This window comes from Choloepus didactylus, chromosome 11, assembly GCF_015220235.1.
Source record: "Choloepus didactylus isolate mChoDid1 chromosome 11, mChoDid1.pri, whole genome shotgun sequence".
Lineage (NCBI taxonomy): Eukaryota > Metazoa > Chordata > Mammalia > Pilosa > Megalonychidae > Choloepus > Choloepus didactylus.
Genome location: NC_051317.1, coordinates 15,933,010 through 16,054,905, shown reverse-complemented (window position 1 = coordinate 16,054,905; position 121,896 = coordinate 15,933,010). Strand labels below are relative to the sequence as shown.

At 44.7% G+C, this 121,896-nt stretch overlaps 3 protein-coding genes and 1 long non-coding RNA gene across 7 annotated transcripts; 3 read left to right on the top strand and 1 right to left on the bottom strand.

Moving 5' to 3' along the window:
* The first annotated feature begins 1,021 nt into the window (after nt 1-1,021).
* On the top strand, nt 1,022-15,544 carry NIPAL4 (NIPA like domain containing 4). The gene is made up of 6 exons (XM_037799516.1): nt 1,022-1,306; nt 5,225-5,464; nt 8,684-8,740; nt 9,902-9,992; nt 12,396-12,556; nt 13,052-15,544. Exons 1-6 carry the CDS (start codon nt 1,270-1,272, stop codon nt 13,678-13,680), a joined length of 1,215 nt encoding a protein of 404 aa, XP_037655444.1. The 5' UTR covers nt 1,022-1,269; the 3' UTR covers nt 13,681-15,544.
* A 1,967-nt stretch (nt 15,545-17,511) lies between these two features.
* ADAM19 (ADAM metallopeptidase domain 19) lies at nt 17,512-100,375 on the bottom strand. Of its 4 annotated transcripts, none has more exons than XM_037799508.1 (23): nt 99,986-100,370; nt 96,716-96,801; nt 92,536-92,606; nt 67,128-67,206; nt 63,073-63,149; nt 54,884-55,076; nt 54,159-54,224; nt 49,498-49,569; nt 45,105-45,271; nt 43,133-43,217; nt 41,798-41,937; nt 39,903-40,080; nt 37,292-37,381; nt 35,410-35,605; nt 33,514-33,622; nt 32,084-32,288; nt 28,007-28,084; nt 27,766-27,874; nt 26,537-26,681; nt 25,625-25,709; nt 25,076-25,300; nt 21,952-22,104; nt 17,512-21,148 (listed from the first exon to the last, which is right to left on the bottom strand). In XM_037799508.1, exons 1-23 carry the CDS (start codon nt 100,080-100,082, stop codon nt 21,095-21,097), a joined length of 2,760 nt encoding a protein of 919 aa, XP_037655436.1. In that variant the 5' UTR covers nt 100,083-100,370; the 3' UTR covers nt 17,512-21,094. The 4 variants fall into 4 exon arrangements, with proteins under 4 accessions (XP_037655436.1, XP_037655440.1, XP_037655439.1 ...); XM_037799512.1 differs by lacking the exon at nt 99,986-100,370 and adding an exon at nt 96,074-96,310; XM_037799511.1 differs by lacking the exon at nt 49,498-49,569 and having other exon boundaries at nt 99,986-100,375.
* LOC119506468 lies at nt 98,938-106,986 on the top strand. The gene is made up of 2 exons (XR_005211003.1): nt 98,938-100,311; nt 101,232-106,986. It is a non-coding gene; the product is annotated as an uncharacterized LOC119506468 (long non-coding RNA).
* A 1,285-nt stretch (nt 106,987-108,271) lies between these two features.
* LOC119506465 (heterogeneous nuclear ribonucleoprotein Q-like) lies at nt 108,272-110,242 on the top strand. The gene is given in 3 exon segments (XM_037799515.1): nt 108,272-109,398; nt 109,401-110,118; nt 110,121-110,242. Coding segments are annotated over 3 exon segments (1,866 nt in total). The 5' UTR covers nt 108,272-108,372.
* The last annotated feature ends 11,654 nt before the right edge of the window (nt 110,243-121,896 follow it).

Below are 121,896 nucleotides of genomic sequence, written 5' to 3'. Positions count from 1 at the left end.
GTGGGATGTTTTGGGGTCTTCATTTTTCATTTCTTTTTTCTGGAGTAATGCAAATGTTTTAAAAATGATCTTGGTGGTGAATATACAAATATGTGATGATACTGTGAATGACTGATTATATCCTTTGGATGGATTGTATGGTGTGTGAATATATCTCAATCAAATTGTTTTACAAAAAATTTCATACCTCATAAACTTGTCATGGAGATAAATGATCTGTACTTTTTCAGCCCTTAGAACTGTGCCTGGCCTATAGAAAACACTATACAAATGTTTTCTATGGTCTATGTCCATGTTTTTCAAACCTTTTTTTTTTTACTATTGTCCACAGTAAGAAATACACCTTCCATCATAACCAAATACACACACACATACATATAATATAACTGAAATAAAAGTTTTACAAAATAAAACATGCAGTTTATCTATCTCTCTATCTGGTTTTTTAAATGGTGATTTGGAAAACACCAGCCTCTACATAGTTGATTCCATTTTGTTTTGTCCATTGATACTTAAGATTCTTGCCACACAGGGTGTAAGTCTGGCTTATCTTGGTCTCCAATCATATCAGTTATTTCATTCAATTTACCAAGCTCCTATCATCCATTCACTTAATATATATGGATTGTGCAATTATTGGGCACCTACTCTGTGACTGCTACCCTACTATTACCTAGCACAAATCAAATGTATACCTATATTGAGTGAAAGAATGAATGAAAAAGGGAAGGAAGGAAGGAAGGGAGGAAGGGAGGGCCCCAGGTGTCCATATCCTTCTGTCCCGACAGAATGCCAACTGACAGCAGTATCCCTCCAACCCGTTTCCCAATTCCACCTCGGCTGGGAAGTTGCCCCCCCTCTCCCGTCACCCTGGGGCCCATCCACCCTCACCCGGGTTAGCAATGGGAGACGGTCCCGGTGTCTGGAGGGGCGGGGTCGGTGCCCAGGAACCCGCCCCCTGCGCTCCCCCGGCACCCCCGCCTCGGGCGCGGGGCGATGGCCCCTCTGCGGAGAAGCTCGAAAGCCACGGTGCCCGGGGCCGGGGTGCGCCCCTCTGCTGGCAGCCCTAGCGCCGGGCTCCCAACCCCGGAGTTGCCCAAGACACTGGGAGACTCCTCCCCGGGGACCTTCCCCCTCTGGGGCGCGTCATTCTCCCCACCCCTGGGTCCGGACCCTGGCGGCTTGTCGCGAGCCCGCAACGCCAGGGACAAGTCGCGGGCACCTGCTCCGGAGCCCGGGAGCCCGGGGCGTCGGTGTGCCCAGGGCCCCATGGAGCTGCCGGCCAGCAACGCCAGCTGCGAGAACGGTGCGTGCAGGTCGCGGCGGGTTCCCGGGGGCAGGCTGAGGATTCCCGCAGCGCCGCGCGCGCCTCTGGCTTCGCGCCTTCCCCTCCGCCGCTCCTTCGCTTCTCACTTTCTGCTGCCGGGGTGGGGGGCCCAAACTGGGGAGGAGGAGGTTCCAGAACGAGTCGTCTCCCACTCAGTTCTCAGGCCTGTCTTGGGGAGGAGCAGAGGTCTGGCTGAGAACTTCACCTCCATCTCCAGTAACAGGGGTACCTAAAGAAGGAAAAAGAAGAAAGAAGAGGCGCGGCGTGGGGGATGGGGGCGGCGAGTTAGGGGAGGTGGAAAGTTGGCATAATTGGTGGGAGGGCTTTTTGCTTGTTTGCTTTGTTTTTGTGTATGTTTAGTATCCGCCTAGATCTGACTGCATCCTGAGCCATTGCTGGGTCCGCTGAAGGCAGAGGGGAGAGAGGTGCAGGGACTCACCACCCCAAACCCACACACACCTTTTAGAAAAGGAAGGGAAAGAAGAAAGCTCAGGAAAGATAAGGGGAGACTCTTGGCTTCACATTGAGTTCTTACCATGAACCTGGTAGTGGGGACTAAACCCTTTAAAACAACTCCAGAAAGTAGGTAGGTATTTTTACTTTACTATCCTCGTTCTAGAGATATGGAAACTGAGGCCCTGAAAGGTCAGGTATGGGCTCAAGTTAATACAGTGGGGGAAACGGAATATAAAACCAGTGCTCTTGGATTCTAAAACCTGGACCCCTTACTGCCATGCTCGACTCCTTTCTTTGTGTATCGCCATTTTCCTTCCTTGCCTTGGAACTGCAGCCTATTTGATATCCCTGTTTCTTTAATTTCTTCCCTTCTTTAGTGAAGCTTTCAAGGCTGGCTGTGGGTGTTGTCTGGGCTTGGTTTCCTGCTGAACAAGGCAGACCATTTCCAGCCTCACCTTTCCCTGGAGCAAAATGTGCTTCCCAGTCCTAGCCTATCTGTGCTGGAAGAGAAGGCAAGAATTATCTGGTCCAACACCCAATTTTCAAATGAGCCCCCCTCCCCCCCCCCACACACACACACAGAATTAGGTTTCCTTTGGCCATTGGCCCTCAATCTTTTTCTTTTTACCCGTATCGGAGAACTTGACTCAGTGGAGATGCTGAGCCCCTTGTGTGCTGAAGGCCTGGAAGAGACAGCAGGTGCACATTGTGCCCTTTTGCTCCCCCTGCAGGAGGGCAGGGGAAGAGCATGGGAACGGGCTTGGCCTTCCTTTTCAGAGTCACCTTCCTTGGCCCATACGCCCCTAGGCTCAGGCTCATTTCCAGAGCTCAGGGAACTCCCCCAAGGTGGAGGACCCAGCTGGAGGGACAGGAGAGGGCAGCACAGAACAAGTCTAGTTAGGAACTGAAATGACTTCTTACTGTCTCATCTTCCCTTGATTTTGACACAGGTGGGGGAAGAGGGATCTCCCACGGCAGAAGACACGTGGATGTCGTCTGCTGGGCTCCAGACCCAGCTCTTCTGCTAGGGATTTTGTGGCTCAGGGACCTGGTTTCACCAGCTGAAAGCCAAAGGGTTAGACTGGCTGCTTTCCAAGGGCTCCTACAGCTCTGTTGTTCTATGGTTCTGTGCCATGGGAAAAAGGTTGCCTTTACTCTGTTCCACCAAGAGGCCCCTCTGTGCTCCATTGCACTAGAGCCAGCACTGCCTAACCCTGGACTCTGGCACCCTTGTAGTGCTGGCCTGGAGTTCTAGTTTGATCCCAGAAGTTATGGTCCAGACTTACATCCTTGGCATAGGAGCCTGAGCCTTTGTGGCCCACAGCTTCACAAAGACCTTTTACCAGAGGTCACTGAGTCAAAGGCTTACAGAGGTCAACCACACAACAAACCTAACTGAAGGGAGCTGGGTAAGGACTCTGGGGAATTGCAAAGAGCATGTCCTGTCTCAGGGAGCCCCTGCTGCTCAGCTGTAGCCAACTGTTGCCTTGTGGGCAGGAACACCCATTAAGGTAAGCAGATCTTCTGATTTTCAAGAGTAGCCCCAAATATGAATTTTCTTGTGCAATCTTCTGATTTTTAAATGTCGGTAACAAGTTCATATTTTAAAATAACTTTTGGGAAGACCAGATGAAGCCCCACACTCCCAAGCCACCTGCTTTATGGGGTTTGGAGTGGACTTGGGTCAAATTACTTACTACCAATGTAGCCTCAGGCAGGTGACTGAACTTATCAGGACCTCAGTTTCTTCAACTAAAAAACTTGAAATGATAAATGTACCAATTTCATAAAGTGATGGTAAGGAAGTCTAATGGAAGGCCCCGGAACATAGGACCATAGGATTAGTAGCACCAGAGGATTAGTGGCTCTTCTTTTGAGTGTTTCACTGAACTTGAACAATTTTCTTTTGATTGATGGTCTGCCCCACTTGCCCGGTTTGTCCTTGCTGCTGGAGATAAACCCTTGGTGTTTGTGCCAGAAAGGCAAGCAAGGGTAGGATAGCTCTGGGGTCAGCCTCTCGGGGACCAAGGACTTAGAAAGCAAACTAAAGGCAGAGTCTGCAGGAGCTGACAGGGACCCCAGCCCCTCCAAGGCGTGGAGGAGGCCCCAGCCATTGACCACAACAACGGGGGTCTTAGAAGCAGGGCCTGGGGAGTGGTCAGTTCAGGCCACTCTTCAGGCCCAGAAAGGGTTGTGGCCTATCTCTCCTCACTCCCTCAGCTTACCTTTAAGGAATTTTCCATTGTGGCTGGCACTTAGGGATAAGCAAATTAAGAGGCCTCTGGGACAGAGAGAACCCCTGGGAGTGGTGATTGGCTTCTGGAGGCCCACGTACCCAGAGGCTGAGGAAGGGAGTCTCGTGGAGTGGGAAGGTCAGATTCAGGGATGCCTGGCGCTCAGGGGCACCTGACAGGCTGGGGTAGGGGTGGCAGTGGCCTCAGTATGCCTAGTGGTTATGCAATGGGGTTCTGTGTGTCCTTAAGCAAAGTACCTGACCTCTCAACTCCTCCATTTCTACATGGGGATTAAAGAGTGTCCTTACCCGACAGGCGGTTGAAAAATTTGATGAGGTCATGCAAGTAATGCCTGTAGCACGTAGCAAGCACTCAGTGAATGTTATCTATTATTTTTAGATTGGGGCCCCTGTTGTGGATGGAGCCCTGTAGTAGCTGAAGCATGGGGTCTGAAATAGTGAACAATTCCAACATTTAAAAAAATTTTGTTGTGGTAAATATATAGAACATAAAATATGCTATTTTAACCATTTTTAGGTGTACAAATCAGTGGCGTTAATTACGTTTACAATGTTGTGTCACCATCATCATTATCTATTTCCAAAACTTTTTCATCATCCAAAACAGAAACTCCGTTACCATTCATTAAGCAATAACTTCCCATTTCCCCCTCACCCCAGACCCTGGTACCTCTAATCTACTTTCTGTCTCTATGAATTTGCCTGTTCTAGATATTTCAGATAAGTGGGATCATGCAATATTTGTCCTTTTGTGTCTGGCTTATTTCACTTTACATAATGTCTTCAAGGCTCATCCGTGTGGTAGCTGGCATGTATCAGAACTTCATTCCTTTTTATGGCTTAATAACATGCCATTGTATGGATATACCACATCTGATTTTATTCATTCGCCTGTGGATAGACACCGATTGCTTCCACCTTTGGGCTACTGTGAATAATGCTGCTCTGAACATCAGTGTGCAAATATCAGTTTGAGTCCCCATTTTCAATTCTTTTGGGTATATAGAAGTGAAATTGCTGGGTCATATGGTAATTCTGCTTAACTTTTTGAGAAATCATCAAACTGTCTTCCACAGCAGCTGCACCATTTTCCTTTCCCACCAGCAATGCACGAGGGTCTCACCCAGTATTTTTAAAGCACGCACATGTTCCCTGCATAACTCTCTCATCGTGGTCTTCCCATCCAGGCTCCCTGATCAGCATCTACTGCTCCTCCCAACCAGTCCTGTGCCAGATCGTCGGAGACCTCAGTTCCGAGGCGCCCGGCAATGCCACCTTCATCAGCTGGCAGGAAAGGGTCAGGAAGTACTATGGCTTCTACATCGGCCTGGGCTTGGCCTTCTTGTCCTGCTTCCTCATCGGCAGCAGCGTTATCCTCAAGAAGAAAGGCCTCTTGCGACTGGTGGCCACGGGGGCCACTCGGGCTGGTAGGCTCCTGAGGGCAGGTGGAGATGGGGACACAGGGAACTGAGCCCTCACCAGCTTCCCAGCACAGGGGCCAGGGCAGCAGTTTGAGAACCAGGCCTCAGAGGGATCCAAAAGGCTCATTGTCAACCCCATGGGGAAGCTGTACCAACAGGAGACTTCCCTTAATGAGGAGTTTTTCAACCTATCCAATAATTCGTGAGAACTTTCCTGCATTGCTAATTGGAGTGAAGTTAGGCAGAAGTCACAGGACCAAGAATCAGAAACTGATGTCTAGTCCTGGTTTTCCTTCTTACCAGCTCTGTCACCAATGGCAGGTCACAACTTCTTTGCGAAACGGAGATATAAAAACCTCCTCCCAGAATAGTGTCAGACACAAGTGTGTACTCATTTAGTAACAAATTGAGCTCCCCTATGGGCTACAAAAGTATTATTGAGTCTCTGTCCACAAGGGACTTGCTTGTTTGGAAAATAAGATATGCATCCATGAAACAATTCTTGAGCAAAGGAATCATGTATAAAAGGATTCATTCATTCCATCAGCATTTATCGTGTGCCTGTTGTGTGCCAGGTGCCATGGAGAAGTGGGAGGCAGTGCCCTGGGGGAGCGCTGAGTCGAGTGGGAGAGACAGAAGAGTAAATAGGCACTTGTTCTATGGTATTAAATGCTACGATGGGGAAAGTGTGCATGCTACAGGAACATCCAGAGGGGCAAGTAAAGGCCAGTCTTGTGTGGTTAGGGGAGGTTTCCTCTAAGAGGCGATCTCTAAGCTGGGACCTAAATGTTGAAGCAATAGCAAGGTGAAAGAGAAGGGAGGAAGACATAGTATTCCAGCAGAAGGAACAGCATGTGCAAAGGCTCAGAAGTGAGATAACATGAGTGATTCAAGAAACTGAAAGTATTTTTCATGATGGCTGGAGAACAAGGGTTGAGAGATGAGTTAGGAACCAGATCATGAAGGGTCTTGTAAAGTGTGCTACAGAGTTTGAGTGCAGTTGTAAATGACTGAAAGGTTTTAGGCAAGGGAGTGGCATAGTCAGATTCATGATTTGAAAAAAAATCACTGGTTGTTGGATGAAGAAGGGATTGGGTGACAAGATCAATTAAGAAGAGGACAGAAGTTGGGGCTGGGAAGTGGCAATGGGAATGGAGACAAGTGGTGATTCAAGAGATGACTTCAAAGTAGAATCAACTGGGTTTGGTGTTGACTGGCTCCATGTCATCCAAGGATGACTCAGATTTCTGACTTGAGCAACTGGGTAGAAGGTGATGCTGGTTTTTTTTGTGATGAAGAATGCAGAAGGAGGAACAGGTTTGTGGGAAGATGCTGAGATAAAGTTTGGGCATATTCAATTTAATGTGTTTATGGCATGTCAGGCTTGGGAGCAACTGCTGGGGTCCAGTTCTGGCTCCCCAATTCCTAGAGATGTGATCCTGGGCAAGGAAAGTGTTCTTTGGCTGCCTCACTTTCCTCATCTATAAAATAAGACTAGTACCAGCCTCAAGGGTTGTTGTGAAGATATGTAACATATTTAGAAAGCTGCTTGGCACAGAGTTAGTACTACTATCAGTATAATGATTATCTAAGTGGGAGGGCCCAGAATGCAGTTGGAAACCCAGGTCTGGAGCCCAGGTAAGCTCCAGGATGCAGGGCTGTGAGGTATGGGGATGCAGTCAGAAACACTGTGGTCACTGATTCGACCCTTCACTTCTGGTCAAGGGTACAAAAGGCCAGAGACTTCCCACAGTGCCAGGGAAATGCCTGCTTGCGTTCAGGGGAGGGCATGGGAAGACACCCCCTAACAGGGGACTTAAAAGAAGTATTAGTCACCATCCAGAAAGCTACTTTCCCTAGAACCAGTTTTTTCCCTTATTCTGCTATTGCAGTATCTCCTGAGATTTTGACCTTTAGAGTAAAATGCTCTCAGAATTCTTTTTTATGGGATATTCTGATCCCTTTAGAAATATGATGAAAGCTAAACACCTTCTCCTCACCAAAATGGGCATTCACAAAAACCAACATACAATTTCTGGGTTTTCAATAGAACGGTCTAAACCCATCCATCGTCATCATTGTTGTCATCATCATTAATATTTGTTGGGTATTGACTATGTGCCAAGCCCTGAGCCCATCATGTAAACAAAATAGACACAATGCCTGGCTTTGTGGAGTTTCCATTTTAGTGGGGGAAATGCCAGAAAATAAACAGATCAACTCAAATTGTAAATGAAAAATTGCCGTGAAGGGGAAGAGCTGGGTGTATGAAAGAGAATCCCAAGGGAAATAATAGAGATGAGAGAGTCAGTGAAGGCATCGTAGGGAAAGCAATATTCAAACAGATGCCTGTAGTGAGTGTAGGATTTAGGTAAAAAATGTAGAAAGATTATTCTGGACACAGGCAAAAGCATGTGCAAAGGCCTTGAAGCAGGCAAGAGCTAACCATCTTTAAAGAAGTCAGAGAAAGCCTGAGCAACTGGACTGTAGCAAGGAGGAGTGGCACGAGATGACTGTGGAGAGGTTAGCTGGGTCACGAGTACGAAAGGCTTTGTCAAGGATTCTGGTCTTTATCCAAAGATCAGCTGAAAGCCATCAGCCAGCTAAAAGCTGAAGAGTGACACATCTGATTTACATTTTTAAAAGACCACTGGCTGTTATGAGAGGAATGGACTATAAAGGGACGAGAATGGAAGCAGAGGACTCACTCAGGAGACTGTTGTCCCAACTCAGGCCAGAAGAGATGGTGCCTTGGGGTACAGTGATGGCAAAGAAGTGGACACATGTGAGACATATTTTAGAGACAGAATCAACAGGATGGACTGGATGGGGGAGGAGCCAAGGGTAATTCCCTGGTTTCTGGCTTAAGAAACTAGGTTATGTGGAGGTGCCATTTATTTGGGGATGGGTAGGGAGTATTTAAATCAAGACTTCCTTTTAGGATGGAGTCTGAGATATGCCTGTTAGAGACGGAAGAGGAGATGTCAAGTAGGCAGTTGGATATACACATCTGGACTCAGAAGAATTGTCTAGGCTACAGATGTGAAATAGGGGCAACAGCAAATAAATGGTATTTAAAATCTTGGGAATGAATGAGCTCACTCAGGAAAGGGCCTGGAACCAAGCTCCAAGACACATCAGCAGTCAGAGAGTAAAGGTAGGGTTAGGAAAGGCACCTGAGAAAGTGTGGCCGTGTTCTAATGCTGTGTCCATTCCCTCCTGCAGTGGACGGAGGTTACGGCTACCTGAAGGATGCCATGTGGTGGGCTGGATTTCTCACCAGTAAGTGAGTTCTTTGCTACTAATGACCATGACCTGTTGATAGCAGGGCTGGAGATAACAGGAGGGGTAGAAGGGACATTTCTATCTCTAATGTGCTGAGTGTGAATCTGAGGCCCAGATTCCAAGGGGAAAATCTTGACAATTTTTGCAGGTAGAACATCTTACCCTTATCTCAGATCACTTTCTCAACCCAATGAAGCATCTATACCTAGAGAGGTTTGTACAAAGCTGCTGATAAAGGCATACTTTCCCAACTTCCCTTGAAATACAGGGAGATAATATCACTGCCTTGTTAGAGTCTCTTGGGCTTCTAAGTAATATGGTAGAGTCTGAATTCCTAAGCCAACTTCCCTATTCCACAGGTGACTTGTTGGCCATCATTGAAGATGGCTGGTCTGTCATCTAAAGTTTGCCCAAACTTGAACTCACACATTTTCCCTAGTTTCCACCTACTTTCTCTAGCTACCAAATCCTAATTATTTTAGTTGGAAACTTATCCAGCTTTCCATTTATAATCCCCCTTATATTAGGTTTTGATCCCAGTCTTAGCCAGACCTATTGCATACACCTCCCTTGAAAGGGGAGACCCACGTCGTTCTCTACCACCAGAGAGGCAGAAGGGGTATTGCAGGGGTTTGCAAACTGGAAACTCAGATGGGGAGAAGTTAGGCCCTTTGGGAATGTCAGGCCTTTATTAATCACCGGTCTGTTGAGCTATCAACTAGATCCCTTGGAAAATAGGAGTCCATGGACCAGTTGGTACCTGGAGCACCAAAAAATGAGGTGTTTATTTGATAATTAATGGTTTCTAGAACTTACCGTAAAGATAGAGACCAAAGCAACGGCAGTCCCTGGGACACACTTAAATGTGCTCAGACTAGAAGCCAAGTGTCTTGAAAAACAAGAAGGGCCTCCACCCTCCAACATGTCATGTGACCTTGGGCTCTGGGCCTTAGTTTCCCCTTATTTAAAATGGAAAGATTAGGTCAGGATAGTCCAGGCCTGACCAGATGCTCTAAGGAAAGATAAGAATCAGTATTTTCAGGAAAGTTGGCCTGGGATTCTACAAGTGGCTGAACGCTCAATGAAGCAGCCTCTGCCCAGGTTCCTCTGGGCTGGAAATGGATGCATCTGAGCTTCTTTTCTCCCTTATTTCTCTAGTGGCTGCTGGAGAAATTGCCAACTTTGGGGCCTACGCATTTGCTCCTGCAACAGTCGTCACGCCTCTGGGAGCGCTGAGCGTCCTCATAAGGTTGTCATCACCTCTCTAGCTGTCTCTGGATCCTTCCTGTTTTCTGTTTTCTGAGGCCTGGAAATTCCAAGTGGGGTCACATGCCTGACTTGGAAGTCAGGTACCTGCACCCCAGCACCCAGAACGAGGCAGCTCCTTGGACGCTTGGGTTGTTGGCTGCCAGTTGCCCCAGCAGCCCCTCAACTGGCTGGGAAACAGAGGGTCAGGACAAGCCAAACCCACACCAGTTAGAAGGGCTTCCACTGCCACCAGACTGAGCGTCTTGTGTCAGTATTTCAGTACCCCAATAGAAGCATCCAACTAAGAGCATGAGCCCTAAATTAACACTATCTGAGTTCTAATCCTAGTTCTACTACTTAATAGGTATGTCACCATGGACAAGTCACTTAATCACTCTAGGCCACACATTCCCCATCTGCAAAATTGGGATGCTAATGATGCCTACCTGGGGGTGTTGTTTAGAGGATTAACATGGATAATGCACAGGAAATGCATGGTACAGCACTGACCCTGAAGAGTAACCACAGATAATGTATATTGAAGGCTTACTGTGTGCTAAATGTTCTGAATGTATTCCATGAATTAGCTCATTTAATCCTCACACCACTTATTATCAGAAAATAGGGTGGGGAGAGGGGGAGGCTGAGGCTGAGAGAGGTAAAGTAACTGGGCCAAGGTCACCCAGATTCCCAGTGGTCAAGCCGGGATTCCCATCCAGGAAGTCTAATTCCGGTGTCATGTGCTTAACCACCATGCCGTGCTGCCTCTCAAGCATGCAAATGTTTGATAGTTTCAAAAGTAACTGATCCTAAATATGTGTTCTCCGCACCGCCTCCATCCCCTGCACCCTGTGCACCCCCCCGCCCCTAGCTACAAACACAGAGCCAGTTCCTCTGTGGGGGTCCTGAATCTCCATTTCGAAGCAGATGCTGACTGTCAGCCTAAACTTGGAAACTTGGTGCATCCCAGTCAACCACAACCAATATCCATAACTTCCTCTATTTTGTTTTACCGTCTTGATGACCATTTTGCAACCTTTACAGAGTCGAAAAAAAAAAAAGAAAAACAGATCCATGACTCACATGGCACAGTTAGCATAGGTGATTTCAAGAAGCTGCACTACCACCGTCACATTTCTGATTAGTTTAAAAACTCCCACCCCAAGGAAGTTGGGAGAGGCGTGGAATCCTCTGGTGTGTGACCCCTGCATATGCTGATGCCACCAGACCCACTGAACGGAGCATCATGGGTCAAGGTTTTTGGTTTTTGAGGAGACAGGAGACAGACAAGAGAGCTTAGACATCAGTCACCTTCTCCTGACACCTTTGACCTGGACTGTGAGGTTACCAGGCTCCCAGGTCAGCCTCCAGACCTTTGCCTTGTTCCAATGCCAGCTTTGTGAAGAAACAGAAGCAGGCCCCAGTTATCCCACCTGGATTGCCCAGTGTCCCCTCCCTTCCTCCCTCCCCTCTGCTGGCTCATCCAGAGGATGTGAGGAGAATGAAAATCATGTCACCAAGGAATTGCAAGGAACTGGAGTCATTTTGCCCAGAAAAGAGAAAACTCAGGGACGTCAGAAGAACTCTCTTCAGTGAGGTGTAGAGGAAAAACCACAGCCTTGATAATTAGACACAAATTGTGTTCAAATCCTGGTTGTACTACTTACCAAGTTAAAACAACCTCCTCAGTCCTTTTAACTTCTCTGGGACTTAGTTTTCTCATTATACAATGAGGATAGTATTTTTTACTTCGCTAGAGAGTTGTGAAATGTTAGTGAGATAATAAATGCCTAACGTACTGTGTATGCTCAACACATAGTGCCTATAATTCTCATTGTGGTGGATGTTGCTTATAGTGACATATAAAAATGAAAGAAGGAATAGACTTGTTCTATCTGACACAAGGAACAGAAATGGGACAATAAGTAGAAATTACCAGGAAGTATAATTTTTGGTCAATAATTAGAGATAACCTGCAATGGATTCATTTTCCTTGTGAAGGGGTGAGCTTCCTGCCACCAGAGGTGTACAAGCCAAGGCTGAAAGCCACCTGTCAACAATGCTAGGAGAGGATCTATAGGAAGTTAAACAAGAGTGCCATGAAGGGCCCTTCCAACTCTTCTGTTTTGGGATACTTCCAGTTTGTAAAAGAAAAGAAATCCACATTCATGTCTATTCCTCCAGGGTACACTGTATTTTATCCCTCCCACAAATGAGTTTTTTTTTTTTCCATATGTTTTTGTTGTTTTTGTTTTTTGTGTTTTTGTTTTGGGTTGGGGGCAGTCTGGAAAAGCTTCCACATGAGAGAATAGTGCATCCTGACCTGTTGTTTTCCGTTAGTGCTTGCTCAGCTCCCAGCTTTCTTCAAGAAAAACGAAGCACTTTCTCCCATTTCCACCTGCAGTGCCATCCTCTCCTCTTATTTCCTGGGAGAGAGTCTGAATTTGCTTGGAAAGCTGGGCTGTGTGATCTGTGTGACTGGCAGCACAGTGATGGTGATACATGCCCCCGAGGAAGAAAAGGTGACTACAGTCGTTGAGATGGCATCCAAGATGAAAGACACAGGTAGGCTCCAAGCATTCCCTGAGCAGGATGGCCCATGGGGTTAGTCTGACTGATTTCTCCCCATCTTGGGAGCTGTCATCTTGGGGAGAAGAAAAGCTATAGAAAGAATTATTGGTGGGCTGGTACTTGTTTGCAAGGCTAGCTTAAAGACTTCCTGGCCTGATATAGATTGCTGCCACTCATTAAGTGTTTGTTATGTATCAGGCTCTATTTTAAGTGCTTACTTTGCATCATCTTATTTCATCCCACAAAACAGCCCTTAAGTAGGATCCTGTTATTAGTCCTCCTTAACAGATAAGGCAAATGAGGTCTTGGGGGTTTAATAATTTGCCCAAATTATTAAAAAGTTGTGCAGCTGGGTCTGGAGCCTGTATTTCTCTGCCTCTAGAGCCCGGGCTCTTAAGGCTACACTCTCTTGTCCTGGGCGTGGGGCTCTAGATGCTAAGCACATCCTCTGCAGCTCAGGTCACCTGCCTCCCTCCCTCCCTCCCGAAGGGTACATCGTGTTCGCTGTGCTGCTGCTGGTGTTCTGCCTCATCCTCATCTTCGTCCTCGCCCCTCGTTATGGGCAAAGGAATATCCTTATTTACATCATCATCTGCTCCGTCATCGGGGCCTTCTCCGTGACGGCCGTCAAGGGGCTGGGCATCACCATTAGGAACTTCTTCCAGGGGATGCCGGTGGTGCGGCACCCCCTCCCCTACGTCCTGTCCCTCATCCTGGCACTGTCACTCAGCACGCAGGTCAACTTCCTCAACAGGGCCCTGGACATCTTCAACGCCTCCCTGGTGTTCCCCATCTACTACGTGACCTTCACCACAGTGGTGGTGACCTCCTCCATCATTCTCTTCAAGGAGTGGCACAGCATGTCGGGAGTGGACATTGTGGGCACGCTCGCTGGCTTTGTCACCATCATCCTGGGTGTCTTCATGCTTCATGCTTTCAAAGACCTGGACATCAGCGGGGCCAGCTTGCCCCGCATGCACAAAAACCCACCCCCACCTCCCAACCCGGAGCCCACTGTCATCAGACTGGAAGACAAGAACGACCTGGTGAACAATATGGAACGCTCCAGCACCCCATCGCCAGAAGAAAAGCCCAAAGTATTTATAATCCGTTCTTAAAGAGTACGGAGTGAGAGGGCGAGCCTATGGAACAGTCTGAGTTTTCAATTTCAGAATCATCCGGTTATTTTCATTTTCAGCACTGTTACCAATGGGCTCCCTTCCCTTGAGATTTTCGTTTATACCTCATCACTGTTTCCAGGAGAAATATCCCTACCCAGTGAGTGGTGGTGCCAGAACTTCCTAGAAACAGAGCCTCAGTGACCAAATAGCCTACTTTACATTGGTGCCAGCGGGTCCCCTGGACCTTCCTTCCCACTCGGTGCCGTCCCTGGCTGCATACATTGTTGGGAAAAACATAGAATTTGACCTGTTGAATGTAGCAGAATCCAAGAACCTCCCTGAGATATTGGTTGTCAGGAAATCCTTAGCACCACTTCTCATCCTGAGTTCAAACTGCTGTATCTCGGCCTAAAAAGAAGGGGCAGCGGGTCCTAGAGGCCAGAGAGAGCGTCGGCATGCTTCTCTACCCAGAGCCAGCAGAGATGCAACTAATGTCAAATTCCATGTTGCTTTTGCCATGTCCCCTTTGGAGACACAAGCAAGACCTCAGCTGCCCTTCTTACTGTGAAAGCATCAGATGTCTCAGGGAAAAATTTCAACCAGCCCATTCCCCAAGAAGTCCAGCCTGGGGGTCAGCATCGTTTCCATCACCCCATCCCCATCTCCTCTCACTCTCTCGTTCTCTCTCTCCCTCTCTCCATCCTAAGGAGTCAGTCGCTGACACATTCAGGCAGTGATCTTAGGACTCAGAGTAAAACAACAACAAAAGATGCTTCACGGCCAATTCTGTTGACTACAGTGCTTCGTTGTGCCTTAGTCTGGAGAAAGAACAGCAGCTGCTCTGTTCTTAAAAATGGTCTGGCTGTCAAGCTAGAATTCAGCAGAAAGCATTCTCCTTTTCTTCAAGGAGTATTCCAAATATGATTTGGCGATGTGGGGAAAAGTGTGAGGAGCAAACTCAGGATTTGGCCAAAAGTAGTCAGAGGCTCTCTGGAAACCAGGGGCTAACATTTGTGTTTACACTGGTGCCAACCAAGAACCCTAGTCGAAAAGGGCTCTGGGGTAATTTCTGGCCTGCAACCTCAGTCTTGACTAGTGGAGTTGGCCTTGAGCCTCAGTGACCAAGTGGGAGCACAGACTCAGCATGGGGTGCATTCTGGCTGTTAAAACCAGATTGCCACCAAGTCCCCAAGTCCCCGAGCTGCCCGCACTGGGAGGCAGGGGGTTGTGGCTGCTCCACTCCACCTGCTGGAGGGGCGGCCGTTGGTCCCCTCCCATTTGGCTAGAAGCATCCAAAAAGAGCAGCTGGAGAGAAAGATAATTGCTCTCTTCCCTTCCTGCCTTCTTTCTAGCTGAAAGAATGTAGAGGGTGGGGCAGGCACCATTGGAGAGGGCAGCCAGGAAGGCAGCACATCTGTAAAAAAGGCAGACTTGGCCCTCAGCCCTCAGCCCTCCCTGTGGAAATGGCAGCTCCATTCCTGTGTTTATGTCCCGTGTCCTAAGCACAGCCAAGCCCAGGCCAAACTCTGGCTGACTGTGGAGCTCCCAAGGCCCAGCTGACCAACAGGCAGGCTCCAGCCTCAACCCCCAGTTTTTAATGAATGTGGGTTTCTGTCTGTAAATAAGATCAATGCAACATGTTGGATCTTGAGAATGGAAGGAACCTGAGGGACCTGACAGTATGGTCTGCAGGGTCAAGAATAAAGACTTCAGAGTGTGTTTCCTTCATACATGTTTCTCGGCCTTCCTTGGACACAGAGTAATTATATTGTTTCCTCTGGTGCTGGGGGCTGGTCCCTGATCTCAGAGTGGCTGCCAAGGAAGCCCCTATGTTTTCCATGAGCCACTCCTGCACTAGAGTGTCTTTTTTAGACAGCTGAAGATCCCTTGACGCCCGAGCCCTTATCTGGCACGGTGCTGAGTGCTTTGTGTGAATTCTTTTTAAATCCCCTCAAATCCCAAAGTTTATTTATATATTTTATTCCTATTTTATGTGTGAGGAAAGGGACTCAGAGAGGTTTATGAATTTGCCCAAGGTCACACAGCCAAGAAGAGTAAAAATTGATGTCTGGCTCTGAGCCCACACTTTCAACCACCAGGATACACTGTGTTCCTCCAAAAGACTAAACTTGTCCCCAGTTGCATAATCTGACATTACTTTGGGTGCGTGTGTGGTGTGTGTGTGTGTGTGTGTGTGTGTGTGTGTGTGTGTGTGTGTGAGAGAGAGAGAGAGAGATCTGTGTTGTCTCCCCTCTCTGGATATAAGCTCCATGAGAGTTGATCTTCATTTACTGTTTGCCCTCAGTGTAGTACATAGCATTTATTGAATGAAGAAGCAATACAGTTCCCTTCCATGCCCAAACTCTCTTGGGAATCAGCTCTCAACTCAAAGCAGTTCCGAAAAGAACCCTGGCATATTAGCAGAGCAGTTCTCAATCCAATTTAGTCAGCAGTTGCTGAGCATGCAGCCTGTGCCAGACACTATTGGGTGCTTTCTCACAGAGAGCTTCACTGATGATCACACTTTTGAGGTAGGTATTATTCCCATCGGTAGAGAGAAAAGAGAATCTCTTCTGGGGCTTGCTCTGGTTCACACATCGACTAAGAAGCAGAGTTGAGATTTGAACCCAGGTCTCCAACCAGGCTATGTATGATGATGCTGACCAATACAGGACCGTCAGCTCAGAGCAGGTAGGGATGTTTGGGTGGGGACTAATTTCATGAGCAGTCATTGCAGTGGTGAATGCATGTGTGTTTTAATTCCTTTGGTGTCCTCAGGCCATCTCATAACCCAGAAGGATTAGAAGACACGCAGTCAGCCATCGAGGACCTGTTTCCAGAGTCTCTGTGAAGATTAAATGGAATAATCCATGAAAAGAAAGTAGCATAGTTCCTAGCTCATGTTACATATTCAGTAAATGTTAGCTCCTGTCGTGGTTATTATTCCATCTCTCTTAGAGAACCTCAGAATTGAGGTAGGAATCAAATGAGGGATGGAGGTTGGGATCCTTTTGCGGGCTGGGAAGCACTAAATGTGAGCTTGCCACAGGACTCAGGGGTCAGAAAGCACTCCAAGCTTTGCCCTGGCTCTGCACCTTGGCAAGCCTCTCCCCACTTTAAGGTACAGGCTCCCGAGCAATAAGATGAGGAGGCAAAAAGAGGGTCATAGATCTCTTCTAAAATCCCAGTAGTATAAGATGAGAAGAAACTCATTAGAGAATCCCAGGATCATTCTTCTGCCTTTAATGATCCAAGACCTAATTAAACTAGCCCAGCCTGTGTCCAGGTACAAAGACCAACAGCCCCCTCTACTGGCCATGGGAGGACCTCGGGCTTCTCTGTGGCCAAAGGGCTACCATAATGGCCTTGGGTTGGACTGGTCTTTGTAGGAGCTCTTTGCTTCTGAGGAGGAGTCAACAGGTGCTCGATCCTATCCAGTCTGAGCATGGGACATTTAGAAAACGAAAAAGCATTGCCAAGGGATTGGGAAAGCCATAAGGACCACACTCCCCTTTGTCTAGTTTATGGATGGATAAGTAGAAAATTAGGGAAGGAAACAAACAAACAGACAAAGGTACCCAGTGTTCTTTTTTACTTCAATTGCTCTTTTTCACTTTAATTATTATTATTGTTATTTTTGTGTGTGTGCTAATGAAGGTGTCAGGGATTGATGCAGGTGATGAATGTACGGCTATGTGATGGTACTGTGAACAATCGAATGTATGATTTGTTTTGTATGACTGCGTGGTGTGTGAATGTATCTCAATAAAATGAAGATTCAAAAAAAAAAAAAAAAGGAAAGAAAAAGCATTGCAAAACCAGACTACATTTCAAATGACAAACAATTCCTTTTAATTAAATACGAACAAGGAAAAAAAGGCACAATGGCCCATTCAAGTATTTTGCATAGATGTACAAATATCATTGTAAACAATTAATAGGTGGACAAGAGAGAAGAGGATCTGTTTGCTGTGAACAATCTCCGAAAAGAAAAGAAAATTCACATTGCCCTGGATCCCAGACACATATGTGCACACAGTGGATGGGGTGAGAGGATGGGCGGAAGGGTGACGTTGGAGCCGCTTGACCTGGATTCTGCAGAACCTCTCCTTAGGCTTCCCTAGGGACGGGGGCTCCTTTCCAGCTGGCATGCCCTCGGCTCTCTTGGGTGTCCAGCAGAGCTGTTATACATGCATATAACACAATCACTGACTTTAGAAGTGGTCCCCAGTTTTTTTAAAATGCAAGTCTTCCATACCCTCTGTCAAATAAAACACAGTTATTGGTAAGGAGAGACTTTATTCAAAAGGATATTGCAAGAGGGGGAAGGGGCTAATGCAATAGGAGAATACTCCCACCATATGTAAGCAAGCATCTCAGACCATAAGGTCTGCCACAGCTTGGGCAGAAAAGGGTTTTTCTTTTATAGGGAGCAGTGAACAAGGCTAGAAAGAACCTATCACAAGCAGGTCATTATAGCATGGAGCCGGGAACCTAGGCTGAGATACCCAGAGACAAGAGTATGTTTACATTTCAAAGAGAAGGCTCCAAGGCTCTTAAGAAACACATTCCTGGCTCCTGAAACTGGCAAGAGGTTTATTTTGCTTTTAGAAAGATTTACAGGGATCTGAACCAGAACTTGTTAACTGACTTGACCAAGCTTTGGTTAAGTTTTTCTCCTCCACACGGGGGCCTGAACTTCCACTCACCCCCAGCCAGAGCCAGCACACAACCCCTCCTTATCAACCTCTCCCAAAAAAGGCTGAACACGAAGAAATACATTCCCTGAACCTGGTTCTTTCTAGTCTTGTTTACACCTCCCAGTAAAAGAAAAGTCCTTTACTGCCTGAGTTGGGGGCCCTGCAGATCTTATGGTCAAGGGGATTATCTATTGCAACAGACATTCCCCTGCCCCTCCACCCCAGCTCTGTTGCATGAGTCCCTTTTCCTTTCTTGCAATGATCCTTTCAATCAAGTCTCTCCTTACCTAACTCTGGGTGTGTTTCTGACACCTCATAGCAGCACACTGAGCACAGGAAGGAACGGGGATGCGTGATGGCCAGTCTTCCCCCTGAGCAGCCTCCCTGGCCTGTCAATTCCCGGCTCCCTGAACTGAGCCAGGAATGAAACAGTAAATAGAACCAGCTGCCAAAATACTCTAATAATTAAAAACAAAACAAAACAAAACAAAAAAAAACTACCATCTTCCAGTTCACAGTAAAATTTGGGGCGATGCCAGTGATGTGAAAATAATGAAAAACAAAACAAAAAACAAAAACCAAACCCTGGTCTCTGTCTGTGGTTGCAGGGAGAGTGGATTTGGGGTTCAAAAGCCTCCCATGGCCAGGATGGCTGAGACTTCCCTCTCAGGGAAGGGAGAAAGTGGGACCAACCACTGGAGCATCTGCAGGCAATATTTTTTCTTTTGCAGAGGTGTTTTGACCATTACTTTTCTGGGACTCAGCCTGGAGGGATGGGGACATTTGGGGTAGCACATTTTGATGGAAGCTGTCCCCTGGCTGAAGTAGGAGGCTGGGTGTGGAGAGCAGCAGATGGCCCTTGTCAGAGAAGGAGGACATGAATGTCTCAGCTACCCGAGAGGAGAGAGACTCATTTTCCTGAGATCTTTCTAGATCCACCCGTGTTTGTTCCCAGGTGCACATCCTGTATCTCCCACTTGTCTGTAAATCCAAGAGCATCTATTAAGCACCTGTTGTGTGCAGAGAACTATAAGGAGGCCCTGGGGCGGTGGATGAGGAGTCAAAAGCTCAAACCTCTTCCTTGCCTGGAAGATCTCAAGAGCAAATAACTGCTCATGGCAGGAGGTGGAGAGGCCCCTGGGAACCCTGGGGAGGAGTGGAAGTCAGGCTAGCTCCCCTCTGGTGGGCCACCTAGCACCTGTCTGAGGGCGGGAGACAGTCGCCCAGAGGATGTCTCCAGCTGCTTTGTGAAAGTCGTCCTACCTAGCAGAGCACCTACAACCCACACAGCCCTCCTTCCCTGCCCCAGGGAAGATACAGGAGGATAATTCTCCCATCTGATTAGAGTTCTTTTTCATGTGGGTCAGATCAGGGCAATGACCAGAAAGAGAGCATGAAGGGGAGCAGAAGATAAAAAGCCTGGGTAGGGGTGCATTTCTGTTTGCTGCCTTCTCTAGAGTTCTCTGACCAGCTCCCTGTGGCTAGAGACAGCTCAGGGGCCACCCGTCCCAACTCAAGTCAGAGGCCAACCACCAGGGAGAGGCGGGTCCCCAAATGCTGGGGTTTCTAGAATGTCCGCTCCCCGCTGCCTTCCTTGGCGGGGGGCTGGGGGGCTTGCCTAGATTTGGGCCAGAGATAGGCAGGAAGAGCTTCACCCTGGCAAAGTCACAAAATACAGTGAAAAATAGAGATCTGACCCCCATAGCCACACCCCACATCTACTCTGTCAACAATCTTGAGATCCAATGCATGGAGTCCAAGCAGCCAAGCCTTGAGGCAGGCCGAGCACCAGGGCATCAGGGAATTCGGACTGCTGAGACCACTCACCAATCACCACGCATCACAGAGGGTCTGAGAGGGGAAGGAGAAATCAAAAGCATGGGGCACCCAGCAAGGGCAGAAGAGAAAACAAAGAGCAACCAAGAATTCTCGAGAGTCGCACCCTTTGGCATTATGGCTCAGAGGAGGCCCAAACCTGGGGCTCCCCCTGCTGTCTACATTACCTACAAATAGTACCTGTCTGAGTCAGAGTGACCCATGTAAAGAGGGGATGCAGGGGATGGGTGGGGGGTGGTGGCTTGTTCACATGCAGCCACGTAGCCAGGAACTGTCACCTCAGATGCTTCAACCAAGCCTTGAGCAGGGCCCCAGCCGTGGCTGGTCTGACCCCGTCTCAATTCCTGGGGCTAAAAGGAGGGATAGGCACGTGCCCCGCCTCTACCCAGCCTGGGACCTCTGAAGAAGACAGAAGCAATGGAAAGCTCGCACACGTGCCCTCCCCATGGGACATGGATGGACGGCTTCTCCAAGCCAAGTCCTGGCCTGAGGGGCTGAACAGGACTTGTCCCAGCACATCTTGCCAGCTCAGACACCCTCAGACCACCTCCCCTTCCTCTGCACCGAGGGGCCAGTTAAAGGGAGATGGGGAGGGGGAAGCTGGCATCCATCCTCCTCCGTGCCCTCCTCTCCCCACCCAGGGCTGGATATTGCACACAACACTTAGATCCCACTGGAGAGTAGTTCCTCGGGGCCTCTGAGGAGGCCGAGGAGGCAGGAAGTCAAGAAGGAGATTTTCTGAGATGTGGTGGTTCCAGGAGGAGGGAAAGAGGAGCTCAGAGGTGGTCAGACTTGATTTTTCCAGATTCTGTGGCCATGGGATCGTCTGTGGTGCTGTGAGTCCTCAAGTATGGTGAGAAGCCCCTTAGGTGGGGCTAGATTTTCGAGTTGGTCATCCCTCCAATCCTCTGTGATCTGTATTCAGGTAACTACGGAAAGAGAAAGGAGGGGGGAAAAATCAGCCATCAGCACCTGGGATCCATGAGGAGCTGTTCTCTCGCTTTTGACAGGTTGGAAGGATAGACAGATAAGTCTGCTGAGAAAAAAGGGTTCCCAGGAGATTATCTGCTCATCCAGATAATCACGTGTATAGTGAGGTACGGTGGCCCCCCATTGCTAGCCAAAGAATCAATCCTTCCCCCTTTCTTGTCCCCTAAAGCTGCAGCTCAGCCCGCAGATTTTCCAACGCCTGGTGGGAATGCAGGTTTTCAGCCAGCTTTTCTCCTCTCATCCCTCACTGACCCAGCTCCCAGGATCAGCAACCTGAGAATATGGCAGCCGCGGGGAAGAAACAAGTGGGCCCTTTGGTGCAGCCTACCATCTGCCGGGCAGTTTATGTAAATTGACCAACTCAATCTGCACAGCAACCTTGTGAGGCTGGTTATTGTTGCTAATTACTGCCTTTTTTGAGGATGAAAGAAATTGAGGCCCAAGAGAGTGACTTGCGCAGGGTCATCTGCAGATCCGGGTATGAAGTCACCTTGGTCTGTCGCCACAGCTCAGGCTCCTAAGCAACATCTTTCACATGCAACCAAAAGACTCTATCACTAATTTAAGGGTCAGTCAAGCAGGCACCAAGAAACGCTTAGCTTTTAACTGTCCTCAGCTTTTGTCCTTGGAAGTTCAGCCCAGATGATAAGAAGCATGCACCGGTTTGTTTTCTCAACCACCTACTCCCGTTCCTGGAACCTTCTGGCACCGGCTTTTGCCTTGAGGTCTTCCTCAGACTCACCTTTTGGACAGGTGCTGCCAGAGGCCGCGTGTGCCGAGGGCCCGCAGCAGGGGGCGGCAGCATGGGGGGCCCGCCTGGCTTTGGGAGGACCTTGCGGCCTGGCACTGGGTTCGCTGGCAGAGCCTTCTGGGGTGGCTGGGGCCTGGAGAAATCCTGGAAACAAAGCAACAAGCCTCACTCAAGGGCCAGAGGGGCCCACTCAAAAGAAAATGATTTTGATATATTACAGGTCAACATCAATTGAACATGGTGTATACCGTAGGGTCCCGCTTAAAAAGAAATAGGGTTTATTTGTGTACTTAATGTTTATATGCTCAGAAAAAAGCCTTTTTGGAGATCTGCAATCTTTCCCCAAGTCTATTTCATCTTCACACATCTCTCATCTGCCTCTCTCCATCACCCCTGCCACTCCTCACTCCAAGCATCATCAGCTTTAACACCTAACTAGCGTATCTGTGCATCCAGTCTTGTCCTGCTCTGATCATACATTCACATTGCTGCCACAGCGAGCCTTTTATATTTTTTAAACTTTTTAAAATTGAAGTGTAATATACCTATAAAAGGTGAATAAATCCTAAGTATATAACCAGGTGAGTTATTGCAAAGGGAACACATCTACGTAATTCTCACTCAAGTAAAAAAAAATAGTTGAGTAGCTATAGCTGTTCCAGAAGCATCCACGAACCTCCTCCCAGGGTGCTCTGCCTCCTTCCCTCCTACCTCAAGGAAGCCTAAAAAGTCATCCTTGTAAATGGCAGATCTGAGCACGTCCCCACCATGCCATTGCCACCTCTTTTCCGTGGAGCGTAGACCAAGGTCCTGCCCAGGACGCCTGGCACAGTCCGGCTCCTCCTGGCTCTCCAGCTTCAGCCCATAGCTCCCTGGGCCACAGCTACACTGGGCCTTTAAGTTCCCTCCAACTGCTGGATCTTTCCCATCAGGGTCTGGGCTGGGAAACCTCCCACTTCCCCGGCCCCTCACAACCTGGTTAACTCCTGCTCATCCTTCCTGTCTCGGCTCGAATATCACCCCCTCAGGGAAGCCTTCCAGACTTCCTAGACTAGGTCAAGTCCCCCATAAACACACTCCCAAGGACTCTGTGCCTCTCCTCCTTCACAGTGCTCATTACTGACAACCCGTCCCATATTCCTGCATCTCTTCCCCAGCAAAACTTGAGCTCCATGAGGTAAAGACAGCAGCTGCTCTGCTCACCATTGCCTGGCACAGAGCGGATGCTCAACACACATGGGTTCAAAGAACAAAAGAGGTTATGAAGTTCCACGACCACCCTTCCAGGGTGACCCATGGCACCTGGCTCTGAGAGAACCTCTCTAGATCGTGAGTGCCCCCCAGGGCAAGGCAGCCTCTCACTCAGTTGGGGCAGGAGACCAAGCCAGGACCTGGTCACAGGGTGGTTGAGGGTCTGGAGTCAGACCCGGGTTCGGGTTCTGGCTTCTCCACTTGCAAACTGTGGGATCTTGGGCAAGTTCCTGTAACTCTGTGAGATTCCGCTACCTCAACAAGAAAACACAACTAACAACGCACTTCTTGGAAGGGTGTTGAGGAAGGAGGTGGCTGCCCTGACCTTACCCCTCCAGCCCCTCCTCAGATCAGCTGCCTCTCACTGCCTGCCCCGGAGGAGCCCCGTCTGAGCCCAGCACCCAGGAAAAGCTGGGCTTGGATCTATGTTTTGGGGTCTCTGTCGCTGGCTGGGCCACTTCTGTGCTCTGGGCTCCTGTCAGCGGCCAACAGGGAGGGTGGGAGCCTGGCAGATGTGCAGCCTCTGCAGCTGGATCCCTGCCGCCCTCCTGCTCTAGGGCTCAGCCCCATCTTCTTTGAACAAGCCTCCAGGGTGGGCTTTACAGGAACAGTGGTCTGAATGGTCTGCTCTCTCCCTGTCTCTGGTCCTGCTACTCCCTCCCCTGCACCTTGGTTCTCCCTTTACACTCCTTGTCTCTACAGAGGTACTTTCTTCCCTCTTCCTCCCCTTCTCTCTTCTCTCTTCTCTCTACTTCTCCCTCTTCTTGCTCTTTTCCCTTTCTCCGTCCCTCCCTCTCCTCTCTCCCCATCAATCCTTCCCCTCCCTTTCCACATGCATTTCTCCATCCTACTCATGCCCCAGACAAGAGGAATCAGAGAGAAGCAGCTTCACATCAGAGAACCAAACAGATGCTCTCAGCTCCGCCAAAACGTAATGCTGCTCCAGGTCCCAGGGACCCTCCAGAACCTGGTGCCAACACCACCATCCTTAGGATCAGAGATGGCCTGGCCCCCAGCAGAGACCTCTGCATCATGTCCAAGAGAATCAGTCCCAGGGGGAAACTGAGCACACCCCAACCCCACTGAGGGGTCACAGCCGAAACACACAGGCCAGGCTCCGGAAGGCACCATGCCCGGCCACCGCCTGGGAAGCACCTGTGCCTGTGCTGGGGGACTTCCCACCAAAAGGCACCGTCAGAGCTGTCAGAGCAGAACGCTGGGTGAGCAGGCTGCTGGGGAGGTTGGTTCCGCTTCCCCTGCACAGCAGTGGGGGGCAGGTGGAGGATGGCTGAGACACCACTCTCACCTCCCAGAGGCCCTGCCCCTTGACCGGTCCCTCAAATGACCAAGGCATCAGGGGTACATCTCTCAGTTAGACTTTCCAACCAGTGGAAGACACCAACAAGTGTAATTTGGTAGGATAAATACTGTGAAAAGATAAGTATGGAGGTAACAGACTCAGGCTTCTCAGGGGAAGCAGCATCTAGAGGAGATCTAAGGATGACTAGGAGTTGGCTATGCAAAGGAAAAGGATTATATCAGGCAGATGAAAGAGATTTGCAAAGACTAGAGGTGAGGTGAGGATGGGGAACTGGAAGAAGTCCATTTTAAGGAGAAGGAGGGTAGTGGCTCATCATAGAATAAACAGGAGAAAAAACCCCTGCGGTCTGGGGGCTGCCCGGGGAGGTCATACCTCCGTAACTCATTGCTCTAACCCTTTGTGTGCCCCTTTTAGTCACCAAAATGCAGAAAAGGCAGAAACCCCATGACCCAGTGAGTTCCATCTTCCCAGCCTCTGAATTCCCTGTTGCCAGCAGCCTTGGAAGTGATGCCCCTGGCCCAGGGTTGCTGAGAACCCCCTTACCTGGGAAAGGATGCAATTTGGTGCTGGGGGCACTGGCCGGCTTGGGGGAGGCCTCCTAGATGATTCCTTTCTTTCTACTTGAGACCCGGCCTCTGGGGAGCTCCTAACCGTCCTGCTGAGGTGGGCTGGCAGTGGTGCAGGAGAGGGCCCACCACGCAGATAGTCTGGAGGGGGCCGGGGAGGAGGCTGGGAGGGCTTCCGTGGGGTTTCAGGGGTGTTGGTTACCTGTAAGCACAGGACAAGGAGCACCTGAGAAAAAGGAAGCCTCAATGCATTTAAAAACCCAGTGGTCCCATCCCTTGTGTATCTCAGTGAGACAAATAGAGGCAGACACATGGCCATCAGGACATGATAGTCATTAAATCTCCTAGGCCAGAGCCAAGCTTTAAAGTCATTAGGGGATGTCAGAGAAAACTGGTATGTCTCTCAAACCAAGAAAATGGCTTTTATTTCCAACCCTACAGGTTCTGCAAAGGCTCTTAGAAAAATCCAGCAGGGTCCTGAGGGATAAAGGAAAAGTAAACAAGTTCACTGGTGCAAGGCTCTTACCTTTCGCTTACCCTGGGGCGTCTGCAACTTAAAAGTTGGGTTGGAATGGCCAGTTCCGCTGTTCTGGGACACCCTGAAGGGACAACTAGAAACAAGGAATGCGGGAGAAAGGAGGAAGGTGGCAGCTGTTAGCAACGTTGGTGACTGAGTTCACGCTGGTCCAACACACGGCCAGCCAGCAGCCAGATCTTCCCCACAGCATGGGGAAGGTGTGATTGGGCCTCCTACACCTCAGCTTCTCAGATATGGAGACTAGAGTCTGGCCTCTGGAGAACTCCCAAGGAAAGAGAATCTTACAGAAAGCAGAGTTTTCTTTAGCACCACTTCTTCACCCTTTTAAGACCCCTCCCTCCTAAGGACACACAAAGATGTCATCAGCCATCAACCAATCCCCCTCGGGTATGGATCCAGAAAGGCCTAGGGTTTAAAATCATCTCCAGAACAAATATGATTTAATATGAAACTCAGAAAACTATACATCTTCATTATCTAAAGGAATGAATCACTTAAAAAAAAAAAAAGTTTGTCTTGAGTTGATGTCCAGCCACTCCTGTGACTGACTTGGGCTAATCACCCCTTCTTGTTGCCTTGGTTTCCTATTCTATAAAATGGAGAACAAATCAATAGAAACAGGATGACAAACAGGTTTCACTTCCTATTCCAACTTTAACTGGTTAGGAAATCTGCTGAGAAGGATTCTGAATCGATGACCAGACTCAGTGGAATGAGTAAGATCGACTAGTACTGCCTGCCACGGCCTAGAGTATGGCAGAGGCGTAGAGAGCGGCATGTATCTTGCATTTGCCTTCCCTGAGTGAGACCCACCACCTCCAACTCTTTCATCAGTTATGTCTACAGAGAGGTTTATGACCCACGAGCGGATCCCAAGTCCTTCATGAAATACTGTCCTACCTGAACTGTTGCCTCAGCTTGGAAGGGAGGGCTGAGGGCTTGAGTTGGCCCAGTTTGTTGTTCTGTCTACAGCAGTAGAACATCAGCAGAAGGACCAACAGCACGAAGATGCCTGTAAACACTCCTGCTATCACAGGAGCCACACCTGCCAGAAACAGACCCAGGAAGCCACGTCAGAAATTCTCCCAGATAAGAGATTTAGAAGAAATTTGGGCTAAAGAAGTGGATTTCAAGCAGGGTATCCCTGATTGCTCTTCAGATATTTGGTTTGCATGCAACTTGAAGTACCTTTTTTAACTTAATAATAATAATAATAATAATAAACACTCATTATGGGCAAATGGGAGACCATGAACATTAGCTTAAACAGCCAGGTTACTTGCTTTGTGCAGACCTCATAATAAATAAAGCTTCTCCAGCCATGTCCATTTAACTGAAGAGAGCCCCTTCCAAGGCAAGCAGTTAAAACTCTATTATCATTAGCTATGAGTTTTCAGCCTGGACTGTGATTTTCCCAGACACAAAGCAATCAACACAAAACACTGAAAGACTTAGGTGGATGTCAGAGTAGAAACATTACCCAGAATCCACAATCCCACATTTGTTTTCATCAAAACTGCCTCCATATTCTCACAAATTGCAAATTTAAATGTACAAAATATATTTTTCTATTAATAAAACTACTTTTATTTGGTTTATATATTGGGGCTTCTTCCTTGAAGGTTCTGTTTTTCTTTAAGAAGTATTTTGCTACTGTTTAAAAAAAAAAAAGTCTGGAAGCCAGAGGGCTAGAATCCCTGAGATTTCCACTAAAAAACTGCCAAACTTTTCTGTGTCTGTTTCCCCATTTTAAGTTTCACTCATCTAAGGGTATCTAAACCACCATAATGTGCCCCAGGCTTACGATTATTTTTAAATACCAGAGAAGGACTGGTTATCCCACTCTCCAAAAAAGGATCAGCACTGTCTTAATTTCTCATTCTATGAAGCAGACTCACCCTCCTCGGTACAAAGAATAGAAGATGAGTCATGAGCTGTGTCTCCACCCAGGCTATCAGCCTCATCACTCCTATCACCTGGCTACCCTGTTTTTTTTGGATTCCTCCTCTACAAAACTAGATTAGGAAGTTGACTCAACGTGGACACCCTGCAGCATGCAGCCTGCCCCGCACCATGCCCACCCCTCCTCGGGAAGGCAGGCAGAGGCCCTGAGGCAGCCGGGCACTCACTCTTGGGGGGCATGGGCCCACTGTCGATGCTGCCCCCCTGGCCGGGGGTGCTGCAAAAGGGTGGGGCCCAGCCTGGGAAGCAGTGGCAGTTCTGGTTGTTGTTGCACACCTGGAGCAGGGAAAGGACAGAAGGAAGGGCAGGGGTGTCAGCGCACAGCGTGCACCCCAGAGAACCCCGGCCTCCTGCAAGGCCCGCCCCATCGACACCTGCCCAGAGCCACCAGAGCCCGGCTGCACATACCCCGTGGCCGTTGCACTTCTTCCCGCAGCCTTCGGTTTCAAAAAAGGAGGTGTTCCTGCACTGCCCCTCAAAGCAAATCTGTAGGGAAGAAGAAGCCGAACCATCAGTACAATTGGAGGGACACAGGCAGGGATTCAGGAGACTAGGGTTTTGCACTTAGAACAAAGGGCAGCCCATTTCAGGTTATTTATCAGTGTGAAAAATTGACAGGATAGTGGTTAACTAAATCCTGGTATGACTTTTGTGACTGGAGAGAAAACACATATATACAACAAAATATTAATTATGTATTATGATGTCATATATTGCTAAATGTTGATCACATTAATTATATATTAATATATACTGATTTTAGCATTATATTTGGAAATAGTGGTGACGGTGACAGCAGCCTACTCTGTGCTAGGTACTGTGCCAAGGGCTTCATACCCTTTTTTTTTTTTTTTTTTTAATTTTTATTGGGATTGTTCAGATACCATTCAATTATCCAAAGATCCAGAGTGTACAATCACTCCCCTGGGTACCCTCATACAGCTGTGCATCCATCACCACACTTAATTTTTGTTCAATTTTTAGAAACTTTTCATTATTCCAGACAAGAAACAAAGTGAAAGATGAAAAAAGAGAAAAAGAAAAGGAAACATGAATCCTCCCCTATCCCTAACCAACCCCCCTCAATTGTTGACTCATAGTATTGGTATAGTACATTTGTTACTGTTTATGAAAAAATGTTGAAATACTACTAACTGTAGTATATAGTTTACAATAGGTATATATTTCTTCCCTATATGCCCCTCTATTATTAACTTCTAATTGTATTGTCATACATTTGTTCTGGTTCATTGAAGCGATTTCTAGTATTTATACAGTTGATCATGGACACTGCCCACCATAGGATTCAGTTTTATACATTCCCATCTTTTGACTTCCAACTTTCCTTCTGGTGACATATATGACTCTGAGCTTCCCCTTTCCATCTCATTCACACACCATTTGGCACTGTTAGTTATTCTCACACCTTCTACGGACATGTCTGTTCATTTCCAAACATTTAAGTTCACCCTAGTTAAACATTCTGCTCATACTAAGCAACCGCTCCCCATTCTTAAGACTCGTCCTATATCGTGGTACCTTATATTTCATGTCTATGAGTTTACATATTATAATTAGTTCCTATCAGTGAGACCCTGCAATAATTGTCCTTATGTGGCTGGCTTATTTTACTCAGTATATTGCCCTCGAGGTTTTGTCATCAACCCATTTTTTTTTAATATGGTTTTGTTCACTCACCATACATTCCATCCTAAGTAAATAATTGATGGTTCTCTGTATGGTCATATATTTATGTGCTCACCACCTTCACCACTATCTATATAAGGGCATCTACATTTCTTCCACAAGGCAGGAGAGAGAGTCAAAGAAGGTAGAGAGGCAAAAGAAAAAGGAAAAAAAAAAAATGACAGCTAGGAAGCAGCAAAAGGAAAAATAACCTTAAATCAAAGTAAAGAATCAGACAATATCACCAATGTCAAGTGTCTAACATGCCTCCCCTATCCCCCCCTCTTATCTGAATTTACCTTGGTATATCATCTTTGTTACATTAAAGGAAGCATAATACAATGATTCTATTAGTTACAGTCTCTAGTTTATGCTGATTGCATCCCTCCCCCAATGCCTCCCCATTTTTAACACCTTGCAAGGTTGACATTTGCTTGTTCTCCCTCGTAAAACAATGTATTTGTACATTTTATCACAATTGTTGAATACTCTAGATTTCACCAAGTTACACAGTCGCAGTCTATCTTTCCTCCTTTCTTCTGGTGTCTCACATGCTCCCCACCTTCCTCTCTCAACTGTATTCATAGTTATCTTTGTTCAGTGTACTTACATTATTGTGCTACCATCTCCCAAAATTGTGTTCCAAACCACACACTCCTGTCTTCTATCACTCTGTAGTGCTCCCTTTAGAATTTCCTGTAGGGCAGGTGTCTTATTCACAAAGTCTCTCACTGTCTGTTTGTCAGAGAATATTTTGAGCTCTCCCTCATATTTGAAGGACAGCTTTGCTGGATATAGGATTCTTGGTTGGCGGTTTTTCTCTTTCAGTATCTTAAATATATCACACCACTTCCTTCTTGCCTCCATGGTTTTTGCTCAGAGATCTGCACATAGTCTTATTAAGCTTCCTTTGTATGTAATGGATCGCTTTTTTCTTGCTGCTTTCAGGATTCTCTCTTTGTCTCTGACATTTGATAATCAGATTATTAAGTGTCTTGGCGTAGGCCTATTCATATCTCTTCTGTTTGGAGTACGCTGCGCTTCTTGGATCTGTAATTTTATGTCTTTCATAAGAGATGGGAAATTTTCATTAATTATTTCCTCTATTATTGCTTCTGCACCTTTTCCCTTCTCTTCTCCTTCTGGGACACCAATGATACTTACATTATTGTACTTTGTTTCATCTTTAAGTTCCCAGAGACGTTGCTTATATTTTTTCATTCTGTTCTCCATCTGCTCCTTTGCATGTAGGCTTTTAGGAGTTTTGTTCTCCAGTTCCTGAGTGTTTTCTTCTGCCTCTTAAGATCTGCTGTTGTATGTTTCCATTGTGTCTTTCATCTCTTGTGCTGTGCCTTTCATTTCCATAGATTATACTAGTTGTTTTTTTGAACTTTCGATTTCTGCCTTATGTATGCCCAGTGTTTTCTTTACAGCATCTATCTCTTTTGCAATATCTTCTCTAAACTTTTTGAATTGATTTAGCATTAGTTGTTTAAATTCCTGTATCTCAGTTGAAGTGTACGTTTGTTCCTTTGGGCCATAACTTTGTTTTTCTTAGTGTAGGTTGTAATTTTCTGTTGTCTAGGCATGGTTTCCTTGGTTATCCAAATCAGGTTTTCCCAGACCAGAATAGGCTCAGGTCCCGGAGGGAAGAAATATTCAGTATCTGGTTTCCCTGAGGGTGTGTCTTAGAAAATTGCTCCACCCTGTGATGCCTCAGGTCACTGTGCTTTTCTGCCCAGCAGGTGATGCCTGTTAGCCTATAATTCTTGACTGGTGTGAGGAGGTATGGCTGTGTTCCCCCAGGCTCTGGGGTCTGGTTCTGAATGCAAAGGGCCCCACCCCTTTCCTCTTAGAGAAGACAGACCCCCTAGGGGGAGGTCATTAGCATTTCAATGGTCTCTCTCTCTGCTTGTGCTGTCTCCACCCTTCTCTGAGTCACAGCCCTGGAAACTGAAAATGACTGGGGCTTTCTCCACTGAGCCGAAAAAGAAACAGATAGTTCCCTTCAGACCTAGTCCAAGGCGACCCTCCGGCTCTCCAAGGTCAGTCGTCACCCAAAGCCTCTGTCTGTTTTTTGGGGATTCGTACCTGTAGTGAGCAGTTCACACTCGGTACTTAAAACCCCAGTTGTTGCTCAGCTGAGCTATATTCGCTTGCTGGGAGAGAGCTTCTCTCTGCCACCATGAGGCTTTGTAGCTCGGGCTGTGGGGGAGGGGTCTCCCGATTTGGATATGCAATTCTTACTTACAGATTTTATGCTGTGATCTCGGGCATTCCTCCCAATTCAGGTTGGTGTACGATGAGTGGATGGTCTGTTTGTCCCCCCGCAGTTATTCTGGATTATTTACTAGTTGTTTCTGGTTTTTTGTAGTTGTTCCAGGGGGACTACTTAGCTTCCACTCCTCTCTATGCCGCCATCTTGCCCAGCTCTCCACTTCTTCATATCCTTTTTAAACTTCATTCTCATAGTTAACTTTATGACACTGGTGTCATTCTTTTCCCCAGGCTTCCCTGACAGCCAGTCAACTCTTAATTCATACGATGATGAATGATGATGATGAAAATAATAGCCAACCCTTCTAAGTATTTTCCATGGGTTATCTCATTTAATCCTTATAACAATTCTATGGGGTAGGTGCTCGCTTTTGTGATATATGGTTTACAAAAGCAGCCACCGAGACACAGAAATTGCAAAGCTGGGGTCTGAATACAGCCATCCTCCCTTGGGAGCCCACACCTCTCCATCGCTCCCCTCTGCAGCCCAGCCCCCTGCTGAGGCTGGAGGAAGGGACTCACATGGTTGTAGCCACACTTGGTCCCAGTCATCACCAGGCCTGGGTCCAGCATGTCACCCTCCTCGTCGGGGCCGCGGTAGACATGGGTGCCCCGGCATCGGATCTGCCTCCCATTCATGATGATGGTGGTGTCGATGGACACCGCATTGGACTCCAGGGGCCGGGCCTCGGAACTCTGACACTGGATCTTCCCACACTTGGCATCTCTGGGCCCAAGAGAAAGAGGGAATATGGGGATGCAATCAGACACAGTGGGGAGCTTTGGTCTCTCCTGACCAGAACAGCAGACTTCAGAGGGGGGCAGGGACCGCAAAGGTCTGGCTGGTGAGTCTGGTCTGGGGACCCACCCGGAGAGACCCCATGTGGACTAAGACCAGGGGAAGTTAGTAGGGCTCCCCTGTCCCTGAGAGAGAACCAGCTTTGGAGAGTCCTCACTGCCAGGACAGCCACCTGACCCGAGCCATCTGGCACTTCTGCTGATTGTACCACCGCCCCACCCAGGGTTCAAGCAATTTTCAAGTCCTGTCATTGTTTCCTCCTACATATTCATCCTAATTCATGCTGCCATTCTCTCATACCTGGACTGTCAAAAACCAATCTCCCTACTAGGGCCTAATTTCCACTATGCTCTCAAAGCCGAAGTCCAAACTCTCATAAGCATGCATTCAAGGCTTTCTACCCTCTGGTCCCTGCTCAATTATCCAAGTTCATTTCGCAGCATCCCTATCTCAAACGCACCCCAACATTATACTCTAATGGTATCAAACTATTATCTATTCTTGCAACTGCCAGTTTTTCTCTCTCTGCAGCTTTTACTCATCTCTCTGTCTGCAATGTTCGCCATGTACAGCACCATTCATCAGCTTAAGCATGACTAACGTAGAGTTAAGTGGCTGTCTCCACATTCCCATTATCACACTGTATTGTTAATTAAAAGTCATAGAGGCAGAAGTAAGTTGTTCTCCATTGTCTCCCCAACTCTCAGCATAGTATCTTGAATATGGAAAACCCTCAAGAGACAGTGGGCAGATGGATGGATGGATGGATGGATGATGGATGGACGAAAGGACAGATGGATGATGGATGGTTGGTTAGACTGAATGATGGGCTATTCAAGTAAGCGTATAATTAGCATCTTGTAGAAATGACTCAAGAAGGGCGATTCCCTGCCCCAGTGAAAGAAAGCCACAAAAGGAAGACTGGTCAGCTTTTTAGGAAGCATTGCTGCCTACCCCCTCCCTCTAACTTCCCCAAGGCTGAATGGCGCATTGTCAAACATCGGGCCTGGAATGGATGACTAACTTTCACCCCGCTTATTTAAAGGCCCAGCTCTGGGGCCAGCCAAGCTGCTGAGCTGGGTGGATAGTGAGGATAGAGCAGGAAATTCTTTGTCACTCCTCATCTCTTAGGGTCTGCCCTAATGGTCATCACCTCATATTGCACTTCTTGTGTACACCATTCATGTCCTTCCCACAGTTCCCAAAGGTGTCTCCTGCCACGTTCACCTTCTCGAAGCAGAGGTCAGGAGCAGGCCGGGCTCCTGCGTGGGAAAGAAACAACACTTATCAGTACATTAGCCAGCTTTAGAAGCCAGGACCCCCAAAAGGCAAGGCTAGCTCTTGGTAAAATCATGATGTTAGGAAAATATTTGGGGGGGGGATATTCTCTGGTTCCTCTTCCAGCATCCCCCATCAGTCTCTTCCACTCCCACCTCCTCATCAAAAGCTACTCATAGAAAAACATCTTGCATCAGTCCTTTATACCTTATTGAGGAATATGTCTGTGGGAGGTTTGCACGCTAAGCCATATTTCTAAGGAAGAAGCCCTGTCTCTGTTTCAGGGTTTTTAAACATACATTATATGCACAAAATTTTAAAGATAAAGAGCATGTCTTTGGAATTAGTCCTCCCAGCCATATAGTACCTACTCCCTTACACCTGGAGAAGTAACCACTATTAACAGCTTCTTATGTGTCTTCTAGAAACAATCTGGTTAATAAAGAATGGAGGCATATTCTATCCACTGTTCTGCATCTTGCATTATTCACTTGGCAATTTATTGTGGGAGATGATTTTATTCAGTAAATCCAGACCTGCTTCCTTCTTTCATTCAGCTGCAAAATATGTCATTGTATGGATGGACCAGACTTAATTTAACAACTTGTCTACTGAAGGACATATAAGTTGTTATTGCTATAACTAACGATGCTGCAATGAACAGCCTTGTAATACACCTTCACGTACATGTGCAAGTACAAGCACAGGGTACATTGCTAATTAGTGGAATTGAAGAGTCCAATGAGAACTGCATTTAAAATCATGATATTCCCAAACTGTCTTCCATAGGGGTAGGACCTCTCTGTCTCCCTGAATCCTCCCCAACATATTATCAAGCTTTCCAATCTTTGCTGATCTGATATATGGAAAATCCCATCTCCTAGTTCTTTCCCTTAATATGAGTAAGGTTAAACACCTTTTCATAGCTTAAGGTCCATGTGCATTTCCTTCTCAGCCTCCACCCTCTGCCCATTCTTCAACTGGTTGTTCTTGCCCATTTACCACTCTGAGAATTTAAAGCATTAAAGTTCTGGGACAAATGCTGTCCATTGGCTCTCCCTAAAAATCTTCCAAGTCAAGGGGATGGAAAAGGTAGTAAGTGGAAGTGCTTTTTGTCTTTTATGTTGTTTTTATTGTAGATTGAGTTATGTTCCTCAGAAAGACATGCCCAAGTCCTAAGCCCAGTCCTAGAAGCTGTGAACTCATGTGTAAACAGGATCTTCAAAGATCCTCCAGGTTAAAATGAAGCCAAACTGAGCCAGGGTGGGTGGGCCTTAATCCAACAGGGCTGGGACCCCTCAAAGCAGAGGAAGCTGGGACACAGTCAGGAGGAGATAGAAGGAGAGGGACGGCCACGTATAGAGGCAGACAAGAGTTATGGATTGCCGGCAAGTCATCACCCGAACACTGTACTTTGGAGAAAGTGTGGCCCTGCCGACACCTTGACTTTGGACTTCCAGCCTCCAAAACTGTGAGACAATAAATCTCTGTTGTATAAATAAAACTAGTCTATGGTATTTTTTGTAGCAGACCTGGCAAACCAGGACATGTAGTAACAGACCACAAAACTTGCCATTTTAACCATCATTAAGTGAACAACTCCATGGCATTAATGATTTTCGATATTGTACAACCATCACCACCATCCATCATCATGGAGATGCTGTTTTCAGCCAAGGCTCTAAGTCACCCCGAATTCATGAAGAGGGGAGGCTGGCTGGGAAGGAAGAAGTGGGGTGGAGGGGGCCGTTCCACCCAGGGCAGCCCTTACCCGGCCCCCACAGCTGCTGGCACTGCTCCTGGTAGGTGAGGCACATGCCGTTGTAGCAGTAGGCCTGGCCGCCCTCGCAGGGGGTGCCATCCATCTGGTAGAAGTTGGTGGGGCACTGAGGGGACTTGCCCGTGCAGAACTCGGGGAGGTCGCACTGCCGCGCCTGCTCGCGACACAGGGTGCCAGGGGCCAGCAGCTGAGCGGAGGAGCGAGAGGGAAAAGAACAGTCAATCACCGCCTGCCTAAAGGCCTAGCCACAGAGGCCTGTGGGCATCACTCTCGTGGAACAGAATCTCCCCGTTGTTATTTCACAGCACCTTTTACACAATCTCCTGAGCTCAACTCCCATCAACTTTCCAATGCTTTTAGTGATTTATAGTTTTTAAGAGGTTTTCACAAATGCTAACTCACTTCCTCTTCATGCAATCTTAAGAAGTGGGTAAGAAATAATATTTATGCAACAATTGACAGTTTACTAAATGCCTTGGTGATAACAGCTACATTTATGGAGCTCCCGCTTAATGGACCAGTCCGAATATTACTACATTAAGTTTTCTTGATGGTTCCATGTAATATAATTATCGCTTTCTTTACAGATGATAAAACCTGAGGCTCAAAGAGGTTAAGCAATGTTTCCAGAACCTCCTGCTTAGTAAGTGGCAGAGCCAGGCCCACTAATAAATACAAAAACATACACAAACATGGAAATGCATACATAGACACACATAGGCAGGCACACAGATCCATTCACACATGTACATCTACAAAGACACAAATACAAATACACATTTGCCCCTGACCATCTACAAATGCACCCATGTGCATGTGTGTGTGCATACCCATGCGTGCACATACACACTAGCCTAACATTCATATAACATCTTCGAATTTACAAAGCACCAAAGCATTTAGCAACAATTCATCCCCATTATTGTCTTTTTCTACATGTTTCTCTCCAGGGAACCCTTTCTGAGACTCAAACTGAAATCTTGGGACTGAAGGATAAGGTGCTCTCCATGCTTATTCTCCGGCCTTGCCTGAGACGTTAGGGACTCTCCAGCACAGCCTCCTTGCAGAGACCCCACTCCACCCTAGAGTCACACCAGAGGGCATGTGAGTTCCCCTGAGCCAGGCAAGGGAAGGTACAGCTAAGAGCAGAGCCCTCTCCAGCTGCCAGTGCCTCTGCACCACCCACAAGGCCTTCCCAGCGGTGAAGGCAGGGAGGCCCCTTGGCTGGGCTGGGCAGGGTGTGCAGGAGGTGGGGGGGGGGACGCCGCTGTACCATCCGGGAGCAGAGTGGAGGTGAGGGGCACCCCCTGGTGCCAGCCTGCCTGGGCTCAAATCCCAGTAGGCTCCTGAACTGGCAGGGGGCTTCAGAGTCAGGGAAGCCCTTCCTGGCTGTGCAATCATGGATAAGCCACTTATTCCCTCTTGAGCCTCAGTTTTCTCATCTTAAAATGAGGATAATAATATGCATTTCATGGGGCTTCTGGGAGGATTAAATGAGATAACATACATAAAATGCTCAGCATTGTGCCTGGCATCTAATAAGAGATCCATCAATGTTAACCAAAATCATTATTGTTATTAATATTATTATTATTAGCTCCAAATAAATCAACTCTACTCTCTCTGGACACTTCTTTAAAAAAGAACTCTATCACTTTCCAGAAGGCACAGCTCTGTGGGATGATTTGAACTCAATGAGGTCCAATACAGGAAATAATAAATTCCATTCAAAAATCCTTCCCAGTTCCGTGTCTCTGAAACTTGAACGCCACCCTCCCACCCACCCCCAGGATGGCAGCCGCATCAGGGCTGTCACCCCCACTGAGGAGGCCGGTATCAGGTCAGAGCCCAGGGCAGGGGGCCAGGCCCTTACCTTGCACTGGTGACAGCAGGAGCCGTGGGCACACTCAGCCCCTTCCCTCAGGGTGCAGTTAGAAGCATTGCAGCAGGGGTTGTTACATTCCTGTGGGAGGTACAGAGGCAGGGTGTGAGCGGGGCCTCTGGGGCAGCAGGCGGGAGATGGGGAGGCCAGCAGAGATGGGTCCTCCACCCACCTCCCCCATTTCCATTTCACCTCCTGTCCCCAAATGCCCCTGGAGCCCAAGGTCTCTAGGACCTCTTTACAGAAACATCATTTTCTATCTTTATCACTAGGGAATGCATATTTATTATAGAAAATATACATATGCACAATCATCAGTAATACCACAACCAAGACATAACCACATTTTGAGTGTAAATATTTTCCCAGGCCTTGTTCTATACATATAGACATATTTATTTTACAAAAGATATAGACATTTATTTTACAACATATAACTTAATATAAAAATTAAGTTATATTTTTAACAATATAATATGCACACTTGCCCTTGTCATCATGTATGCTCCTAAAACGTGATTTGCACTGCAATTTGCTTTCTGTGGCCCTTTCTACTGAACATTCAGATTGGTTTTCAGAACTTAGCAATGTCAACCGTGTATCAGTGCATACCCAGAGACCCTGTCCTCTTCTGCTGCCCTCCATGTCCTCTGCACCCCCAGATCCAACTGCCCCATGAACAGAGGCCACCTGGAGCAAGGGTGTGCTGGAACAATCTCTGAACGCAGTTTATGTCAACTCCTGGGGCCTGTTTCCTAAGACTCCTCTCTCCTTCTGCTGTTATTCCTAACCCCTCCCTGGACTGAACCTTCCCAGAACAGAAGGCTTCTAGGCTTTCCTTGCTCTCCTCTCTTCCTTCCCAGCCCACAGGTCCTGATTTGCTGACATGGAGCACGTGATTTTAAAAAGATGAAGAGATGCCTGGTAGCCCTGAGGTCCTTACCACACTCCCACTATTCTCAGGCTGATCGTAAGCCCTTTCTTGACAATGTGCCAGGCTCCATGCACATCTCCATCACAGCTTCGTGAGGCAGTATTATCCCCTTTTGCAGATGGGAAGACTGCAGCTCAGACAAATCATACCTTGGCCAAGGCACACTCCTGGCAAGTGGGGGAGCCAAATTCAAGCCACGTCTGCCTAAGGCCATGTCAGTCATAACCGTCCCATGATGTGTCCACCTGTCTCCCCTAAGAGAAGGAACAGGGACGCTTTCCTCCCATTAATCTCCTACCATCCTTCCCTGGACTCTGGGGCTCCTGGCGGAGGAGTGTCTCCCTCCTTCTAACATACTCTTTCTTCCCACTTCAAGGTATAGGCTCCTCCTTTATCTGGAAGGAGCCTCCTGTCCGCTAGCTCCGTGCTAACTCCTAAGTCAGCCTTCAGGTAGCAGGTCAGAGGTCACACTCTCACCCAAGTAGGGCCGCTCCCCTCACATCACATGTGTTCACAGCACCATGTAATCTGCCCCTCCTAGCATCTACCATGGATTTTATTTCTATACTTTTGCAATTCTTTGGTCAATGTGTGTTTTCCCTACTAGACTGTAAGCTGCATAAAGACAAGAGCTGTATCTATTTTTGTTCTCCGGCCTATTGCCAGCACCCAACACAGTACCCCATGCTCAGAAAATATCTGTTGAATGAACAGCTGCTCTAAATATACGCCAACTGGCTGAGTCCTCTTGCAGGCTGCTCCCCAACCCCCCGACCCCTCCATGCTCCTTCCTTCCTGAAGCGTCTGGGCTGATTTCTCTGGACTCACGGTGGGGGTAGGGTGAGGTGGGCTGGTGCCATAGTTAACTAGTTATTTTTATTCTCAAAGTTAAAAAAAAAAAAAAATCAAACCATAGAGAAGTTAATAAAATCAAATAGTCTTTTTCCACATTTACAGATCCTCAATCCCACCCCCAAATTTAACTGTTACTCATCTATTCCTCCCCTAAGTTGTTATGCACATGTTAACATCTTTCAAAAAACAGGGATGAAACTATCCAGTTCTGCTTTTTGCAGAATATGCATCTGTTAAAAATGACTGAGCTACGCCATGTGCCCCCCCCACCCTCACTATGAAGACCAGAAGGAAGGAAAGAACTTATACACAAACGTTCTGTTCCTTCTTCCTCATAGCCCTTTTGAGATTTGACAGCACTTCCTACATCCCCTTTCAATCATCTCTACTCCAGACTAAACAGCTGAGCTTGTTATTTTAAGCGTCCTCATAAGGCCCTGGTTCGGGTCCATATATCCACTGTGTGGCCTTCAGAAAAAATTCAGTGCAGCTGGAGGTCACCTATGGCTCCACTGGGAAGAGGCCACCAACATACCACAGGACTGCAGTTCTTGGTTAGACCCAGACATTCACAGAAAGAAGTCCACTGTGATCTTGGACCCAGCAGGGCCAAGACCAACTGGGACAGGCTGCAGAAACAGTCCATATTTAAGGCTTACTCTCTACACCCTATTTTTGATGGTGTCTTTGAGAAAACCATGTATAGGAAATGCCTGCAACTTCAGAAGCGTTCCACTGAAGCACTCTATTTTGACCTTCAGCTCTGAAACCAATACACACCCCCACCCCACTACCATCCTCATGACCCCTTACCTCTTCCTCCCCACAGTCACACTCCTCCCCATCTTCCAGGTACCCGTTCCCACACCTCCGGCCTCCATAAAGCGTCCTGGTGTCTGGCATGTTGGAGAGACACATCCCACCGCCTGACTGCAGATACCTGTCCAGCTCCCTCCGGTTGCATCCATTGAACACTTTGGGAAAGGGATGCCTGGCAGAGAACAAGGTTGAAATCAGGTGGGAGTCTGGGTGTTAAGCAACCAAATCATCTGTCAATCTTGTTACCCATCAGGGCAATTCACCTGTATTTGAGCCTCCATAGTTCCGTGCACACACATTCCGCCCCCTTAGAACATTCACGATACATTAACTTGGATTTCTTTCATCCTTAATGATGAAATATTAACCATGCCAGAAATTTGTTTTTCACTCTTCATAGAGGAAATATTTGAAAATGAGAAGCAGCAATTTCTGCTCTTTCCTTGAGGAGCTTGCAATAAGAAAAGGGTCATGAGTGTTGCAACCGATCTTTTGAGCCTTAGAGCTAATGCATAAAAGACCTGCCAACCCCAAGCTTTCCTGAAGCTGATATTAGATAGGTATTTTTTTAGGTCAGAGCACTAGCCAAAAAGGCCAAGGTTATGGGTTTAATTTCTTCATGGGCCAGTGACCTGTTCTCTGCTGAAAGGATTCAAATTGTACTCTGAACTCAACCAGCCATTCATGCTCTTTATCACGAAAGACTATGATAGGTCCTGGATCCCGCTATTTGGGGGAAAAAGTCAAAAGTCATATATTCCCTTGATGATGGGTCAGTACCCCCATTTTTGTTTAAAAGGAAGAATTATCCAGATCAAATTCTTTAAGCTAATTAAAGGTCAAACATCGGAGCGTTTCCTTCAGTTGTCAGGTATGTTACAAGTAATTTGTTCAGATAATTGTTAAATTATTAAAATTTGTAAATAATTTACAACAAATTGGAGTAGCCTTTAATATAACTTCTACACACTTGTCTTCAGATATGCTTTTTAGACTGGGAGAGAAGGGTGAACTCAGAGAGATTTGGGGATGATCCATGAAGTCATATCCTGCATGTAAACATCATCCGTTGTGTATCACAGCCAAGAAATGACTGAAAGACACTGGACAACGGATTGCCAAGAAAGCTGCATTTCCTCTTGGAAATACGGAAACACCGTTTTCTAAAAACCACAAGCAGGCCCTGATGCTTGGGGATGTGGGGGGTGGAGGTGGGACACAAGCTCCCATTGTGACATCTCCAAAGAGTGGCTCAGGTCCTGGAAGAACCCAATGCTTCGTGCTGAGTCCAGACATTGAAAGATAAGTCCTTGTAAGAAACTCGAGAATTCTCCTTCAAAGGCCCTGGTTTAAAAAATCCCTCATGACCACATAAAGATGCAGGTTCTTTATCTTTATTCCTAGTGGTAAATACACCATGTAAACTCCCTGAGCATTCTTCGAAGTGTTTGGATATTCCCCTTCCTTCTCCTTGTTTTGGAGGCTACATCAGACCTTTCAGTCAAGCCTGAGATGTAACAGCACTTATCAAGCTCCCTTGGAGTGAAGGGACTAAGGGTTGTGGCTGTTATCTGTTATTGGTCTTCAACCAAAACTCATGAAGTAAATAAGACAAAGGGACAGGCCAAATGTATAGCTAAAGACCCTAAGAGAGAAATTAAGCATATCTAGACCTGCTAGAAACCTAGCAGTCATTTCCACAGACATGCCTCCTTTGTTCTCTTCCAATTTCTTCATTTAAAAAATCATTTTTCCCCCCAAGACTGGCACCAGAAACAAAACAGAGGCTCCCTGGGACCAGCTGTGAGGAACACTTGGGCCCCACTGCTCATGCTTGCTCTGCCTTCCTCCCCATCCCCACCCCTCCCAGCACCTTCTGTTTGACTCACCCAGTGGCAGCTGCCATGATGCACCCCCCATCAGCCGCGCTGGCCGAGCAGCAATCCGCAGAATCGTGGCTCATGCCAAAGTTGTGGCCCATTTCGTGGGCCATGGTGGCAGCCACGCCAATGGCATTCTCTGAGTGGTCCTGCTCAGGGAGAGAGTTCGGGTCAAGGGTAGAGCTCTGGCCTCCCGCCCGCATCCCAGCCTTTTCCTTAGCCAAGCCTTGCTGCTCTCCATTGATTCCACTGTCACTGAGCAAATGGACACTCCATACATGCTTCAACAAGTCAAAATCCACTGACATCATTAGGAAGTCAAATGTTTACAAGTCTTGTGTTTCCTCAGTTCCTGGAGGTTAGAGACCACATCTGACTCAGTGATGAATTTTCAGATAAATAAATGCTTTCTGAATAAAGGAAAGAGGAGGATTTTCTCCATCCTTCCTCTTAACATACATGTCTCCAAGATTTAAGGGGGTTGACTTAGGAAATACCACCTTGAATCAAACCCAGGTTGCACTTGGCCCAGGGTTTTCTGAGAGACACCGTGAGATAGATCCATACCAGGCACAGCCCCTGGCATGCTGCCTGACACTTAATCATAAGAAACAAAAGCTAAAGAAATAAAAAAACAGCAGAACAGACACAGTAAAATGATTTATTAAACTCCATGTGCATTTCTCACACTATTTCATTGAACTCTCATTCTAATCCTAAGATTATAAATGGTAAGAGTATTATCTCTATGTTACAATTGAGGAAACTCATTAACCTGCCCAAAGTCAAACAGCTGCTCCTATTCGACCCCAATCAGGGATCCCTGTGCTTTTAGCTTCTCTGCTCCATTTATCAATAAGTACTGGCAAGAAGGCTTCCTTGATATCTACTTCAAAAGTTAGAAGTGAATGCTTCAAACAGCTTCACAAAAGTCAGAGAGAATTTCAAAAGACAGTAATTCCCTAACCATGACCTTGAGGCTCTTGTTTCATAAGGACATTCATAACAATGCAAAACCCAGAATAAAACCATTTATCTCTATTATCTCACCATTCCCCAGCTTCTGGTTTGGAACATACAAGGGATCTAATGATATATTAAAGTAATCGCTTCATGGGTCTCCCGAGCTTGAAAATTGGGAATAGACTACAATAAATGAAAATTCAGCCCTGGACACCTCTGTCTATTAGAATTTAATGGCTTCATTTAAAGCAGTAGCCCTATTTCATGTCAAAGCCTTTTTCTACAATAATGAATATCAAATTATTTTCTAAAAAATGACCTCCTGCCTCATGAGGCAGTTTCATCTCCTTCTGCAGTACCAACATGTCGGCTGAGACTCACCATGTTGACTCCTCCCGACTGGTACACGGAGCACATGGCCATGAGGGGGGCCAGGCCAATGGTGGTCCCATGGAAGGACATGCCCCTGCAGGAGGGAAGGAGAGGTTGACTCAGATGGAGGCTGACAGGGCCGCTCCCAACGTCCAAGGGGGCAAGTGGCCATCACAGTGCTCTTTGGTCCAGCTGATATTCCCAGATTACTCTCAAGGGAAGGGACCCCGTTTCCAGGCCAACTGGACAACTTCCAGGTCACCACACCTCTCACTTCCTCTCACCTACTCCCACACTGCTCCAGAGAAACAGAGAGAGAGAGAGAAAGGTCACTGGTTCCCACCATATGCCCATAGCTCCAGTCCCTGGAAGGAAATGGGCAGGGCTTGAGAAACTGCATCCCATTCCTGCTGGACAGGAAAAGGCCTGAGGGAGGGTTGATGGGAGGTGCAAGTTCTGATGCTGAAGTGAATCATGCCCTCTTCCGCCACTGCCAGAGTCCTATGCCAGGACGCTTGGCTCTGGGGCGTGTGTACAGGGGAAGGGGTGGATTGGGGAGGCAGCTGTGGGGCCGATGCTTCATCTCCACATCCCTCTGTGGCCAAGGAAACAGATGCGCCCCATCAAGAACCGCACAAAGTGCAGCCGGTACGAGGATGAGATGTTTCTGCTTTTGTTTTGCAATTGTGACCCTAATCTGCCAACAGTCAGCTACATTCCCTGGTTTAATGTATCTCCCTCTCTGCAGTATGCATCCAGGGTAGGAGAGAAGGAATAAATAAAATACCGGTGTTATCGTGCACCCCTCAGATACATAATTTACATAACGAATGTATATGGAAATTCATTACATGGTACGTTTGTAGTCCCATGTTTGTCTTCTTACCTAGACTTTATCTGCAAGAGCTTATTTATTTAGGAATCACTAGAATCTGGCATAGAATTGAACATATAGTGAGTGCTCGATGAATGCTGAATTCAAGGCAGATTTATCTTGAGAGAAACAATGTACAATGGAATATGCAAAATACATGCAAATTTATACACCACCCTTATGATTATTTTATTTACTTAGACACAGCCTGGGGAAGTCCTGCTGGTTCAGACCTTGCCAAAGCAAGACACCATGCTTCTGTGAGCTCAGGCCAAAAGTTTAGTAATCAAAGGCTCTTCCAAGGTGAATATGCCACCATGAAGTAACCATTTACAATCCTAGTTTCTGGTACAGTTATTTTCCTTAGTTCCTTTTAAAAGGTAAACAAAGGTTTAAATGACCATTGACTCAGAGATATATTTAAGGGACAGAAGAAAAATGGTTTTATTATATATGTGCCTTTTGTTGTAACTCTCTCAAAATACCTTTGGAAGTCAACGTTAATAAATATCAAATATTCATTCTAAGGAGATCGTTGTGTGCCACCATGACCCCCCAGGAGTGCCTGTTTTTTTCTTTCCAGGACTAAGAAAAGCCAACACAATCCCTCCCCAGTGTCGCACTCCTCCAAACACACAACTCCTGCCCTCTCTGCCATCTCAGAACCTGACCCTGAGCCCCTAGAAACGAGGCGAAGGATGACTCACAGAACCCCCTCTTGTACCTGCACTGGGAGGACAGCTCAGGTCCTAGAAAAAAGTGCCTAGATCAAGATGAGCCACTTAAGTTGCTTCAAAGCAGCTTGTGAACAACAGTCATTTCCCAAATACATACCCAATTATTTCAGACACTCGACCAAATATGTGTAGCTCTAATTTTCTCACGTAATTGCAAACACTTCTTGGGATTATGACTCTTCAGCTTTTAAATGTTTTCTGGGGTGTGCTGGGTCAGAGCACATGTCTGAGAAATATTTGATTTACTAGACTAGAGAGTCAGGATGGCCTTCTACAACCAACCCTGCCCACTAGGGAAAGAAAATGGCAAACTGAGCACATGCACTGTAAGCAGAGGCCAATGCAAAGCAGATGGGGAAAGGCTAGTTACGTGATTAACTGTGCGTTGTCATGTTTCTTCTGGGTGAGCAGCTTGCGCCTCCAGCTAAGAAACGACCAGAGGGTAGAGTACGGATTCTCGGAAACTTCACACATATTCCCATGAGTCCACACTTCCAAGCCCACGAGGGCAATCCGGATGTTCAAGGATCGGTAAAACTGAAAGCACATACAGAACAGCCACAACATGTCAACACCACCTTAGATTGATAAGCCCTGTCCTAGCCTAAGAGCTCAGGGCATAGATACCAGATTTCTCATCTCCATATGTTTTCAAGGGGAGGAACAAGAGCTATTCACATTTCTCAGAAAGGGAAAATCCTGAGAGAGATGCACAATATTCTCCCAGCATCCTGGTGCAGAACTGGGGTTATTTAGCTTAGGGAAGAGAAGACTGAGATAAGAAATAAAGTTGTCTTTAAATATTAAAGGGCTAACACCTAGAAAAAAGATCATTGTCATTCTGCCTGGTCCTGAAGTAGGGTTTAGGTCAACAGGTTAAACAGACTGGAGGACAAATCTCATTTTAAAATAGGAAAAAAGCCTCTCCCAAAAAGGCTGCTCATCAGAAACCTCAGAGCTAAACTTTGCTGTCTTCTATAATAAGTATCCTTGGCTGGCTGGCTGCTACAATTTTCTCTCCCTGTTTCTTTAGGTGGTTCTTATTTTTTTATATGTATCTAAACACGTCTCTTGTGTATGGATTCTTAGAATCAACTTTGAGATACAATTTACATACCATAAAATTCACCCATTTTACATGTGCAGCTCAGTATTTTCCAGTAAATTTACTGAGTTAGAAAACCATCAACATAATCCAATTTTAGAATCTTTTCACCACATCAGGGTAACTCCCTGTCTGTTTACAGTCATTCTCCATTTTCAACCCCAACCCCAGAAAACCACTAGTCTATTTTCTGTCTCTACAGATTTGACTTTTCTGGACATTTTCTGTAAATGAAACCACATAGTATGTGTTCTTTTGTGTCTGGCTTTTCGTTTAACATGTTTTTGAGACTCCTCGACGTTATAGCATATATCAGTATTTCATTCCTTTCTATTGCTGAACAATATTCTATTGTATGGAAACACCAAATTTTTATATATGGATATTTTATTGTAAGATCTCTCCCCCTCATTTTGGAAGTAAATGGGTATAAATAACATACAAGTGAATGGACAGTCTTACTCTTAAAGTTTCATTCCCCATCACTGAAGGTATGGGGTCTTGTCAAGGGCACCATAAACAGGCTTCAAGCAATGGACTGACAAAACTCCTAGATAATTTTCAGGGCTCTTTACAACCCAGAGATCCTGAAATTCTATAGACAAGACCTGACTCCTGGGCTCCTTAACACTAGAGCTATATCTAACATTTAGGCCATGGTGTCTATTGTCTCACGTATATTAATAGGAGAGTTTTTCTTTAAAGTTAAGCCACTGGAAGGCATGGGTACCAGCGATTCGTTGACTGGTCTACCCTAGAAACTACTGAGGCAGTGAACTAATAAGCATAGATCACATGAGCAGGAGATACCATTTTAATACATATTTGGCAGTTACTGCCCCAGCTAAAAAGAATAACCATAGCACTTTCTATGTACTGAGCACTGAGGCTTAGAGAAGTCAAGCAACTTGCCCAAAGTCTCAGCAGGAAGACAGTGGAGCCAAATTAAAGCCCAGACTATCTACCTCAGAGCCCACTCATGACCCTCCCCTCTGAAGTGCTGGGGTATTTATAGGTCCAGCCAAAATCAACTGGCCCCAACTGGCCCCAAGAAGTTGTGATTTAAGATGGGCTTCAGTCTGAGCGAAATGCCGGTGTATTTAAAAGGAAACTCTCATTTTCCTGTTTTGTTTCAGGTCAAACGGAAATTTTAAATTACAGAAAATAGAGCGTTTGAATTCCAACTTGAACTTGCCTCATTAGCAAGCTTTTTAAGGAGGTCAACTTGGCTTTTTCACAGTTAAGGGAAAACATTTTGGATTGAGTTCATGATTCAGCAAATTGGTGTAGTTCATTCCAGTTTAGTTCAACAAGAGTTCAGTTCCAGTTGCTGGGTCAGCAAGCCACAGAGTTATTTCCCTCACCACAGAGGGGAATAACTACTATTAGCTGCTGGGGAGAGACAAACCAGCGAGGCTTGTGGCTTCAGGTAAGGACCAGAGCTGGCAGGTAAGGATCATTGGCTTCCTTGATTTTATCACCCAGATCAGCTGGAAAGTTCAAAAAGGGGAGACCCAGCCAAGTCCCCCACCTGCTGGGTCTCGAGAACAATAGATGTCACTTGGGTAGTCCCAGTACAGCCCGCGGGGAAACAAACTTTCCTTGTTTTCCCAGATGTTCAGGGTGTTTGGATTGCAGGATCATTCAAATTGCTACTACTGAGTGACTTGAAAGCTGGAGAGAGGTGCTAGAATGAGGTCCCTGTGTGGATTGGACTGGTTCCCTGGAGTCCTTCCTTCTAGGAAATGCCAGCATTTGACTTTCACCTGCCACTGATCTGTGTTTCCAGAGTCATCTAAGGCAGAACAAAAACCTGGGGCATAGAACTTCCCATCTGATGACTTCAGAACTCTTTACCAAAATTTCTGATTGATCCCTTAAAAATATTTAAATTCCCTTCTTGGTCCTTCAGTGTTTAAAAAAATTGACTTCCCCTTTAATCTGTCATTCATGAATCCCTAGTAGGCCCAAGACAAGCTTCACAAATTCTACAAATGCCCTGAAATTGTACAATAAAGTTTATAAGAGTCTCAAAGAGACCTGTGACCCCCAAAATGTCTCTTTTTAAAACTATACACTACCAGTGTCAAGAGGCTACCACCATTCTAGGTTTTCTAGAAGAAATACTTCTGCCTTTTGCTCCCCAACAAATACCGTCTTTCTATATATACAATGTATTTCCAAGTCTCAGACCAGCCTGTTCTAGTAAAATTCAAGAGTCTGGATATTTCCTAAAAGCATGTTGGAAAAGGGCCTGACCTAAGGAAGTTAACATATCTGCCCAGTCTTCCTAAAAGGGAAGAAATCATCTTAGGACTGTTTTACAGACGGAGACCTTATAGACCAGCCCAAAATAACCCATTTCCTTGATAAAATCAAGGAAGCTGATGAAAAACAGAGGGACAAGAGAGGCATCAGCCAGTTCTGGTCCTTACCTGAAGCCACAAGCCTTGCTGATTTGACTCCCCCTGGCAGCTAATATTTTAAGGCTATGGTACCTTCCTCAATTCCCTCCTAAGCCAGAGAATCCTTTGCTTTAAACCTGGAAGGAACCTTACAGGCTTTTACATTGGGCTCCTCCATGTCCTTGGTTCCTTAGGAGCCACTGTAGGGCTGAAGGGAAGAGGTCAGAAGGCCACAGTTCTGGGTCTTCACCCTTGCTTCGGCTTACAGCAGTATATTTACTTCTGACTTTTAGATTAGACATTGGCATAAGAAATCATTTTATAGAATTCCTCCAGAAAAGAAAAAAGAAAGAAAGAAAGAAAAGAAAGCCATTATTTTAGGCCAATCCCTCTCTTTTATAGAATAAAAAAAAAAAAAAAAAAAAAAATCCACCAAACTGTATAACCCAAAGAAAATGAGTTACTCGCCTAAGGTCACATAGCTCAGGGCTCTGACATGACCAGGAGTATCTGGCATTGCTCTTTCCCTCTCAAAAACGGATATGACTCCCGGGGAGGAATGTAGACCTGGCATCGTGGGACGGAGAACATCTTCTCGACCAAAAGTGGGATGTGAAAGGAAATGAAATAAGCTTCAGTGGCAGAGAGATTCCAAAACGAGCCGAGAGGTCACTCTGGTGGGCACTCTTACGCACACTTTAGACAACCCTTTTTAGGTTCTAAAGAATTGGGGTAGCTGGTGGTGGATACCTGAAACTATCAAACTACAACCCAGAACCCATGAATCTCGAAGACAGTTGTATAAAAATGTAGCTTATGAGGGGTGACAATGGGATTGGGAAAGCCATAAGGACCACACTCCACTTTGTCTAGTTTATGGATGGATGAGTAGAAAAATAGGGGAAGGAAACAAACAGACAAAGGTACCCAGTGTTCTTTTTTACTTCAATTGCTCTTTTTCACTCTAATTATTATTCTTGTTATTTCTGTGTGTGTGCTAATGAAGGTGTCAGGGATTGATTTAGGTGATGAATGTACAAGTATGTAATGGTACTGTAAACAATCGAAAGTACGATTTGTTTTGTATGACTGCGTGGTATGTGAATATATCTCAATAAAATGATGATTAAAAAAAAAAAAAAACGGGCTGGGGCATCCGATCAAGCAGAGAGCTCAGGTGCCATGTAATCTCTTGTCTTGTGGCTTCTCTGAGGTGCTGGCATCTTTCCCACAAAGTACACACCTGGTCTCACCTTATCAACATAATTGGCGATCTCCATGAGCTTGTGTTTGGTGGCATCCTGGTCTCGTCGATTCTTCTGAAACTACATGAGACAAGCAGAACAAGCTGAGAAGCCAGAACTCTCCCAGGACCCCTGCTGTATCCCATTCCTTGTCTTCGAATTAGCTCTTATTTTCTTGTCTTCTATGTCAGTCTTTTTATTCAACAGTCTCACTCCAGTGTCAGCTCCTGGAGGAGAGAACCTGGGGCTCATCCATCTCTGGATCACCAGCTCCTAGCCCGGAGCTGGGCACAGAGAAGGCATGCAATAATTGTGTAGTGAATAGAAGTGTCTTTCTGCAGCCCTTGAAGTAAATCTTGTTTTCCTATCTTCCAAACAACAAGACCTCCTGCAAAATCCCACTGGGGCTTAGCTGAGGGACTGATCGGATGCCTGCCTTGGTCGTCACTCCAACACGAAATCACCATCACATAGACCCCTGGAAGCCATCCTGCATGTGCTCATCAACATTGGTCAAATCAATGTGTGCAAGGCATTGTGCTTGGCATGGGGTAGGATGCAAAGAAGTGTGAGACCCTGACCCTAGCCTAGAGAAGCTTCAGTGAAAACAGAGAGGACCAGAAACAACAAGGGCAGGTCCTATTTTTAAGGAGGATACAATTGAAATGGGCTGAGAAAACCTGCACAGAAATATAAACACAACAGAAGGCTGTGTGAATGACACACACCAGGTACTGGCAATAAGGACCCAGACCTCTGTAGGGATGGCAGTAGGCTTCATCTCGCACGCTGCTCAGATCGACTGGCAGGTGAGATGCTGAGACTGCACCAGGGCTGAGCAAGCAGGAGTGCTGTGCTCAATTAGAAATGTCAGCCATGGGTACCAGGAAGAGGACATTACATGATGACTGCCTCACATCTGTCATTCCTGCCTCAAAAGGAGAGATCTCTTCCAGCTGCAAGGATGAAGGAAAACTTCCTAGCAAAAAGGTGAAGTGTGCTACGACTGAAAAAAAAGAAGTGCTATGACTGTAAGTTAAACTTGCAAATAATGGGTCCTCTGTGCTGCCACTGTTATTTGGTCCAAGTACCAATTTGATTTACACTGAGTATGCACTACATAAGTTATTACAATACCAAACCTTCACCTTCTTCCTCCACCCCATCCCACAGGAATATCCAAGCAAAACACAAAAAGAAAGGCAAATCAAACACCCTGGGATATTTGTTTGAATGGGGGTGTTCCCCAGCCCCCATACAGAGAAGAAATCCACCATTTTCCAGTTTCCCATGGCTTTTGGACTTTCCCAGGTTTCTTCAAAACTATCACTTATCAGAAGAAAAATCTCTTAAAATCTCACTTTCACCACTATTTCTACATTAAATTCAATGTAAGACCCTGTGACTTTCCGGTCTCCCCATTTCTAAATTGGTCCCACGGCACAGAAAGCATTCCAGCATTCCCATTCATCTAGTAAATATTTATTAGAACCTCAGGGTCAGATTTTAATGTCTTTCAAATATATTAATCCTATCTTCAAACAACTGCCTGGTAATGACCACCATAGATTGAGGTGTGCGTCATGTCCAGGATAAAGCAGGAGTCGGCAAACTTCTGTAAAGGGCCAGACAGTAGCTCTTATAGGCTTTGTGGGCCATACTGTCTGTCACTACTCAACTTGGCTGGCTGTCCCTGTCACTACTCAGCTTGGCCATTGTAGCTGGAAAGCAGCCATGGATAACACATAAACCAACGGGTGTGGCTGTTCCATAAAAACAGGTGGTGGCCACGGTTTACCAAACCCTGGTCTAAAGAAAGGAATATCTTAACCCTTTATTTTCAGGAAGTAAAACACAGTGCATCACCTGTCCTACCTACCTACCCCCCCATTCTGTGCATATTATTAAAGTCTTTAGCATGCCTGGTTTTCAGCTATCCTGTTCCCTCCTACAACAGCCCACCTTGATCTTTTTTTTTTTTTTTTTTGCTTGGATTCCTGGTTTCAACTGAAGAGTGAATGGCTGAGAACCACCCCAGGAGCTCCCCCTAGGCCCAGGGAGTAAGGAGCTGCCTGATGCCCCCTCCCTCCACCCCCACCGCCACCCCACTCCTGCCGCGACATTGCGTCAAGCTTCCCCGTGTCGCTACTCCCTGCTCAGAGCCTGCAGGAGAAGCCTGTCCTGACTCAGAACTAGGTTGCAAATCACAGATAAGGCAGCCCTCCCCTTCCCTGCCTTCCCAATCTCTCAGATTAACTAATTGTCAGAAGTCCATTTCGGCCTGCAGAGGATGAGAAGTCAAGGGAAGAGGGAGTGTGGGAGAGGTCGTGGTGGGGGGTTTCCTGAGCCCGTGAAGCCAGCCTGGCCTATTCTATCTCCCCCACCCCCTCACATGAATCATTCAAACCCTTAGGCTGAGGATGCCCAGGACCCTGAGGACCCAGCACATTCCCTTATCAACTGTGGCCCCATCAATCACAGCCCTGTCCTGTCAGCTAGTGCCGAGGGTGCTCTCCTCTATAACGGGAAGACAGGCGAGGGCTGCTTGGCTCTAGGAGACCCCACAGTTCTGGGGGTACCTTGAGCAGACACTTCTCCTGAGGGTTTGCTATGACTCTGGCAGTAAGGAAACGGACATCGCTGAATCCCTGCCCCAGCCCTCACTTCTCCACGCCCAGTGGGCTTTGAAACCCCTATACCAAGATTCTGCAGGGGCTGCCTGGGGACAGTGCATAGTCAGGGGCATGGAAGGCCCCACCTTTAAACTAGAACTGCTGTGTGTCTCTATGCTATATTGGGGTTCCCAGGAGCTTTCATGTGAACAAAGGATTTTGTGGCTGGGAAAAAAAAACACACCACAAAGTTAGATGATCTTAGATGCAAAGCTGAAACTGAAAAACGCCTTGGAGTCTAAAGGGCTCTGCTTTCTTCCAGTCCCCTCCCCACCATAGGTGGTCAGGAAGGAACTATAGCCAGCACTGCATCACCTCCTCCCATGACCGTGGAACCTTTGCTTTTTTTTTTTTTTTTTTTTTTTAATTTTCCCTGAATTATTTATATATTCCTTTTAATGAAGTTTTATTGAGATATATTTACACACCATACAAACCATCCCTGGAGCCTTTGCTTTTTAACCAGCTTTGATTTTGCTCTCCATACTGCAGCCTGGCCCATACACTCACCACCAATCTTTGGAGAAGAAAACAGAGGAAACAGGGGGTGGTGCAAAAAATCCACAAGGCTGCTGGAAAAACCAATACCAACATCAATTACAAAGCTAAACTCTTCTCAAAGCACAACACGATGGTCCCTTGGCCTGGAATGCCCTTCACATCCACTTCTCTGCCCAGTTAACTCCTCCTTGTCCTTTAAGCAGCTCAAGGACCACCTCCTCCTATTCCTGACACTCAAAGGCAGGTTCCACTACCCCACACTGTCTCCAGGAGCCGGACCTGGAGGCCACACTAGGCAGGACCAGCTTGTACTGAGGTCTTCTGGGCAGCCTGCAACTAAGCCAGTTGAGTGGGCTGTGATGAGTCCTGTCCAAAAGGGAGGGCCAGGCGAGCACTGCTCGGCTCATCGCGACACACCAGTGCAGAACAGGTGCACTTAGTTATTTATGCAGCAGTCACTACATGAAGCGAGAATCGGAGGTAAAATCTGGCAAATTTAGGCGAATATGGGCTCCGGGATCCAAACCCATTCTTCAGGTGTCACTTTTATATCACTGCCTCAGAGAAGCTTTCCCTGATTTCCGAAACTATGTTGGAGCCCCCATTACATACATTCCAATATGCTGAACTTTTCCATCTTAGTAGTTATCACATTTGGAATTACAGAATTTTTTTCACGTGTGCTTTTATTGTAACCTCTGTGATGCCAGGGCCTGGTCTATCTTGTTCAGAGCTGTATCCCCTGGTGCCAATGAATGAAATGAGTGAGTTAGATGAGTGGTCATGAAATCTCAGAACACAAGTCCCCCTAAGAACCCATCTAGTTTAGTTTGAGGAACATTGTCCTATTCCTTTAGGTCCGTAGTTCTCAAACTTGACCTTGCATCAGGATCACCCACAAGACTTGTTAAAAAGATGGATCACTGGGCCCTTCCCTTAGTTTAGGATTCAGTAGATTTGGAGTAGGTCCCAAGAATTTTCATTTTTCACAAGTTTCCAGGTGATACTGATGCTGCTAGTGGGGACCATGTTTTGGGAATCAATGCTTTAGGTCCTCACTTGTCACCAACATATTTATACACAGGGACACCCACACATGGATAAGAAAAGTGTATTCAATCAGATGATTGAGTAAATACTTATCTTTTAAAGGAAACAAAAAATTAAAAAAAAAATTTCTAAATAGAATTCATAGACTCCTAAGAATAAACCCTGAAACCTAAAAGTCTTCAGACCCAGTCAAAGAAATATTAATCCAGATAACTGTCCTGATTCTCTATCTGATTAACAAATGTATCAAGCTAGAAGTTGTCTCCTTTTTTTTTTTCCCACTATATTTAAAAGGCAAAAAGAGCTCTTGGTCAGATTTAAGGTCAAAATCATATGACAAACCAGAGAAAGATATATGCATCAGCATTTCCCCAAACTACTCAAAGCCTGAAATGGAAGCCGTCAAGAGAGCAATTTTTCTGCTAAAACCCACTGTCTCCCCCTTACCTCTGCATAATCAGCTACAAGGTAAAGCTCCACATACTTCATGGAGTTTAAATCTTCCCTTTTCATCTAAGAAAGAGATATGAACAGATCAGACCTGTAGAAATGGACTTGGCCTCATTTCAAAAAACTGCCAGAAAATGGAGCTAGTTAATAAGCAGTGGATCTCTGTGCTCATTTGGCATATGGGCAGCAGAGATGGTCCTGGGGGGAGTCACCTCTCCCTCACTACACTTTCCACCTGCCATCTTGGTTATTGCAGGGGTCTGCTTGGGACAAAGGATTCAGTTCCTTATTCTCAAAAATATAATGAGCTGTGCTGCCCAGTACAGGTAGGGTAGAGGTCAAGTACTTTGAGGGAACATGCTGACAATCAAATTCCCAAATAACACTTAAACCACATATCTCTATTTTCAGTATAAAGAATGTATTTGTGTGCATATGGTTAAGCGGCTATTACAACAGGCCACTTTTTTACATTTTAAAGTTTCTGAAATCAGTATCTCACCATATTTTAAATGTGGTAGCTTTTTCTCAAAAAGCAGTTATTCTATTCGTGGGGGTTATCTCACACTCACCAATGACTTAGAATAAAAGAAAAAAGCTATTCCTTCCTACTTAGCCAACTCCTTTCACTACAGAAATACTCTAGGATCCAAAGTAAGGGTCCTCAGAAGGGACAAGACTATCCCCATGTTGACTCCTGCACGGCGAGCCTCAAAACTTACCCTGCGAGGTTTCTTCTTGGTCTGGTTTGTAAACTGAAGGACCCAGTCCCTGGTGGTGGGCTTGGAGTGCTCGAACCCACAGTTCCCTGGGGGCAGCTTGAGATGTTCAGATCTGTAAATAAGGTGTTGGTCCTCACTGTCAGGGAGGGGCTCGATGATGTAGCTGAGGTTACTGCTCACTGTTATCAGCCCTCTGTTGATGGGAGAAACAGAACATTCTTGGTCAAAGGTTATGATCCTGGAAAGACCCTTTCCACAGGCCTCAGTTTCCCCATATGCAAAATGACACAGTTGAATTCAATCACTAGTTCTTATAACCTTACTATGGGGTCATGGACTCCTTTGTGAAAATCAGATGGAAGCTATGGGCTTTTTCTCCAGAGAAACGACATAGATATGAAATGTACTGCACAATTTCAGAGGGTACTTGAGTCCTCTAAGCTCATCAGCAAACTCTGCATTAAGAACCCAGGACTATAGAAGCTCAAAAGGTTCTAAAAGGCTGTCTCTGGGACAGTTAACACTTATAAAGTAAAAAGTAGAACCAGGATTCCCCAGATCTTCCCAAACCCAAACATGGCATACGACAAAGCACAGGTGAAAACTTAAAAGTCTCAGAAAAAGGCAGTATCCTGGCCAGAGAAAGAACACTGGCTTGGGCGTGAGCAGACCCAGGTTCTGATGGCTTCAACATTAAATTGTCACAGGCTTTTCAAAACATGTTTTGAATCTCTCTGAGCCTCAGTTTCCTCCTCTGTAAAATAGAAATGATAATTTACAAAGTTAACAGGACTCCTGAGATGATTAAATAGAAAGATAAGTGTCCTTGTGCTTGGAAGCCAAAGCTCGACACACCACTGATGACATTCCCACCAGTCCCAACAACCACCTTCCCACAAGTCCCAACCGCCACATGTCAGGGAGGCAGCTATCGAGTAACGTGACAGCCCAACCAAGCATATGTGACTACTATTTTTTCTGGTTTGTAGACACTAGTGTTGGGCTTGGAGTAGATGTTTCTTCATTCATTTTGTTCTTTTACTCATTGAGCCCTTATTCAGTGCTGGACAAAATTCCCGTCCTCAGTAAGTCATGGCCAATTGGAGGACAGATAGTCATTTGTTCCACAGGTATTCACTGAGCTCCTGTTATGTGCCAGGCATCATGATAGTTGCTGAGGATGGAGTAGTAGACAAACCAGGCAAAGGGCCGTGCCTGCCCTCATGGAGCTACAGTCTCAACATGGGAATAAATCCCTATGATATATAACAGAGAGAGCAAAAAGATTTCAGCACCCACAATGATGGATTGGATGAGGCTGCCCGGAGTGCTACATCAACAAGGATTCTGAAGACTCATCTGGACTCAGTGAGAAAGAGTGACATGATTTACTATTTATCACAAATCAGAAATAATGAATAAAAGTGTAACGAGAGGCCCACATAACAGGTGTTTGCCATCCTTGAGAGAATAAGATGAATACCACAGCAAGAGGATGTATCCTGGACTCTGGGGGAGGAGGAAGCACAGGAATAGAACCTACAAGCCCTAGCAGCATGTGTACTCCAAAACCTCAGGCTCTCGTCCATCTAGAAATCTCAAAAGCTAAAGCATCTCGAATTTGGAGGCTGTGCCACGCTGAATTGGCAGGATCTCTCTCAGGCTGTCTCGGCTTCCATCCCCACTCCCAATCCCAGGGCCCATGGGATCCTCACCCAAGTTTTACCCCCTGGGAAGGGCTTTGTGATGCTCTCAGGAAAGACAGCGCCCAGTTCTGACCTGCAGCAGCCCTTCCTGGATTCCATCCCTGGCTGATCTCAATCCAGTGCCAGGGAGCTGATGACTTCCCGGCTGCCTCGCCCAAGCTGACGCAGCAATTCCTGCCCAGCCCCACAGACTGAAGTGTTCCCTGAACAGATGGGGGTGGAAGAGGGGCAAAGACCAAGGGTCACTTCCACTCCCTGGACCAGACAGGAAAGGGCAGAGAGAGAGCTGCCCCAGGCATCCTGTTCCCAAGCTATCTTCTCATCGTAGCAGACCAAGGCCCTTCCCGTAGCCTCAGTTTCCCCCACTGGTTAGAAACATCGGAAACACAGAGGGCTTGATTACAAACCAGCTGATGGTTTTGTGTGCATCAGGGTGAGGCTGTGAGATAACAACGGGCAAGTGGAAAATTCCATATAGGAATCAGTGAAAGTTCCAGGGTGGAGCCACAAGGTGTGGCTGATTGGGTTTTACTTGACCAATACTCTGGGCCAAATAGGACAAAAACCAAGCCAAAGTTGGATGCATGGTAAATGATAATGATCATGGTGGCTCTAAATCATCGAGGCTCTTCTATGGACCAGGCACTGGACTAAGCATTTTATTATTCACACCAGCTGCTATCACCCTTATAAATATTATCCCCACTGCACAAATGGGAAAACTAAGGCTCAGCAAGGTTAACAAGCTCAAAGTCACATGGGTGGTTAAGAATAAGAGCAAGGATTAGAACCTAAGCAGTCTGCTTCCAGGTCAAGACCTTGACCATGACCTTACACTGCCTCTGTCCCAATAGCCCTGTAGAGTGTGTCAGAAGACAGCCCTAGCTTGCTGATGGCTGAAAGGCTGGTGGCCACTCTCTCCTCTGGGGGTGTTTGATCATCACCCCAACTGACCTATCTGACATAAGACTCCAGTTCCCCAGGAGATAAGAAGGCAAAGGAGGCATTTAGCCTATGTCTCATTTTTAGGTACTACTGAGAGCTCACAATTTGCCAAGTACTACTGTGCTTGTAAACATTATTCTTATTTCATTCCCACATTGATGCTATAAAGTAAACACCACTGCCATTCCCATTTTATAGACGAGGAAACTGAGGCTCAGAGAGGGTGAGAACAAGTTCTCACATGCAAACTGGGGCCAACGATTTAAGTTCCAAACCAATGGATCAGAGATCTCCACGACTAGCAATCCCGGAGCTATCTATAGAACATTCTATGTGGTGTATTAAAAAATACAGATGTCTGGGCCTGACCTAAGAGACTTGGATTCTGTAGGTCTGAGCGCCGGCACTGTTAGCGAATTCCGCGGGCAACTGCACTGCATAGCTGCTGCCACCACTACCACCATGGGCCCATGTAACTTTCCCGTGTCACTGTCACAGTCCTCCCAGACTGCCTGGGGAAGGCAGAGTAGCTGGCACAAGCCTCAGCACTTTGAACCCCAGCTTTGACAGTGGGGAGTTTGAGAATCCAGTTTCCTGGACCCTCCCCCAGTACTCCCCTGAGCACCCACAATTGTATCCTTCTATGAGCCTCTGGTGATCTAACTCACTAAATATTAGCACTGGCGGAGCTCAGCCAGGGGCATGGGAGTGGGGCCCAGGACCTCATGTACTGTTTTTCATCCTATCCGTCATCTTTAAGAGCTTGATACAAATGAAATTGTACAGAGGAACCCGGGCAAGCCAGGTCGGCAGCGGGTGGTTCGTGTTTAACCCATGGTTGACTGAAGGACTCACCCAATCGCCTCTGGATCCTTTAAGAAACAAGGTAAGAACTACTTCCTGGGAATTTGTCAAGTCAGAGCTCAGGTCAAGGAAACACACATCCTTATGGCCAGATCTGCCCTAAAGAGGGAATCGGCTGTTACCCTCCTTCCGTTCTGCCCAATTCTGCATCCCCATGTCAAGGGGTTACAGTGAACTTCAAAGGCAGCTCGGAAGGGAGAAAAGAAGCAGACAGTTGATGTGCAGCCTCTGGGATGGGGTAGCAAAGCACAGGTAGAGAGTGTGGGCTCTAGAGCCAGATACATCTGGATTCAAATTCTGGCCCTGATATCTACTAGCTGTGTGATAAGTTACTTCAATTTACTTTTCTCACCTGCAAGGTACAGATAACACTGTCCATCTCACAAGGTTGGCAGTGACTGAAGACACAACATTTAATAATCAGAGCAAAATTTTAAAAGAGTAGCTAGCATTTATTGAACATGTGTTATATATCAAGTATGGTGCAAAGCATTTTTATTCAGTAGGCATTTGGCATATATTTGTTGAGCACCTACTACGTGCCAGGAACTGTTCTAGGCACTGGGACACAGCATGATCAGAAGAAAGTTCCTGTTGTCAAGGAGCTTGCCCCCATCACCTAATTTAAATCCACCACTGATGTCAACATGGATGTTCCCATTTTACAGGTGAGAAAACTGAGACTAGGGAGGCAGATTAAACCATCAGGTTTTAAACCAGGAATTAATTGACTGCAGAAACTCCTTTTGTAACCCCTTGAGTTTACTGCCTCCCGGGCAGTTAATCGGCAGTTACCTGTTCTGTAGAAGGAAGGCAAGGCATTCAAAGGTGAAAGGGCCAAGCCTCTCCTTTGCAAATGGGAAGGGACTGGCTCCATGCCTATGAGCCACCTCTTTGTGCCCTGGAGCCCCTTTTCCTGAGAGGCTGCCCACTCTCTGCAGCCCAGACAGAGCCCCTTGCCACCAAAGGCTGGTGGTCTCGTCTAACCTTGTCTTATGGATGAGGAATCAAAGGCCAGAGGAAAAGGAGCTCGTCCAAGGACACCCAGCGAGTTACTGTCAGAGCTGGGGGCAGATCCCAGTCAAATGCTCAGGTTCATTATTTCAGGGAGGGGCCCTGATACCAGCCCCCCCTGTAACCCCAGCACTCAGCAGCCTCTTCACTGTGGGCAGTGCCAGCAGGATTGTGTAAGGCCCATGGGAGACACAAGCACAGCCAAAGTAAAGACAAGGGAAATATTAAATGAGAAGAGGAAACTCAGACATCACACAGCCAGGAGGCATGGAGCCAGAACTCCAATTCAGGTCTCCCAACTCTAAAGCTGGAGCTCCCTCCAGGCCATCACGCACCCATTCGTGCAGTCTCATCCTCTCTCTCTCTCTCTCTCTCTCTCTCTCTCTCTCTCTCTCTCTCTCTCTCTCAGAGAATCAGGAACTAGGGTGAAGATATAACCACAGTAAGGGCAGGCCCCGGTTTTTAAAAGACAGAGCTAGCTGCTATAATATAAAGGCAATCCACCAAATATATCACTATGGGTGATTTATTGTATACCAGTGAAAGACTTTCTATTTAATTAAACTGACCATGAGATAAATTCCCTGTGTATAAATCTCACTGTATCTTAGATAAAATGTTAAGTGGGAAAAAAGGTACAAAACACTATAAATAGCATAATCTCATTTGGGAAAAACAGACATACACAAATCATGTATTTCAATTACGTATACCCCCAACTTCTACTATAGGTGGGGAATGGGATTGGTTGGAAGGGCAAAAAGAACTTCACTTTATGACTTCATAAGTCAAAATGTTTGAATGTTTAACAATAACCCCATATTCATTAAGTTACGACAAGTTTTTAGTAAACATTTTCTTTAAAAATAAAAACTTAACAATTGGTTTTTTTTTTAAAGTTTTTACCACAATATCCCTGCTGTTGATAACAGTGAGCTAGGAACACACACACACACACACACACACACACACACACACACACACACATTGTCTCCCAAAATCCACAGGTTCAATCAAGGACACTTCACTTCAGCCCAGGACTGTCTAGATTTCTTCACAAATAAAATCGCTCCTGACATTTATACAGCACATTAGTTTACAAAGCATCTGTGCAAGCAGGAGGTCATGTAAACATGTAGAAGAGGGGTCCTTCATCTGAGACAGGCTTGGGGGTGGGATATGAACTCTAGATATACCTGACAAAATGGTATGCCACAACTATGTTGTGTTGTTTCTTAGCAGGAGAGTCTGTGACCAAGATAAGGTCACAAAGCATCTATTATCACATACCTGTGTTCTTTTCTACAAGGACTATTTCTAGAAGGATACACAAGAAACTGGTAACAGGGGCTGCCTCTGGGGAGGTGGGGAGGAATCTGGAAATCGGGGATGAGAGAGAGAGACCTCTATTTCATTGTGCACGCTCTTGTCCTATTTTAATTTATTTTTATTATGATCATGTATCACTTCTTTCAATTTAACTGGCCTAAAGTACAACTCTGGAGAGAAGAGGGGGATCCAGTAACCAAACTAGAAACTGCTGAATTCCTCTGTATTTGTATCATCAGCCTGAAGACCCCACTTGGTATAAATCACATCCATTTTCTCCAATCACAAGGAGCAAGTCTCCAGGAGAGAAGAACAATTGCTATGGAGATTTTCCATCACAGTCTGGCTTTATGGCATTGGAGATTGGGGGAAGCGCCAGGGTGTTACTGATTTGAACTCGGCCGCTCCTGCTGTAGCTGATCCCTCTCCAGAGTCTGAATCAAGCCATCTGGCCCAAGTCCCCAGCTCTGAGATCAGTACAGCCCACAGACACCTTTGCTTTCTCAAGGTGGTGCAGTGAGAAAGCTGGATGGACTCCCCACCCCCTCCCACCCCGACCCAAGTGAAGCACACAAAACAGAAACACATGGATGGCTCAGCCGGGCTCCCCCATAAGCACAGCTGCTGGAATGATTTACGAGAGGCAGAGAAAAGGAGGTCACACCTGCAAGTTCCTTTTCCTCCTTCTTGCGACAGACTTTGTTTACTTGCAGACTGCAGGTGGCAGTGGCAGGGCCTGTACCTACCACGGCGAGGCCAGTTGGCTTGGCTCAACCCGATCACTTGAGCAGGGGATTTGGAGCTGCTCTGTTATCACTTCCCAGCCAAAGCTTGCTTCCTGCCTAATTCCCTCCAGCAGACTCACCCTGCAGCCTTACAGAAAGACGTGGCCCAATTTATCAACAGTGGGGGATCTGCAGTGTGAGGCTTTCAATTTGTTATGTGCACCTGGGTAAGTCATAGCATGGCTTTACTGTTAAAGATGATCAAAATCTCCAATGTTTGAAGCCTGTGGTAGAGTTAACAAAGTGTGGTTAACACTTAAACCATATTCTCTACCGTGCCTATCACCCATGCTCATTTACAGAGGAGGAAACTGAAGACTCAAAGCAATTACTTGTCAAAGCTTGTCTTTCCTTCACTTAGCACAGTTGGGTAGATGGTAGGCACCCAATATTAATTTGTTGACTGAATGAAACGATCACTGAATGAATCAATCAATCAATAAGGAGAGGTGGGGTGGTGGCTTGATTCAGACTGCAGAAGGAGCAGCTGCAGCAGGAGTGGCAGTGCTCAAAATCCAATTGGGCACATAGATTCCAATTCCACCTTCAGTGATGTCACATTAGTAGCTTGAAATTGGCCACGGGGAGAGTATTTTTACCGGCATATTGGCAGATGCTACAAATTTACAAATTGTGGTGGTTGGTTTTTTTCTTGTTTGTTTTTTTACCAGAGAGCCAGTTTTCCAGCACATTGGGTAAACTGGAATTAGTGGGAAATCATTATCCCTTTACAACAAAAGGGATAAGGGGCAGGAGCCTAATTAAAGGATGTTTATTATTTCAACATTCATGTATAAATCCTATCTATGCAAGGCACTGGGGGAGGCCAGTAGAGCAAAACATTCTTAGGTATAAACTTAAAATTGCACACAAATCACCGGAGGATGTTCGTAAAATGCAGATTATGATTAGGTAGGTCTGGGTGGGAGCTAAGTTTCGGCATTTTGAACAAACCCCCAGATGATGTAGATGCTGCCCAGCCCTGGACCACACCCAGAGAAGCAAGGGTCTAGAAGGTCACTGAGTGCTGACCATATGCCGAGGCAGTTCTAAATGTTGCCCATCTATTAACATTTAATCTGCACAACACTAGGTCCACACTATTGTTGTCCACATTTTACAAATGAGACAATCGATGTCCAAAGGTCTCCCAGCTGGTAAACTGGGAAGCCAGGGCCTAAATCAGGGAGTCTGGCTCAAAGAATGAAGAATCACTCTCTTTCCAAAGAACTTGAAAATTATCCCTGCTTCTCCTTTGTCTTCCTGCTCTCTTTTCACTAGATGCTCATTTCCTATTTCACCCCTGCAAGTACTTCTACCAGAGAGGAGACAAGGAGAAGTGGGAAGACATTCCTAAGGGAAGCTAAAGCTCAATATCAGTGGCTTTGTGGATTATCTATCATCTCCCTCGTCCCTCTCTGACTTGCACACACTGGCTTGCACACTCCTTCCTGAGGTCCTTGCCCGAGGCCAGCCCTGCTTGTCTTGAAAATTCCATTTTCTGTGGAAAGTGCCAGGCACCCCGTGCACCCTCAGGACCTCTTACCTAATTCCCCGGCAACTGCTGAGGGTGACGCTCGACTGTTCTGCCATCCTCACTGTCCCATGGTAAAAGCAGTGATCCTAAAGAGGAGAGAAGAGGTGGTCAGGCTGAAGAGCAATGATAAAAACGGCGTGGTGATCTCTTGTGGTCAAAGATAATTCATAGTTTTTTATGTATTTACTCTGACCCTATAGCAATTTGCAATCTGTGAGGAGCTTTCTAATCCATTATTTTATTTGAGTCTCATAATTCCTTGAGGTGATATAGTACAGATGCCATTATCCCGATTGAACACATGAAGAAACTGAGGCTTGGAGGAACAAGTTGCTAACTGGAGAACCCAGGTTTTTTCAGAAGCTAGTTCAGAGCTCTTTCCATGACACGATGGCCACAGGAAACACTGGCTTCCGAAGGGGATGCCTACCCCCCCCGAGACTCCTCTGTGACCCCTGTAGTGGACTGAGCAGAATTCCCCCAAATTCACGTCCACCTAAAACCCAGAATATGATCTTATTCAGAAAAAGGGTGTTTGCAGATATAATTAAGTTAAAATGAGGTCATATTGGAGTAGGGTGGGCCCTGAATGCAGTGACTGCTGTCCTTAGAAGAGAAGAGGACACACGGACACAGACAGAAGAAGGTCATGTGAAGATGAAGGCAGAGATTGGAGCGATGCTGCCGCAAGCCACAGAATGCCACGGATTCCTGGGAGTCACCAGAAGCTGGGAGGAGGCAAAGAGGAAAGGAAAGATTCAGAGGCAGCCTAGCCCTGCCAACACCTTGATTTTGGACTTCTGGCCCCCAGAACCATGGGACAATAAATTTCTGTTGTTTTAAGCCACCCAGTTTGTGGTGCTTTGTTACAGCAGCCACAGGAACTAATACACCCCAGTTCATCCACAGTTCATGACACATACATTATCCCAAATGATAATAATAGCTGTCATTATGAACAATGAGCACTAACATCTAACAGTTTTTACTACTTGATAAACAATTTACATAGGTTTTTTTTCCTTTTAAATCTGACCACAGCCTTATGAGGTAGATATTAATATTCTCATTTTTTTAAAGGAGGAGACTAAAGATTAGAGAGGGTATGTTAATTACGAGGTCACACAGCAAAGTGGAGATGTGAGCCCCAGCAGCCGGACTCCAGGCTCCACCCAACACTGGCCAGCAGGGTGCTTGGGACACACAGCAACTGTCTCTAATCGTCCACCCCACCAGCACCATGCGAGGTAGGGAGAGGAGCTGGTGTTATTCTAATACATGATGGGTAAACTGAGGCTCACAGAGAGTGAGTGAGCTGACCCTTATACAGACACTACACAAACCCAGGTCTGACCTCCACATCCTACTCGGCAACACGCTGTGCTGCCTCTCAAGGGTAGCATCGTCAAACACCTCAAAGCTCTATTGTTCTCTAGCACCAGAAAAGACTTAAATTCTAGTCTAAGCTCTGCCACTTACTGGTTATTTGAACTTGGGCAAATTATATTTCCTCTCCTCCTCACAATGTCCTCATTTGAAAAATGTGGCGTTAGAAGAGATGTTTATAAATTCCCATAAGAATCAGTGACTCATTTTACCCTTCCATAGCCTTGACAGTCAGATATTAGTGTATCTAATTTGCAGATGAAGAAACTCAATACCAGTATGGACAAAGGGTTGTTTAAGGTCACATAGCTAGGAAAATCCAAGGCTACAGACCTGGCCTTCAGACCCCAAACCCTGTAGATCTTTCTATTGGAACACACTCACAGACCCATTCCCCCACTGACCTGACCTAGATTAGAGCTGGCCCAAAGAACCCGCTGATGAGTCTTCATAAGGTTCCCAGAACTCCCACCAACCCTGGCCAAGTTTGGTAGTAGAGTGCAGTCCTTAAAATTTGGGCCAAGCACAACTAAATGGTTTATTCCATTCCCATTCCTTTTCAAGTGTTTAGCTTCTAAATAAGAAAGCTGACTGGGAGCCACATGGGGCTGGGTGGGGAGTCTGCAGAGTCCAGGAGCTGGGGATGTATGAAAATAATGAGTTGCCCCATGGTTCAGCTAGGATGTGCTTTAGCCAACAAGACCTTCAGGAAGGAAGGGAATTCCAAGGAAATGGAGATACTCTCTTCCACTCCTCTGTTGTTGAAAGGCCATTACAATTTCTCTGCCTAATGCAAAAGCCGAGAGCACAAAGAACAAATAAATTATCAGTCATGAAGTCACAGCATTCCATCTCAGCTTCTTGGCCTGAGGGGGCCACCCCAAGGGGGCTTTCATAGCAGGAAGCATGAGCTCATGGCAAACTTGTGGACTGAGACCCATTATTGAGTTCTTGGGTACAGTAGAAAAGCAGAAGCCAAGTAGAGGAGGGTGATTTTGTGAGGTCTTAATGGCTAGGGGCTTTCTAGGCATGCCTGCACACCCCCACTCAATGTCAACCCCACCCCAAAAGCAGAAGACAGAGGTCCCAAGAAAGGATAAGTTTTGACCAAGGGGCACTGAGGAAGGTGTGGATTCAGAGGCTGGAGTCACAGCTGGACAGCCTACTGAGAGATGAGAAGATACAACTGACTCATCTGCACTGGCCACACTACCAACCCCTTTAGGCTTGGAGCATCCCCCATTAAGGAAAGTCTTAATAAGGAGGCAGCATGATCCTCACAACACCTCATCTTCATTTCTGCACTTCCTCTTGCTCCTCAATGCCACAATCTATCCAACAATCCAACACAGCCCCTCAGCTACCTAGTTACTGTGCTCCAGACCTCTCAGAATGCTCAAAACTTAACTGTCCAGTGTCCCTTTCCCCATTCGGAGGTAATCAGATAAACTAATGTGAGCTGTTAAGGACTGATAGTGGTTCCTTGTCTTGTTAGACATTTGTAGTCTAGCAAGATATGTTAAAGAATGGGCCATGTGGGAATAGCAGGTCCCAAGGGAAGCTGCCAGAGGAACACAGAGGCAGGGGATCTCTCCTGTTGACCTTCATGCTCACCTCCCAGATCCACATGCCACAAAAGCCCATTAGGACTTGTCCCGAAGGTTAAAGATGGCTGATTCTCCTGCTAGAGTCCCTCTTCCCTTCTCCTTCACCCCATCTCATCAGCCCAGAGTCTGAGAAGGGTCACTCTAACCCAGGGCTTCATAACATCAGCACTACGGATATTTTGAGCTGGATAATTCTGTTGTGGATGGTCTGTCCTGTGCACTGTAGGATGTTTAGTGGCATCCCTGGCCTCTACCCACTGGATCCCAGTAGCAACTTTCTCCAGTCATGACAATCAGAAATGTCTCCAGACATCATCAAGTGTCCCTTAGGGGCAAATTACTCTCATCCAAAGGCCATAGCTCCAATCCTACAAATTCTAACAGGCACCCCAATAGGAAGAGATGGCCTGACATGTGTAAGATTAACTATCTTAAATGTCCACCATTGGGGTATGGTGAAGCAAACCAACATGCACCCAATCGAAAGACTGCTTGAAAGGCCATTTTTAAAATGACAGACCTTTGTGCAAACATCTCTACTCAAAAACAACTTTGAGGGGGAAAATGTCCAACATGAAGACAGCTGCAAAACAAAACCTTTATAACCTAAAATCACATTTAAAAGGCAGATTACAGAATTTGTATGCATGGTGATTATAGCTCTGTAAACCTTACATACCCAAATGAAAACAGACCAGTTAAGCATCTGATTGGGCAAGACAACAGGAGTATGGGTAAATCATTTCTTGTACTTAAAGTTTTGTTAACCTATGGGTAGTTAACATACAGCTAAGAAAATGTATATGTCATGGTGACTTTACGAATTTAAAGAGATGTAGTGACCCTAAAATATTCTATTTGATTGTTTGGCCAATTTAGCCAGCAAAGAAGAGGGGGCACTTATTAAACAACAAATACACATTTTGCTTCTCCTGCTTGCTCCCTTGGTCTTCATTCAGGGGAACAATTTCTTCAGAGAAGGGACCAGGTCTATCACCTGTCTCCTCAGCCCCTAGGAGCAAAACCTGGATATGGCAGCTGCTTCACAGACATTTGCTGATCTGTCCTTACCTCAGATTTCAGCTTCATGGTTTGAGGGTTGCCATTGGGGGTATAGTGGGTTTCTGTATAAGCTGGAGCAAAAAGGTGCCTGCAAAGAATAAAAAAAAGACATTTATATCTTTAGTTGATGGACTCCATACGCCTGGTGAAAGCAGCCAGTGAGTTAAATTGAACCAGACAGGATCACACAAAGCATCTCCATGCAGAGAAACTGGGCAACCATAGAGGATGGGAACAAAAAGAAAAACAGGAGTAAGTTTGTTATTAATTTTTCATTCATTGATAATATCATCATTTAGTTCAGACATAATCAGATGGGACACACAGAACTAAAGCAATGGCTCTTGAACTTTTTCTGAGCCCTGGGAAAATACAGATGCAAACACATGCACCAAATGTTCCAGGATCCTGTTACCTTTGTTGACTGTGCCTGAATCACATCCACTAACTTTTGGTATCAGCATACCAATTTTTCTTTAAGGGAATAACCACATCCCTGTTCATGTAATTTTGAGGGGACTGTCAATCAAGATGTTGTACTTGCACTGGCCAAGCAGTGGCCCATGAACCAAGCTAAGCCGCCTATCCTGCAAGGACTGTATAAATGACAGCAACTTATCTGTTCCTTTGTTCCTGCTACATGGATTCCTGGAGCTGCCTTTGTCTGTTCTTTTGGAGACCTAGTAGTCGAGATTTCCTGAAACTTGGTAGTCCTATGCATTATCCTTACAATAAATTCCTTTTTTTTTTTTTTCTCTAAAATGGGACATTGGTTTCTCTCTTGCCACAGACCACTTGAAGCTGAGATTAAGAATCCCTTACCAGTGGCCAGGTGAAACCAACAAGCTTCTTAGAATTTCTCTAAAAATTAAAGGAACAATAAAAAGAGCCAAAGGGATGTTTCAAGTAGCTCAGCCACTTTAAAAGCAGAATGGATTTATAGAAAGTTGAGGTCAGGGGGGCAAAATGGCTTCTAGTGGAAGAAACCATTAGAAATCAAAGTCCAACGTAAAACAAATGCTGTGTGTCTACGTGTACTGATATGAAAAGACATCTAAAATAGATTAGATAAAACCAGTAAATTTCAAAAAAGTACATACTATAAAAGTCCATTTCAATGAAAAACTATTAATGGTATATACTAACGCATTCACTGGAAACAACTGGAGGGAAAAAACACCCATTTTAATGGTGGTTATCTCACCATTAAGGGGATTGCAGAAGATGTTCACTAAGTCACATTTCTGAAATTGGTTGAATTTTTAAATAATTGTCATGTATTTATTTTGAAAGTTGAAAGACTAGTTTTAAACTGCTTTAAACAGAAGAAAATAGAAGCTGAGGCCAGCACAGAAAGTCAAGGAATCTGCAGGGACAACCGGGTTTTGGGTGAGGTGACATTTCCCAGCAAGAGAGGGTCAGCTTAGAGAGTTCTCTAGAATCACCCTAGAATCACTTCCAGCTATAAGTTCTGGGAATCCTCTTTCTCAGACTCACAGATTCTAACAGGGATTCTCATAGAAGGAACCAGCAAAACTGATGATCTCTCCCCAGCCATCAATTCTGGTACATCACTTGAGAGAGGTGTTAAAAAGCAACAAGCTCACTCCTGCAGCCCACTTCCTGGGGTCTGCTTTCACAGTCCGAACCTCCACCCCCAGTGTGCAGCCAGAAGGAAAATGCCTCAAGAATTGTCTCTTGCAATATGTCAAGCCCTTCAACTTCCAGCCCTGGACAAGAAGAAACCAGCAGGGAAATGTAAAAATAAAGCAAAGCACAAAACCCAGCTTATGTAGAGAGGCTCTTGTTCACATGGGAACTTTGGATCAATGACTTAACTTGCCAGACTCTATCTCACAGCCTTTTTGTCTTTCTTGCTAGCATCTAACCAGCCCAGGATCCATGGGAAGAGTCACGTATTTGTCTGAGGGAGAAAAACTGTAAGCCCCATGAGGGCAAAGTCCAGGCTATTTTGTTCACTGGCATATACCAGTGCTTAATATTTGTTCAATGAAAGAACTAATCAACTAATTACTGAATGAATAGATGGGTGGAAGAATGGGTGAACAAACCTACTAGTTTACAACATGGTCTGGAGTCAGAGACGGAGGTTTCAATTCCAGCTCTGAAATTTACTATCTCTATTGCCATGAGCAAGTTCTGTATCTCTGAATCTCTGTTTCCTCTTCTGCAAAAATAAAGATAAAACACCTATTTGATAGGGCTGTTGTGAAAGTCAAACGACATAGTGCATGTAAAGGGGTTAACATCTGGCTGGGCACATGATTATCATGATTCATTCTAACAGGGATTATCACAGAAGACACCAGCGAAACTGATGAACTCTCCCCAGCCATCAACTCTCTAGTACATCACTTGAGAGAGGTGTTGAAAACCAACAAGCCCACTCCTGCAGCCCACTTCCTGGGGTCTGCTTTCACAGCCTGCCAGGACTTCATAAGGAACAGCAAGTTAGGAGTTCAGAGATCAATGGTTTACCCCCACGCCAATGGGGAGATGTGAATTTTCCCTGCAGGAAAGACACCCTGGTAAATACATTCTCAGCCTCCTCTGAGTCTTATGGAGGAAAATCATTCATTCAGCGACATTAAGATGCTCCAGAGATTCATACAGGTTACCGTGAAACCCCAATATATCCCAGAGTAATGTGGGCAGAGAATAAAAATATATTTGCAAAGCCTCCTGAGGAACTGGGGGAAAATGCAGAAATATTAAACTTCCCCACCTGGGGAATTACTCATATTCTCACAAGCATTGGGAGCTACCAATTCAGAAGGCCGAGCCCTCGATCTTGGGGCTTGCCCTGATGAAGCTTGTTACTGCAAAGGAGAGGCTAAGCCTACTTATAACTGTGAATAAGAGTCACCCTCAGAGAACCTCTCTTGTGGCTCAGATGTGGTCTCTCTCTCTAAATCCACTCAGCAGGTGAACTCACTGCCATCCCCCCTACGTGGGACATGACTCCCAGGGGTATAAATTTCCTTAGCAATGTGGGACACAACTCCTGGGCATGAGCCAGGACCCAGCATCATGGGATTGAGAAAGTCTCCTTGACCAAAAGGGAGAGGAGAAATGAAACAAACTTTCAGTGGCTGAGAGATTTCAAATGGAGTTGAGATGTCATTCTGGAGGTTATTCTTATGCATTATATAGATATCCCTTTTTAGTTTTTAGTGTATTAGATTAGCTAGAAGGTAATACCTGAAACCGTCGAACTGCAACTCTTACCGGACCAAGGCAGTGGATCCTTTTGCCCAATGTGCTTAAATGACCAATTCCTGAGACACAGGGTTTCAAAGAGAGAGAGTTTTATTGGCCTATGAGTCCAAAATCTGTCTCCCCAAACTGCAGTAATTCTGATAGTTTTATAGCATCAAAAGATGGGCAGGTTTTAGGATAATGAGTACAGTATTCCCAGATTATGTAATTAGAGGTAATCTAATTGTTGAGCATGCACAGATTCATTACATGCTTAGTCACAGAAGTATATAAAAAAATGGCAGCTTTAATATGATGGGCTTGATTTTTAGTATTATAATGAAGTACAGATGATTGTAGGTTAAAGTCTAAGCTACTGTGCATTTCAGGTGGGCCCATTTTGGTTAGATTCAGCTTCAGTTATCAAGATAACTTTGGATTTGGGGTGGGTTAGTTCTGGGCTGATCTAAGTCCCTTCATTAATAAACATTAGGGACTGTCTTTAGTGATCATAAGACTCTAAAGTTGAAAAACTAGATAAATGGGTATGAGTAAAGGTTAGTCACAAGCTTTTTACAATCACAAGAGCACAAGACAAAGGCTACACAGTCATGATCAGAGATCAAGGCAGCTACAGCTAGATTACAGTTCAGGTCAGGTATTTCCCTCTGTCTACTCGAATACACCAGAAAGTAAAAAGGAATATTTATATAATGATTCAGTAATCATCATCAGTTCTTAAATCCTAAACTTCTCAGTTACACATCCCAGTAGCCTTGATTTTTGAAGATGCTTGTATAACTATGTAGCTTACACGGTGTGACTGTGCGATTGTGAAAACCTTGTGGCTCACACTCCCTTTGTCTAGTGTATGGACAGATGAGTAGAAAAATGGGAACAAAAATTAAATGAATAATAGAGGGGATGGGGGATGGAATGTTTTGGGTGTTCTTCTTTACTTGTATTTTTTATTCTCATTTTTATTTTTATTTTTTTATTTTTGGAGTAATGAAAATGTTCAAAAATTTGATTTTGGTGATGAGGGCACAACTATACAAAGGTACTGTGAACAACTGATTGTACACTGTGGTTGACTGTAGGGTGTGTGAATGTATCTCAATAAAACTAAATTAAAGAAAAAAAGATGCTCCAAAGGGAACAATCCAGATTGAGCCTTGGAGGTGTCCACATTCTTGCCATTCCTCAGCTACTCCTCAGAAAGATAAGAATCACTACACTACAGCTGCTTATCCTGAGGATCTGCCCCCAAACACACAGGACATCCAGAGCCTCAGCAATAAAAGGGACCCTAGAAATCATTTAGTGAAACTTACTAGACTGAGGGTCCCTAAGGGTAGGGACTACGCCTGCCTTGTTCCAGGCTTTTGTTCCAGGCTTTTCCCCTAGCAGGCAATCAGTACATGATTATTATGTGAATAAGTAAATGAATGAATGAATGAATGAATGAATCAATGAATGAACCTTCTACCAAGGACAGGAATCTGCAAAATGGTCATTCATCACTGGACACCTCCAGTGACAGAGATCATTCACATAGTTCCAATAGTAGTTAGAGAAGGTTCATACGTAGACCCAAACTGCCTCTCTGTAACCAGAAACCCCTGGCCTTCATTCCTCAGGGCCGTCAGTCTACAGGGAATAATCTCTTTCTTTTCTACATGACAGCCCTTTCCAAACCAGCAGCATCGGTATCGTTTAGAAACTAAGGGATGCTAATTGCAAATTGTTGGGCTCCACCCCAGACCTACAGAATCTAACAGAAACTCTAGGGTTGGGGCCCAACAATTGTTTTAACAGCCCTCCAGGTGATTCTGCTGCAAGTTCAAGTTTAGAACCACAGCCCTAAGACCATATGCTTTACCACAAACTTCAGAAAGGTGATCACCCAAGCTCCCCTCACCATCCTCCCTCCACCACATCCTGGACCATTGTGGGCTTGTGTTAGAAAAACTACAAATAGAATAATTAACATATATTTACTGTACTAAGTCTTTGCATTATTTCATTTAACCTTCCCACACACCTGAGGTAGGTAGCTTTAGTGTTCCAGTTTTGTAGTTGAGGACACTGAGGCTCAGAGAACATGTCTCTTGTCCAAGTTCTCAAAATACAGGGTCAGAGCCGGGTTTCAAACCCAGGTAGGTTGGACTTGGCTACAGTTTTTATGCTCTTCTTCATCTAGAAGGTGGAAGCATAAAACTATGGCATTGCCAGTAACCAGCGCTCCAAACCAGTATTTGCTGGGGATGATAGCAAATCATCCCCATTACGGACATCAAGGACATATGTGATGTCATAAAAAGGGTAACCATTAGCTCCTAGGGGACACTGAATGCATGCAGAGAAGAGCAAGAGGGGTGAGCAAAGCACAGGACTGCAAAAGGAAGGTGAACATGAGAGACTGTCAGGCCTAGTTCTTTTGAAATAGCAACTCTTCCCCAAACAGGCCAGCTGATGTTGGTCAGTAAGGTCCTTCCTTCTAGAGGCAGAGAGAAGGGTCATGTTTCATCACTACCATCTGTGCAATTTTTACTGATAGACAAAACACCACTTTCAAAGCTCCCCACTGCCTCAAGCTAGGCCTGTTTATGCCATGTGCCCGGGAGGCACCCTAGCGCTGCTGCAGCACCAAAGACACTAACTGCCTCCTCAGAAAGGAGGCCGCCGAGTGGACAAGTGGACGCAGCCTGCCCCACTGCCCCTTATTCCATCACATCTTGTTCTCATCTCCCTGACAAGTGGCTGGCTCAGCAAATCGGCAGGAAGCCGTTTCTCACCACTGGAGAGCTAGGACTTTCAGGAAACGAGTTGTGAGTGATGTGTGTCCAGGAAGACAGAAGGACTCTCCAAGATTTCCCAGCCACCCCCTCCTTTTTCTGGCTTGCTGGAAAAGTTGCTTCCGTAGTACCCTCATGCACGCCTGAAGTGCCTCCTGCTCCGGCCTCTCCGAGCTCACAAGCCCACAGACCGGCAGAGATGCACACTCTCCACCAAGTCATGGCATCCTAGGGCGGGAGCAGCCAGCCCTGGAGTGTGCCTTGGGCTAAACCCAGGTAGCTCTGGCCCCAAAGCACTGGAGCATAACCTGCATCTTCTGAATCCTACCCTAGGAAATAAGCTGCCCCCAAGGCCAGACATAAATCTTAAGGTCGGTGGCTCACTCTCCAGGAAAGAACAATGGAATTGACGGTGGAAGCCTGGAATTTATTTCTATGGACAGCTAGACTCCAAAAAGCACGCTGCAGTCTGAAAACAGATCTGATCCACCATTCCGAAGGCTCAGAACCTTCGAACCCAGAACAATCCCCTTAGAAACTATTTACGGTCATACAAATTTCAAATGCTTCACTAAGCTTCTGATCTCTGTGTAAAACTCCTGCTGGGGAGAGAGGAGGAGTGGGACTAAAACAAATTTGCACGGTTCCCTGGGAACTGAACCCTACTTCCCCTTCTTCAGATAAACCAACTGGTAAAGATGAGGTGATAACGATTTCCAAACCACCTTGAAAAACAACCTACACAAACAACCTACACGGCCATGCTCAGCATGAGCAAACATTACTTCTCTCAACCCAGTGGTTATTTTTACTGACATCTCCCTCCCCACCCCACCCCCAACCCCCCACCCTATCCCCACCCCTGTTCTGGCTCCATCCTGCTCTTTTGAGAGTACCCACGCATTTATATCATGCACAGGGAGGTAGGTCCAGCCTTGCAGGTCCTTCTTGTTTTACCCCAAGGGGCCTCACCCCAACCCTCTCAGTGTAGCCCCTTTCATTTCTCACTCACACTCTTAATGCTGTCCTCATGGGACTTAGTCCAGTAACTGCAAACACCCGGAAAGGCTGTGAAAACATGTAAAATCCCAGGCCCCATCCCAGCCCTACTGAGAATCATATTCTCTAGGGAGGGGCTAAGAACTCTGTATTTTTAATAGTTTTTCCAGGTGATACTTTTTCAGGCTCTGGGAATTATCCTACTCCAATTGATCAATTTGAACATTTTAATTATCTTTCCCATTTCTTGCCTAATCATCGCCCCAAAATCTAAAGATGATAGCAGGACAGCATGGAGGGGAAAGTTGAGAGCTCAGAATACTTTAGAGTAGGAGCTCCACGACTCTCTAGATGACTGTCCTTCCAAAGTCTGGAAAAAGGCAAATAATACTGTGGTTTCTTTCAATGTCTTACCTGAACACTGTCAAGACTTCCAGTCTAAGAAGGCTGTCTAAGGTTCTTTGGACTCCCTGGGGGAGCTCTGTAAGACTTAATATTTACAACTAATTAGGGCAGCTCTTATACAATTCTGTAAAATTAGATCTTTAAAAAAGAAAGCAAGAAAGAAAGAAACTAAGATACAATAAGATGCAAATGACTTCCATCCAGTAGGAAAAAAACAACTCCAAAATATGTTGGTTTATGGCCCCTAGGATATTAACCAGTTATGTATCTAGTTTAGCAATCTTATCTCCACATTCCTTTTCTTATTTATATCAGTTTCCCTTATCCAATTTTTAACCAGTTTTATCGTCTTGCTTGTTCTCTCATTAATTAGATAAGCAAAACTTGGACAAGTCCTCACTATGTATTTGTATAAGAATTGTTTTGATAAGGCCCCTAAGCCCCATGGAGCCTCCATTTCCTAAACTGCAAAATGAGCAGAGTAAAAATTACTCTCTCACAGTAATGCTGAGAGGAACAAATGAAAAAACACATTCCAGTCCTACCTCTGCCACTTATATAAGTTGTGTGACTTTGGGCAAGTCAGTTAACCTGTGCCTCAGTTTCCTCAACTATGAAATGGGAAGAATGATAATCTTGGTGTGGTAAAGTGCTCAGAACAGTTCCTAATATTTAGTAAGACTAAATAATTATTTGTTAAATAAAATGAACAAATGTGAAAAAATTATTTGTAAAGTATAAAGTATATACGTCCTACATATTTCATTAACATTTTCTCCAAAACTAACAATATATATGCCCATGTGAAAAAAATCTTGATAATTGTTAAATCTAGATAATGGGTCTCTAGTACCACTCTCTCTCCTTGTGTGTATGTTTGGAAAGTCACACCCTATTCAGTCTCGATTTCCCTTTCTATCAAACGGAAATGGTAGTATGCCCAGGAAAGGCAGGCACTGGAAAGCATTTTTGAAAAGTAGAGACTGCTATTCTAATGTAATAGCCTTTGCCACTCCATAATCAGGACAAAATAACAAATCCGGTAAGTATTGTTTTGTTTTTTTTTGTTTTTGAAGAGAAAGAAAGAAAAGGGGAGAACAGACAGCTCAACTGTTTCAAAAGCAACATTTCCAAACCAGAACTCATTCCACTTTTGACTCCAAAGGAATGGAAACAAACCAGCATGCCAAAGCATGGCCCTAAAGCCAAATAAGGGATTGAGAAGTCCAGGGGCCCAAAAGCAGAGGCATTCCTTTTTGAGGGAACAGAAAGGCTGAGGAAAGGGGAACTCTGAAAGTTGTTGCTAATGTGAAGAGCTGGGACCTCCACCTCCTCCAAGGATTCACTTGAAAAAGCATCATCACTGCCCGAGAACCAGCTTCAGCAGCAACAGAGCAAAGCAAGATGGCGCCACCCAGAAGCCTGGCAAAAAGCCGAAGCTACTTGGTATGTTTTCTTTAACCTTCTATTAAGGAAGTTCCCAAACAATACATTAGATCAACACTCCTCTTCACCAACTGCTTCCCATTGCATCTTCTCCCATTCCTCACAAGACCTGGCATCCTTCCGACCAGCTCCTGGTTCTGTGTTTTGCTTTGATGTTATATACCAAAGGATGTTTGGATGAAGACTGTTTATTCCTTTGGCCAGCATGGTCTTTACTTAATCTTCTTCATGCCTCCCTCTCAGCTGCCTCCTCGGCGATGAGCAACCTCTCTGCACAAATAGGGCCAATTTCTTGGAATCAATCAGCTTAACTCGAAATGACTCACCCAAGATCAGTTCAATCATCTGCTTTGCAGTGTCCTAAATAGCCCATTATGGGTATTTATTGGAATTGTATAAGATCAGTTAAGGGAAATGGGGCACTATCTTTACTGCTTCTGAGAAAAAGAAAAAAAGAGAAAATATTGCCTGACAGCAGTCTCTCTAGCGACAGTGTTTTGTGTGTGTTTTTGTTTTTTTAAATAATCACAGTGTTGGCTTATCAGATTAGCTGAAACCACAGACAAAGTTTCAATAGGAAAGAGCATGAGGAATAAGTCATATTGTAAAGACAAACCTCATGTATAAAGCACAGGGGAGTAAAGAAAAGGAACCCCTAAGATCCCTGGAGCTAAAAATACACTTAGAAAGAGGTGAAGAAGACGACCATCCCCTAAAACAAGCAAGTGAACACACAAAGCAAGGTAGGCAACTTGTCCTAAATTTAAGTGCTCAGTCCCTTTTAGCCTCTGATTGAATATCCCAGTAACTTTATGGACCTTCTTTTTTGAGGGATGTTTCTTTCCAATATGTCTTAGCATCCTAAAGCATAAATCTCAGCCAAAGCACAAGTCCAGAGTGTTGGAACTTGGAAAGTCCTCTTGGATGGTAGTGGACTCCAACTGTCCTGGACTGCCCAGAATCCAGGCCCCTTTCTTTCTTCCCTCATGGCACACTGCCTGTGGACCCCGGCAGTCACTCAAGGTCCCTGCTCTGATCTGGCCAAATGGCTGCTGGAACATGAGAAGCCAGGACAATCAGATTTCATCTCTCTTCTGGGCATGGGAATTGCAAGGTGAGTGACATCTGGGTGAAATGGCTGGGGCTGAGTCATCCCAGTTGCGGGACCTCAGGAGTGTGTCTATTCATTCCTGGATTCCACACTTTCCAGACCACTAGTTTTTCAGCTTTTCCTTCATTCTATGCATTACTCCATATCCTTTCCATAAAGTTTTTTTTTTTGGGGGGGGGCAGCTTTTTATGTTTAAGCTGCAGTGTCTACTGCAACAAAAGAATCTTTACACACCCCTCCCAATGTTAACCTCACCTCTTTTACTTTTACAGATGAAGACATTTAAAAAGAGCAAAAGCAACTCACCCAATGTCACACAGTACATTTTGTTTCTAAACCCATCAGTCTAAATAAACTAGAGCAAACTAAATGCCAGTGGTACATAATCCAAGAGCTTGACCATCCAGACACAACCAGAAGGCAGACATATGGGTAATCTCATCAATAACTGCTTATTAAGCAGTATAATATATGATACAAACTGCAGGGCACATGGCATCAGAAAGCCCAAGTTCCTTACGGTTTGGTTTCATCACATATTTCTCTAGGTCCTTGGCCAATTACATTATCTCTTCTGAGACTCCAGCTCTGCACCTACAACCCCGCTCATTGCACAGATAATTATTGAGGCCAACATGTGCCAGACACTGTGCTAGTGGATGGGGCTGGAGCAGTGAACATGCGGATTCCTCCCTCCACCCCAGAACCACATCCCCCACCATGAAGATTGAATGAGGTCATATGTAAAAGTCTGTTGCAAGCACTAATGGCCACATGGAGGGCAGGTATTGTTATCCATTCCCTAGAAGGCAAGTCACTGTTTCACAGCCAGTCTTCCTTCCTTCCATGAACTGCTGCAAACCAGCACAGTAACCAATTTCTATTTTCCCCTAATAAGCTGCCTACATAACTATGGCAGAGGGATGTGTGTGCGTGTGTGTGCAGTGTGCGTGTGTGTGCATGCAGTGTGTGTGTGTGTACATTCGTGTATGTGTACTGCATGTGTGTGCATGTGTGCACATCTGTGTGTTGAGAGAAGGGACAGTCTGGGAATCAGGAACTAAAGAAACTCACTCAACATTACTGAGCTCCTTTTCCACAGGCACATTCCAACAAGTACCTGCAATCCTGGGAAGCCAGTCTAACCTCTGCATTCCTACCCAAGCCTCACATCTTCACATCTGGCAAGAAGTTAAAAGATAAAGAGCTTCTAGAATACAAGGGGCCTGACATCCCTCCCAACACTCCCATTAGATCACCCCTTTCCGTAGCATTCCAATCTCCATCGAAGGAATCCCTTTCCATGACTTGCCCTCTCCAGCCTCAGAAGGGGCCTTAGAAAAAGAACCCATGCCTAATATAATGCAGCCATTATAGTCTCTCGGCCCATTTGGACCTCTCTCCAGGGAGACTGATGCAAGAGTAGAAAATGTGCAGGCTGCCAGTTTTCCTCAAACCCACAACTTAGGAGGAGAGAGGGGGAGGAAAGGAGCGGTGAGGGCACATGGGAACTACAGAATAGGCTGGAAAAGAGCCATAACGTACAGAAGTCATAAAGACCACATTTCTCCTTAAACTGGCTGAGGAAAGCCTGGCCCAGCTCCACCCACTCAATGATATCATTGTTTTCAACAAAAGTCAGCTTGAGAATTACCAGAGAGGCCCCCAGTGAGGCCCCAGCAGCTGGACTGGGCAGAGGTCTTCCTAGTTCCTGGGAGGTCATGGAAAGAGTACAGGACAGTACTTCTCATGTAGATTTTATCAGTCGATCCCTACCACAATCCTGCAACATTACCTCCATTTAATGAGAAAAAGAAAGACCAGAGAAAAGAACTGGCTTGTCCAAGGTCCCCCCACAAGCTAAGGACAAACAAAGAGACTGGTGCCACCACCCTGCTAGTTACTCAAGCCAGGAACCTCAGCTTGGCTCTTGAATCCATCCTCTCCCTCATCCCAAATCCAATCACCCAACCTCGATGATTCCATCCTATAAAATACTTCTGAATCCATCCCCTCCTCTCCATCTCAGCTTCCCTGAATGAGAGCACCATAATTCCCTACTAAAGCTTTTGAATGGGTCTTATTACTATTGCTCATTTTCTCCTTCCAGTCCATCCTCTACACTTCAGTCAACCAATCCTTCTAAAATGCAAATTGGATGTATTCTGAGTTTGAAGTCAAATACGGATGCATTTCCGACTTTTAAAATATTCTTCATCCCCATTGCCCTTAAGATCAGCATTCAAACTCAAGTCCCTTCAAAGACTCACCCCTGCTTTTCTCACTAATCTCTTCTCTCACCATTTCCTTCCTCCCACTCCATGTTCTAAACATAAGTTTCCAAATGTTCCTCTTGCCTCTGGGCCTTTGTTCCTGCTATGGGTGCTGCATGGAACACACTCCCTATTGTGTGAGCCAACTCTGTCGGCCCCTCCACCACCTTCTCACTCCTTCCTTACTTCACTTCCTCCTAAAGTCTTCTCTGATCCCCAATCTAGGGTAGGTTCTGCTTCCCCATGCTCCCACAGTAACCCCGACTTCCTCCATCACAGCTCGCCCTACTTTGCTCTCTAAGGGTTTGATTATCTATTTTCTCCTCAAAGCTCTAAGTCCCATAATGGCAGCAACTATGTCTGTTTTGCTCACCATTGCTTGCCTGGGAACACCCAGAACCAAGCCCAGTGCCTGCATATGGATGGCACTCACAGTATTGGTTGACTAAATAAAGAGAAGAAAAGAAAGACATGAGTAAGAATTCCTCAATTCTTAGTGCAGGGCTTGAATCCAATATACAGGAGACCTTAGTTGGAAAAGCCAGTGTTCAGGGTTCTCTGACTCAATACCAACCCACCGCTGAGTTTGAGCAGGACCTACAGTTAGCCCAGGGTGCCCAGAAGTCCATTCACTTGGAGTTCACGGCATCAAGTAAAGGTTTGCGTATGCCATTCGCATTCCAAGTAGAGAAAGAACAGAGCTTACTTTCTTAAAATTGAAATATCTCCTGGGGGAAAATATCTCCTGGGGGAAATATAAATGTGGTTTCCTTCTTGGGCCAGAGCCCACCCAAAGTCCCCAGTATCAGCCCCCTTCTCCCATAGATTTTTCTCCAGGATAGTCAAGCTCCATTGCCCAAGAATAAAGGTTGGATAGAAGGAAACATCTTCCCACTGCCAGGGAGTCTGGATGAAGAGTTTAGTCACATCCCTGGAGTTAGGAAGAAAAGACTGAATTATGAGGGCTTTAGTGGGTACAAAGGTGAGACTTGCAGTGCTTCTCCCAAATCCAAATATCCAACCATCCACCCATTTGTATACCGCTCATCAAGCTGGGGAGAAGCCATCTCAACTTGTACTCAGCCATTGGCAATCCACCTAGAGACACCTCCATCCACTTCTCAATTCCAGGGTGTGCCAGTTTGAATGTATTATGTCCCCCCCAAATGCCATTATCTTTGATATAATCTTGTGTGGGCAGACCTATCAGTGTTGATTAGATTGTAATTCTTTGAGTGTTTCCATGGAGATGTGCCCCACCCAACTGTGGGTGATGACTCTGATTGGATAATTTCCATGGAGGTGTTGGCCCGCCCATTGGGTGGGTCTGAATTCAATTACTGGCACGCTATATAAGATCAGACAGCAGGAGCGCGGTTGCTACAGCCAAGAGAGACACTTTGAAGAAAGCACAGGAAGTAGATGAGAGACATTTTGAAGACAGCTGTTGAAAGCAGATTCTTGCTCCGGAGAAGTTAAGACAGGACAAATACCCCAAGTGCAACTAAGAGTGACATTTTTTGAGGAACATTTTTGAGTTCCTAGAGAGGAACGTCCTGGGAGAAAGCCATTTTGGAACCAGAACTTTGGAGCAGATGCCAGCCACGTGCCTTCCCAGCTAACAGAGGTTTTCCAGACACCACTGGCCATCCTCCAGTGAAGGTACCTGATTGCTGATGTGTTACCTTGGACACTTTATGGCCTTAAGACTGTAACTGTGTGACCAAATAAACCCCCTTTTATAAAAGCCAATCCATCTCTGGTGTTTTGCATCCCGGCAGCATTAGCAAACTAGAACACAGGGGCAGGAAGTGCTTGTTCTCATCCAAGGTGTGGAAAATATAACCTACAGTTAAGTGCACCTCAAGCATCTTTCCTAGAAGTACCCCCATCTACCTCCTGGTTATAGATTGAATTGTTTCCCCCCTGCCCCCCACCACAAAAAAAAAAGATGTTCAAGTCCTAACCCTTTATCCTGTGACTGTGACTGAATAGGGTCTTTGAAGATGTGATTAGTGAAGATGAGGTCAAATGGGATTAGGGTGGGCCCAAATCCAATGACTGTTGTCCTTATAAAAGAAGGAAACTTGGATGCAGAGATAGACAGACATGAGAAGGTAAGGCCCTGTGACCATGGAGGCTGAGACTGAAGTGCTGCAGCTGCAAGCCAAGGGATGCCGAGGATTGCCAGCAAACCACCAGAAGCCAGGAAGATGCAAGGAAGGAATTCTCTCCTACAGGTTCCAGAGGGAGCACAGCCCTGACGACACCTTGATTTCAGCAGTCTGGCCGCCAGAACTTGGGACGATAAATTTCTGTTGTTTTAAACCATCTAGTTTGTGCCAGTTTGGTGGCAGCCTTGGGAAACTAAGGCACACCCCAACCACACGGTTTTACCTGAGGCAAGAGAGCGCCCAAATGAAAATCAAAAATGGGAAAATTAAAAACCTAGCTCAAAGCCCCTTAAATCTTCCAGTAGTAAAACTGTGGAAGAAAAAAAAACCCCGCTCCCAGCCTCCATATTCAATCTTCTGAGTTGAAATGATGTGGCTTGTTAGGAATACTGAATTCCAAAGAGATTAGCAGCACCACAGCTTTTGGTTCCCCTTGATCCAGACCAAATATTTATCTGTTTTCCCCAGTGTGAATTCTTTTCTCATGAGCCCACTCACCTCTCCTCCCTCCTTCATTGGAAGCCTTTTCTCATCCTGCAAGACTGAGTTACAAGGAACCCTCTTTAGGGACACTTTCCCTGGTCTCCCATCCAGAAATTCTCTTTTTCCTCTTGCCTCCCTCAGCTCTTTACTTTCAACTCTGTTATGTAAATTTTAAATTCTGCCCTAGATTATGTTGTGATTCTTTTCCTCTCCCACAAAGTGTAAATTCCCAGAGGGCAAGGATATTGTGTTGTCATTCCTACTTCCTAGCATGAGACTCTATACACACTACAGTAGGTGCCCATCAAAATTTACTGAAATCAAACTTGTAACATGGAGACAAGTTAGTTCAGGTTTCAAAGGCAGGAGATCCACCAACTGACAAATAAATAAACTGTGGTATGTGCATACAATGGAATATTACATAGCAATAAAAAGGAATTAATTTTGGACATAACTTACAATATGGATGAACCTCAAAAACATTACCCAAAGTGACAGAAGCCAGTCACACACACACATATTGCACAATCCCATTTATATTAAATGTCCAGAACAGGCAAATGTCCAGAGACAGCAGCAGATTAGTGGTTGCCTAGGGTTGATGGGTATGAGGAAGGGGAAGGGAAGGAAAGGAATGGGGGTGACCACTAGTGGGTACAAGGTTTATTTGGGGAATGGTGAAATTATTCTAAAATTAGATTAAGGTGGTGGTGGCACAATTTTATAAATATACTAAAAACCATTGAATTGTACATTTTAAGAGAGTAAACCATATGGTATATAAATTTTATCTCAATACAGCTGTTTAAAAAAAAAAGACAGACAAGTTTGGGTTTGAAGAGTCTGCCCAAGCTCAAAGATCAATCCATCGGTGCAAGTGTGTGAAAACAGGCTCTCTCAACAAGGCTGGTGAGATATAAATTGGTAGGTATGCAATGTGCCTTTATACATCCATGGATTACACATAAATGCCCTTGACCCAGTGATTCACATTGAGGAGCTGATCCTATAGAAGCAACTGTCAATGTATACAAGGCATTTACTCGGGTACTGTTTGTAAAAATGGGAAAAAAAAAAAAAAAAGATTACTTATATTTTGTTTACTGTTGAATTTGGATATGGGAATTCATTACACTGTTCTCTCTACTTCTGTGTACATTTGATAATTTGTCAATATAAGAAATTTTACAAGTTAATTATGGCATACCCCTACAATGTAATATCGAACAACCATGAAAATGAGATAATAAATTTACATGGAAATTTATCCATAACACACTCTCATACTCTGTTGCTTGGATGTAAAATGGCAAGCCTTTGGAGTGGGAGATAAAAATTGTCAAAATTTAAAAGCATTTTAAATGAATATGCCATCTGACCTTGCAACTTCACACAAGTTTTATAGGTATTAATCCTACAAAAATACTTGCAAATGTGCTTAAAGATTATGTTCAAGGCTATTACTGCAGCATTATTTGTAATAGCAAGAAACTAGAAACTTACATGTCCATTAATAGAGAAATTAATTAAATTTTGGTCCATCTAGTCATTGGAATCCTATGCAACCATTAAAAAGAAAAAGTAGGTCTAAAATATTCTAACGACTGATACTGAAGACAAATTATAAAACAGCAAATTATAGAATACATAAAGTATGATCTCATTTATTTTAAACCAGTTACTCACATAATTTCTTCTACCATTTTATTATAAACATTTTCATATATTCCCAAAAAGTTCCTGTGTAATTTTTTTAAAATGTTTCAGTGGTTCCCATGTTATATTTCCAAGGGGAAAAAGAGGTACCAAAATTTAGGATACGGTATGACTCCATTTGGGTAAATATGCATGAAAGTTTTTAAAAATCTCTGTGAAGTATTAAGCCCATGGTAACTGCTCAATCACTGCCAAATTAGCTATTGTTGTTATTTTTAGGTAAACAGCCTGATGGTAAAGGAATCCTCAAACTCAAGATTCAACCCCAGACTTCTTCCAACTCCACAGCTTCCCTTAACGCTGACAGGGTCCATCTAAGGCCAACAGGGTGGTTGACAGCTTCCTCCCATTCATTCTACCCTGTGCTCCCTGCTGAAGCGCAGCCAGGAGAAATAAGCTGAAGACAAAAGAAAGCCATGGACATCCTTCCTGGCTGCAGAACCCTGTGGAAGGAGATAGAGCCGGAACCAGTGAACAAATCCCAATCTCCTTATCGGAGAGTTCAGGGTCTTGCTAAAGGAGGGGCTCAGTACTCATTCTGCAGGCACAGAAAAGAGGGACAGTTTGGCCAACTGGAGTACACTGCAAAGCTGTTTTCTTGAGATACAGTTAGGTCAAGCCAGGCATTGCTGGATGCCAGAAATGAATTTCCTCCCTGGGGCAATGGGTTCTGAGGTCAACTCTTCTTAAATGTGCTTGGAACCAACTCAGGGGAATTCCCTCTTACCTCATTCTTAAATGTTTTTCCTAGACCCTGCAAAATACAAATAAAAGACTATTTATTGCATTCTCACAGTACGCCAGGCACTGCATATATTCTTCACGTGTATTATGTCACTGAATTCGCACAGCATCCTATGAGGTGGCCACTATTATTATCCCCAACCTATGGATGAGGAAACTGAGACTGCCAAAGGTTAAGTAACTTGCCAAAGCTTACAACGCCAGTGAGTGCAAGGAGCCAGGCTTTGAACCCATCCCTCTCTGGATTATATCACTATGTGACACTGAAGGGCAGAGAGAAGGTACAAGGAAAGGGAGGTGGAAGGGGAGAATAACAGAGAAGCAATGCTGAGGATAACTGAAGAAGACCTCAAAGCACACTGAGCAAGGAAGGACAGGGCCCCAGTGAGACAATAAAATGCTGTGCTTAAGAGTTTGGACTTTGAAGTCCAAAAATCTAGTTTCATATCCCGGCTCTGCACTTCCCACCTAGGGGACCTTGAGGAAGTCACACTGTTCCATGCTCAAAGATCCTCATCTGCAAAATGCAGGTACCTACACCTCATAGGGTTGTGGTGATGATTACATCAGTTGAACCACCTAACGACTGTAGTACAGTGCCTGGCATATACCAAACATCTACAACATTTTAGTTATCACCATTAGTATGGTCATCATTTTTACTATCTGACCATCAGTTCTAGTTATCCTCAGCCAGAAGGCCCCTGGGGACAGGCTAGGCACCAGAGAACATGACTTGGAACTTAGGAAATGTTCACAAGCGATAACCGCACAGACTATTTCTCAATATGTTTTTTTTTCTCACTCCCACACTTGAAGAAAGCCACAGGGCCACCATGTAATGCCTTGCATCACCAATACAATGTCGAAAATATTTGTTCTTAACTCTGTACGAATAAGCATTAGCATGTATTGAAAACCTGCTTACTAGGTGTCAGACATGGTACTAAACATATTACAAAACATTCTCTCTAAACCTCATAAACCCTGTGTATTAGTTTCCTATGGCTGCTGTAAAAAAATACCACAGACCTGATGGTTTAAAACCACAGAAATGCACTCTCTCTCTGTTCTGAAGAACAAGGTGTTCTTGCCTCTTCCAGCTTCTGGTGGCTGCCGACGTGCCTTGGCTTGTGACTACACCATGCTCATCTCTGCCTCCGTGGTCGCCCTGCCTTCTCCTCTTCTGTCTGTACTCTAATCTCCTTCTGCCTCCCTTTTAAAAGATTACTTGTGATTGTATTCAGTGCCTACCCGGAGAATCCTGGATAACCTCTCCATCTCAAGATCCTTAACTTAATCACATGTGCAAAGACCCTTTTTTGTGTGTATCACTACAAAAAAGTAATATTCACAGGTCTTAGGGATTAGGAGGTAGTGATCTTTTGGAGGGCCGTTTTTCAGCCTACCACACCCTGCAAGGGAGGTACTGATGTCTCTATGATCTATACAGGCAGGTCAGACCTGGGTTTGATCCTGGTTCTGCCTCATACTGGGAAATTACTTAAACTCTGCAAACCTTATATAAGATGGATAATAATAGCTTTTGTACTCTGTAGATCATGGAGTTTGGGGCTTATGAGCTCACTGTCTTGAGAAAAAACACGTCTGGGTTATTTCAATTCCGGATGCTCCCTTAATACTCATTTTGAGCAACTGCCAATCTGTATCCCTTCAGATCACCACTCCTGATTACTGAGACTGAGCTTAAGCCATGGACCCTAAGAAAGTGATATATGTTTGCTATGATTTGGATATAAAGGATACCATTCTTATGCTGGGGAACAGTTGAGAATTTGGCTTATCCAAAGATCACAACAGATTGTCCAGCAATCTATTTGGTCTGCAATTCCCGGGGTTCTGGACAAAATGGGAATTGTAAACAAAATCAAATCTTGGTCTACAAAGCAGTTGGAGACACATATCAGGTAGGATCACCAGATTCCTTTGGGGCAAGACATCTAGCATAGTGTCTGGCATACGAATTCACGCATGTATTCACTGCCTTCAAAAGTTGAGGCAGCAGGGTTAATTCAGTTCTTGATGTTTCAAAAAAATGTTTGAAGACAACCTGAGTCACATACCAGCAGATCTCATCAAGTTCTGGTGTCCCCACCCATCCATCCAATGGTTTCCAAGGCACCAGTCTCCTTGGGTTACACAATCTCAGCTGCAGGGAATGGGGAGCCCAGCTGCAAACCGAGTTTGGAAAAACATTTTGAATACTTGAGATCTGCCAAATACTTGGTTAAAGAATGATATCCTTTAATTTCTTAAGCCATGTGTATTTTAAGCACAATGTAATCCATATGTCTGCGGCATTTAGATGCAACTCAGCAAAGTATGGTTTACTAAGAGCACTGGGATACCATCTAAGCCTTTTAAGCTTCTCTTTGATCCAGGAAATAGAATTTTGCCAACAACAAATGAAGCTCCTGACAAGAGATGTTCCAAGAGAGCTGTCCTTTAGGCTGGGTAAGATGTTAAAGTCCACCAATCTCCTACCACTGGAGGGTGGGGGATGAGGGAGGCACCATGGTCAGTGGTATTCTGAGTTTTGCTTCAGATTAGCTACATATTTTCTACCAGGCCTCCTTGAAAGAGAAGAGCAGGAGTAAGAGGTGCCAACTAATCCAGCCAGTCCATTGCTGAAAAGCTGCTTTCTCCTGCCTGCTAGTTCTTCCCCTCTTTGTTCTTCCATTATTATACAAGTAGGGTTGAGGAGGAAATTAGGCAACTAGATTACTGTTAGCAGTGAATCAGTATAAACATTCCAGGTTGTTAATTTCCAGGACAACAAAAGCAGTTCCCTTCCCTAGGGTATCTCTGAAGGATTGACAACAAGCTCAGGCAGCGGAAGAGAGATTAAAGTCAGAAGTAATGGTGAATAAATTTCTAAATGCCCAAAATCTGCCTTGACAATTAACTGTTCCCCATGAGCTCCTGAGATAGATGAACACACAGAAGAAAAATAAATGGAAATTTTTTTTATTTGATAAAGTTAATTTAAAAAATAAAAAAATTAAAAATTAAAAAAAAGAAAAGAAAAGAAAAGAAATATTCTTTCTTATTAGCTAGACTTGCACAAGCAGGATCTCCCTTTAGCTAACTGGCCTGGAGTACAATGAACGAGGCTGAAACCAAAGGGTATCTTTTCTTTCCCCAGCCAAAACCTAAATCTTACCATCATGTGGAGTGAGGAAGGACCGGATACTAAGAGATAAGAGCGTAAGAGTGCAGAATGTGCTGAAGAGACTAGCAGAGAGAAGTATTTGGCCAAAGGGTCTCTGGGCAAAGTGACTACTAGTTGAGCTGCTCATCTGCTTTTGAAGGTGACCTCCTAATATACAGTAATCCTGTGGCAAATAATGTGGCTCAGTTAGCATCCTGAAAACTGGCTAATCAGTTCAGTGTGCCCTCTTCTTGGGAAAGAGTAAAGAGAGGAAAGGGGAGGGAGCCAGGACCTGGAGACATTCATCTCCCCAGTGCCTACAGTTAAGGAAAATTCCTTTTGATTTCAGCAAACAGGTTTTCATCAAATACCGTATGGGTGATGGCGGCAGTCTTCCGGCATGGGGAAAATTACATAGAGAGAAAGTATTGTGGATTTATGCCTCAAAATTGTGGGTTGTGGAAATAGCCACCTATAATTTCTTCCCCGTAATTTCTCTTTTTGTGTTCTATGTTGTCTGAAATGCTGGGTCCTGAGCTAGCAATTCAGTGCCAACTTCAAGAGCTGTGGTGTTGGGCACCATTTGCCTATATCCCCCTGCCCATGATTTCCAGGGATGTCTCCACAACTGGAGAGCAAACTCCCTGAGGCAGGGACTTGTCTGCAAATTTTCCACCTATGCAGTTGTCCTTTAAAAGCATAGGAAGTGCTCTATTTTAGAGCCCAACTGGGACAAAATCCCTATTTTACAGGCAAGAAAGTTGAAGCCAGGAGGAAATTGGTTTATTGACTAATTCCATATCGTCTGTCTCTAAGCTCAGTGCTCTCTCCACTGGACCATACTGCCTCAATGACAGGTACAGGTTTTCCCACTGCCTAATACACTAATAAACTACAATAAATTGTCAAGTGTTCCCTTACTAACAATAGCTATGCACCAAAGTTTGCAAATTATGTGTATGTGTGGGTAAATGTAAAACAATGTAATGAGCAACGTAATATATACTTAGAACAGAGTACTACCTTCATGATATACAGTTAAGTGTAAAAAAAAAAAAAAAAAAAAAAAAAAAAGCTGAGTTGTGGAACAATATGTCTAGTATAATCTCATGTCTGCTCCCCAACAACGACAACAACAAAAACAGCAATCCTTGTGTGTGCTTCCATTTGACTGTGTGTATGAAAAAATCCAGGTAAACCCACCAAATTGTTAACAGTGGATTCTCCTTGGAGCTTGGATATTTTCATTCTTTTACTTACTATATGCTGACATTGTTTCACATTTTACAATAAGCATGTATTGCTTTTGCAATTACAAAATGCTGAATGAGAAATAATAATAGCTGCCATTTATTGTGTATGTAACACAAGTCAGAAACTATGTTAGGTCTTTACCATGCACCAGCTCATTTCATCCTCCCCATTGCTCTATAACGTAGGACTATCATTGTACACCAGATGAGGAAACTGAAGCTTTAAGAGGACACACAGCTAGTAAGTGGCAGAGCCAGAATCTGAACACAACACTACCTACCATGAAAGCCATTGGCCATTGCATGGCTTATCCCTACAATGTCACTCTTTTTCACCTGCAGTCAAAAAAAAGGGGGGGAGGTTTATATCTCTCATGAGAATGTCGTCCCAACGTGTTTCACAGCAGAAAAAAGGCTGCTGACTGCCATGCTCTTGAACTAAGACACCTTGGTACAGGCTGCCTGAGCTAAAATTCAGTTTGCTACATCTCCTCTCTCCTGGCCCATCCCCAGGGCTCTTTCCTCTTCACCGTTCTTGGCATTCTCTCCATGTGTGAATTCCATTAAGGCAGGCTCATGGCTATTTTGGGCTATGCATTAGCATGTGGACTTTGATTAGAGGAGGGAAAGGCCAGACACCTCAGAATCATGAAAAAGAAAATAAGAGGTGTGCACCCCCTCCCCCTGAGTCCCAGAAGCCCTCGCCTGCAGCTCCCTGGAGCCCTGAGAATCCAGCACATGGGAGAGAGGGGAAGGGTGAGTGGGAACCTTCATCATCTATTAGGATCTCTGAACTTGGCTGTTCCCTCTCCTTGGAACTGTCATCTCCCAGCTGTCCACATGGCTCACTCGCTCGCCTCCTTCAGGTCTTGACTCAAACATCAATTTCCCAACAAGGCCTTTCCTGACCACCCTTCAAAATTAGCATCTCCCTCCCATCCCTGCTCTCCTGCATCCTTATGCTCCTTTGTTTTTTCCATAACTCTTGTCATCTGACATAATATATATCCATTTGTTTATTTGTTTACTATCTCCTCCCACTGGAATAAAAGCTCCCTAAAGGCAGAACTGTTTTATTCACAGGTATATCTCCAGTACTTACACTGGTGTCTGGTATGCTGCAGACACACAGTAGATGGAAAAAAAAAAAAGAAAAAAAAGGAATGAATCAGTTAAGAAAGTAAGAACCAGAGCCTGAGAAACCACTTTAGCACAGAGTCTAGTTTCCTCCTAAATGTCATGGGATTATAAAAACTTTAATACAGCAATCTGAGAGCTCAGAAAAGAATCTCCCCTCCCAAAGCTGTTTTGAATCCAGACTAGCCCACACCATGAATGAGGAGGCTTTGGGAAATTATAAACACACTAGGAAGTCGTGTGCAGTTGGAGTTCTGCCCGCTAACACAAGTTCAAAAACAAAAAGCCCAATCTGGATGAAAATAGCAGGAAGCCGTCCCAGGGACACCTGGTGAGGCCATATTGCTTGGCTCTGTTGCTTCCATTTTTGTCCCAAGTCTCCTGCCTTCTGCCAACTCCAGGAGGCCGGGAATCACATCCAGCCCTGCACTACTCGTTGTGAAACCTTGGAGAAGAAGACAATAAAACCATATCCAGAGCTGTCTTCTGGAACTCCAGTGTAGGACAACGCACATCCCACAGCAAGAGGTGACAATTACCATGTGCTCTGTAAGCACCTCGTGCACATCACTTCATTCGATCCTCACAAGCATGACGTAAGGTTGGCATTAGTGTCCTCATTTTATAGATGAGGACACTGAAGTTCCAAAAGATGTAGCAAATTTCTCAAGGTCACACAGCTAGTAAGCCATACTTGGGTCTCTGTGATTCCAGACCCAGGCAAGGAACACAAATGATCCTAGTTCCACCTCTCGTGTGTACTTGCTGTGTGACCTTGGACAAGTCCCTCTCCCTCTCTGGGTTGAAGTTTCTCTATCCAAGCATACGAGAATTGTACTCAATTTTCTAAGTTGTCTTCTTGCTCTAACTTCCTACAGTCCTTTGTAGAGGTCCCAAGGCAGGAAGGAAGGGCAGGAACTCAAGTCTTAGGAGCTCTGCTTGTCCAGCCTGATTCCTACTGGATTTGCCCATGACTCCAACACCATCACTTGGGCTGCCCAGAGAAAGCTTAAGAGTCATATGCTGCACTTGGGGCAGAAAAAAACAGGTTAGACTCATGTGGCAATAAGGAACATTTAGGCCAGCGCTAGAGGGCTGGGACCATGAGAAACTGAAGGAGGCCCCTGAAAGAGACTGTCAAGAAGAGATCCTCCAAAAGGCGTTTTCCTGTAGGACCAAAGGAAGACAATCCAAGGAGAAATCCAGGCAAGCAGTGCCTGTACCATCTGAGAATGCAGCCAGCCAGGTTTGCTCCAGGGAAGTGGGAGAGAAGGAACAAATTCCAAACTGGTTTCACTCTTAGAAGGAGAGTGGCAAAAATGGTTGCGATTCACATCTTTCTGGCTTCCTGAAGACAGCCATAGACCAGAGGACAGAAGCAGACAAAGCCCCCTCACTGCAAATGCTGTGTAAGTTGTACTTTTACCACCCTTCAGATACTACTCGCCCTCCTTTGCAAGAATCTGAGAAGCCCAAATTTGGAATAATTTATATTCTCCCTTTCTACCAGAGCCTCACAGCCATTCCCATCCTTCTGGAGATGGAAGGTCCTTATCCACCCTTTTCTTGGCAGTGAAACATTTGATTACTCATCTGCTTCCATGGAGCTCCAGAGGCTGCCAAGAAGAGACGGGCAGCTCTCCAAGCCACGCAGCCTTACCGCGATGTCTGTGCAATAGACTGAGAGCGGAACTCTTGGTGGGGAAATACCAAAGGACTTCAGAATTCCCCGGCCAAGTAAGGAGGGTTCTTCGGTGTCCAAGCAGATTGGGAATGACCAAAGAACAGGCGACAGACGTAGCCATGCATTATGTCCATTCACCTGCTGGGTAGCACGAATCAAGATACAACCGTGTTTGATGGCAAACAAATGTGGAAATATTTCTGGGCCAGCCCGCCACCCTAGATGAATGAGGTTAGGAAAATGGAGGAACCAGGCCCAAAGAAGCCAGGAGTCTGCTGCTGATATCCCCACTGGCTGAATCTTTGATTTAACTGACCCAGAACAGAGACAGCAGCCAGGATCCAAAGTCCCAAATCCCAGCACACGCTGCCTTGCCTCTCTCCATCTCTGCTGTTTACCCTTAATCCCCTTCACTTCCTGCCACTGCACTGGGTTGGAGCTAGTAATCCAGCTGCTGGAATCCTCCAGTCCATTCACACACACACACACACACACACACAGAAGCTCGCAAACAACCTGGTGTGTCTGCAGTGAACCCCAGTAGGCCCCAGAAATAGAGCCTAATGAAATTCAAGCAATACAAGTAATTGCAAACTCAAGAAGTACAGTAATTCACAGCATGTCAAGAGATTATGGAAATATTCTGCCTTTGCAAGATGTTCCCCCAAAATAAGCAAGGATTGAGAGCTTGCAGTCACTTTGTTAACTGCTTCCTTCCAAAACTTTTTTCCCTTCCAACATTTGACCGAGGCCCACAGAAGTCCATGGTTCCATTCGAAACAAAAGAGGGGTCCACTTACTCATTCTTCTCCAGGTCCAGGATCAGCTCTCGCCCCTCAGCCATTACCCTGAGCTCAGCTTTGAGTGGATGCTAAAAGCAAAAATAAAAGAATGTCAGTTCCTAGCAAGCAGGGCCCAAGGCTCCCAGGGTTCAGCAGAGCCCTAGCAGAGCACTCTGACACTGATCCACAAATGAGAAAGAGTCAGTTGCTCTCCCAGCCCAAACCCGAAATGACCTCAATTCCAGAACGACCAACTCCCCTGCCCCCCTCTGTCTTCTCTTGAAAGACAAAGGACAGAAACTCCAAGCTGAAATGTGCAGGCATGCAGGTCTGGTGCAGGGAAATGTTGGAAAACATGCGTTCAGTAAATTTTTGTGGAGTCAGAGGGATCTGGATTCATGTCTGATTCTGACACTTGCAATGGTATGAATTTGGGCAAGTTAGAAAACTCCTCTAAATCTCTGTTTATTCATTTATAAAACAGAGATATTAATAGTCAACCTCATGGGGATCTTGTAAGAATTGAGTGGATAGTACATACAAAGAATTTATCATGATGCCTGGCACACAGGGAGCCCTCAATACATGTTAGCTATTATCTAATAAAATCCCAGGGGCAAGCTTCTTCATAGTGAGTTCTTATTTTATCTTATTTTGGCCCTCATTTGGATACCACCACTACCACCCCCAACCATCTCAGCAGAAGCAACTAAGAGCACCCCAAATTAAATTTTCATGGGTCCAAAAGAAGATAAATTTTATACTTAAAAGATTTGCTGAAGGCCAACATTGCTATACCCCCAGAATAGATCATTTAAGATATCATACAAGTGGCCAACAAGTGTGAAAAACAGGTTCAACATCACTGGTAACCACTGCCACCACCCCACACACAAAACAACACATTAAAAAAAAAAAAAAAAAAAAAAAGATAACTCTAAATAAAATAAAAGGGACAACTATTTTTTAAAACCATAAATCACAATGAAGCAGAGCATGTCATTAAATAGGCACTCTCACACCCTACCAGTGAGAATTTAAATTGATACAAACCCTCTGGAAAATAATTTCATGGTATGGATTAAGGGTTTTTAAATATTCATACCCTTTGACCCAATAATACAAAACTGTCTGAAGGAAACAAGTGGAAGTACAGGCAAAGATTGGTCCACAAGGATGTTCATAACTCATAATAATGAAAAGTTGGAAACCATTTAAATGTTCAAAAATAGGAGAATGGTTAAGCAGATGATGGATCATCCATATGAATGAACACTAGACAGTCATTAAAAATGACTTTAAATAATTTTAAAATCACTGAGAAAGCATATACAGTTAATATTAAGCACAAAGTCACCAAATATAACACTGTACATTTTATTTAAATATACCCTGGTAAAGGGAAGGAGTTTAGAAAACAAACCAAAATGTTACCATAGTTATTTCTAGTCAATGGGATCATGAGTTAATTTTACTTTCTTTTGTATATCTTCCCGTATTCTTATAATAAATTTAATATTTTAAGAAATTACACTTTTTATCTATTTTTACTTTTTTATTGCAGAAACTTTCAAACAAATTCAAACATCGAGTGTATCATAATAAGTTCTATGCTTCCAGAACTTCAACTTAGAGCTGCTGAACTTTTTTTTTTAAAGGAAGAAAATAGGCTGCCGCCACCCCTACGAACATATTTAAAACAGGATGGATTAAAACAGGTGAGCTTTCTGGCTTGAGACCAAGAAACTTTTAAACTCTCAAAGTTGCTTTCAATCCTGCCCCATTTGAAGTTAACCTGGGCCACCTGCCTTGCCACTTCTGGTTGGGACCTGCCTCTTCCGAACACATTCTTCTTATTTGCTGCAGTCCCCACTTTGTGTTATGGTTCTGGGCATCCCTGAAACTTTCAGATCACCCAGAGCACTGCTGAGATCTGAACGTTCCGACCAAGACTGGGCAACAATAACCCTGCCCATTGCTTAATGAATCCTGTTACCAAATTTAAAAAGGGACATTTCAAAGCTGGAGGGGATGTTTACCCAATAACTTGCACCAAGGGATTAACTTCCTTGCTCCTGGTGCCCTGATTCAGTTCTGCCAACACCTTTTCTGGCTGCAGGTTGCCTGCCACTTTCCTCTGGGGAGTTAGGAGCAAAAGCTCTACCCTACCACACAAAGCAGCAGGGACATAGCTCCAAGTGGGCACCTGAGAAACAGCACACAGCAACAGAGCTACAGCCACTCCCTTACCCAAGAGGTAGGTGGCCCTGTGACAAGTCACACAAAAAAGAAGCATTGAAACAAATCAGAGCACTGTCATCTCCTTCCAAAGGACACAAACTGCAATATGAATACTAATATTTATTAAGTAGTTAATCCAAAAATATTTCTCCTTGGTCTGCAAGGTGCTGAGACACTAATTTAAAATATGTTTCCTGTTTCCAAGGGACATTTCAAGCAAAACAATGAAACAGCATTTTAAGAATCTTTGCAGCTTCTTTGTTTGGCTCTGCAGAACTTGCAACTCCACTCCATGCGATGAAGGGGCAACATTCCTCTCCCAGGAAGCGTAGGAAGCTGACCCACTATTTAGACTTCTCCTAGAGAAGGATTAAAATTTCTTCTCTTTAAGCCTAGATTAAATTGAACCTCAGTTCCATAGAAGATTGGAAAACTGTCCTGCGTATTTGCATCCCCCTAACATTTAGTACAACATTTTGCATAGAGTATTCAATTAATAATGTTTGAAGAATGAATGAATGACATGAAAATAAGAGCCCTAGGCAAGACCCAGTTTCTAGTCTCTCTCTCTCTAACATTCATTCATTTGCGCATTCAACAAATATTTATGGTGCCAGGCACTGTGCTAACTATTCCTACTGAATACAATGACCCACATTCTCGGCAGACAATGGTTGGGAACAAAGACAGGATCTGGCGCTCCACTTTGTTTCTTAGGCCCTTCCGGAGGATGCCCAGCATCCCACATCTGGAGAGAACAGAGCGGCCACTATTAAAGGAGCAGATCCATTCCTTGGGCAATAATGGATAGGACTGAATATTCAGGCCTTTAATTTTAAAAATAACCTGCTGTAGGATGACCATCCATTAATTCATCTAGACGTTTCCTGAAGCTATTTTCAGCCTCTCTGACTTTTTAGTGAAATGAGTTCATGTATCTATCTATTGTCTTTTGCACAAAACGTTACTTTCTTTTATTTGCCTTAAAATTTTACTCTAAATTCCCTTAGCAAATCCAAATTGGAGCATTTCAGGGGATGCCCGTTACTCTCACCATAACTTCAAGGATTCTGGCATTTCTCTTCGTGTAACTGTCTAGACTCAAGGGCTACTGTGTTTGAACTCTGTCCTGACAGCACCGTCCCCTCTCCTTTTGCCATCTTGCTCCTAAGTGAATCACAGGCCTGTTGAACCCAAAGAGATCTCAGAAACCCCTCCATCCCACCTCTCTTTCTCCTTATTCCCTCTAAGCCCTATTTTATAAATGAGGAAACTGAAGTTCAGAATGAGGAAGGTAAAAAAGCTGGTCACTCACACAAAGCAATCACATCTTACAGTTCCTTTCCAGCTCTTTGAAGCTTCTCACTTGAGCTTTAAAAAACAGAACCACAAAGAATATCCTAGGTGCTCAGTTCCTCTTTGCAAGAACAGGATACTGTTTTCTGTCTTGTTCCCAATCCCCTTGATTAAGCCTGTGCATTCTGCTTTCGTCCTAGTCCAAGAAGCCTGTTGGATTTTCACATATATTTCCTTGTACGAGGTCGCTAACTGCCTTTTATTAAAAAAAAAAAATAGTTTGGATTATTTTAAGTGCAATATCCCATCGAAAAAATAAAGCATGGTTTGTGCAGAGCAAAAGTAACAGTATTTAATCAATTCCAATTAATAGTGGGTGATTTTGTGACACCATCGCATTTGCATTTAGCTTATGTGAGCACTAATGTGAATTTTCATTTCCTCAGATAAAAGCATTTGGAAGTACCCTAGAAGTTTGTGACTTTACAAAGGAAAGTCTCATCCGGAATTCTAAAACTAATATTCAGAAAGGTTAGAGAAACAAAGCTACTGGTGATGACTGAGCTTCCAGGAAAGGTGAGTGGGTGGCCCAAGTCTTATACAATGGATGTGTCAACTCCTGCCCCCAAAACAGCTGAGAATAAGAGGTTTTGAGTCTTACCTTTTCTCTCATGAGGCTTTCTGCAGTCTTCCACTGAGGTATTATCAGTTCATGCTGTAGCTGGGGGCTGCTGTCCCCACTTCCTCCTGCCAATACAAGATGCTTAATCATTGGAATCCCAGACCTTCACATCCTAGCTAAGTCACATATGCACTTTCTGTGACAACCACTGCCAACTGGGAAGAGCTCCATATTGGCCATTAAAAGACCTGCTGGATTCCAGGAAAGACCCCAAGTGGCTCCTGGTGCTTACTATATGCCAGACACTTTTTTGGGTGTTGACAATACAGTGGTACAAGGGCTAGACAAGGCCTCTGCACCTGCAAAGTTTACCTTCTAGAGGGAAAGATGAAAAATAAATGAATATTCTCAGATGGTGCTAAGTGCTTGGAAAAGAAAGACACTGAGCAAAAGGTGCCAATTTTAGACAGGATGATCTGCGAAGATGACATTTAACTGGAAGGAAGCCATGCAAAGATCCGGGAGAAAAATGCTCTGGGTAGAGGGACTAATGAGTGCAATGGCCTCTGCCTGAGCAAGTGGGCTTGGCCAGTTTACGGAATAGGCAGAGAGTAAAGGTAGAGAGAATCTAGTAAAATGAGGAGGGGAGTTGGTAAGACATGTGGTCAGCAAGCAGCAAGACATCCAAACAGCTTGGATCTGATAGCACAGGGCTTTGTGGGTCATGGAAACGAGCCTGAATTTTATTATAAATAGACTTGGAAGGCACTGGAGGTTTTAAACATGGAGTGATATGATCCATGTCAGGTTTAAAGATGACTATGCCTGCTGAGTGGAAAATGACTAGGAGGGTAGGGTACTGGAAGCAGGAAGGTCTGCTGGAGATATGCAGAAAACCTAGTGGGAGATGATGGGGGCTAAGACTAGAACCAGTGTTTGAGAGCTATACTGCCTCAAACAAGTCTCTGCTGGAGTTTGCATTTGGGTATCACTTCATAGTTTCCAAATCATTCCACCACCCAGTTCCTCTTCATCTGCACGCCAACTCTGGGAGGTAGGCACCAGGACTCCTAATTTACAGGAAAGGGAATTGAAACTCCAGCAGAGACTTGTTTGAGGCAGTGTAGACCTCAAACACTGGTTACAGACCATCTTAAATGAGATGGTAATTTCCCAAGACCAAATTAGTCTCCATAAGACTATGCTAAATCCATAGGACTCCTGAGGATGGAGATGAGTACATACAGAATCTATTCTTTTTGAACCAACCACATCAAACACATAGAATGTGGACCAAATGCAAACAATTTCAGTATGGTAGAATGATAATCCAAGAATTTAGGGTTTATTTATTCATTTTTGCCCCATGGAGCATCACCACTTTTGTACCTGTCCTAGCCATGAGGTTTCAAGATTCTTTCTCCAATGCCTGTATAACTCCTTTTCCTTGAATGCTTCTTTGAATCAGCTTTATCATTCTTCTCATTGCTTCACTAATGAATTAAATCTAATAAATCTTTACCCTGTGTTCCTTCTAGTCTTGTATGAGAGTGGTGTTTTTAACTTTTTGAAAATTAAGCATCCATAATCTCTTGAAGGAATTTATAGAGCCAATAGAATCATGTTTTTGTATAATAAATGATGTAGGCAATCCTCATAATGTGAAGTGAAAAATGCAAGACACAAAACAGTACATATGGTTCAGATGTCATCAAAATACATTTATAGGAACACACACAAAGACTGGGGAAGAAAATAAAAAACAATATTAATAGCAACTGAGGATTTGGAGATTACAGATCATTTTATTTCTTTTACACTTGTCAACACTTTCCAGATTTTCTACAGCGACTCCTCCTCTCTGAGGGTTTAGAACTCAGAGAAGGTGCCTGTGTTTGGAGCAGTAACTTGCTCTCCTCTTTCTTCAAGCGGTTCTCCTGCACTAAGCAGTGACTCTGGCCTCCTGGAGAATCACAGGTGAATAAATAACGCCCCCCTACCCTTCAAGGAGCCCCCAGTCCCCAAGAAAAAGGGAGCTTCCACCGAAAAGTTGTCAGCGCCCCGTGCCTCGGTTTCCCTTTCGCTACACGGGCTCCAAAGGCGGTTTTGTCTGGCGGGCTGGGGCTCCAGGGAACGGCAGGGCTTTGCCCCTGGAAGCTTCACACTGTCCCGGCACCGCCACCCCGCTGTGTTCGGACGCCCGAACAGACACGGCCCGCCGGCTGCGGCCGCAGAATATTCAGCTCCGCCCCAACCCGGCCGGCGCTCGCTTTAATTTGAAAACGCTGACAGTTGGTCCCACAGGCAGTCGTCTGGAGTCTACCCAGCCCGTCTGTGCGGCGGAGCCAGGGCTGAGCATTCTGGGGTCGTGAGGACACAGCCTGGGCACCGCCTCCCCTCGGGACTGTTCCTTCCCTGAAATCAGCCTGGAGGCCCGGAGGGACGGGGCGGAGGAGGGGATATTCCGCGAAACTAGTTGGGGAAAACATGGACATTACCCGCATCCAAATTGGAAGAATCTAGTCTGACCCCTTCGCTTCAAAGAAGGGGAAACTGAGGCCCAGATACCGTGGCCGCCTATTGGGGCAGAAAGGGCCCGGATTTCCAGTGCCCGCGTGGACTCCGATCCGTGGCACGGCCGTGGGCGAGTCCTTTTCCTTCTCTTGGCCTCGGTTTACCCACGTGTAAGTGGGTGCGCGGACTTGTTCTTCAAGGCGGCCCCACTACCGCAGGAGTCTATGATCTACCGCCGGGGATACCCAGAGAGCCGCCCCAGCCACTGCGTCCTCTGCCTCGGTGGGGCACTTTAGGCCTGGGGCATTTCCCACCCCACCAGGGTACTACTGGCAGCGTGCACTGCCCCGGAAGGTCGTCACCCGGGCTGTCCCGGCCGGGTGCTCGGGATGCTCGGGGCTGGCGAGTGCAGCAGGCGGGCGAAAGGGTGAGAGAGAGAAAGAAGAAAGAAGTAAGGACAGAACAGGAAGGCGGAGTGAAGATGAGGGAGCGTGAGAAAACGGAGGAAGAGAGACCGGGAGAGCAGCGCAAAGAGCAGGCAAAAGCAGAAAAACAGGGAAAGAGAGAAGCGGGGAGGGGGGAACCCACGGAAAGGGCCGGCTGTCCCCCGCCTGCTCCGGGTCTCCCGGACCTCCATCACCCCTCAGAGCGCACAACTTGGAAACAAAGCCGGGGCTCCGGGGCTGGGGGGAGGCGGGGACGCAGGCCCGGAGCGCAGGGCCGCGGCCTGGGTGCTCCCGGGTCTCGGGCCACCCAGCCCACCCGCCTCCATCCTCCCAGCGCCCCGCCACTTACTTCTTGTCCATCCCGGCTCCCACGCTGCCCGCGGCCGGAGCATAGGCAGCGCAAGCGTCAGCAGGCAGAGCCGGGCGGCGCCCGCGCCCCCGGGCATGGTAGCGGCGACCCCTCGCGCGCTCAGCGCTCACACGCCCGCAGCCATGCCCACCCTGCAGCACCGCGCCGTCTGGAACCCACCACCGCTCACCCTGCGCCTCCCCGTTTTCTCCCAGCCCTCCACCACGACGCCACGCCCCCAGCCCCGCGGGGCTTCGCCAGGGGTGGAGGAGGGGACCAGCCTGGGGAGGAGCCGGCGAGACCCCTGGGAAGCCGCGCAAGCTCAGGTGAGGGAGAGCGAGGGGGAGGGAAGGACGCGGGACCGGGGAGAGGAAGGCCTTCACGTTGGGCGCGGCGGCGGGGGAAGGGCGGAGGCTCGGGCTTCTAAGAGTTAAGCTGGACCTCTCTCTGTACCGCAGTCCAATTCCAGCCGCTTTACTTTGTCTTGCACTGTGCTAGTAGCCTTGGGTGACACTCAGAGACGACTCACCCAGCGCCGTCCCCCAGAGGCCGCCACTCTTGGAGGCAGGCTCGGAAAGAGTTAAACGAACCATGAGGCACAGTGAACTAAGTGCTATATGGAGTTGTTTTCTTAGCAGGACACAAATCTAGGAGCCATTCCTTCTGACGGGGAGGAGGGGGTGGTGAAGGCTGGAATCCCCGGGGAGAAGACATCTGAGCTCCGGAGAAGAAATGGAGCACCAGGCGGAGGAAAAGGCTGAGACTAGTGCACTGGGTTGTAAAAGCTTATGGGCTGTAAGGGGAAGGAGGACGGGAGACCAGAATTTGGGGTGATTGGAGTTGAGAGCTTTTGGAGGCAAACAGCGAGAGAGGAGATCAGGAAACGATGACTATCACTTAATGGAGGGTTTACTGTCCGGCTATAATAAGAAAATGAAAGCTAAGACTGATTTGCTAAGTGCCAGACCCTGCCCTCACCACTGTACAGATACAAGCTTATTTAATTAATCATGGGAAAGAGCTGCCTTTTATTGACCTTTGATTTTTGCCAGGGAATCTGCATACATCACTCTTCCAGTTAGCCCAATAATCCCATGGGTTAAGTACTATTATTCCCATTTTAAAGATGAGAAATCCAAAGCTGAGAGAAGCTAAGTAACTTGTCCAAGGTCACACAGCTAGAGTCAGAGCCTGCATTCAAACCCACATAACTCCATAACCTGGCCCATCACACTTTATTTTACAGATGGAGAAGCTGATAATCAGAGAGAAGTGACTTACCTAAGACTCTTTAGCAAGTTTTGGCAAAGACTGGTTCTAGAACCCAAGCCTCCAGACCTCCTATCATCTATTCCTGTCATTGAACTTTTATGTCAAACCTAGGTTTGCCCAGTTTCTAAACAGGATGCTGTGTGTTGGGAGGACAAGACACTCCTGAAGATGATGAATATGTCTGACAAAGTCAGTGACTATTATTGAAGGAAATAAAAGATGTGGTTCTTGGCCATTGGTGCATTTAGGGGTTGTAGCCTAAGAGCCATGAAAGACTAGAATTCTAGTCCAGCTGTCTCTCCAACTAGCTCTGTGGCTTTGGGTAAATCACTTCTCCTCTCTGGGCCTCAGTTTCTGATAAATGACCTGGGGCTAAGAATGGCTGCCCTTAAACAATGTGACCCCGGAGCTGTGAGGAGCTGTTGAGAGAATGGCTGTGAAAGTACCCTACCAAGTGAAAAATGCTGAGGGGCCAAGCCTAATTGATTCGAAGGACAGATCTACTTGCAAAAGGCATACAAACTCCATACTTGAAATTGGCTTCCATTTGCTGACACGCTGTCATCAGTATTTAATGAGCACGCAGCCCTGAAAATTGGGAGGTAGTTCACAGGAGTTAATGTCCAGTGGGTAATGCACTGACAAAAGAGTCAGAAAGTCTCCAGTTCTGTCTCTCTTCCCCTGCATCCACACTTATACACAGAACAAACGTGTACAACTTCTGACCCCCTGGAAGCCTTTCCGTTTATTTGTAAAGAATGCGTTTGTTATTTATAAAAAATACCACCTCAACAAAATCTTTCAAATACCTATGACATTTAGCCTAGTAATTACATTGCTGGGAAACTAACCAAAGAAAATAATCTGCAGTGCACATAAAGATTTATGGACTAGGATGTTCATTGCAGAGTTATTTATAATAGTGAAAAATTGGAAACAACCTAAATATCCAACTGTGAAGGAACCATTAATAAATTATACACTATCCATATGATGGATTATTGTGCAGTCATTTAAAGTGATGTTTACAAAGAGTTTATGTCTGATGTTAAATGTAAAAAGCAGGAACCAAAATTACATTTTGCAGTATGATGTCAGCTATGTAAATAAAAGACATTTTTAAAAGACTGGAAGGAAATGTGCCAAAATGTTAGCAGTAAATACCTCTAGATGATGAAATTTGTATGAATTTTTTTTTTATTATTATTATTATCTTTGCCTCTTCCATTTTCTACAATAACGGGAGGCCAGTAAACGGTAAACACAGGAAAGGAATACAAAAGGAAGAATGTTTTATCCTGTTGTTATTCCCAGAGAGTTTTGCATATTTGGCCTCCTTATAGATGGTTGACTGTCTTGTCCGATATTGGAAAACCTGAGCCAGAGTTAGAGCAACCAGATCCAAAACTCAGAATCCATCCAGGTGACACAGGTTACTGTTTCTCCCTAGCTACAGGACGCTGTATGGTATGGAGGTGGCCATCCTACCAGAGTTTAAATCCCTTTTCTATCCTTTATCAGCTGTGGAAACTTGGGCAAATCAACCTTGTTGCCTCATCTATAAAAGGGTGAAAATCATGATAGTTCCTAGCTCATAGGATTACTGCAAATGGGTTAATGCATATAAAGTAGTTAGAATAGCACTTCCCACATAGTAAGCAGTCAATAAGTGTTAACTATTATTACCCAACTCCTACAGCTAATAAGTACAGAGATGGGGCAGTATTCATGATACTTAGTTTGTGCTTTTAGTGATATAATATGTGAAGTGTCTAATTATATACTGATTCTTTATTTTCCAAAATAACAATCACATTATATTGTTATTGTTATCTTTTTCTTCCCTTTCTCCCTTTTGCTACATTGTGAGCCCCTTGAGAATAGGAGCTGGCCCTTGTTCTTCTTTCCCCAGCATTTTGAAGACACAATAAATGTTTAGTTAACTAAACTGTAAATTAAATAATTAATAATAATTATCTCACTCTGGCTCAGCAGGGCACAAACTTCTAAGCTGCTCATAGAAGTACTGTCTTTCATGTCCCCTACTATGGAAGTAATGTTAGCTGTGTGATAATTTTGCTTTGTAAATCATTTTCCCAGCAACTAGCTATTTTTTTTTTTCAAGTTTGGGTAATTCAGGTATAATTTACATATATTAAAATTCTCCATTTTTTAGTACACAGTTTATGAGTTTTAGCAAATACATACAGTCAGATAACCACTACCATAAGCAAGATCACCCCTAAAATGTTCCTTCTGCCCCTTTGTGGTCAACCCCTCCTCTTACCCTCAACCCCAGGCAACTACAGATCTGTTTTCTGTCCTTGTAGTTTTGCCTTTCCCAGGATGTCACATGAATGGAATCATACAGGATGTAGATGTAGCCTTCTGAGTCTGGCTTCTTTTACTTAGCATAATGCATTTAAGATTGATCCAAGATTGTCACAAGTATCAGGAGCTCCTTTCTTGCATCTCTGCCTCCTGTCACATGGACATCTCTCTCTCCTTTTGTCTGTTCTTCCGCTGAGAAGTATGGATGAACCACATTGGGTAGCTGTCCCACAGTTCGTTTACCCATTCATCAATTGAAGGATATCTGGGTATTTCCGGTTTTTGATGATTGTGAATAGTCACTAGAAATGTTTATGTACAAGTTTTTGTGGGAGCATAAATTTTCATTTCTCTAGGGTAAATAGGAGTAGAATTGCTAGATCTTGTGGTTAATTTAAGAATATGTTTAACTTGATAAGACATTGCAAAAAGTATTTTCCAAAGTGTCTGAACCAATTTTGCATTCCTAGCAGCAATGTATGAGAGTTCCAGTCATTCCTTGTGGTAGATGGAATTATGGACCTCAACAAGACATGTTCTTAATCTTAATCTGCATTCTTGTGGGTGTGATCTCATGTGTAAACAGGAGCTTTTGAAGATGTTATTTCTAGTTACGGTGTGGCCCAGTTGAATGAGTGTGGGTAAATCTTAATCTGTATTATTGGAGTCTGTTATAAGTGGAAAAAATTTGGACATGGCCAGTCAGAGAAAGCCACGGAGAAGAGCCAGAGGCTGACAGTCAGCGGAAACCTGAAGAACAGACAAAAGGAGAAAGATGCAAGTTAATGAACCCCAAGGATTGTGGCAAGTCAGAATGCTACAGAGCTCAGGGTTGTGGATAATAATAATAATCGTTATCATGTATTGAGTGCCTCAACTGATGCCAAGCACCATGCCTATATTATTTCATAAAATGCCCCATTGCAATCCCATGCAGAGACAATATTAGGTCAAACCATATGGAATTTCCGATTTTGTAGGTCAGAAAGGATCACACATTGGCAATGTCATATTAACCTAATAATAACAGTTACAACTGATTGAACAAGGCTTGCAGTGTGCCCAGTGCTTTATCTCATTTCATCCTGAGGACAACCCTCTGTGGTGGCTTCTGTTGATATCCTACTTTACAGCTGAGGTAGCTGAGGCTGGAGGTGGCCATAGAAGAGTAACTTGCACATATTCATCCAGAAGCTTCCAGGTTGGAGACAAATCCTGATTCAAACCAAACTGCAGGTATCTTCAAGGCCACTAAGCTACCCCGATAAAAACACGGATGAGCAAACTGAGGCTGGGAGAAGTGAAGTGACTGGCCTGCGGTGGCTGTGGGCTCCACTGTGCCCAAGGTTTGCGGGGCATCCTTGCTCCTAACTCCCATGCCAGCCAAATCGCTTTTTCCTTCATCCTTTCATTGTCACTCCAGAAAATGGACTGAATTCAGGCTGTCCTCAGAAGCACTTACATCCGGGTTGTGCTCCTGCAGCTGGCAGATCAGCCAGGAAAAGGTGTCTATACCTCTTTGCTTCCATCTGACCCCAAAAGAAATATTTTTAACAGAGATAATGATGTAGAATGCATCATAGAGGCCAGCTTCCGGCAGCTGCTTCCCTTCCACAGCTACCAGCCATCCTCCCCAGGCATTTTTTCCTGTCATGATAAAGCCTGCAGGCCACCTCATTGGGATTCAGAGATGATGCCAACCTTTTCCAGAACTGGGCAGTTTGCTGAGACAATTCACATGAATTATCTTATTTGATCTTTTCAAAAAGCCCTGTGAGCTGGGTTTTAGTGATCCCATCTCACGGAGGAGGGAATTGGTATTCTAGGAAGTGAAGCGACTTCCTCAAGCTCAAACAACCAGAATACAAATACCAAGGGAAAGAAGAAAAAGGTGTAGTAAAGGTAAAACCCTAGTGTGGGTGTTTTATTCCATGGGGAATGGGGTCAGGGCAGATCTTGGCAATAACATTTTACGCTCTTAGAAGACCTTAAGGGACTTCTGGGAAGGTGAATTCTTTAGTTAGCTAAATGCAAAGCACTGTGACCATGCCTGGAAACAAAGAGGCATCTAGGTGACAGCCTCTGCCTTCTAAGAAGAGTGTCCCTAGCCGGGGTGTGGTCCACAGAGTAGCAGCGCTGGAATCACATGGGTATGTGTTTTAGAATTGCAGAATCTCAAGCCCCACCCGAGATCTCCTGAATCAGAAGCTGCCTTTTAACAAGATTCCCAGGTATTTGTTTCCAAGTAAAAGTTTGAAAAGCACTGTTAGGAGATAGCCAGTAAAACTTGATTTTATGTGCAGCAAGAGGAAACAAGTGTTTTTCTGGAATGGAAGTGTGTGAGTTTCCTACAGCTGCCATAATAAATTACCACAAACTGTGTGGCTTATAATAAAAGAAATGTATTTCTTTCACAATTCTGGAAGGTAAAAGTTCAAAATCCAGGTTCTTGGGAGAAAACTTCCTAAGCCTCCGGTGGTTTGGCAATCCTCAGGATTCCCTGGCTTGTAGCTGCGTGACTCCAATCGCTGCTTCCATCTACACATGGTCATGCTGTCTCTATCTCGTTGTGTTTTTTCCTCTTCTTATAAGGACACCAGTCATATTGGATTTGGGGCCCACCCACTAAGATGGGCCCCACAGCCAGTATGATCTCATCTTAACTAATTACATGTACAAAGACCCTATTTCCAAATAAGGTCACCTTCTGAGGTTCCAAGTGGACATGATTTTGGTGGGACATTATTAAACTCAGTACAGGAAGCCAGGGGTTAAGGAAAACCAGAAAAACGAGAGAGGTGGTATAAATGGATTGCAAAAGTCTTCATGAGGGAGGGGGTTTTTCTCTGAGCCTTGAAGGAAGGAAGTTCACAGGACAAAAGGCACAGAGATGAGAAATGTTCACAGTATTTGGGGAAAAGCAAATAGTGATTAGAGGGAGATAGTGGCAGATAAAGCTAAGAAGAATAGGAGTGAATGGGCAAGAACTTTTTCTGTAAAATGAAGAAGGCAGGTGAGCTTACACGGGCCACAGGTCATGAGACAAAATTGGCTAACCTCGAGTTTCAAAATCATTTGGATTACTTGTGTCAAAAAATAATTTTTAAAATGTCCAAAATATAAATTATCATGCAAATGTATAGTAAGCATTTGTTCAAAGTCTTATTTAATTAATGTGAGAACCAGCAAGATGACAAAGCTGGTTCAAAAGAGGTTAGGGGAAACCAGAAAATCAGAGAGAAGGAATCCTAAAATAAATTTGCTAAGTTAAATCCAGAACAGGGCAATGAAACCACATTCCTTGGGGTTATCTTCTCTACCAGATAGTAATCATTTCCAGCTCTATTGGGAAAGAAAAAAAAAAAAAAAGACTCACTGGCATTTTATTGGTTTTCTACGAGTCAATATTTAACATTACAGAGTTGTAAAATGTCAGGACCCTAATTAATAATAAGTAGTAAACAAAAGGTCAAACAAGTCTATATTCTCTAGGGTCAAAGAATGCTCTGAGCAATTGAGATGTGCTCAAGGACAGTGGTTCTCAAACTGGAGCTCATATCAGACTCACCTGGAGGGCTTGTTTGAGCAAGAATGCTCCAGGATTTCTGATTCAGTGGGTCTAAGACCCACTGGAGATTTGTTCTCAGGCAAGGCTGATGCCACAGGTGAGGGAGCCAACTTTGAGAACCACTGCTCTCAGATGCTGTTGAAAGGGACTGCAGTCATCCTTTTGCCTCATTTCCAAGTTTTGGATAATTTTTCTCAACAGTTGCCAGTACTGAAAAAGCAGGAGATTTATAGAGAGAAATTCCTGATTCTGGTTTCTGTTGAAAAATTGGAAGAATTAAACCAGAATTCTGCCATGGTGACAATTGGCTGCAGCTGAGTATTAACTGCTCCTTTTAGCTGGAACATTTGTTCTCCAGTTTGCCACAGTCAACATCATACCCAGCCCACACCACTCACTGATATTGTAGGCATTTGATTTTGCTACCCTTGCAAAAGCTGGTGGAAACTGCAGAATTTTTAAGAGGGGCACAAGGATAACTGGCTCGTAACTGTTCCTGTATCTGATCTGATCAGTTGAGGCACCCGGAGCCAGTTTCATGAGTGTGAGACTTGGGGCCTGTGCCTCTTTAAATGTATTATGTCCCCCCAAATGCCATTATCTTTGATGTAATCTTGTGTGGGCAGAACTATCAGTGTTAATTAGATTGTAATTCTTTGAGTGTTTCCATGGAGATGTGCCCCACCCAACTGTGGGTGATGACTTGGATTGGATAATTTCCATGGAGTGTTGGCCCACCCATTCAGGGTGGGTCTGAATTAAATTACTGGAGCCATCTAAATGAGCTGACAAACATAAGGAACTCGGTGCAGCTGAGAGTGACATTTTGAAGAGGAGCTACAGCCAAAAGCGACGCTTTGAAGAAGGCACTGGAACTGAGAGAGGAGCTTCAGCTTACAGAGTCATTTTGGAGATGGCCTTTGAAAGCAGACTTTTGCTCCAGAGAAGCTAAGAGAGGACATGTGCCCCAAGAGCAACTAAGAGTGACATTTTTGAGGAGCTGAAGCCTAGAGAGGAACATCCTGGGAGAAAGCCATTTTGAAACCAGAACTTGGAGCAGACGCCAGCCACATGCGTTCCCAGCTGGTGGAGGTTTTCCGGACGCCATTGGCCATCCTCCAGTGAAGGTACCCGATTGTTGGTGCTTTGCCTTGGACGCTTTATGACCTTAAGACTGTAACTGTGTAACCAAATAAACCACCTTTTATAAAAGCCAATGGGGGGGCGGCGAGTGGAACTAGATCGGGTTTGCTGCCAGCGGCGTGAGCTTCGGCGGCCATTTTACAACAGCTCCGCTCCCGCGGGACCCAGGGAGCAAGGAGCACACGTTTCCCACAACCCGATTCCCGCGGACAGGATTCCTCCGCCGCAGGCCAACGGGGAGATCTCTGGAAACATGGCTACAGAACATGTTAATGGAAATGGTACTGAAGAGCCCATGGATACTACTTCTGCAGTTATCCGTTCAGAAAATTTTCAGACATTGCTTGATGCTGGTTTACCACAGAAAGTTGCTGAAAAACTAGATGAAATTTACATTGCAGGGTTAGTTGCACATAGTGATTTAGATGAAAGAGCTATCGAAGCTTTAAAAGAATTCAATGAAGACGGTGCATTGGCAGTTCTTCAACAGTTTAAAGACAGTGATCTCTCTCATGTTCAGAACAAAAGTGCCTTTTTATGTGGAGTCATGAAGACCTATAGGCAGAGAGAAAAACAGGGGACCAAAGTAGCGGATTCTAGCAAAGGACCAGATGAGGCAAAAATTAAGGCACTCTTGGAAAGAACAGACTACACACTCGATGTGACCACTGGACAGAGGAAGTATGGGGGACCACCTCCAGATTCCATTTATTCGGGTCAGCAGCCTTCTGTTGGCACTGAGATATTTGTAGGGAAGATCCCAAGAGATCTATTTGAGGATGAACTTGTTCCTTTGTTTGAAAAAGCTGGACCTATATGGGATCTTCGTCTAATGATGGATCCACTCACTGGTCTTAATAGAGGTTATGCGTTTGTCACTTTTTGTACAAAAGAAGCAGCTCAGGAGGCTGTTAAATTGTATAATAATCATGAAATTCATTCTGGAAAACATATTGGTGTCTGCATCTCGGTTGCCAATAATAGGCTTTTTGTGGGCTCTATTCCTAAGAGTAAAACCAAGGAACAGATTCTTGAAGAATTTAGCAAAGTAACAGAGGGTCTTACAGATGTCATTTTATATCACCAACTGGATGACAAGAAAAAAAAAACAGAGGCTTTTGTTTCCTTGAATATGAAGATCACAAAACAGCTGCACAGGCAAGATGTAGGTTAATGAGTGGTAAAGTCAAAGTCTGGGGATATGTTGGAACTGTTGAATGGGCTGACCCTATAGAAGATCCTGATCCTGAGGTTATGGCAAAGGTGAAAGTGCTGTTTGTACGCAACCTTGCCAATACTGGAACAGAAGAGATTTTAGAAAAAGCATTTAGTCAGTTTGGGAAACTGGAAGGAGTGAAGAAACAAAAAGATTATGCTTTCATTCATTTTGATGAGCGAGATGGTGCTGTCAAGGCTATGGAAGAAATGAATGGTAAAGACTTGGAAGGAGAAAATGTTGAAATTGTTTTTGCAAAGCCACCAGATCAGAAAAGGAAAGAAAGAAAAGCTCAGAGACAAGCAGCAAAGAATCAAATGTATGATGATTACTACCATTATGGTCCACCTCATATGCCCCCTCCAACAAGAGGTCAAGGGCGTGGAGGTACAGGTGGTTATGGATATCCTCCAGATTATTATGGATATGAAGATTATTACGATTATTATGGCTATGATTACCATAACTATCGTGGTGGATATGAAGATCCATACTATGGTTATGAAGATTTTCAAGTTGGAGTTAGAGAAAGGGGTGGTAGAGGAGCAAGGGGTGCTGCTCCATCCAGAAGTCGTGGGGCTGCTCCTCCCCGTGGTAGAGCTGGTTTTCACAGAGAGGAGGTCCTGGATCAGCAAGAGGCGTTCATGGTGCGAGAGGAGGTGCCCAACAATAAAGAGGCCGCGGGCAGGGAAAAGGGGTCGAGGCCAGTCCTGACCTGTTACAATGAAGACTGACTCGCTATGTGGGATTACACCAGAAGCTTGCAGTGGAGTAATGGTAAGGAAATCAAGCAACCTTAAATATCTCGGCTGTATAGGAGCATATTCTATTGCAGAAGACCTTCCCATGAAGATCATGGAATCAAATACAGGACATTGAACTAATACTTGGACTTTCATATGAATTTCTTTAACAATTTTCTCTGCAGTGCAAGTTATTAAACTAAAGCTACTCTATTTTCCAAATGTGTTCCAACAGAAATCCTTCATAACTTCTAGCATGGTATCTTAATAAAGAATAAAGTTCTCTCTTAAAAAAAAAAAAAAAAAAAAAGCCAATCCATTTCTGGTGTTTTGCATTCTGGCAGCATTAGCAAACTAGAACAGGGCCAAAACTCATAAGGGCCCATGCTTGGTTTAATGCTCTGTTGTCACCATCTTGAAATTCTTAGTAATTTTGCACAAGTGTCCCCCATTTTTATTTTTTGACTGGAACCCACAAATCATATAGCTTGTCCTGCAGGCACCCAAAGTTTGGCACATTTAGAGGTGATCTTATCACCAGATTGCTAAGGGGGGTAAAGGTAATTCCAGGATCAGAAAGCTGGGGGGAGAGGGAACACTTCAGAAACCATCCTGTTCTGCAGACAAGGTGATTATTTAATTTTTTTTTAGCTAGGGCTGCCAAGGTCCAGAAAGAGGGAATTGACTTTCCCAAGGTCATGGACAAAGCCTGAAAAAGGAGCCAGATTTGAAGTCTAAAGTGATGAGTCTGCAAGGCAGTGAATACAGAGGCTGCCAGTGAGTTTGTATATCTGATGCACCTCTGCATACCAATGAGAAAATTCCTGTTTATCACTTAATTCAGCAGTCAACTTTGAGGTGATCTGGTTGAAGGAGAAGAAGGAAGGGGATAAGATGGAAGAGTGGGGATGAGATCTTTAAATATATCGAGAAAACCATACAAACAGACCCAGTTTAGGATAAGGATTGGGAAGGAGGAAGACTTTATATATAAACTCCACCCCTGTATTTGTTACAAAGCATACACTCCACATAAATTGCAAAGGAAAAGGCATTCAGGGAAAAGCCACCAAAATACTGCCTATTTAAAAATGGCAATCAAGGTCCAAGGAAGCTCTTAATTTCAGCTGGCCCCACTTAGCTGGAAAATAGCTCAATTACTTACAGGCCTCAGCTGCCTGGTCTTAGGTTAATGACTGGCTGTAATACTCAGAGAGCTGAGTCCCTGCAGCTGGTTAATGGTAGGTTGGAATGAGAGTTAGGCAAATGAGTCAGTCCCAGGTGGCCTTGCACCTGTTTACATCTGCTCTTGTGGTTTGGGTGGGGTAGAGCCTCCTCTCCCACCCATTCGCCCTTTCAGGGTTAGTCACAGAACCAAAACCTGGCTGTAGACCTCCATCACCTTGGCCATGTGCTTGGCTCAGTGATGGATACATGCCCCCAAGCTGGACCAATGAGCATCCTCCTCAAGACTCTGGACAGCCGTATCAATAAGTTGCTTCATCTTCCTCTGAGAGGGTGAACAATGTCAGTTTGGGCCTGTGAGTGGTCTCTTTGCTACCAGGTCAGGAAAGAGCCTGTCTGAGAATGCAGGCAAATAAATAGTAGCAAGGATACAGAGCGGCAGGGTCCTAATATTAGTTGAACCTTTGGATCCAGCCATGCCTGACATCAACCTATCCCTTGAACTTCTCAATTACAGGAGCCAATAAGTTTTCTTTTTTGCTTAAGCCAATCTGATTTAGGGGTCTGTCTTGTTAATATAAATGCTTCCTATATCATAGAGAGTGTGCTAGAAGCTGGGATTGCAGTAATGCATGAGACTTGTCATTCCTATCCTTGTGATACCTAGAGTCCTGTGGGAGAGAAGACAATAAGCAGGCAAGCAAATACACAAATGAATTATAATAATTACACATTAGGATTTGTAAACAAGAGGTGCTAAGCAAGAGAATAAAATGACAGAATACTTTAGCATGTGATTGCAGAAGGCTCTCTGTGGAAGGGTCTTAAGCTGATAGTTGTATGAGAAGCAAAGGAAAGAGAATTCTAGGCAGAGTGATCACCAGTTACTCTTGTGAAAAGACTTGGATAATTCAAGAAAATGAAATAAAGCCTCATCCATACATACAGATCAACAAACATATTGAGCAAAGGCACAGTGCTAGGTGCAGGGAGACAAAGGTAAATAAAAGCAGTCCCTGGCAAATTGGCAATTATGTATTGAAAGTCATAAAAATGTTCAAACCACTTGACCCAGCAATTCCACTTCTAGGAGTTTAGTTTAAAAAAAAAAAAAACAGGACCTCTGCAAGGGTGTATCTACAAGGAGATCATTATAGCATCATTTGTTTTTTCAACTTCGTATTGAAATGTAACATATATTCAAAGAGTGCACAAATCATCAGGGTATAGCTCGACTATTTTTACAAGCTGAACACATGCAGGTCAAGACTGCATGGCCAGCACCTCAGAAACCCCCTTGGTCCCCTTCTGGTCACAAACTGCCCTCCCACCAAGCTGGTAACTATTAGCCTGATTTGTAACAGTATAGATGAATTTTGACCCTTTTTGTACTTTGTATATAAAAGGAATCCCACCCACAGTATGTGATTTTTTTGGAGGATGCAGAAGGCCTGGGTTCTACTACTTAATATTATGTTTGTGGATTATGAGCTATAGCTCATTTATTCTGTATAGTATTCCATTGTTGGAATGTAACTCAATGTATTTATCCATTCTTCTGTTTATAGGCATTTGGGTAGTATAATAGATTGGGACTGTTATAAACAGTGTCGTTATGAACCTTCTTTTGGTTAGCATATTCACATTTCTTTTGAGTATAAACCCAGTATTTGACATTGCTCTGTCACAGAATTGTGCATATTCAACTTTAGAAGATATTGATAAACAGTTTAACAAAATGTTTGTGCTAATTTACACCCCTCCCAGTGTAAGAGAGTTTATCTTTCTTCACATCCTTGATAACACTTGATATTTTCCTTTTTTGTTTTTTAGCCATCTGGTGGGTGGGTGTTAGTATGGAATAGTGGTTTTAATTTGTACTTTCCTGATGATTAATGATCTTAATGAAGAATTCCTCTTCATATGTTTATTGGCCATTGGATGTGCTCTTTTCTGAAGAGTCTGTTCAAGTCTTGTGCCCATTTTTCTACTGGGTAATCTGCCTTTTTCTGAATGGTTTCCAGGAATGTTTTGAATATCCAAGCTATAAGCCCTTGGTTTGGATATATTATGTCCCCCAAAATGCCATGTTTTTTGATGCAATCTTGCAGGAGCAGACCTATTAGTGTTGATTAGGTTGGAATCCTTTGATTGAGTGTCTCCATGGAGATGTGACTCAATCAACTGGGGGTGAGACCTTTGATTGGATAATTTCCATGGAGGTATTACACCACCCATTCAGGATGGGTCTGAATTAAATCACTGAGCCATATAAATGGGTTGACAAACAGAAGGAACTTAGAGCAAGTGACAGTGACATTTTGCAGAGAGCTGCAGCTAAGAGAGGACAAAACACCCCAAGAGCAACATTTTGGAGAATGCCATTTTGAGACACAACCCGGGAGCAAGCAGACGCCAACCACATGCCTTCTGAGCTGACAAAGGATTTCCAGATGCCAGTGGCCATCCTTCAGTGAAGGTACCCTGTTGTTGATGCCTTACCTTGGACACTTTATTGCCTTATGACTGTAACTGTGTAACCAAATAAACCCCCTTTATAAAAGCCAATCCATTTCTGGTGTTTGCAAAACAGCAGCATTAGCAAACCGGAACAGTCAGGTATATGTATACAAATGTCTTCTTCTACTCTATGGGATACCTTTTCACTGTCTTGATGAAAAGGAGTCTTTAATATTAATATTGTCAAATTCATCAATTTTTTTCTTTTATGCTAGTACTTTGAGTCCTTTTTCAGAAATGTTTGCCTAATCTAAGATCACAAAGATCTTTTACATTTTTCTCTAAAAGCTTTACCGTTAGATCTCAGTCTATCTGAAACTGATTTTTGTTTATGGTGTGAGGTAAGGATCAAGATAATTTTTCCAAATGGCCATGGTTCCCAAACTGTACACCAAGTCACCCTTGGGCACTGCTGTGAACTCACAGGGCTGCAGGGGATAGTTTACATTTTTGAGGGAGGCACAACATCTGTTGAATACTGTTAAATACTGTTCAAGGTAGTTCACAAATTCAACGTTGAACTGCACTACATCCCCTTCAATGTTATATTTTTGCAAAGCTGAATTTTTGGAGGTTCCTGTGATAGAAAAGCAAATGCCATGTGAAATCAGGAAAGGAGGGTGGCAGTGTCCAATCTGATTCCAAGGCTGAGAAGTTGTGTAGTACCCAACAGGTACACAAGGCCCTAGTAAGTATTGTAGTTATTTTACAATAAAATGAAATATTTTTTCAATTTATGTGTGTTTTTTTTTTAACAGCTACTAAATTGATAGGATATAAATACTAAGTTTATTTGGACCTAACTACTTAATAAACAGAACAGTTAGGTTTCTCTTTTGGCCTAGGGGTGTCATGAAAAAAATTACAGAGACATGCACCAAGAAAGTTTGGGAACTTCACTGAGGAGACCAATTCTCGGGTGGTCCCCTTGATCCTCACCCTGGAGTTTATGCTCTTGTGTATCCTCCTTGCCCCAAGCATGGATGGGACCTGTGATTTGCAGGATGTATGTGATTATGTGTACTCGATTACAGTATATTAGCTTGTAACACCCATCTTGGATGGCTTTGAAGAAGCAAACTGCAGTGTTGTGAGCTGCCCTATGGAGAAGGCCATGTGGCAAGGAGATGAGGGTGCACTTCAGCCAACAGCTGGCAAGAAATTGAGGTCATTGGTTTGGGAGGCTGCAAGGAACTGAATTCTGTTAACAAATGCACAAGTTTGGAAGCTGATCTTTCTCCAGTCAAACCTCAGGTGAGGCTGCATCCTGGTCAACACCTTGATCAAAGCTTTGTGAGACCCTGAAGCAGAGGACCTCACTATGCCCAAACTCCTTTTCCACAGAAATTGTGAGATAATAACTGTGTTGTGTTAAGCCACAAGTTTGTGATAATATTGTTACACGGCAATGATAACCAATACATTTGCCATATGGATATTCTATTGACCCTGCACCATTTGATGAAAAGACTAGTAGAGTTTTGCTGAATAAATCATTGTCCATTTAATGCATATGATAGAATAGTAGATGGCCATTAAAAATCACATTGTGGAAAATATCTGACAATGTGGGAAAGTTTTCACAATATACCGCTAAGTGAAAAAAGTGAGTTATAAAATCACATGTTCAATTGTATCGTAATTGTGTAAAATAAGAGTATTGTGTGCATATGCATTGTAATAATACCTTTGGGAGAGAGAGGATTAAAGTATTACACAGCTTTTTTGTGTTTCTAAAATTTTCTACAGAGAAATTTCCTACAAATTCCTACACCTTTCCTACAAAGAAATTTCCTACAAAGAAACATTACTTTTATATACACAAAAGAAATCATACATAAATATAATTTTTAAATCAAGGAACAGTTCCTGCCTTGAAGGAATTTATAGTGTGGGAGAAGGAGACAGGCTATAAACAAATAAGTGCATTATAAAGTTAGAGATTGTATGTTTAAGACCATTTAGAAACCCTGGTCTAACCATCTTCACCCCAAGTCCATGCATGATTCCCGGCCTTGCTTGGCTTATAAGCCATTCATGGACCAGTTACAGCAGCCAGAGTGTAAGTCAGGATTATGATCCCACCTTATGAGCCCTGCCCTTGGCAACACCTGGTGGGAGAGTGCAGGGTAGGATCTTCCCAAAGGAAAGAGGATGCCATGACCAGAAAGAGTGGAATGAGAAAGGTGATAGGTAGACAAAGACAAACAAACCAAAGATGGCTGCCTCAGAGCTACCACAAAGCTGTGTGTGCCCAGGACGGTGGGAGACCGAGCAAGAAAGCAATGAGTTTTGCCTGGACCAGTTAGACAAAGGCACAGAGGACAAGGCACTTCAGCTGAATGTTGAAAGGTGAAGAGGTGTTTCCAGGCAGCTGGGGTCAGGAGACCCTCTGAGGAGGAGGGAGGGAGCAGTATGAGCGATGGGGAAGGGTGCCCAGGGAAGCAGAGGCCAGATCCAGAAGAAGCTGCTGTGTCAGGGCAAGCCACTGAGCCTTCATCCTTAGGGCGGGGGTGGGGGTTCCTTAAAGGACTGAAGGCAAGGACGGGTGTGGAGCAAGGGCGGGTGTGTTTTCCCTCCTTTGCTTCCCCAACCAAGTACAGTGTCTGACAAATACTATCACAAGCAATAATAACAATAGTATTTGTTGTCTGCTGCACTAGACTCTGTGAATGCTCCAGAGGATGAGAGAAGGATGGATTTGAGGAAACTTTTATAATAGCCTCCACTAAACCAGTGTTTTTCAAATGTTTTTGACTGTGATTCTCAGTAAGAAATACATTTTATATCACATTCCAGGGCACACAACTGGAAAAAAAAAAAGGTTTTATAAAACATTACTATGCTGACTATTTGTGATATACTATGAAAATTTTTATTCTATTCTATTAAAAAAAAAAAATCCTGGTTTTGACCCATGAAATCTATTTCACATTCCTCTAATGGGTCATGTCCAGCAGTTTAAATACCACTGTCCTATACCACCAGCAGAGACTATGACTATTTTGCTTATTATTTTGGCCTCTGTGTGTGGCACGATGCTTGTCCCATGGTGGGACCATAGTATTACTATTATTACTCAGTGTGTATTTACTGAGTGAACGGAGGAATGGATGCATGCATCAATAAATGAATCAAAATGCCTTGCAAACTATGAAGAGTTATACAGATGCCAAGAATCACTGTGAACAATGAATTCAGAGTCATATTTATGAGCTTGTATATTAGACAAATCACCAGGGCAGGCAGTGGGAAGTGATGCTGAGGGAAGAGGAGGCAGAGGTAGAGTTGGGGCTGTTGGGATTTAATGCTGACAGTGGACTGTACCCTGTGCACTGCATTTAAATGACTCACATTACTTCCTGGGCCAAGGTCCTGCTCCATAGCCCCACATCCTCTTTTACAGGCCATGAATGATTTCTGTGTTACATGAGGACCAAGTTTCAGTGACTGGAGATCAGGCGGTTCTCACTGATGACCCAGAGACTCCATCTTAAAGATAGTGCAAAATACAAATTAGTCCTTTCCTCTGAATAGGGATGGGGGGTTAAAATTAGGAATAGTAAAAGGCACAGGCATAGAAAGATAAAAAGCCATTGCCGCTGGCAGCTCCTTGAAAGTGCGTTTGGCTTAGGGAGGGTCTCCAGGGACCACTTAAGCCCATAGTTTCCTTTCCATCTCTTGAAGCCTATTGATCAGGATCAGCTGCAAAGCCCTTCCCATGCATTGTCTGTAACCAGAGTTCCCTAAGTAAAAAGCCAAGTCAAGGAAATAACTTAAAAAGGAGCAGTTTGTCTATGAGTAGCAGTACTAACTGGGGCTGAGCAATGACTTCCTCCTGCTATCTATACTCCTGCAAGGTTTAAGGATTAGATGTCATTTGTTAAAGGGCTTGTCAGAGGAAATAATTATTTTCTGTCTTTTTCAAAGAGCCAGAAATCTACGTGATGGGAAAAGTCATTATTAAAGATCTTTAGTTCAGGGTTGCACTAGGAGTTTAATAGCTACAGATGACTGTGGGTGTATTTAAAATACCAACGATATGGAGGCTTTTTCATTCAACAGACAAGACAGGAGTTAAGGCTATGTTCAAAAGAGGCCTTGGAGTTCAAATTTAAAGGCAGACCTGGGTCAGATTCCTGTCTCTTTCCTGTGTGCTTTCAGTGATTACTTTGGGCACATTAAAGAACACATTTCTCCGAGCCTCAAATTCCTCAGATGTAACATTTCAAAGCTTTCTGAGGTGGTGGAAATGTTCTAAATCTTGATTGTGGTCATAGTGATAGGGGTACACACATTCGCCAAAAGTTATCAAACTACGTGTACACTTAAATGGGTGCATCATGGAACTTTGAATAGGAAGTGAGATCTGGTGGGTTTGTACAGGTTGGTGTGGAATCCCAATACATACCAGAGTAATTTCGGCAGAGAATAAAAATATATTTGCAGGGCCCCCCTGAGGAACTGGGGGAAAATGCGGAAATGTTGGACTTCCCCACCTGGGTTAATTCTGATATTCTCACAAAATTTGAGGACTAACAATTTGGTAGAATGAGCCCTCGAACTTGAGGCTTGGCCTTGTGAAGCTTATTGCTGCAGGGGAGAGTCTAAGCCTACTTATGGTTGTGCCCGGGGGTCTCCCACAGAAAACCTCTTTGTTGCTAAGATGTGGCCCTATCTAGGTTCAAGAGGCAGGTGGACTTGCTGCCCTCCCCTCTACATAGGACATGACTCCCAGGGATCTCCCTGGCAATGTGAAACGTGGCTCCTGGGGATGGGCCCGGATGTAGCATCATGGGATTGAGAACATCTTGACCAGTGAGGGGGAAGTGAGAGGGGGCAAAGTAAACTTTCAGTAGCTGAGAGATTTCAGGTGGAGTCAAGAGGTCACTCTGGAGGGCATTCTTGTGCCCTATATGGGTATCCCTCTTTAGTTTTTGGTGTATTGGAATGACTGGAGGGAAATGCCTGAAACTGTCAAGCTGCAACCCAGTAGCCTTGATTCTTCACGGCAATTGCATAACTACATAACTTACATTGTGTGGCTGTGATTGTGGGAACCTGGTGGCTCACACTCCCTTTATCCAGTGTATGGATGGATGAGTAGAAAAATGGAGACAAAAACTAAATGAAAAACAGGGTGGGATGGGGTGGAGGATAGAATGTTTTAGGTGTTCTTTTTTACTTTTATTTTTATTTCTTTTGGAGTGAGGAAAATGGTCAGAAATTGATTCTAGTGATGAATGCACAACTATATGGTGCTACTGTGAATAGTTGATTGTGCACTGTGGATGACTGGGAGGTGTATGAGTATATCTCAATAAAACCATACTCTATGTAAATAATACCTAAAAAAAGAATTTTTAAAAAACAGATCTTGAAACATGGAAATAGAGAAAGGACAGGATACCTTTGGAAAACAAATGAGTTTATCAAATCACTTTCAGCTTTGCCAAGACATGTCAGACTCTTAGAGGCTGGCAGTCCCTTCCTGGAATCCCTGTCGGAAATGGAGGGCTGGCCTGGAAGCAGTAGAGCTGCCCAAGGAATAACTATGGAAAGAAGGGAGCCTGTTTTTCCTACTCAGCATCTTTTTTTTTTTTTTCCTATTTTTATAAAAATCAACTTTAATCAAAAGATCATGTTTTTCTGACAAAGGGCATATTACATTTCTGTTCTGATGGAAATTATTACATCTGGGATTGCAAGACCAGTAATATATCATTCAGAGAAAACTTAATAAATACTGTCTATTGTAGGAAAAGTACAATAAGGAGGATGGTGAATGGAACTTTTCTACTAATGACAGAATGAGAAAAAAATCTTAATAAATAGAAGAACTATTTTACATATTCATGTGGAAGAACTTAAGACATAAACTACTATTGAGACAGGGGACACAGAAAAACACAATTGATAATTAGACAATTTGCCACAGCCTACTCAGCATCTTGGCACCTAGGACATGTCATCTGATGTGAGTTCATCATCATCCTCATGGCCTCTCTTTCCCTCCTATCTCCCATGCCAGGCGTTACTTCCTTGGTTTTCTATCAGTAAAATGCCCAGATTCGGCTAGATCAAGGACTGCAAATAACTTTTACCTTGAGTGTCAAATCGATATCATTGTTACGGACTGCCTGGACCACCTCTGTGAGGAGAAACAGCATCTGATAGAAGAAAAGCTCTGTGATTGAAAGAGCACTGCTTGATTGAACCCAGTCCTTCCCTCTGGCTCTTAGCTGCTCAGGGGCCCCTTGTTAGGTCTCTGGATGGCACAGAGACGACAAGGAGCCATCAATTCCCTAGTCCCTTCCCTTTCTCCCTCAGAGTAGCCCCAGAAAACACTGGATGGAATAAATCCTGCCTGCCACAAGAGTTCAGACATTCTCATAAGTACTGTTCTTTTAAAAAGCTGGAAAGTTGGGTTGAGGAGTTTGAGGCTATTATTAGCACCAAACACTACAAAAAGGAAATGCCACTGATAATCTTAGATGGTTGTTTATACAGGAGCAATTCAAGCTTCCTTCTTAGAGTTCCCAGTCATAAGAAATCCTTAATAAAAATACTACCTCAGGTCATACCCTCAAAACTAGCTTAACATTGCTGAAATCTTTGGGGGCTATTCAAGTCATGGCTGAATTGCATTTTTAGCCGTTTTTACGGCTGCTGCCTTATGAGTTGCTCATGTCTGTCTGGCCAGAAGGAAAATAATCAGTCATCCTACATACAAATATGTATTTGCACTGACTATTAGGAGGCAGCAGAGCAAAAGCGTTAGTGTGCAGGCTCTTGTCAGGCTTACCTGAGCTCCGACACTGTGTGACCCCAGATAAGCTGCTCAATCCTTCTGAGTTTCATATACAAAATGGATAGTTGTGAACCCAATGAGCAAACGTCTGGGGTCTGCACTTTGAAAATTTTCTGCAAATGATAATTGATTGTCATGATTATTTTTATGTGTTCAGTCCTGCCTTCTATCATGAGGACTGCAAAGATACAGTTGCTGTCTTTGTGAATCCTACACTCTACCGTGAAACACAAAAGCATACAGGCAGGAGAATAAGAGAATAACAGAAATGATGGTGAAGACGCTAAATGTTGATGAAGACGCTAAAAATGCATCTTCCATACACTGCTGGATCCCTGCTTCAAGCTCTACTGAGGAGGAATTTGTCAATATATATCAAAAACCTTTAAAATGGCTTTGCCCTTTAACCCAGATTCCTCTCTAGAAATTTTCTAAAGAAAACAGTTATGTTTCTGAGCAAATATTCAGCCTGGATATTTCTCACAGCAGCAAAATGTGGGTAACAGTCTAAATGTCCAACAACAGAAGTGAAATGCATATTTTAGACATTGCAATCGGTGAACATTTACACAAAGCAGGTCACTAAACAATATGTATAGTATGGGTCCATTGTAAGGATTTAACCTGAAGTAGTGTTTTGATTAAAAACATCCTGTGACCAGCTACTCTAAGAAGGAGGCTTGAATTATTCCTAGGTGAAAATACGGATATACCGGTATCTATATAATCTATGAAGAAAAGTTCTATAGACCTTGGTTAACAATGGTTTAATATGTGGGTCATGCTTTTGAATGGGTGTTTTTTGTTCCATTTATTGGTATTTCTATAGAGAAAATGAATGGCTTTTATATATTAAAAAAAACAAAACTTAGAAAAAAGAGTTTGATCTAGAAAACAGAGAATACTATAGCACAATAATAAGTAAGCAATAACTTATTTCTCACTTGACATTTCTAAGAATTCTAGGCCCTTTATTTAGCTTCCCACAATCACACTGATTCACTGTGAAACTTAGGCCAAATTCTCCCCATCTCTGGTCCTCAGTTTTCTATTTGTAAAATGCCTAGGTTGCGCAATATCAAGGATGGCAAATAACTTTTACCTTGAGTGTCAAATCGATAT

Coding starts and splice junctions, on each gene's coding strand:
- NIPAL4 (XM_037799516.1), top strand. CDS start 1,270: ATGGAGCTGCCGGCCAGCAACGCCAGCTGCGAGAACG. Junction 1,307..5,224: donor CAACGCCAGCTGCGAGAACG/GTGCGTGCAGGT, acceptor CTTCCCATCCAG/GCTCCCTGATCAGCATCTAC. Junction 8,741..9,901: donor GTGGGCTGGATTTCTCACCA/GTAAGTGAGTTC, acceptor TTATTTCTCTAG/TGGCTGCTGGAGAAATTGCC.
- ADAM19 (XM_037799508.1), bottom strand. CDS start 100,082: ATGCCCGGGGGCGCGGGCGCCGCCCGGCTCTGCCTGCTGACGCTTGCG. Junction 54,225..54,883: donor CCAAGAAGAAACCTCGCAGG/GTAAGTTTTGAG, acceptor TCTCTTTCTTAG/ATGAAAAGGGAAGATTTAAA. Junction 25,301..25,624: donor CGCCCCAGGGTAAGCGAAAG/GTAAGAGCCTTG, acceptor CTGTGCTTACAG/GTAACCAACACCCCTGAAAC.